The sequence below is a fragment of the Notothenia rossii genome (genome assembly GCF_949606895.1).
Source record: "Notothenia rossii genome assembly, chromosome: 2".
Classification (NCBI taxonomy): Eukaryota; Metazoa; Chordata; class Actinopteri; order Perciformes; family Nototheniidae; genus Notothenia; species Notothenia rossii.
Genome location: NC_136904.1, coordinates 933474 through 1077652, shown reverse-complemented (window position 1 = coordinate 1077652; position 144179 = coordinate 933474). Strand labels below are relative to the sequence as shown.

Genomic DNA, 144179 nt, shown 5'->3' with positions numbered 1-144179 from the left:
TTTGTAATGCACTTTTTGCTAATTTATCAGCACACTTGTTCCCTTTCACCCCCTCATGCACACTTGTTCCCTTTCACCCCCTCATGCACACTTGTTCCCTTTCCCCCCCTCATGCAAACTCGTTCCCTTTTCCCTCATGCTCACTCGTTGCCTTTCCCCCCCCCCCCTCATGCACACTCGTTCCCTTTCCCCCCCTCATGCACACTCGTTCCCTTTCCCCCCTCATGCACACTTGTTCCCTTTCCCCCCCTCATGCACACTTGTTCCCTTTCCCCCCCTCATGCACACTCGTTCCCTTTTCCCCCTCATGCACACTCGTTCCCTTTTCCCCCTCATGCACACTCGTTCCCTTTCCCCCCCTCATGCACACTCGTTCCCTTTTCCCCCTCATGCACACTTGTTCCTTTTCCCCCCCTCATGCACACTCATTCCCTTTTCCCCCTCATGCACACTCGTTCCCTTTCCCCCCCTCATGCACACTCGTTCCCTTTCCCCCCCTCATGCAAACTCGTTCCCTTTTCCCCCTCATGCACACTCGTTCCCTTTCCCCCCCTCATACACACTCGTTCCCTTTCCCCCCCTCACTTGCAGGCACCCAGCAGAAGTGCAGATCGATACCGCCTCTCTGTGAGTCTTAACAGGCTGTGGTTCAGTTCTATGAGAATGTCTTCTCTGGCAGTTGTTGTTGAATGTATGCTTTTTAATATGGATAATGAATCTGTGCATATCACCACCCTCTCTGGTCTGACCTCTTCCATCCACTGTAATCCCATTGTTACTGCCAGCATTTCCGCTTTGTATACTGATAATTGATCTGACGCTCTTCGATCGATCGATATTTTAAATTCTGGGATATATACCAATTCCGACACACTCTTCCTTGTTCTTAGAACCCTCTGTGTATATTTTGAGGTAGTTGTGATAATTACTCCTGAGGTACATACTTGTTTTGAATCCTACTTCATTTATTTGCCACTCTCTTTTCTTTTCTACAATACTCATATCTCCTGTATATTTACCATTGGGAAAAGCCATGGGGGAACACTGCTGAATGGATTTGATGGTGAAAACTCTAACTCATGCCGTATGTCCTTATTTTTCCATCCAAACACACGCCCCTGGAACTTGGAATATTAGTATTGAGTATATATATATATATATATATATATATAACGTATATATATAACATGTATATATATATATATATATATATATATATAGTAATAAGAATGATATAATCTATTTATAATTGTAAATGTATATTGTATGTAGACATACATTTAGATTTATATTTTTTTTCTTGTTTAATTTAATTTACATTTACATTTATTTATTTTTTTTTATTATTGTATTATACGTTCAAAATAAATCAAATCAAATGTGTCTCTGAAAAGGTGCTTGATTACTCGAAAACAAAAACAAGTGTTAGTGTGTTTATGCACCTGGCTGCCAAAGATAAACATGCAGTTTGACCAAGAGGCATTTCAGTGCATTATCACATTTTATTCCTCGCCGTCCACTTCCCCGTTAGCCTGTGCCGACGTCCTTATAATGGTCGTCACGGTGAAAGCACCTGGAAATGTTGTAGGCCTTCCTGAATTCCCTTTTATGTCCCTCTGTTAAGAGATTCCAGTTGACGACACCTGAAGTAAAATGTCATAAGACAATTACAATTCAGACAGAAAAAGAACAAAACCTTAATTTAGTTGACCTTACTCTCAATCAACTTTAGTTCAACCAAACTCATAATACTAGGATAGGAGAAGGCAGAAGTAAGGACACTTCATAAACTTACTGTCAAGCCAGTTGAAGTGGGTTTCCTTTTGGAATGACCACTGGCTCACGATGTAGTTCAAGTTCTTGCAGGTAAGGGCTAGCGTGCAGATTGCAGGATCACCATCCTCAAGAACGACAAACCCAAGGATCCTCCGGATTATGCCTTCAGGCAGCTGTAGATATAAAACACGACTTAATACGAAATCCTTTCAAGCTAAATATTATTGTAAGTCTCTATTGTTATTGTCTCTACTTTCAAAACTAGTGCAATTGTAAATACATGCCTGCAATATGCCAATGGCCACCTTCTCCTGGGAGATATCCTTTCTGGCACTCTGAACACTGACTGAAGGGTTCCCTCCAGCAAGCTTCTGGCCTCCAGAGTCCAGAAGGCAAACCTTTGGCCATGCCTTTGAAACAATAAGAACCAGATGTAATCTAAAGTAATGCAGAGGGAAAGGCTAAGGCATTGGTGCACAATTGATATGCATTAATAATCTCAACAGATATTGCCATCCAGAGTCTTACAGCTCTGTTACTGATGGTCTACTGATCTGTACATGGTTAACCTAATATAACTAACAGATGTTCTATTGACATGATACTGAGTTTGTTGAGAGATTGTAGATAATCTACAAGTGACCCTCAAAATAAAGTGTTACTGAAATGAAAACACACATATTGTTAAGGGCTTTCATACCCTTGCATTTGAAAACGCTCCATGAGAAGAAGACACCAGCACTTCCGAATCAAAGGCATGTCCATCTGAATGAAGTGACAAAGACCATTTTTCTTCAAGATGAACAGTATGATGCAACATAAGCAACACTTTAAGTAGGCATTTACATCTTTGGTAAAAACAAATCATAAACTAACCTCCTGGAATTCAAACCCGGCGCTTGTAACAATGGACAGAGTATACTGGAACAGAGAAGATGGAAAACAAAACATTATATTTACAATGTTTACAGAAGCCTGCAAACGTACCAACTGATACCATAAGCATAAACATCATGCAGTCATTTCCACAGATCTGGTGTGGCAAGCCCTAAAATCAACAACAATAAAAGATAACATGAAATACATGACTGATAGATAGGGGTAGATGATGGGGGTTATGGCAGGAGCTTTGCCTTGCACAAAGCCAGGTGTTTGATGAAGTCTGCTTTGCGCATCAGCGTTGCCTGGCAGTAGAAGCAGTGGAAAGGACATTGTGGTCTGCAATGTAATGCACATCTGTGAATGGTATACCCTTAAACATAAGAACATAGAATTGTAGTATTATTATTTTGTGATCATATTATTTTAAAGTGTAAATTATGAATACCAAACATCTGAATCAAGTAACTGGTAACCACAAACAAATCATAGAAGGACTTGTTTTGATGTATTGCTCAAATGGAACTGATCATAACATTCAGGCTGCTTTTAATGCAGACACATTGCAACTCCATTTGCATTTCACAAGAGAACGTTTTCAAACGTTACCTTCGTGGAGAACTGCACGGTTGAAGTGGCTCTCTAAACGGGCTTGGACCTTGCTCAGTTTGGCTGGGTGGAACACTGAGGCACATAACAGGCAGTGAAAGTCTTTGCAGCATGTAGTACATCGCTGTAAGTCGGGCAAGGATCTCCCCTCTTGGATTGAAATATGCATCTTGAAAAAGAGAGGGCCTAATTGGTCAAACTGAACATTTTGAAATAATTTCACAGACAGACATAAATTAGGCCTAATTGTTAGATTCTAACACGACAGATTCTAACCTACAGAATAGGCCGACATAACTGACTAAAACACCTCATGCAATATTACACAACATGTAAAATGATGAGACTGTCTGATAACAAGTAGTGTGGAGTAAACAGGCAGTCAGCACAGTTAAGATTCTTTACAATGAATTCAAATAGTAATACAATGACTATTAAAGATGCATTTACACTGAACACAGAACTTAGGCTACTGCTGATTTAATGTAGTGGACAGACAGATCATATTGACATGCTTTTGTCATCCTTTGAAGTTTAATTAATTAGCTGACTATAATGAATGATCAGGGTTGGGAAGTTTACTTTTGAAATGTAGTAGGTTACAGATGACTAATTACCCTGTTAAAAATGTAATAAGTAATGTAACTGACTATTTGTATTGATATTCTAATGTTGATGGTTTTTTTTGAGAGTCACTTTAGATAAAACCCTCTGCAAAGTAACAACCATAACATACGGTTTCATTAAACAAATAAACAAAAAGGCTAACGCCTCGTCCACACAGCAGCATTGAAAAAATCTTAAATCTTGGAGGTGGGTGTGTCTGAAAGCTTGGGGATTTTTTGCGAGCAACGCGACCAACAACCAATCACATGAATCTCCCGCCTCGACATACAAAGCAATAGCAATGTTAAAACGAAGTAAACTGGATATAAACTCTCCAAACAGGCGAAAACCTACCAGTTTCACCCACTGTCTCTGCCACCTCCCTCCATGCCTGGTTCCTCCGGTTTGTATCCCGGTAAATAGTTCTGGTCGTAAAGAACCGGTTGATTTGCTACCGTAATTTCTCGTTTGGAATATGAGGAAATGAACTGCGGTTTGATTGGCTAGCGCTTGTACTGTCAGATTTGCATAAACAGGATTTGATTGGCTGACGCTTCCAGCTCAGCTTCAAAAGTTGAACATTGCTCAATTTTGGAATCCTGAAAATCCTGAAAATCCTGGGAAAACTTCGCTTTGGTTCCCCACAATGCAGTTCGGCGAAAAGCGAGGCAAAGTGACGTCACCCCATTCAAAGTCAATGGGCAGGGAAGCGTTGGAAGATTTTTTTAAAGCTGCTGTGTGGACGTACCGTAACAGTTGGTTTTGCAGCGAGTCATCATAGGGCCTAGGCTAACAGATTACTGTTTCCCTGTAGTACTCACATTTAGCACGTGTTGCTTGTATTGCTGTTAACTTTAAACAAACAACACGATTCACATTACACACACTCTTACTGTAATTAGTGATTACATCAACAATTAATGTAGGACATCTAGTTGGGCATGCCAAAATCACCCTACAGTTTCATTAAACAAATAATCAAATATGTTAACAGTTTATTTTGCCGAAAGCTATAGCTAACGAATAATTGTTTTTAGTGGCTTTAATACGGTTAGAAACTATCATAAGCTAACAGGTGATTGTTTGTATTGCCTTAAGACTATCATAGTTAACGTTAGCTAGTCACACTTCATTTCAAGACACCGGAATTGTTATTAATGTTAAACAAATACAACTTTAAAAGCACTTCACAATACTCATACTCACATGTGCGTTGTCATTCATATTAATGTCTCCTGTTCGCTAGGTGGCAGTGTAACTAAAAGCTGTTTGCGATCCGCCATTAAAAAAGAGAAGAAGGGCCCAGAAACTGCGGTCTGCGAGGCTGCAGCTTCATGCTACTCGAGAGTCCTCCCCTGTATTCCTCCACTACTTTCTGCAGACAGACAGAAGAGAGGGGGGCGTCCTTCTTTTCCCGGATTTGAAGAGTCCTCTTCCTCACTGCCCACCGTATCCCAGGATGCAATGCGTGCCGGTGACAAGGACACAAACAAAATGTTGGTCCGGTCTAACTGATAAATGTGAGTGTGTTAAAGTAAGTTTAACTTACTTTAATAACGGATGAATGTGAGTATCGGGTTTAACTTAGCCTACTTTAATAACTGATAAATGTGAATATTGGGTTTAACCTACTTTAATAACGGATGAATGTGAGTATCGGGTTTAACTTTCAATCAGGAGAGACGGTTTTGATGTAACAATACATATCTATTGCCGACCATGCTGAAAAAACCAGCTTAGACCAACAAGGCTGGCACACCAGCCTGACCTGCCAGCCAATATTAGGCTGGATTAGTTGGCTGGTTAAGAGGGGTTTTGGTATTCATACATCAAATGATTTAGAAGCAGGAAAATAATTTATAACACACATTTTGAAAACACCCATTACTTCATATTTTTAAGCAGTTTCCTTCAATTGTTTCTTTCCGTTTTTCACAAGGTCCTGTATTTTTGTGAAATGTAGTAACCGGCCAACTTCTCCCTCTCGGTCTTCTTCACATTTTGTGAATTCAGCCATCCTCTGAAGCACTCTTGAAAAGAGAAAGGAAAAACAGATTAACTTTTAGCTTTGTGTTATGATTACTTAAATATGTGCACTGTGAGATGAAAAAGAAAAATGTTATCAAATTTAGTTTTGAACATTCAATGTGATTGGGTCTATTATCCACGCAATACATCGTATTGAATTGTTTTCTGTTCTTGTAAATATCATATTATATTACATGTGCATAAACCTTTTAACCTACTTTTTATTTTGTATTTTATTATATATGTTGGATTGTTGGAGGAGCTCAGAGGCCTGTACTACGAAGCAGGATGTTCTCTTAGCGGCTAACTTCAGGTAAGCTCTGGGTTTCCGGTCCTACGAAGCTGGTTCTCTTTTTAGCAGGCTAGATCTCCATGGTAACTGATGCTGAGCGGCTAACCTGCCCCGGAGCAGGTTAGGTTGCAGGCTAAGAGATCAACTCAGTGAAAGCACCGCCTGCTGACCAATCAGAGCTCAGTGTGCGGAGTTTAAAGCGATCAAGTCAGTCAAAAGCTGCCGTTGCAGGAAAGACGGCCGGCAAAAATCACCGACTGTGTGAACGTGAACATTAATAGAATATCACCTCCCATCTTCAGAGCAATCTGACTATTATAACATTAGCGTTAAGAAAGCTTACTTAAATATCTGCCACAACATAAGTAACCGGATCCGAGTAACATTAAGTACAGTCCACGGCATATCACATCATAATGTATCATCTCCTTATCTGAGTCAGCTGAGCCGTATCTGGCCGTGCAACACTCACAGTGTCACATACTGGATGCAGAAGTATTATTTGAAGCAACACATTAAGTTGACGAAACACTTGAATCAAATGTATTTAAAGTCAGATGTGTCTTAAGGCCCTGACACACCAGGCTGAAATCTTCAGCTAGCGAATCAGTGCATGAGAAGCGAAACAGAAGTGAGGGACGTAAACAAACGCTTAAAGAAGGCACACACGCAGGCGGCTATTCATTTTCATCTCATCGGTTTATTTGTCATCATTGCGATCTGGAATGACGAAAACGAAGACCTGCTCATCCTCTCCTGGATCAAGGGGATGAGCAGGTCCTCTGTAATGTCGTAACATTACAGAGAAAAAGTACTCAAACCGAGTAGTGAAAACCAAACTCTGGGGACAGATAGAAACTCAACTTGGTTTCTCAGGTAACATTCTCTCTTTTTTTTTCATCAATTGAAACTAGCAGAAACTGTTGGTTTTTTATTGTTTGCCAGCGTACGTGAAATGTAATTTGTTATTTCAACCTTGTGTTTTGTTGTTATCTTGTTGCTAGCTGTTGCTACTTGTTTGGCACTGCATATAGATATGAATTGGAAATGCTAACTAGCCACAATGCTTACATCGTTTATTTGTGTGCTTCAGAGAAAGAGCTGAGGAAGAAGTGGGATTCTCTGCGAACACAGTACACCGGTACAGGAGACTTGCCCCTTCAGGTAGTTGTGGAGCACAAAGGACGGGCAGACAGCAGTGGATCCTGAGCTGCAGTTTTTAGAGCCCTACACAGGAAGGAAGGAGAGTACTTTGAACCTCACCATCACGGTAACTATTTTATTTGTTGAGTACAAATTTGTGTTTCTTGCTTCTTTCCTTTACAAAAACATTATTTTCATTCATTTGGTGGTTACGGTGGGAGCCGGCGTCCCGGAGCTAGCCCACTGCGGCTCCGTTAGGTCCGGGCGGTGGAGTCCGTCTTTTCTTAACGTGTGAATGACAAGCATTAAGAATAACAAAACATAGCTAATTCTCTTGCAGATTGTCTCATTTGATTATGAATGCAACGTTTATATAGGGGAACTACACTGTTAGCAGTAACTTGGTATGCACATATTTTATGTTAGCTTAGCTTCTTAGCCTGAGCTAGCTCTGTTTACTTCCAGTTCGGAGGCAGCAGGTCCCACCTCGGCTCCACCTCTTTGCCTTTATTTGGAGCAGGCGGGATTAGACTCTGACGTCGCTGTCAAGCCGTTAGTGGCCGACTCCGCCTACTAAGGGCTTCTCGGCAACTCTGCAGAATCCTATGGGTGACGTCACGGACACTACGTCCATTTATATATACAGTCTATGGAATCCACACAGGAGAGAAACCATTCAGCTGCTCAGTCTGTAATCAATCTTTTGCAGTGAGTGGAACTTTAAAGGACCACATTAGAATTCACACAGGAGAGAAACCATTCTGCTGCTCATTTTGTAAGATATATTTTACATGGAGAGGACATTTAAATATACACATGAAACTCCACACAGGAGAGAAACCATTCAGCTGCTCTGTCTGTGAGAAATATTTTACAAAAAAGGGACATTAAAAGGGACACATGAGACTCCACACAGGAGAGAAACCATTCAGCTGCTCAGTCTGTAATCAATCTTTTGCATTGAGGGGAAGTTTAAAAGGCCACATGAGAAACCACACAGGAGAGAAACCATTCTGCTGCTCATTTTGTAAGATATATTTTACATGGAGAGGACATTTAAATAGACACATGAGACTCCGCACAGGAGAGAAACCATTCAGCTGAATTGTTTGTGACAAAATATTCACCTGGAGTGTGTTGGTCGTCAGTCCTCACAGCTTCATCAAACTCAAACTGAGGAGAACAGAGAAGCAGAGCCTCCAGCCAGCAGCTCAGCTGAACACATGGAAACAGAAGCTGATGGAGAGGACTGTGGAGGACCAGAACCAGCCAGGAACTCAGATCCAGAGAGACATTTACAACCAGAGACTGAGGACAACCCTGGAGACTCCTCTGAACCTGACACTGGAGACAGAGAAGAAGATGATTTTTGGAAACAGAGCAGTGAACGCCTGTCAGATTTAAGCTCTTTGAAACATACATTTTCCCACAGGTGTGAAACATTTAACAGCAATAACCAGGGAGAGGAATTGTTTACGGAAGATCGAAATCAAAACCAGCATATGCCAAACCAGTAGGACCCAGACCCCCCCACACATTAAAGAGGAACAGGAAGAACTCTGGAGCAGTGAGGAGGGAGAGCAGCTTCAAAGGCTGGAGGAGGCTGATATCACCAAGTCCACATTCACTCCTGTCCCTGTGAAGAGTGAAGATGATGAAGAGAAACCTCAGTTCTCTCAGCTTCATCAAAGACAAACTGAACACCTGGAAACAGAAGCTGATGGAGAGGACTGTGGAGGACCTGAACCAGCCAGGAACTCAGATCCAGAGAGACATTTACAACCAGAGACTGAGGACAACCCCGGAGACTCTTCAGAACATGACACTGAAGACAGTGCTGATTGGAAGGAGACCAGAGAACCAGGTTCAAACTCTCAGAGAAATAAACAAGACCCTGTCAGTGATTCAAGACGTAGTGCAGGAGAGAAACCATTCATCTGCTCAGTCTGTAAGAAATCTTTTGCAGTTAGAGGAAGTTTAAAGGACCACATGAGAATCCACACAGGAGAGAAACCATTCAGCTGCAGTGTTTGTGACAAAATATTCACCTGGAGTAGTCCTGTCAAAAGACATAAGTGTGTTGGTCGTCAGTCCTCACAGCTTCATCAAACTCAAACTGATGCAGAACCTCCAGCCAGCAGCTCAGCTGAACACATGGAAACAGAAGCTGATGGAGAGGACTGTGGAGGGCCAGAACCAGCCAGGAACTCAGATCCAGAGAGACATTTACAACCAGAGACTGAGGACAACCCTGGAGACTCTACTAAACCTTATACTGAAAACAGTGAACACGAGGATTTTTGGAAACAGCAGTGAACGCCTGTCAGATTTAATCTTTTTGAAACATAAGTTTTCCCACAGTGGTGAAACATTTAACAGCAATAACCAGGGAGAGGAATTGTTTACGGAAGGTCGAAATCAAAACCAGCATTATGCCAAACCAGCCAGGAACTCAGATCCAGAGAGACATTTAAAACCAGAGACTGAGGACAACCCTGGAGACTCTTCTGAACCTGAGACTGAAGACAGTGATTATTGTTAGGTATAAATTCTTTGGGTAAGTCCCAGTAAGTCGTATATAATGCGATAACTTGACTGTTTGTGATAAAACATTTTGGTCCAAGTAAAGAGAGGACTGTGGAGGACCAGAAGCGGCAACATTTACAACCAGAGACTGAGGAGGTTTCCATGTTGGGTTATATAATTAAAACGAAAGTTAATATTATCAAATATATTTTTATAGAATTCACAATGTAAAATGTATGATATGTCACATAGCTCTATACTTATATACTAAATGTACACAGTTTGGTAAACTGACGTGAAAGAGTCTAAGGTCTGATATAGTTTATCACTAAAGGTGTCACTGTTCAGCAGAGGGAAGACACCCTTACTCTCACAGCAGGAGGCCCCTGACTCAATGGGATATTACTGTGAGCTTTAGTCTTTGAGGCAAGTCGGGACATGTCCAGGAAGCAATGACTCTTCTCCACATACATGGGGCTGTTGGTGTGTATTCACTTCTGCTGTTGGTATGATATAAAAGCAGCAGCTGAGAGAGTGAATAAAGGTCTTCGGTGTGTATATATATATATATATATATATATATATATATATATATATATATATGTCTTCATGTTATTATAGTCTTGAAGATACATGTATCTGTCCACTATTGTTCCAATCAAATGTCTTTGTTTTGAGTTTTGTTTACAGTCCAATGTTCCCACTTTCTGTTGAGTTGGGTTTCTTGTAATCTCAATTAATGAATCCTTTTTTTCCCATCAAAAATATTTTCGTTGGTGGTGCTTCCTTACCCAGATTTCCTAGTGAAAGCTTTCTTGCTGGATATTAGCAACATTTTGATCAACTATCAGTCACTTGCAATAATATCCTCAGTAAATGTACACAAATAGAGTACCAAACTACTTTTAGAAACCTCATAGCCTATTATTTGAAATATTTCCTTGCATATAATTTCCCAAAACACAATTACAGTTTTATTCAGTTGAAGAGCAAGACTCCTGAGCCTTGCCGACTAGCTTGCACTGTAAAAGTATGGCCCACACATCTTCTGGCCAGCGCAGAGCAGCAGCAGTGTGCTCAATTGCACCAAAGTAGGTCTCCACTTCTGACTCATGAAAAACAGGGATCAACTGTAATATGTATCTTGATGATGTGGTTGTCTTTTCCAACAATTGGACTGCCCATATGGCTACCCTCACATGTGGTTTTCAGCGACTTGCAGAGGCCTCGCTGACACTGAATCTGGCAAAGTGTGAGTTTGGCAAGGCCACTGTCACCTATCTAGCCAACCAAGTGGGACATGGGCAGGTGAGGCCCATGGATGCTAAAGTGGAAGCTATCCTTTCATCCCCATGTTGCTATCACACACATCTCATGTTTCAGGGTTTCCTTCGGCAAAGGCACGACCTGAACTTCTAGTAATCCGTACTTAAAATAGGTTTCTTTAGCTCAAGGAAATAGAAGACATACATTATAATCCATCTGAAGGATTATTTATATAAAAGTACTACACGGAGCAGAATGTTATTTTTATTTTAAAATAATTGTGAAGAAAAAATATTAAGCTAATTATTGTGTTGAGCGGTGGCGGCGCTAGGGGCAGGCTACTTGGTCTCAAGCCCCCGGATGTTTTCTGAAAAGCCCCGAATGTTTCACGTAAAGCAACCCCTCCCTGCTCCACAACTTCAAAATTCTGACTAAGCCCCGGATCCCCTGCAATCCTAAATCCGCCTCTGGTGTTGAGGTGTAGGAGATATGGCTGTGGTATTCACACTCATGTCACGCCGTTAACACTTCGACTGACTCTGCAGACATATCTTCAACTCCATTTTTGGCTCTATGCAGTGCACTTTGAATGTCAACCTTGTTCCCGTTGTTGACCAAAGTTATTTTCAAATGTCCCTGGCAAAAGTGTGAAAAACACTTTGGTGTATTTTTATTTATCAACCAATAAAACGACAAGATTTTGATAAATGCTAAAGACCTGGAAGACATTATCCAACATCTGAAATCCTCCTCCTGTAGCCTCGACATCATCCCGACAGGATTTTTCAAAACTGTTTTTCATTTCTTGGCCTCAGATATACTACACATAGTAAACAAGTTTCTTCAATCAGGTGTATTTCCACAGGTGCTGAGAACTGCAATAATTAAACCGCTCCTAAAAAAGCATAACCTAGACGCAACCATAATGAATAATTACAGGCCAATATCAAACCTTCCCTTTTTAAGCAAATTGATTGAAAAAGCAGTTTTTCAACAGTTGAGTAATTTCATGTTTCTAACTGACGGTTTTGATGTGTTTCAGTCGGGCTTTAGACCTGACCACAGCACTGAGACTTCACTTGTTAAGGTCTTAAATGACATCCATTTGAAAACAGACAGTGGCAGAATATCAGTGTTAGTATTATTAGATCTCAGCGCTGCCTTTGATATTGTTGACCACAACATATTGCTAGACCGTCTTGAAAACTGGGTGGGAGTTTCAGCAACAGCTTTAAACTGGTTTAGCTCCTACTTGAAGGACAGAACAAACTTTGTCCCTGATAAATATGTCATGCGGGGTTCCTCAAGGATCCATCTTAGGACCTTTGCTTTTTAATATTTATATGCTACCTCTGGCTGAAATTATTAAAACGAGCGATCTAAGCTAACACATCTATGCAGACGACACCCAGATTTATTTTAAAATCACACCAGGAGACTACTCTCCGATTAGAACACTGAGCACATTGAGCACATCACTGACTGGATGACTCAGAACTTTCTCCAATTGAACAAACAAAAAACTGAGATCATTGTTTTTGGAGCAAAGAAAGACCGATTAAAAGTAATCACAGAGCTTTAGTCGGCAGACTACAAAGTAACTCACAAAGCAAGACATCTGGGTGTAGTGATGGATTCAGACCTGAATTGTAACAGTCATATTACTACAGTTATTAGGTCTGCATACTACCACCTGAAGAATATATCAAGGATTAAAAAACTAATGTCACAACAGGATTTAGAAAAATGTGTCCATGCTTTTATCTTCAGCAGACTCGTCTACTGCAATAGTGTCTTTACAGGTCTCACTAAAAAATCAATTAGAAAGCTGCAGCTGATTCAGAACGCTGCTGCCCGAGTCCTCACTGACACTAAGAGAGTGGATCACATCAGTCCAGTACTGAAGTCTTTACACTGGCTTCCTGTGTGTTAAATAATTGATTTTAAAGTACTAAATGGTTTAGGACCAACTTATATTAACGAGCTCCTGCGAAAATATGAACCATCTAGGAGCCTCAGGTCTGCTGGGACGGGTCTGCTCTCTGCTACACGAGTCAGAACTAAACAAGGAGAAGCAGCATTTAGTTTGTATGACCACCTGGAACAAACTCCCTGAATCCTGCTGGTCAGCTGCAACTGTTGATATTTTTAAATCGAGACTAAAAACGCTTCCTTTTGACGCTGCATTTGGATGAGTTGTTCATATTTTAACTGCAGTATGGCTTTTTATCCATGTATTTTATCAGCGCCGGATAAATGACCGATTTGCTGACATGATTTAAGTGGGGGGTGGACCTAACCTCCTCTTGGGGTGTCCGGGGGCATGCTCCCACGGGAAGATGATTTTTTCTTAATATTGAAGTTAGAAGCATCAATCTGGTGCACTTTGAGAGCAGCATGAAGAGATCTATGAATACATCTCTCAACACCCAGATGAAACACAACTGGAAGCAGATTTTCTTTTTCTTTATGGATATTTTACAAATCACTCTTCTTTCAAACTGTGATCTTGTTTATTAATAACAACTTTTTTGTACTGTCATAAAGTATTTCATCCTGTTTTTCATCTATTCTTTTATTATTTGATAACTATAATGATCATATAAAGGTGTGCCTTTACCTCACTGAGCTGAGGTTATCAGAGCCACTCAGTCTTTCAGGAGAGAGCTCTCTAAAGCTCTCCCCCCCGCGGCGGCTGCTTACACAGTAAATTCCAATGTTAATAAAAGCACACAGAAGCTGTATACGTTTTTGCGAGTTTGATTTATTTTAAATTAACACAAATACAAAATTAAAACCTATAATTGCACACTAAAACCATTATTTAAAAAAAAGAACTATTTCACATAAACCTCCAGTTTTTACTGGGGCTGGGGCGGTTCAACTAGATTTTGGGGGGGGGGGGGGGGGTGCGCCATAATTTATGGGCGCTGTACGCAATATAGGCATAGTTCTGTTAGTACTCTTTTTCTGCCCAATTTTTGGCGGCGTTGATTTTATTATCTTTGCTTTTTAAATGCTTGTTTTTAAAATGCCTTTTTATAATGTGCTTCATCTGTATATTGTTCTTAAATATCTTTTGTCTTATTTTGTAAAGCACTTTGGGTTGCCCTGTGTGGAAAGGTGATGCAGATGGTAATTTGTATCGCATGTATGAAAATATGGAAGACAAGGTGTAAAATGATACTGAACCAGAGAGTAATAGGCAGTAACACCATCATAAAACAGATACTTACTGAACTAAGGAGAAGAAAGACCCTGGACAAATCCCAGACTCTGCCATGGGGCATCTTGAGTCTGTGACATAACTGAGCCGCATAAAATAAAACGTGCTCTCCTTATGTTATTTATATATTTTTACTTTGTGATGTATGTATTATTAATGTAACTTGTATATTTATAAAATGTACTGCCCTAATAATTTAAAATAAAGTTTATAAAAAAAAAGAAAAAAAAAAAAGAAAGGTGATGCCTTGCCTTTTCCTTCTGATGTAGGGGTTTGATCAGGTCTGTCCCTCCCTCTGTTTGGCGTTCTCAGGCTGACCCACACGCTCTCCAGCTGGACTCACCGGGTGCTCACTGAGTCACTCCCACCTTCGCTGCAGTAACCGCATCACTGCAGCGATATACCGTTCCCAGTGATCTGAGGGAATCAAACATTATAAAATGTGCAGAGGGCAGAATTGCTCTTCTTGAGGATACGTTGCAAAGTTGCAATGACAATATTTAGTACTTTTCAAATAGCAGGTTCAAAGAAACATTTCTGTTCATTTGCAAAAACAAAGTTATTATATAACACTCAACATTCAAAGTGTGTAAAAAGTAACAGTAAGTGAAATGGAATAAATATTTTGTGCAAGTTATTGCGTTCTGTTAATAATTGCATATTTTATTGTTGATTTAAATTATGTTTGACTGTATTACTTGCGTTTTGTTGCTTGTTGCACATTATATATCTAAAGAGAGATTTTATGAGATGTAAAGTGACTTTGAGCGACTTTAAATAAAATGTATATTTCTGATAGTATTATTAAAATGTAAATTATTATTGTTAATATAAAATTCTAAATGAATAATTCAGGTGCTGCACATTAACAGATCTGTATGGAGCTATCCGTTTTGATCATTCAAAAAAATATTTGAAAGTTCAAGTTTTTATCCTGAACTTTGAAAAATACAATGATGTATTCAAAATAAAAAGAAGTATTTCAAATTATTTTTCAGATTGAATATTAATTTTAATTCTGTTCAGCAACATTTTTGAATCGAATATTTAGTTTCAAATCATCCAGAATGCAGCAGCTCGTCTGCTCTTCAACCTTCCTAAATGTTCCCACACCACGCCGCTCCTCCGCTCCCTTCACTGGCTTCCAGTAACTGCTAGAATCCACTTCAAGACTCTGGTGCTTGCGTACCATGCTGTGAATGGATCTGGCCCTTCCTACATCCAGGACATGGTTAAACCGTACACCCCAGCACGTGCACTCTGCTCTGCATCAGCCAAACAGCTCGCTGCACCCGCACTGCGAGGGGGACCCAAGTTCCCGTCAGCAGAAACACGTGGGTTTGCTATCCTGGCTCCAAAATGGTGGAATGAGCTCCCCATTGAAATCAGGACAGCAGATAGCTTACACATCTTCTTCAGACTGAAAACTCATCTCTTTGGACTCCACTTCCAGAGATAGAGTTACTAACAAAGCACTTATATACTAATAAAGGGCTGGCTGATCTAAAGCCAGTTGAGTAGCACTTGAAATGTTTGGCTCTATGAAACCTGATGTTTTTATATGATTCTGTTTTCTTCAAGGTTGTATCTTGTTGGTCAAACGCACTTATTGTAAGCTGCTTTGGATAAAAGCCTCAGCTAAATGCAATGTAATGTAATGTTTCAGCAAACAGGAGCCAAAGACAGCTTAATGTTACCTAAAACATTCATACAAAAAGTATTGAAGATTAAAAGGTATATAATGCACAGTTTTTAACGGCATATGTTGCACATATTGAAAATATTGCACATAGCTGGTATTTAGTTGGTAGGCTACTCAGGATGCCAAACTACTCGTTCGTAAGCCCCGCCCCCACAAGAAACATCAGGACCGCAAGTCTGAAAGCGAAAAAAAGAGATCTGAAAATGAAAAAACTATCCAAAGGCCAAAACAAATGTGAAACCTGAAAAAACAAGATTTGAAACTGAAAATAAATATTTTATTCAAAGATATTGCTGAACTGAAACAAAAACAATATTCAATCTGAAAAATAATTTGAAATACTTATTTTTATTTTGAATGCATCATTGTATTTTTCAAAGTTCAGGATAAAAACTTGAACTTGAATGATCAAAGCTTATGACCCTGATATAGCTCCGTACAGATCATGTTGCTTTTAATTAAGTAAGCTTGTTTTGGTTCAGCACATCTGAACTCGAGAACCGGCTGTCATTGGTAATATGATACTCAGTAAAGGAAACAGAGTTACGATGCCAGTAACCCCTTTACATTTGCACATTACTGTGGAATGGAAACATCTCATACCTCTCATTTCAAATGTTATGGTTACATCTTGATGTTGGTAGCAAGCCACACTCACACTAATAATTATGTTGTGTATAATTATTGTGTATTTGTTTGGCCCAGCCAGCCCACCCCACGTACTTTACATTGAAAGGTCAAACACATAAAAAGTACTTCAGTCAGCTATGAAGAACTTTCACAAATTAACTCTTTAAAAGGTTCACAGTACAAAAAGAAAATAATGACCTTTTATAGAAAGTCAAAAGGCCACTGTCCCCTATCTAGCAAACAAGTGGGACATGGGCAGGTGAGGCCCGTGGACGCTAAAGTGGAAGCTATCCTTTAATCCTCATGTTGCCATCACACACATCTTATGTTTCAGGGTTACCTTCAGCAAAGGCACGACCTGAACTTATAGTAATCCATACTTAAAATAGGTTTCTTGAGTTCAAGGAAATAGAAGACATACATTATAATCCATTTTACTGATTGTTTAATTAGAAATACTACATGGAGAAGAACGCTATTATTATTTTGAGAATAATTGTGTAGAAAAATATAAAGCTAATTCTTGTGTTGAGGTGTAGGAGATATGGCTGTGGTATTCACACTCATGTCACGCTATTAACACTTCGACTGACTCTGCAGACATATCTTCAAGTAAATGTTTGGCTCTATGCAGTGCACTTTGAATGTCAGCCTTGTTCCAGTTGTTGACCAAAGTTATTTTCAAATGTCTCTGGCAAAAGTGTGAAAAACACTTTTCTGTATTTTTAATTGTCACCCCATAAAATGACAAGATTTTGTCATTTGCAATCTCCTGTTGGTAACATTTACATTCAAAGATGTTACATGTATTTTAAGATTGAAGTGTTCCAAAATAAATCGCTCACATCACACTAACACTGGGTTTTTGAGCGGACACAATGTCATACTTAATTAGTTTTTATTGTATGTCAATCTATCTCAGTCTTGCATGCGGCCTCCAAGGATAGCTCACGAGGGAAAGCTTGTCTTGGATTAGGGCATTCATTTTTCTATTTTTGTGTTTTACCGGTTAGCCTTAAAGGGACTTGAGTCACACACATTTGCTTTGTTCTCGCTGTTTCCTTGATAGCTGCAGATGCAACCTTCACTTAAATTTGTCAAATATGTTTGTCTATTTTTTTTAATCATTTTTGCTGACTGGCTGGATGAAAACATTGTAATATGTTCAGTAATCCCATTTTAGGGAGTTTACACAAGCATTATGTTCTAGTCTGTATTATTTAACAAGTTAACTGCCTAATCAAATCAAATCAAATCAAATCAGGTTATAGCACATTTAAAAACGAGTGTTGGTCGAGCCAAAGTGCTGTACATGTAATAACACTTTACTACAATCACAAAAAAAGACAATCATTTACAACAGAAATATAAAAACAAAAACACAGGGAAAAGTCCGGTGTCATGCTCAGCTCTGACTAGAAGGCCAGAGAGAAGAAGTGAGTCTTTAGTGAGGATTTAAACCCCTAGTGTCTGGGCCGACCTCACATGGAGGGGCAGAGTGTTGCAGAGCCTCGGGCCAGCTGCTGCGAAGGCTCGGTGCCCTCGGGTTTTGAGCCTGGTCTTGGGAACTACCAGCAGCAGCTGGTCAGCAGACCTTAAAGCTCTGGGGTGTAGCGCTGGAGGAGTTCGGCTATATAGAATTCGGACCCGGAATTGGAAGCCAGAATTGGGGTGATATGGTCACGCTTTTTGTGGCCAGTCAGAAAACGCGCAGCTGTGTTCTGCACTAGCTGCAGGCGTTTAATTGGGGCCTGGTCCATACCCGCATACAGAGCGTTGCAATAGTCCAGTCTTTAGGTAACAAAGGCATTAATAACCCTTTCTAGGTCTTTAAAAGATAAAAACTACTTGGTCTTGGCCAATAGTCTTATTTTAAAAAGCAGGTTTTGACTATGGAGCTGACCTGTTTATCGAATTCAAAAGCGCTATTGAAAGTCACTCCAAGGTTCATGAGTGACCCATACAGTTAAGACATCAATTAAGAAACGATTGGTTTAACATGTAATTAGCCTACACTTTTATCCAAAGGGATTTATGGCGCATTTCCACTACACGGCCTCGCTCGGTTTGGCTAGGCCTCGTTAGGCCTTGTTTGGACTGGCTCACTTTATGGCGCATTTCCATTACAGTTTAGGAACTGTGGTAGTATCTATAGTAACGCCTTGTAGGCGGGACGATCGGCTTTTTGGCGGGCGGAGCAACGCTGCATAAAACTGCAGTGGCACAATGCGACACAACTCACAAAACAAAACAATGGAGGATGTGGAAGCGATTGTTTACTTGTTTCTTGGTATGTGGCTTTTTATCACAGCAAGTAGGTGTAGCAGGATGAGAGTCCTAACCCCTTGTAAAGCATATTCTCCTCGTTTGGCTCTTGTGAGCATATCACCACCAGGGGGCGCCCTATAAAAGGGCAGAGGTTTCTAGCTGTGTTAGAATCACTGTTAAGGATTCGCGGGAAAAGGTAGGACCCAAATGCAGACTACAAAAAGTCAAAGGCTATAAACAAAAGCGAGCTTTATTTAAAAGCTGAAAAACTAAAAAACATGGCATGAATCAAAAACATGGATAGTACAAGGTAGCAAGAATACACAAAACTTACCGTGACCAACATGGAGGGACACAGGAGAGACAAACAATGAACCGACACCGAACACAGGAAGAGACAAGACTAAATACAGGGAGGGGTAATCACAAGACGAGAAACAGCCGGGCAGGGGAGGAGAAACACAACGGCCACAGGTGAACACAATCAGACAATCAGACACACCAGGGAAACTAACGACAGGACGGAAGACACAGGGAGAGGGACCAGACAATACACAAGAGGAAAACATGACAAGGAGAACCGAACAGCAAAATAAACCCAAACCTAAACATACAAAACTAAAAACGTGACATAACATGAGAACCGTGACAGAACCCCCCCCCCCCCCCCCCCCCCCCCCCATCAAGGGACGGATTTTAGACATCCCTAAACACACAAAAAATACAAAAACCATTTCCAATTCGAAATTGCTAATTTCTTGATAGGAATCAGAAATCCTTCATTCCTTCCCACAGACGGTATTTACATTGTTTCATCACAAGGAGTGCAGATTAAGACCAAATGAAAGAGTAGACATTAAATAAAGAGGAAGGCACTCGTACGAAAGGCAAAACACCTTGTTGATATATTACGCCTCTTTCAATTAGTTCATGGAGATGTTTACTTTCATTTGTAATATCTGAATTATTTACAACGTGACAAACACGTTATAAAAGAGTTCTGTTAAACCATTGGTATAATGTATTATTATGGGAAATGTCAGTTAAGAATATACAGAATAGTCAATATAAGTTACAATGGCGCAGCTATTTGGAATGCGTGTTTGTATTAATGTGCATGATTATATATCACATGACTCCTGTTTTGCAAGGTAATACATCGTTTAATGCCTTAAGTTTGAATATAAAGTCGTATGAAGTATTGACGGAATGTGAACTTTGACCTCCAGCCTGACCTGAAATGTATTATAGCTCAGGTCATTTAAGGTAACGAGCATCACAGAGTCTTTATTCTGCAGCTGCATACAAAGCTTTTGGGATGCATTAAACCAGCTTCATTTAATAGTTCAATAAAACCCACTTTAAACAGATATAAAATAAGCACTCGCCAACCGCTGTGATCGTAGACTGCATCTTTCTGCAGCCAGGACATTTATTTGAAACGAAACCAAAGGAAAGACTTTTGTTTTGGTTTTGTTGTTTTGTTGGAGCTGCGCAGACACAGTCATTGTGAATTCACGAAAGCCAGAAACAGTGGATGGTTAGAAAGCATGTGTGTTTATTTAACTACATCGCTAATAAGTTATTTCAATGATAAATGGGAAAGGATTACATGAAAGCACCAAAAGCGTTGGCAAAGCTGCCATTCCCACACTACCCCTACGGCAGTGGTGTCCAAACTACGGCTCACTTCTAATTGGCCCGCAGGAAATGCTAAAAGTATGATTGAATATGACCCATACCAGGAACTTGTCTTATATTTTGCGTGTTATATATACATGAATAAATATCAATACGTTTTTTTTTAAGATTATTATTTAAGACAAAATAAAAACCTAAGTAGGAATAAACCAGATTGTTATCAAAAATGTGTCCTCTGACTATTATGATGCATATTCAGGCAGTATTACTGACCGCTGATTCAATACTTTTATATGATGACTTATTATAATGTTGCTACACATTTTCTCTCCCATGGATGTGTGCTTTGGTGTTATTTCGATACCTAGATTCTAGAAATCCCCCTTTTTTTTTTATTTGATCCTAATTTCATAATCCCGTTACCATTACTCCGGAAGTCCGTGTGAGAAAGGCTGCCAGGATTCTTAGAGGTTAGTAGGGGTTAGCCAAATAATATTTAATTTATTTATGCAGCATTTAAAACAAATAAAAAATCTATTTGGTGCAAAGAAGCCAGATAATTGTAAAAAAAAAGAACAAAAAGGTTGAAAGAAGGGTAAAACTATTAGAGCAACAAGTTATAAAAGACAGTTCAAATAACGTGATCACTCATGTAACATCTAGAAAGTTTGGCTGAAAGGCCAGAGAGTGAGTGGGAGATGGGCGTGAGTCACATCCTGCGAAACAGAGCAAAAGGCACATGTTCAAGCTTCGGTTGGCAGTCTGCCATGTGCCTCATGCTTCTTAGTTGAAGAATCCCAGTCCAATCAGGATCCACTACAGTAAGTGGTGGGGACTCTTGAGCTGTACAGTATGTCTCAAATTGTGCTATATGCAGCTTGGATTTAATCCGCCACATTAACACATATTTGTTTGGCTGTGATCTGATTTGCTTCTTGAAATAAATTGTTTCTCAAGTCTCAAATTAGTGAGTGATGTTGGGGAGCCTGACTAAAGACAAGTCTATTCTATATGCTATAAGGCCCTCAACCCTTGTTGGGCGGCAGACCCTTTTATTCTCATCTTTGAAGACACAAAGAGATTATACCATGAGTGGTCAAAGCGTTTCACACCATTCAATCCAACTTTGGTAACTCAGCAGACAAGCTTTTTACATACGCTTCAACAACTGTCTTGCCTCAACACAAAACCCAACATTTGACCTACCATCTTGTCTGTTCCTTCTCAGTACACCAACACCTATCTAATTGCATTGAGCTGGTGTAATGAGATACTGTTGACACAGCACGACTATGGAGTGGGAGGGCTTTACTGAGAGCCATCAATCTGCTGCTTTCTCACTGCCCTGCTAGGTAGAGCAAATCTGAACATCACATCATTTATATTCACACGTTTACTCTTGGACATTGTTTTAAAATTCTCAGAATAGTCGGCAGAAATGTGATTTTATCAGACAAAATGTTTATGTGATGCATTTTCCCTGATGTGACCTTACTATTTTAATTATGAGTGCTTTGCCCTCGCTTGATACATTCGGTAGATGTTAGAAACACTGATTAAATACATTTCTTGACATCCAAGGCACATCTCAAAGCAAGCAGTGTCATGGTGAAAAAAAGAAAGACAAAAATGTGTACAGTATGTTTCCTACCGCTTAAAGCATTGCATTTTGGTTGGAACATTCTTTTTAATTCATCAATAGACCATCAAGTCAACCTATCTCCGGCGAGCCTTGTAACCTCCCACTCATTGATGACATGCCCACTTCTTTCACCTCCACACACATTTCTTTAGGAACCACTCAAATGACCTCATGGAGTAAGACAGTGGGTCCCTAACAAATGTGGCTCAGATACATACAATACAACTTTATTTATAAAGCACTTTAAACCCCAAGACCAAAGTGCTGTACAGTCAAATAAACAAAACAAAAAAATATAAAAAATCACACAACGTAAAACAAATAAAAACAATAGATAATTTAAAAGCAACACTCAAAGCAACAGATGTTAATACGCTAAGTAGAAGGGTGGGTTTTAAGAAGCGATTTAAAAGCTCCCCACAATGAACCACCACTACTAATATTTAAAGACACAAATTACCAAACAAGCACAATTAAAAAAGAATTAGACCATGATGTCCACTGTCATCTACCTTAGTCACTCGGCACATAAGGTAGGGATTCTCCCAAATGTAGTATCAGCAAAATATTTTAAATACCTCATGACCCATCTGTCATCCTTACCATATTTGGCACATCAGTCTGTTGAACTTCTGCAATGTAAGCAAGCCACACTGAATATAAGGGGTCCACGGACTGCTTGAGGTGTGTGGTGGATGACCAGTGGAGTGCCTGCTCGTGGTGAGGGGGGGTCTTCTCTTATGCTTTGTAATTTAAGAAATCTGTTAAAAATGTCATGATAATGTATTTATTGATATTCAAAGCAATCGTTGCTTTCCTCTGACACAAACTGTAATATATACTTTTCACTTCACTTTAAAATTAATAATTATTAACAATAATAATATTTCTTTTTATTTCCTGCACTGACTCATTATTTTCTTTTTCATTAGGTTTGTGGAATACGGCATTTTTTCACAAGTGGGAAGAGTAAGGTACGTACAGCTTTTACCACTCATTTTCTTTTTTCAAGTCTTTGTTGTTTTACATCAGTGATATCAGGTTTTAAAATGTAAAAGCTAGTGTTCATTTTTTACTTCAATCAGTCAACTTCATTTTATTTATACAGCCAAATATAAAAGATGAGCTTGAATAGTCTTTACAGTCTGTACGCCTGTTGGACCTCTTTAATGGGGGAAACCCCTCTATTACCTCAGGAATAGAAACTGAGGAGGGACCTCACGTGACAGACACACATGCAATAGACATTTGGTGTGCAGAGTTGAGCAACTTAATACAATTAGAGCAGGGATGGGCAACTTGCATGGTGGTGGGGGCCACGTAATGTATGTACTGGCAACCAGGGGGCCGCAGATTCACTTGAAAGACACACACACACATTCCATGTGTTGTATGTAATTATTAAGAAATATACTAAGTCTGAATTCTTCATTGACATTTTACAATCTTTCAGGGAGCATCCTCTAATGAGCTCACTAAACAAATATCTGTTCACAGAAATGTTATTTAATGTTCAAAAGTGGCATGTTTGTATTGAACAGGTCATTAAACAGTGATAAAGCACGGAAAGTGTGTGTGCATTGAGATGAACCGTTAAGATGACATACACATGAAGTCATGAACACTAATCCAGACAGTTAGTTGTCTAACTTGAACCTGAGACACTTGTAGTCTCTGCTGACTCACAATAAGGGGAGGGTCCACACAGACACCTGTCAGCTCTCTGCTGTTCCTCAGCGCCGCTCCCCCTCCCTCCCGCTGAAATTATGAATGAAAAGCGTATAATCATAGATAACACGGCAGGGTCCGTGACAGTTTGTTTTCATCTGATTTCAAATAAACAAAGTCTTGGTTTTTAGAATATTAAACTTGTTTCTCTAAATTCAGATGATAAAAACAACCTTTAAGCTTGTAAAGGCATAATTGGGAGGCGTGTGGTTAGGCAGTGGTGTTCGGATCAGGGGGTCACAGGTTCAAACCCCACAGGGCAAGACACTTCACCCCAAATTCGTCCTGTGGGGATTGCCCACAGTACTGAGTATTTAAGTCGTTGTATAAAAGCGTCTAACAAGTGACATGTAATGTAATGTAATAATTACAAGCAGTAACTTAACGTCACAGCAGGCATAACAACAGCCGGTGTTTCTTGTGAGTGTTGCCCCGGGAAACAAACACAATACACACAAGAGCGTCACAGATGATTTCCCGGTATTTGGCTGTCGAACGAAATCATGTACGCAGCTCGCGACGTAACCAGGAGACAAGTGGACGGTATCAGAACAACACGTAAAAAAATAATTTTTTAATTTTTATTAATTAAGTTGTTTATATATTAATCTGAGGGCCGCCGGGCCGCCATTTGCCCTTCCCTGAATTACAGTAAAGGTCCCTTGTAATGATGCAATGCAATGAAAATGATTCTGATGTGGATATATGAACTGTTTAGTACAACACCATCAAATGTATTCAGTGTTCAATGGCATGAGCTGACATGATTCTAAAATGTATGTTGTTTGACTTGCTACCCAGACATAGACCGCAATCATGAGTACAGACGCGGAGATGGCCCAGTATGGCGCGGCTGCCATTTACCTCCGTAAACCAGAGAGGGAAAGAATTGAGGCTCAAAGCGCACCTTTTGATGCCAAGAGTGCCTGCTATGTGTCTGATGTCAAGGAGCTGTTCTTGAAGGGAACGATCCTCAAGAAAGATGGTGGCAAAGTCACTGTCAAAGTGTTGACCACTGAGGAGGTCTGTATCATTGAATCAGTGTGTACAAGGAATTCCATTTGATGAGTTCTCATTCTCACACATTTCCTGTTCTAGGAGAGGGTAGTGAAAGAAGAGGACGTCTTTCCAATGAACCCTCCCAAGTATGACAAGATTGAGGACATGGTCATGATGACCCATCTCAATGAAGCCTCTGTGCTGTATAACCTCAAAGAGCGTTATGCAGCATGGATGATCTACGTAAGACAATTTGCCGAATGACATTAAAAAATGAGGCGGGGAACATGAAGTGACATTTAAATGATCTGTGATCCCTTGTAGACCTACTCTGGGTTGTTCTGTGCCACTGTGAACCCCTACAAGATGCTCCCAGTGTACGATATGGAAGTTGTAAATGCCTACAGAGGCAAGAAGCGTATGGAGGCTCCACCCCACATCTTCTCTGTCTCTGACAACGCTTATCAGTTCATGCTTATTGGTAAGTCGTTACTACACCAATGTAGAATTGATCAGAAACCAGGTTGCTGTTTCAGTTACACACACTAAATGGTTCTATTTGTCTTTTAACAGATAGGGAGAACCAGTCTGTCTTGATCACGTAAGTTTGCTACATTTACATTTGTTGACTTTGTTCAAAAACGGCAAATATCTTGATCACATTTGATATAATGTCTCTCTGTACCTAGTGGAGAATCTGGTGCTGGAAAGACTGTGAACACCAAGCGTGTCATCCAGTACTTTGCAACCATCTCAGTTGGTGGAGGCAAGGCGAGAGACACATCAAAGGTAACTCTATGATGATTACAAATCAAGATTCTTTACCTTTATCATTTGTCCAGGGATTAAGAAATAAAGTAATTTCCTGATAGCAGTTCCAAACGTGGTTTATAGGGTTCCCTGGAGGATCAGATTATTGCAGCCAATCCCCTGCTGGAGGCTTATGGTAACGCCAAAACTGTGAGGAATGACAACTCTTCTCGTTTTGTAAGTATGGAACAGTTTCTACACGCGAGAGGATCATTTGTACATATTGCACATGTGGAGGGACATTAATGATGATGTTTCCAAACAGGGTAAATTCATCAGAATCCATTTCCACGCATCTGGCAAACTGGCTAGTGCTGATATTGAGACTTGTAAGTAACAATCCTTTTAGTATACAAACTACTGTAAGTAAGATTTAGCCTGGCTCTGACATGATCACAACTTGTAGATCTGCTGGAGAAGTCTAGAGTCACATTCCAGCTTCCTGATGAGAGAGGCTACCATATCTTCTACCAGATGATGACTGCCCACATACCTGAGCTGATTGGTAAGAAGATTCAAATATAGCATATTTGTTATCCTACAGCTTTACATATGAAACATGTTTATTGACATGTTTTCCCTTTTCTTAAATCTGCAGAATTGTCACTCATTTCAACCAACCCCTACGACTTCCCCATGTGCAGTCAGGGTCACATCACTGTGGCCAGCATTGATGACAAAGTTGAGCTGGAAGCCACCGATGTAAGTCATGTTTACATTTATTTTGTGCTGACATGCAAAATCGAAACGGCTCTTTCAAGTTCATTTTCTAAAAGGGTTTATGTTTTGTGCGGGCACTTCTTTTGAAATCAGAATGCTATTGATATCCTGGGCTTCACTAATGAAGAGAAGATGAGCATTTACAAGATGACCGGTGCTGTGCTTCACCATGGTAACATGAAGTTCAAGCAAAAGCAGCGTGAGGAGCAGGCCGAGCCTGATGGCACAGAGAGTGAGTATTTCCTCGTAGCTCAAAGCTTAGAGCTTGGAAACAACATTGGTACATTTCTTCATAACATTTTGTTCTTCATAAATTATGATGGACATTTCTGAATTATGTTCAGATGCTGACAAGGTTGCTTATTTGCTGGGTCTGAACTCCACTGACATGCTGAAGGCTCTGTGCTATCCTAGAGTGAAGGTCGGAAATGATTATGTCACCAAGGGACAGACTGTACCTCAGGTAATAGAGATTTACTGGTAACCCTTCATTCAAATGTACAGCAGATGTGTTTTTATATTATATAGTTATAGCTGTTAACACCAGATGCAGTATGAAAGTTAGCTCTACTTTTAAGAAGTTTATTTATGTATCAAATGACTCGAAATACCAGTCATCCAGCGTTTTATAAAAACTGTTTAGCAACCATGATGAAATGATATGCTTGTTTTAATTCAGGTGAGTAACGCAGTGCCTGCCCTGGCCAAGTCTATCTATGAGAGGATGTTCTTGTGGATGGTCGTCCGTATCAACCAGATGCTGGACACCAAACAACCCAGGCAGTACTATATTGGAGTCCTGGATATTGCTGGCTTTGAAATCTTTGATGTAAGCAATTCTAAAAATACTACTTTTCAAGTCAAAATCATTATTATTGCCTGTTGCAAGAGATCATTCGGATTATTTGTCCCAACGCAGTACAACAGCATGGAACAGCTGTGCATCAACTTCACCAATGAGAAACTGCAACAGTTCTTCAACCACACCATGTTCGTCCTGGAGCAAGAGGAGTACAAGAAGGAGGGAATCATCTGGGAGTTCATTGACTTTGGTATGGACTTGGCTGCCTGCATTGAGCTGATTGAAAAGGTAAACACTTCATTTTGTCATCATATGTATCTGTTTTTTTATTTGTTCTAATGTTTCACTAAATGATATACCTCTTTCAACTTGTTCAAGCCCATGGGCATCTTCTCCATCCTTGAAGAGGAGTGCATGTTCCCCAAGGCCTCAGACTCATCCTTCAAGAACAAGCTGTATGACCAGCATCTTGGCAAAAACAGAGCATTTGAGAAGCCAAAGCCCGCAAAGGGCAAGGCTGAGGCCCACTTCTCCATGGTGCACTATGCTGGTACCGTGGACTACAACATCACTGGCTGGCTGGACAAGAACAAGGATCCCCTGAATGACTCTGTCATTCTGCTGTACCAGAAATCCTCAGTGAAACTGCTGGGTCTGCTGTATCCTCCAGTAGTTGAAGGTATGATTTTAACTACAGTTAACTCAAACTAATGTCCATATATTTGTATTATTATTTATTTATATCAACTGTTACTTGTGTTTATGCAATTTGTGTGACATTCTAACAAAACATCAACAGAGAAGGGAGGGAAGGGAGGCAAGAAGAAGGGTGGTTCCATGCAGACTGTGTCCTCACAGTTTAGGGTAAGGTACACTGCAATCTCATCTTAACAATATGTCCGTTTGTAATCAAACTAACATGTTGCCATTTTTGATCTACAGGAGAACTTGGGCAAGCTGATGACTAACTTGAGGGCCACCCATCCTCACTTTGTGCGCTGTCTGATTCCCAATGAGACAAAGACTCCAGGTACATACACATCAGACCTTGATAGTCTCGATGACTGGGTTAGGTTTTGTTTGCACGGAATTCATTTTGTATGGCTTGAACTTCAATGACATGTGTTTGTTCAGGTTTGATGGAGAACTTCCTGGTTATCCACCAGCTCAGGTGTAATGGTGTCCTGGAGGGTATTAGAATCTGCAGAAAAGGTTTCCCCAGCAGAATCCCCTATGCCGACTTCAAGCAGAGGTATCAATAGTTATTTGAAAATATGTTTTTAATGAAAATTATTACAAATAAAATGCTTTCACTTAACATAAACTTTTTTATATAGATACAAGATACTGAATGCCAGTGTCATCCCTGAGGGTCAGTTCATGGACAACAAGAAGGCTTCAGAGAAGCTGCTTGGGTCAATTGATGTTCCTCATGATGAGTACAGATTCGGACACACAAAGGTAAGCACCTTGATTGCATTTATATACTTCAGTGTTCTCATCAAGGGCTGTCAATGAATTCCTGCTTGATGGAATGACATCTCCAAAACGTCTCACATTATTGTATTATTGTGACGGAAATTAAGGCCATGAATGAAGGAACGATTAAGATATGGAAGTGGGGAAATGTCGCCCCCAAGTGACCATTGATAGGTATTTTAAATATTACCTTGTACACCAAGTGACTCTGGAAATGTTATGACATCCTGTCTAAGGGGGTTCTTCAGATTTAAACGTTTTTTGAATGACTATTTATTTGGTTATCATATTGCAAGTCTGACTTGGTGAAAAATAGAATACATTGATTTATGTTCTGTCTGTGTTCAGGTGTTCTTCAAGGCTGGTCTGCTTGGTACCCTTGAGGAGATGAGAGATGAAAAACTGGCATCTCTGGTGACCATGACTCAGGCTATATGCCGTGGTTTCCTCATGAGAAGGTCATTTGTGGAGATGACAGCAAGGAGGCATGTTGAAAACAGCAAGTTTGAGTGAAAAGCCATGACATTAATAATATAGATTTAGTTCCTAACAGCAATTTACGTTCAACAGGGATGCCATTTATACCATCCAGTACAACGTGCGCTCCTTCATGAATGTGAAACACTGGCCATGGATGAAGGTCTACTACAAGATTAAGCCTCTGCTGCAGAGTGCTGAAACTGAGAAGGAGCTGGCAAATATGAAGGAGAACTATGAAAAAATGAAAAGTGACCTGGCTACTGCCCTGGCCAAGAAGAAGGAACTGGAGCAGAAGATGGTTTCCCTTCTGCAGGAGAAGAATGATCTGACGCTGCAAGTCTCATCTGTAAGTAAACATCAACAGACAAAGAAGATGTTTCATGTTTGTGAATATGAAAGCGCTGACGTCTGTTTTCATCAAAATGGTCTAGGAAGGAGAAAATCTGTCTGATGCTGAGGAAAGATGTGAGGGACTCATCAAGAGTAAGATTCAGATGGAGGCCAAACTCAAAGAGACAACTGAGAGACTGGAGGATGAAGAAGAAATGAATGCTGAGCTCACTGCCAAAAAGAGAAAGCTGGAGGATGAATGCTCTGAGCTCAAGAAGGATATTGATGACCTGGAGCTTACCTTGGCCAAAGTGGAGAAGGAGAAACATGCCACTGAGAACAAGGTTTGGAATTCATAACCTGTCCATTAAGTGAAATGATAGTGTTCTTTGTATTGACCGTTTCTTGCACACTTAGGTGAAGAACCTGACGGAGGAGATGGCCTCTCAGGATGAGAGCATTGTTAAGCTGACCAAGGAAAAGAAAGCCCTTCAGGAGGCTCATCAGCAGACGCTTGATGACCTGCAGGCAGAGGAAGACAAAGTCAACACTCTGGCTAAGGCCAAGACCAAGCTTGAGCAGCAAGTGGATGATGTAAGTTTGCAGTCATTTGATTTGGCAAAGCAAGATTATTCTTGAACATGATCATTGAAAATGTATACCTTTGTTTAGCTTGAGGGTTCTCTGGAGCAAGAGAAGAAGCTGCGTATGGACCTGGAGAGAACCAAGAGAAAGCTGGAGGGAGATCTCAAACTGGCCCAGGAATCCATCATGGATCTTGAGAATGACAAGCAGCAGTCTGATGAGAAAATCAAAAAGTGACTTACTTGTTCTGTTTGCACAACATACATTTTTTTTAAAGAAGTGTTCAATTGCATGAACTCAATGCACTTGATCAATTTCACAGGAAGGACTTTGAATGCAGTCAGCTCCTTAGCAAGATTGAAGATGAGCAGTCTCTGGGTGCTCAGCTCCAGAAGAAGATCAAGGAGCTCCAGGTGAGATATTGTGTTACACTTAACAATACCGCATGCATTTTCTATTATGTGTAATAAAGTGAAAGATTGCTCAAAGAGAAAACATCTATTCAACAGGCTCGTATTGAGGAACTGGAAGAGGAGATCGAGGCTGAGCGTGCAGCTCGTGCCAAGGTTGAGAAGCAGAGAGCTGACCTCTCCAGGGAACTTGAGGAGATCAGTGAGAGGCTGGAGGAGGCCGGAGGTGCCACCGCTGCTCAGATTGAGATGAACAAGAAGCGTGAGGCTGAGTTCCAGAAGCTCCGTCGTGACCTTGAGGAGTCCACTCTGCAGCATGAAGCGACCGCTGCTGCCCTTCGCAAGAAGCAGGCTGACAGTGTGGCTGAGCTGGGAGAGCAGATTGACAACCTCCAGCGCGTCAAGCAGAAGCTTGAGAAGGAAAAGAGTGAATACAAGATGGAGATCGATGACCTCTCTAGCAACATGGAGAATGTTGCTAAGGCAAAGGTACACTAGCACTACATGGTTTTTTATTTTTATGTTATGTTACCAATATGAATATAGAACATCATGTAAATTATTTTGTGAATAAAATCTGATCATTGATCTTGTTTATTTTTTCCTCATTAGGGAAATCTTGAAAAGTTGTGCCGTAGTCTTGAGGACCAACTTAGCGAACTGAAGACCAAGAATGATGAAAACGTTCGCCAAATCAATGACACCAGTTCACAGAAAGCACGTCTCCTGACAGAAAATGGTATCTACGTGTTTTTGGTGAACGGTCTTTGGAGTGTACGATTGAGAAACGAAGCACAAACTAACGTATTATAATATTTTTCACACAAGGTGAGTTCAGCCGTCAAGTCGAAGAGAAGGAAGCTCTCGTCTCTCAGCTGACCAGAGGCAAGCAGGCCTCCACACAGCAGATCGATGAATTGAAGAGACAGATTGAGGAGGAGGTTAAGGTAAGAAACCATTAAGATAGTGTGTATTTGTATGATTTGTTTGTGATTTAGAAATTGTGTAAAGGTTAATAATATTTCTTACAACAGGCCAAGAATGCTCTTGCCCATGGCCTGCAATCAGCCCGCCATGACTGTGATCTGCTGAGGGAGCAGTTTGAAGAGGAGCAGGAAGCCAAGGCTGAGCTGCAGCGTGGAATGTCCAAGGCCAACAGCGAGGTGGCTCAGTGGAGATCGAAGTATGAAACTGATGCTATCCAGCGCACTGAGGAGCTTGAGGAATCCAAGTGAGTGACATTCAAACTGTTCAATGGCCAGAAGTTAAATGGCCAGAAGTGTAGCATTCAAGTAGCAACTCTACTGACTCCTGAATTGCTGGTAATGATATTAGTATTTTAAAATGTGTATAGCTTCTTACTTTCATATATGCAAATATAATTAGAAAATAACATGTAACTGTACGAGTTTAACTGAGCCACAAATACCTCCATTTCCAAACAGGAAAAAGCTGGCCCAGCGCCTTCAGGAGGCCGAGGAACAGATTGAGGCAGTGAATTCCAAGAGTGCTTCTCTTGAGAAAACCAAACAGAGGCTCCAGAGTGAGGTGGAGGACCTCATGATTGATGTGGAGCGGGCCAATGGCCTTGCAGCCAACCTGGACAAAAAGCAGAGGAACTTTGACAAGGTAACGCCATTTACTTTATGCAGTCAAACCACACAAACAATGACATGAATATTTATTTCGCCCTCTTACGAGAACATAACCAAATGAACTGTATGAATTGTATTGTTCAGGTGTTGGCAGAGTGGAAGCAGAAGCACGAGGAGGGTCAGGCAGAGCTTGAGGGAGCACAGAAGGAGGCTCGTTCTCTCAGCACTGAGCTGTTCAAGATGAAGAACTCTTATGAGGAGGCTCTTGATCATCTGGAGACCATGAAGCGTGAAAACAAGAATCTGCAACGTGAGTTCTACATACAAATAGATATTTTACAATTTAGGCAACGCAGGTTTATTTATATAGCACCTTTCAACACAAGGCGATTCAAGGTGCTTTACAAAAATGAAAGACATTCAGACAATGGCATTTTAAAAAAGTCATTCAAAAGAAAAGATAATAAAAGAAACATTAAAATAAAAAAGTACATGAATAAAAAGTGTCAGTGCAGTTTAAGATATGAATAGTTCACACAGAAGTTCCACTTTACTGATGAACACAACGGCTCAGTTTTAATTAAAAGCAGCGACAAAAAGAAAAGTATTTTAGTCTGGATTTTAAAGTAGTCAGAGTTGCAGCGGACCTGCAGGTTTCTGGGAGTTTGTTCCAGATATTTGGAGCATAATAACTGAACTTCTCCATGTTTAGTTCTGACTCTGGGGACAGAAAGCTGACCAGTCCCTGAAGACCTGAGAGATCTGGATGGTTTATAATTTAGCAGGAGGTCAGAAATGCATTTTGGGCCTAAACCATTCAGTGCTTTATAAACCAGCAGCAGTATTTAGAAATCTATTCTTTGACACGCAGGAAGCCAGTGTAAGGGCTTCAGAACAGGAGTGATGTGATCCACTTTCTTAGTGTTAGTGAGGACTCGAGCAGCAGTGTTCTGAATCAGCTGCAGCTTTCTAATAGATGTTTTAGTGAAACCTGTGAAGACACCATTGCAGTAGTCCAGTCTACTGAAGATAAAAGCATGGAGAAGCATGGGCGCGGGAAGGGGGGTGCTGAGGGCGCTGCAGCACCCCCTAGCGGCAGGCAGGGGGTGCGGAGCTCCCCTGTCTGAATTATTATTTGACGGTTATTGCTGCTCCCGCTGTGTATAATCTGTGTAATATGGAGCCAATAAATTCCACATTGTTGGTAAAATAATATTTTGGCCTGCCCCGAATGTTTTTTCTGTAGCCCCGGACAATTCTACCTCAATAATATAATACATTAACCGTGCTTTACGTGAACCTCATCAAGACACTAGAAAGGACGGCAGGACTGTAATTTCCCGTGTTCAGTGAATGCAACAGAGGCAAGACACCAGACCAATCAGAGAGTTGCATGGAAATAAAAGTGTGCTTGTGTCATTCAAGCTCGCGGCTCTGTGTGTGTGCGGAAATAGCGCATTTAGTGTGTGTGAGAGAGGGGGAGAGAGAGAGAGAGAGAGAGAGAGAGAGAGAGAGAGAGAGAGGGGGAGAGAGAGAGGGACCGGTGCCAGCAGCAGGGACCGTGTTGTTAGCATCTGGTTAGCTAGCTGCACTAACGGACATACGGAGCTGTTTGTTCCACAACAAGCTGGAGGAGAGCTCTCCTCTCAGACTGAGAGGCTCAGGTGAGCTAAAGGACTCTCTGAGTGTTTAGATAGTTAACTTTAGTCTAAGTTATCTCAGTGGGTCTCAAACGGTTTGGTCAAAAATTATTCAAAAGATTATTTCCGCGGCACACCTTCATATGATCATTATAGTTATAAAAAAAATAAGAGAATAAAGGAAAAACAGTTATGAAATACTATATGGCAGTAAAACAAGAATACAGTTTGAAAGGGGAGTGATTTGTAAAATATCATAAAGAAAAAGAACATCTGCTTACAGTTGTGTTTCATCTGGGTGTTGAGAGATGTATCCATAGATCTCTTAATGTTGCTCTCAAAGTGCACCAGATTGATGCTTTTAACTTCAACATTTAAAAAAAATCTTCCCGGGGGAGCATCCCCCCGGATCCCCCTAGAGGAGGTGAGGTCCGCTCCCCACTCATAAAAAATAGCACTTTACCCCTGCCTATATGCCGTGACCTGATTATCGAGCCTTCATTGTAACAGTCGCGGGTTTACTGTGTGTTTGCGTGTGGGGAGTTTTTTTGTGCGTGCTCTATAGTGCCCGTAATAGTGTTCACTGGAGTCCAGCACCTCAGCACCCCCACTCAAAATACCTTCCCGCGCCTCTGTGGAGAAGTGTTTCCAGATCCTGCTGTGACATCAGTCTCTTAATCCTAGATATGTTCTTTAGGTGATAGTAGGCTGATTTAGTAACTGTTTTAATGTGACCGTTGAAACTCAGGTCAGAGTCCATGACTACACCTAGACTTCTGGCTCTATCTGTTGTAAGGCTCAACAATATGATAAAACACATGTATCTTTCTGCAGAGGAGATCTCAGATCTGACTGAACAGATTGGTGAGACTGGCAAGAACATCCATGAGCTGGAGAAGTCCAAGAAGCAGGTGGAGACAGAGAAGACTGAGATCCAGACAGCTCTTGAAGAGGCTGAGGTATTGTTTTGTTCTGGGAGTTTATAACATTAAAAATCATTGACACATATATCAGTGTTTGAAGGCAAAGATGAGTGTCTCATTGTTTGATTTCTTTAGGGAGCTCTGGAACATGAAGAGTCTAAGATCCTTCGTGTTCAGCTGGAGCTCAGCCAGATTAAGGGTGAGGTGGACAGGAAGCTGGCAGAGAAAGATGAAGAGATGGAGCAGATCAAGAGGAACAGCCAGAGAGTGACTGACTCCATGCAGAGCACTCTGGATTCTGAGGTCAGGAGCAGGAACGATGCCCTGAGAATCAAGAAGAAGATGGAGGGAGATCTGAATGAGATGGAGATTCAGCTCAGCCATGCCAACCGCCAGGCTGCTGAGTCCACGAAGCAGCTCAGGAATGTGCAGGCACAGCTGAAGGTATTGTATAAAACACAAGTGTTACATATCATATATTTCGTAAGGCTACGTTTTGGCATTCATGGTTATGTTTCTGATCGTTTTATCACTAGGATGCTCAACTGCACCTTGATGATTCTGTCAGAGCCCAGGAAGACTTCAAGGAGCAGGCTGCTATGGTGGATCGTAGAAACGGTCTTATGGTGGCTGAAATTGAGGAACTTCGAGCTGCTCTGGAACAGACAGAGAGAAGTCGCAAAATTGCTGAGCAGGAGCTGGTTGATGCCAGTGAGCGTGTTGGACTTCTGCACTCTCAGGTGAACAAACACAATCATGTTTTCAATCATTCAAGAATCTAATGAGATCTTAAATATTGTGAATATTAGACAGGTGTTGACTTAGGAGGCTACATCTGTTAACCTTTTAGAACACAAGCCTTGTGAACACCAAGAAGAAGCTTGAGACAGACCTGGTCCAGATCCAGGGTGAAGTGGATGACATTGTTCAGGAAGCAAGGAATGCAGAGGAGAAGGCCAAGAAGGCCATCACTGATGTAGGTTTCAATGCCACGTGTTCTTACTTTAACAGCAAGGTTTTTTTCTAGATATTTCTAATGAACATGTTTTGCTGACTCCTCCAGGCTGCTATGATGGCTGAGGAGCTGAAGAAGGAGCAAGATACTAGTGCTCATCTGGAGAGGATGAAGAAGAACCTGGAGGTTGCTGTTAAGGACCTGCAGCATCGTCTGGATGAGGCTGAGAACCTGGCCATGAAGGGTGGCAAGAAGCAGCTCCAGAAACTTGAGTCTAGGGTAAAAGAATCACACAAACATTTACATATCTGAAGAAAGACTTTGAAAAAGGCTGGATACTTAATGTTTTCATGTTATTCAAAAGGTGCGTGAGCTGGAGGGAGAGGTTGAGGCTGAACAGAGACGTGGAGTAGATGCTGTTAAAGGTGTTCGCAAATATGAGAGGAGAGTTAAGGAGCTCACCTATCAGGTAAAGTCACTTTCATAGTTAACATGTACAGTACACATATTATCCTACAAACTAACATTTTAAAATATTAAAACATGCAAATCTAAATGTCTCAGACTGAGGAGGACAAGAAAAATGTTGCCAGGCTGCAGGATCTGGTTGACAAATTGCAGCTGAAGGTGAAGGCCTACAAGAGGCAGGCTGAGGAGGCGGTAAGGACACACATATATATATATATATATATATTATTGGGAACTTGATTCCATGTCTCATTTAATTCACAAAAGATGATTTTAAACACTGAAACATGTTTGTCCTTCTTGTATTTAAGGAGGAGCAGGCCAATGTCCACCTGTCCAAGTGCAGGAAGGTCCAGAATGAGCTGGAGGAGGCTGAGGAGCGCGCTGACATTGCAGAGTCCCAGGTCAACAAACAGAGAGCAAAGAGCCGTGACTCTGGCAAGGTAACTATATGTCGGTTTAGGGCAAAACGAGCAGAATCTTTACATTCACTTCACAAAGCTTAAATTACTATTAAACGAACTGTTTATAATCCTCTTTGTCACCTATGGTTTATTCAAACTCACAAAAACCATATATCTGTTTCTTGTTACAGGGAAAAGAAGCAGCAGAGTAAAGCACAAGGAGTGTTTCCCTGTGTTGAATCATATAATATGATACAATTCATGCTGAAATAAAGCTTAAGCTGTTAAACTTGAGTTATTTCTGTCACTCTTGTTTTTCTCTGCTTACTATGAAAGGTAGTTTATGTGAGATTGCGTGGCGGCACGTGGGACTGTTTGTTTGAAATCCTATTTAACCAAAAAGACAGACAACGCCACCTTGGGAATTGCACCCAAGGAAATAATTACTCAAGGTACCAACAAGGCACTCAAGTTTGTAATACTGAGGGGCAGGAGACGTGGTTCCAATTCATCAAATGTTTTATTCCATGTATTAAAATATCATTAAAAACACAGTAAGAACAACATACACACTGGAGATAAAGGGGGGAATCTTAATTCAGGGATGCTGAGGTTTACCAGTGGATGGAGGTGACGAGGGGTGAGAGGGATCCCAACAAAGTAAATTAAGGCACCCGTGACCCAGCTAGACACTGGGTTAGGGTTCACTCACATGAAGGGACACCAAAATCAGGGGGAGCACAGCACGACACAAAAAGGGGGAAGCCACCGCCAGGGACACCAGCACCACACCTTTGGCTCTCAGCAACTAAAGAAGGGCAAACAAAACACAATTACTGGGGTAAACAGTCAATACCAATTAATACACAGACCAACACATAAGATAAGTATAAAGACAATAAGAAGTCAATAATACTATGAAATATAACTGATATTAACTGAAATAAACAAAACAAGTTTAGAGCAGCAGGGTCGAAAACAACTAAACAAAAAAGACGGAAATCAACCCAACAGCAGTGGCGGCCGGCCCATAGGGGCGCCGCCCCCGCCTCTTCCCACATGTTTAATTGTCAATAAAAAATAAAAGTCTAAATATATTAAAAAAATATATATCTTTTTTTTTTAATCAACAAGGTACATATTATATGGTTGGTATCAGTAAAATGTATAATCTAAAATAAAATCTCATTTAAAATTGTGTTACGATGTCTAAAGTTACTGATACGTTTCCTGCCTGGCCGCAGCGTGTGTCATTACCCTCTCTCATCTGGGCGCTAAGAAAGGAGCCCTCAGCCAGAGCAGCAGCAGCCAACACATTGCTGACTGTTGCTATCTGGAAACTATGCCGCCGATACATAATTTCAGCCAATCAGCATTGACAGATCTGATGCTCATAGGGCGCCAATTTCAGCGCCCGATGCAGTCTGTGAGTTGTTTGGACTCGTATCCAAGGTGACGCTACAGTAGTTGATGAGGATGGCTGTGTGTGCAGGTGGAGACTCCGGACCTCGGTCCCCGCCCAATTCCATCCAAGCACTGTTATCAAATCCTTTCGAAAGGAGAAGTTTGGGAGAGAAATTGTTGGTTAAAGAACTTGGACCGGACCAATCCGATTTGTCTATATCACAGCAAGCTTGTGAAAAAAACAAAAGTTATCAACAAGGCTTCTCACGTAGCACGTGGGTTTGCTATCCTGGATCCAAAATGGTGGAATGAGCTCCCCATTGAAATCAGGACAGCAGAAAGCTTACACATCTTCTTCAGACTGAAAACTCATCTCTTTGGACTCCACTTCCAGAGATAGAATTACTAACAAAGCACTTATATACTAATAAAGGGCTGGCTGATCTAAAGCCAGTTGAGTAGCACTTGAAATGTTTGGCTCTATGAAACCTGATGTACTTATATGATTCTGTTTTCTTCAAGGTTGTATCTTGTTGGTCGAATTTACTTATTGTAAGTTGCTTTGGATAAAAGCCTCAGCTAAATGTAATGTAATGTAGCTGGTACACAAAGAAGGCTTGGCTAGCTGGATGCAAACAGGTAAACGCTGTCTTTTGTTTCCCATGCTTGCTCTTCAAACAGCCTAAAGATCACACACACACACACACACACACACACACACACACACACACACACACACACACACACACACACACACACACACACACACACACACACACACACACACACACACACACACACACACACACACACACACACACACACACACACACACACACACACACACACACACACACACACACACACCTTTCTAGCGCTGTATGATACAATCATTGTATCACACCTTCTCACAGGTGCCAGCTCTGTGCCCCTCAAGAATCCTAAACCTCTCACTTTCTCACGCGAAACGCGCCTCCCTTACTGGCTCTCAAGCAGTTATATTTGTGCCTTGCTCAGATTTGACACAATGCGCAGGCGACCGATTAGATGATTTTCTGTACGAGAGGCTCTGGACACATTTTTTGAACCAGATGAAGAGGACATAGAGGCCCCTGAGGGAGAGGAGATAGAGGCCCCTGAGATAGAAGCCCCTGAGGGAGAGGAGCCTGACCCCTAGATTCCACCAGGTCCGTCTGCGTCGCGTTACGGTCGCGTTACGGCCGCTTTACGGCTGCGCCGCGGCGTTCGCAACGATCGCGGCCACTCTAGTCAATGGGTGCTATTCCACCAGACGCACCGCGTTACGGCTCAGAAGCATCCCAGAAGCAAGGCAGCGCTGGGCTCCGCTCAACATAGGATTCAAGTCTATTTTTCTACACGACGCGAGGCGTTGCAGAGGCGCCTGGCAGGAAGTGGACCGGTCAGAGCATCCGACCCATCCCCAAAATAAACTAATTTTGCAGACCCTATCCCTTCGTAGTCTTTCAAGTAGGAGGAGAAATGCCAGCATTCTCCTCCGGTTTGCAGGCACTGTGTAAATTATAGAATAATTATGATGATGAATGCATTGTTTTTACTAAAATACAGCAACACATCTTTGATTCATGTCGTTTATAACTGGAATATTACAATTATTATTAACTTTGTCTGTACAAAGTAGTCTGTCCAGGAAATATGCCCAAATCAACAAAAACTGTGAGCCGGCAGGCAAGACGCTCCGCTTCTGAAATGCTTCTGAAACGCGCCCGGTGGGTTATGATGCCGGAGGAGGCCGGACCAAAACCGCGGCGCAGCCGTGACGCGACGCAGCCGTGACGCGACGCAGACGGTGGAATCGAGGGGTTAGGTGATTCCACAATTTTGCATTGCCAACTATGTGCGTGAACATACATGAACACACACACACGTTCTGTTATGGTATATTTGTATTTCAATAAATGTTCATTGAGGAAAACAGTATCAGTGTCTTATTTTAAAATAAGGGGAGGCCAAGAGTTAGGAACAGAACTCTCCAGCTACCCAAAGAAAGAGGCAGTATGGGTTTGCTCAAATTGATGGAGTACTGCTATGCTGCTCAGCTCAGACCTATTTACTGTTGGTGTGAAACGGACTTTAGAGCAAAGTGGAAGGATATGGAAAATGAAGTAAACCAAATTCCAATTCAAAATATGATTTGGGATTACAAACTATATAAAGAACTCAAAACTAAAATGGGTCCAATAACAGTGCACACATTGAATCTATGGATTCAAGTACTGAACATATATAAGATTCAAAATGATGCAAATATAATAAAATGGGTAGCTTATGATGGAAACTTCAAACCTGCAAAATAAGATCAAGGTTTTAAACAATGTGTAGAGAAAGGATTAACAGCTTGGTGTGTTTCGGTTATGGACGGGGAGCTGGAGGGTTTTGATCATCTGAGAAGACACACATTGGGAAAACATGCATTCTATAGATACCTTCAACTCAGGGACTGTTACAAGAGGGAAGTCAGATCAGATTCTTCAGAGGAGTTGAATAATATCATCCAAATAATAACTAAAGCATATCAGGAAAGAAACATAAGAATCATTTCAGCATTATATCAAGGATTTAGCAAAACATGACAAACACTCAAGTAAATATATCAAGGTGAGATGGGAGGAAGAACTCCACATAGAAACACCAGATGAAGATTGGCATGATATGTGGAGGATCCATCATTCATCCCCCAGTTCACGTGGAAGAATCTGATTGGTCTCTTCATAACACCAAAGGTGAAGAGTGAACAGGTGCACAGTCCACAGAAGAGTTGGCGAAATTGCGGTTCTTTTGTTTTTCACTTTCAATAACCCTGAACAATTTGTATTGATCACATTTATCTTATTTCATTTAAAAAGAAACTGCAACTACTGAGCACATATTGTTCATCATGTCTTTTATTTTTTAACAATATGATTTGTTGATTAGTGTACTCTAACTTATTCTGTATATCTTATTGTGTGTACCATAGAAACTCTGGAGGTAAGTATATTGTTGATGTTTATGTGCATATAGTTATCTCTTTTTTAATGACAGTTTCAACTGTAATGCAATGCCTTGTTTCTGCAGCTGCAACTAAGTCAATCTAATCTCATCTAAATAAACCTTTAATATTAAAAAGCAGAAAGAATGAAATTTAAAAAGGCTAATATAGATTAAGACGGGTATAAAAAGCAAGAACACGAGTTACAATTCAGCGTTCGATATGAACAAGTATTTTATTTCTGCTTCCACCCTGATTCAACGGAGGTGAAATGACTTCAATTTGCATTTAACAGAACACCAACAATGAAACACATGAGCCCGTACTACAGTTTCAAAAAGCAGGAATAATCCTAAAATTCCATCTGAACTCTAAATGAGCTGTTTGTAATCTGCTGCAAAACACAAACAATATGCAGGAATCTGAGTCCATTTCAAAAAGGCATTTTTCTTTTAGTTTGGTTTGATGATATAAACAGAACAGAATCAAACTGAAAACATCGTAAATATTTTCTATATCAATAAGTCATTGGTTCTTCTTTTAGACCAGAACAGACTGATAACTCAACAGGAACTATCAACAACATCTCAATGGAAGTTTAAAGTCAAAACATTTCATTAACCAAACAGAGAATTAGAGAAACTACTACAGATTAATCCGTCAGTGGTTATAGTATAAATCAGAAAAGTAGAATGACAAAAACATTAAACATATTCAAAACTTCTGTTGATAAAGATGGAGTTTAGATGAAGTCATGTATGAATATTGTCAAACCGAGTTTATACAGCCAGAAAGATTTTTCTCATGTGAATTGTCGAAGGACTAATTAATTGTCCTCTAATTTTGTTGTAGATTTGACTTGGAAAATGTCAGGTTCTGAAGAGTCTCCAGGGTTGTCCTCAGTCTCTGGTTGTAAATGTCTCTCTGGATCTGAGTTCCTGGCTGGTTCTGGTCCTCCACAGTCCTCTCCATCAGCTTCTGTTTCCATGTGTTCAGCTGAGCTGCTGGCTGGAGGCTCTGCCTCTGTGTTCTCCTCAGTTTGAGTTTGATGAAGCTGTGAGGACTGACGACCAACACACTTATGGCTTTTGACCTGACGACTCCAAGTGAATATTTTGTCACAAAAACGGCAGCTAAATGGTTTCTCTCCAGTGTGGATTCTCATGTGGCTCTTTAAATCTCCTCTCTGTGTAAAAGATTTCTCACATACTGAGCAGCTGAATGGTTTCTCTCCTGTGTGGATTCTCATGTGTCTCTGTAAATCTCTTCTCTCTGCAAAAGATTTTTCACATACTGAGCAGCTGAATGGTTTCTCTCCTGTGTGGATTCTCATGTGCTCCTTTAAATGTCCTCTCTGTGTAAAATATTTCTCACAGACTGAGCAGCTGAACGGTTTCTCTCCTGTGTGGATTCTAAAGTGGTCCTTTAAACTTCCTCTCACTGCAAAAGATTTGTTACAGACTGAGCAGCTGAATGGTTTGTCTCCTGTGTGGATTCGCATGTGAATTGGTAAGTGATGTCTCGAAGCAAAAGATTTCTTACAAACTAAGCAGGTAAATGGTTTCTCTCCGGTATGAATTATGATATGTCTATTCAGACTTGACTTGCGGCCAAATCCTTTCGCACACTGAGAGCATCTAAAGTGTTTCTTTACAGTCCTACGTCTTGAATCACTGACATGGTCTTGTTTATTTTTCTGAGAGTTTGAACCTGGTTCTCTGGTCTTCTTCGAATCAGCACTGTCTTCAGTGTCAGAAGAGTCTCCAGTGTCAGTTTCAGAAGAGTCTCCAGGGTTGTCCTCAGTTTCTGGTTGTAAATGTCTCTCTGGATCTGAGTTCCTGGCTGGTTCTGGTCCTCCACAGTCCTCTCCATCAGCTTCTGTTTCCAGGTGTTCAGTTTGTCTTTGATGAAGCTGAGAGGACTGAGGTTTCTCTTCATCATCTTCACTCTTCACAGGGACAGGAGTGAATGTGAACTTGATGATATCAGCCTCCTCCAGCCCTTGAAGCTGCTCTCCCTCCTGACTGCTCCAAAGTTCCTCCTGTTCCTCTTTAATGTGTGGGGGGGGCTCTGGGTCCTCCTGGTCCAGACTGGAGCTCCACTCCTGCTGCTCAGGGGGAACCTCTTCTTTAACCACCACCAGCTGCTGGACGTCTGCAGGAAACAGGAAACACATATTCAGAGAAACTGTAGAGTATAAGAATTTAAAATCTAACCACGAAGTTCCGCCCACTGTATATTTCTGTTGGCTCAATAGTATGTCAATTACAAATTTTTTCCAGATACCCTGAGAGTTTCAGGACAACAGGTGAGTTAGTACTCTAGCTGATCTAAAATGTAGTTTCACTGCCGGTTAGCAAGGCGTCGGTTTTTGACAGAGTGTGAGGCCTTAGCCTTATAGTTTGTGACCTGTCTGCAGAGTCGTTATCTGAGAACTGGTGTTGGAGTTTCTCAGAGTAGTCGTTAAGCATCTCTCTCCGTCTTGCTAAACCTGTACTTGGACTCATACAGGTGCATCTCAATAAATTGAATATCATGGAATAGGGATTTTATGTCAGTAATTCAATTTATAAAGTTTAAATGTATACATTACATAGATTCATCACACACAAAAGGGATTATTTCCAGCGTTTTAATCTTGATGATTGTAGTTTACAGCTAATGAAAAAATAAAACAAAGCACTTAATATTACAGAAGACTAGGGTTGGGAACCAAAACTCGGTTCAAGATGAAAACGATAAGAAAATGCTGTGTACCGGGTACCCATAAAAAGTACACAATTTCGGTCCTGCTTTACGGTTCCTAAACGCGGTAGACCATATATTCCAACGGGTCCGTCTGCGCCGCGGCGACCCGGTGGAATACAGGGTAACCAGGGGCGGACTGGCCATCTGTGTGTTCTGGAGAATCACAGAACCCCGCTGACGACTGACCCTTAACTTTTTTAAACGGCATCATATAAGTTGCGCTGACGGCATCATGTAAGTTGCGCCGACAGGCGACAGAGGTCCACTGTTGCCCTGTAGCGAGGCTCCCCCCGCTCTCCCGTAGACAGTTCACGAGCTCAGCCACGCTTAGGGACGCTTAAACAGGGCTACCCCGCTGCAGTGGAAATGTGCCATTACAACACTATCTCGGCCCCCTTTAAATTTAGAGAGATCTACCCGACAGGGTCTCCACTGCTATTTACATTAGCAATCGAACCTTTAGCTATGGCCGTTAGAGCACATACAGAATGACCAGGCATTACTCTTGGGGAGGTAGAACATCGCGTTTCTTTATACGCTGATGATATAATATTTTTCTTGACAAATATAAAACATAGTATTCCCAATTTAATGAGCGTAATAAAGGAATTTGGTGAATTTTCTGGATACAAAATTAATAAATCAGTGTTGATGTTTGTGAATGACAAAGAGAGACACAGTTCCATAGCAGATACTCCATTTATGACAACAACTGACGGTTTCAGATATTTGGGTGTTAAAATCACTCCGGAACTCAGAGACATGGTTTCAGCTGATTATGATCCCCTGGTAGACGGAGTGACTGAAATACTAAGCCGCTGGTCCAACTTGCCTATATCTATGATCGGACGAATAACTATCATAAAAATGACTATCCTACCTCAATTTTTATATTATTTTCAAACGCTTCCATTGCCACTGCCAAATATGTTCTACGGAAAGCTTAACAAATTATTCAGTCAATTCATCTGGAACAGCAGAAAAGCCAGACTCCGTCTTAAACTATTAGACCTACCTTATGAGAGGGGAGGTCTTCAAAAGGGCCTAGTATCTAAATTCTACAACATGATGGTTGCATCTGACACTGAATCAGCATTAGATAAATGAAGTGCATGGAAAACGGATATAAAAGAGGATATCGATGAGGAAGATTGGAATGCTGCTTGCCTAAAAGCACAAAGTCAGACCATAAATACTAAGTTCAAATGACTTCAGTATAAATGGTTAATGAGAATGTACATAACTCCTGTCAAACTTCATCATATGTCTGCCAATATTCCAGATGTCTGCTCTAAGTGTTTGGATGAGAAAGGAACTTTATTTCATTGTCTTTGGGAATTTCCACAAATTCAAATCTTCTGGAAGGATGTTATTAGGTGTCTGTCAGAGATGTTTAACATTAATGTCCCTTTGAACGTCACACTTTGTGTACTTGGGATATATCCAAAGGACTTCAAACAGACTTCAAAACAAACCAAGCTTCTGGATTGTGGCCTTCTTCAAGCCAGGAAGGCTATGGCTTTATGTTGGAAATGTACGGATGCCCCATCACTGAGGATTTGGTTGAAGGAACTTTCTGGAAGTGTTGGTCTAGAACAGGGGTCTGCAACCTTTTTGACCAAAATAGCTATTTTGCTCCTTTTTCCAAAACATGTTTTTGTCTGGAGCCGCAAAACATATTTCATAGCTCATAAAGTTGCATTTATTGTTATGTCAGACAAAAACTACAGTTTTTTTTGCATTTATTAGGCTATTTATTACAATATATAAAACTGTTAACCTCTAATAAGAAACAAAGAACTCCTATAAGGAGAATTAAAAAATAATACACAGGCCTACCTTAAAATAAATTAAACAGCACTTGGGGAGTCCTCTGCACATTTGAAGGAAAAAAATATATTAAAATAGGCCCACTTTAAAATAATAAAACATATAGCTGCACCCTAAAAAGAGTTAAAGGTAGGGTAGGTAAGAATGGAGAAACCAGCTCGAGTGCGCTAGAATTTGAAAATACACAACCGGAAAAAATCTGCCTCTTCCTTCAGACTTTCTTAAAGAGTCCCTCCTCCAACACACACGAACGCGCACATGACCAATGAGGGCACGAGATAAGTTTGTGCACAGATGGGAGGCTGACAGGCAGGTAGGCCATCCAGTTACTTTAGCCGGGCCGGCTCAGATGATTGGTCGTGCTTTTTACAGCACTACGGCTTCCAGAGATTAATTTGTTTATGTATTTATTGTCAAAGCATTTAATATATTCATTGCTATCGGGACGTTAAGAGCATTCCATGGAATATAACAAAAAGTGTTTTCTGAAATAAATGACATACCCCATTGAATTATGACTGAAGATCGTCAGCTGTCTTCCTCTCCGTGTTGTTCCTCGATACGTAAAGGCTGCAGCACCTTTCACAACTTCTCTCTACATATCAAACATACCGGTAAACCAGCATCGTTTGCTTTGAAAGCATATAACTCTGTCCACACAGAATTCAATCCTGTGTTCCTCCGGTACTTTTCTTTGATGTATCCATAGTTCGCTCATCGAGCCGGGGGTCAGGTTATTCGCCTCCAAGAAAAGGCGCTTGCGCGGGACCGTAGCAGGATGTGACGCATATTTTAGTTGACCTAATTAAAACCGTTTTGTTTTTTATTTATGTGTCACAGTATCACCTCAAAATACAAGATATGAAACATTTTCAACCGTGCAACAAAATATAAATAGTCCTACAAATACTTTTATTTCCTTCTTATTTTTGTCTAAACTCAAGGGAGCCAGAGCAGAGGGTTTAAAGGGCCGCATGCGGCCCGTGGGCCGCGGGTTGCCGACCCCTGGTCTAGAAAGCCCGACTGACATTGCTAAGGGCAAGCGGAATGACTTTGTTCAGCTCTGGGAGCCACATACTATGCATTATGAGTAGCGTTGTCCCGATCACCTTTTTTTGCTCCCGATCCGATTCCGATCATTTGATTTTGACAATTTGCCGATACCGATTTTTCCCGATCCGATCTTTATGCAATGCATTAAGAGAAAAAAAGCATTCAAGTTGTCCCTTAAGGTTATTTTTTTATTTAAATTGGATATTCTATCCAACATGGATATAGCTTCTTTTTTTCACAGCAGCATTGGATCAGTTCAGTTGTGCAGCATTGGATCAAAACAAAATAAAGCTTTCAGTACTCGTTAGCTTACTGCTACAATTAGACACTGCGCCCACTCTGTTGCCAGATTTGAGAGAAATAAGCAGGTCTATGAAAACAAGCCCCAAAGAAGAGACACATACTGTACATGATGTTGTGTAATTTAAAACCAAAACTAAGGCCTCAGGATGACTTTAAGACTTGAACATGGTCATTTTTGTTTTGTATCATTGAATACAACAAAAAAAGAAAGTATTTATATATAAAAAAAAAAAAAACCCGATCCACGATTTTTTTCTCCCGATTCCGATCTTTTGAAAATCACGTGATCGGCTCCGATCCCCGATCAATTAATCGGATCGGGACATCTCTAATTATGAGGGCCCGGAATTTGGACTGCCTCTGAAAAGAAACTGCGAAATTATTTCTGTTTTATTTATTTTATTTGTGAGGGCGTGTGTATGCGTGTATGTGTGTACTGTATGTGTTTGTGATGTACTTTGTTGTTCAATAATAAAATACCAATAAACATATTGTGGAAAAAAAACACCATATTTGTAGAAAGGCAGTAATGGGATTCAAATCGAGAACGTTTTTCGTTGCTTAGGACACGAAGAAACACATTTTTGTGTCCCCCCGACTTCTCAAACCCAAGTTACACTCTCGGTCTATACCAGTGGCGTCGCCTGGCCTGTAGCCCCGGACAATTCTCCCTCAATAATATAATCAGGGGTGCACATAACAGGTACGCATGCACGACAAAAATTGAATTGCATAACGTCACTTGTGTCACTACGCACCTTTGCATTCCTGAAAACATCAAAACAAAAACACATATTTCGTCTACACGTGTTTCTTGTCAACACTCAATGGAGTAAACTACGAGACATGTAAAAAAAAACAAAGACATCAAGCAGCTACGTTGCCGTTTCGCTCCCTGCAAAAAATCTTCTGACTTTCTCTGACTGATTGAACTGGGGCTGGCCGAGCCGCGCAGGACATAACCGACGGACCTGTGAAGCTTTACAGGAGGCAGAGGCAATTACGATTTTGGCTTGCAACGATTATGAAAACATAATCGAAATAAAACGATTATTTATTTTAATTATTTTTTTTATTGGTTTTTCAGTTGAATTACACTTAAAGTTCAGGGTAATCAACTGTTGAAAAACATACTTTTCACATTTGTTTTTCAATATATGGAAGTTTTCAAAGTAAATTGATAATCGTTTTTAATAATCGTGATATCAATTATTGACCCAAATAATCGAGATTATGATTTTTGCCATAATCGAGCAGCCCTATGCTGCAGTTTTATTTACAAAGAAGTGGAGTAGAACACACAGTTGCAAACTTATTCAGGGTGTTCATGGAAGAGTTTGAAATCAGATAGAGGTGGAAGAAGTACTCAGATCGTCTACTTGAGTAAAAGTAGAAGTACCAGAGTGTAGGAATCAGAGGTGTGGACTCGAGTCACATGACTTGGACTCGAGTCAGACTCGAGTAATCAATTTGATGACTTGACAAAATCACAAAACACTTGCGACCCGACTTGGACTTGAACACCAATGACTTGGGACTTGACCTTGAGCCTTCTGACTTGAGGTGACTTGATCATTTACTTCAGGGGTCTCCAACACGCCGATCGCGAGATGCCGCTAGAAGAACAGACTCCAGTCGCTTCTACTCTTGCTGAGAATCCTTGAAGGCAGGGGCGGGACTTTATTTAGCTCCAATCATATGCGAGGACACACTAGGATCATACCATTATGTGAAAGAAGGGCGGGGGGCACAGCAGGTGTAGTGGTACAGGCCAGCTGCACAGAGCGACGGGGAGCCGGATTTAAATACAAGCGCGTCGGAAAAAGTCAAGAAATTAGCGAAACCGAAAAAAGAAGCAGCGTCTGGCTGCATTTCAGTGATATTGGAGAAAGCAAAGCTGAGTGCAGGATTAGTAAAATGAAAATAACCTTCAGAGCAGGGTTTTTGTTTGGTAACCACTCAGGATTTATTGTCAGAGGTGGGAGAAGTTTAGATTGAGTAAAAGTTCCAGAGTGTAGGAATACTCGGTTACAATAAAAAGTCCTGCATTCAAAATGTTACTCAAGTAAAAGTACAAAAGTATGATCATCAAAATATACTTAGTACCTCCTGCAGAGGGATCTAGACTCAGGTGTTCTTCCCCCATAGAGACGCCTCGCTGCACATTATCCCTGGCATAGAGATAGATGGTGGGTCCCTTATAACATGTTGTACACAGTGGAAAGAAACACATGGTCACCTCAACATCAGGGATCTTATACATTAAACTCCTTCTGAATAAAACCGTCACGGTAGCCTTACCTTACTGATCCCTCTTCAAATAGAAGAAAACATGTTACTTTACCAGCAGAGAGGAAATTCATTATTAAATGATTAATGTGACTAACTAAGAGCAGTTTGATTATTAAGTATTATTCTGTTGATCCATGTCATTACATTTGGTGAAAAGCACATAATGACTTGTTTATGACTCGTTTCATCAAAGTTTAGGACTTGGACTTGACTTGAACGCAAAGACTTGAGACTTGACTCGGACTTGCAAAACAATGACTTGGTCCCACCTCTGGTAGGAATACTCTGTTACAGTAAAAGTCCTGCATTCAAAATGTTCCTCAAGTAAAAGTAGAAAAGTATTATCATCAAAATATAGTGAAAGACAGTAAAAGTAGTCGTTGTGCAGATTGGTCCATTTCAGAATAATAGATATGATATGTTTTATAATGATTGATCATGAAAGTGTTCTCAAAGCTGGTAAAGGTGCAGCTAGTCTGAATGACTTTGTATACTGCAGGGTAGCTGGTGGATTTACTCCAGGTGGAACTTTTCGAACATTAGATGTGGCACTGTTTATGTTGATAATACTGTTGTTGTTGTTGTTGTTGTAAATGTCATTTTTGTTTTGTCATTTCTATGTTTTGATTGTTTTACATGACTATGCACTGCAACATTTGTTTTGTCTTTGTGATTTTACTTGTTCGAAATAAAATCAATCAATAAATCAACTAAAGTCTGATTCAACACTTGATTATATTTCACATCATTCATCCAGATCTTTACAGTAAGGTATTAAATACATGAAGTGGAGTAAAAGTACAAAGTAGCATCAAAGTCAAGTAAAGTACAAATATCTGAAAATTGTACTTAAGTACAGTACTTGAAGAAGTGTACTCAGTAACTTCCCACATCTGAAATCAGATATGACTTCCAGTCATGTGATCATTTCTTAGTATTTGATCCTTCAACTTGGCCGCATGAAATGCAAGGACTTCACAGTTTTGGCAACAAGTTTTGGAGAAAGCAAATTGGAGGCTTAACAAGAGACAGGGAGGTGCATCTTCATCATCTTCATCATCTAGCATGCAACAAGTGTGAATAGAGGACAGTGAAGGAGACACTGAGGAGGACCACGCCTCGTGTGGGGTGAGTACCAAACGCTGTATCCTGGTACTCATCTGAGTAACTCACTAAAAACATTTGTTGCACTGTGGAGTCTATTTTTAAATAGCATTATAAGACTGATTCTTAGTATTACTTTATATGCTTATTGTGCTCATTTTATGTTGCTATGACTTTGGAATAAATAGACAAAATCACTGATCCCAGGTTCTGATGGATTGGATAGGAAACAAAGGGAAAAGTCAGAGAAAGTTTTAGCTTGCAATATTAATGAAGCAACGCCAGGTGCAGACACTGTAGAGGCAATGAGTTACTGAGGCTCTGGCCTTGGCCGTGATGGTGAGCTCCGCGCCCACGCATAACTGGGAACCAGCATAATGAAGGCTTTCCACTATATCTGTAGAAAACTTTAGCAAAAACAAATGTGACCTGCTTTATCGAAATCAGTCGCATTGACCCGAAGACACATTTTGAGTTGTATACACTGCTGGAAAGAGGATATTCCTAGCTTTCTAATGATATCAGGATTGTTGTTGTGCTCCAAATATTAAGCGAAATATGTCAAATTATATAATGACTGTCACGACTCATCATCTTGAGAACAAGGCCTTCAAAGTTTCCTCCTCTCTGGAATCCATCGATCTGATTGGTTATTAGCAAATGATCAAAATACTACGGAGGGAAGATATTTTCGCCTGGATTACTGGTCTGAAGCTCGCGAGTGTTTGTGTTTTGCGTTTGTGTGTATTGCGTTTGTTTCCCGGGGAAAACCCTCACGACAAACACCGGCTGTTGTTCTGCCTGCTGTGACATCAAGTTACTCCGTTCTCCGCTTGTAATTATGCCGAAGCTTCAAAGTTGTATTTATCATCTGAATTTGACGAAAAAAGTTTAATATTCTGAAAGCCAAGACTTTGTTTAATTGAAATCAGATGAAAACAAACTGTAACGGACTCTGCCGTGTTATCTATGAATACTCTACGCTTACATTCATAATGTCAGCCGGAGGGAGGGGGGGCGGCGCTGCGGAAGAGCAGATTGCCTGTCATCTTCCCTTTACAAGCTTAAAGAATGTATTTATCGTGAGTTTGGAAATAAAAGTTTCATATTCTGAAAGCCAAGACTTTGTTTGTTTAAAATCAAACAAAAACACCCGAACCCCGAAAAAATATTTTTTTACGCAAATCCACGTTTATTTTTACATGAGCCGTTGCGACTAACGACTGATTTCGATAGAGCGGGTCACAAATGAAGTATGATAGCGACAGAGTAGGGAGAGACTTTTCACAGGTCGGCCGAATGCTCATTGGAGGTCATGTTGCCAAGAGACTTTGTCTAACCCCTCGATTCCACCGAGTCCGGCTGCTTCGCGTTACGGCCGCGCCGCGGCGTCCGCTCGCATCGCGGTTACTCTAGTCCAGGGGTTCCCAAAGTGGGGGTCGCGAGACCCCGAGTGGGGGTTGCGAGATGATTACAAAATAAAAATGGGAAATTAAAAATGTATAAAAAGGAATTGATTTACTTTTTTATAAAAAAAATGTTTAAATTATTATTAATAATAACGTTTGCAAAGACATTTTCAGGGGAGGACTAGCCATCAGTATAATTTCCCCGCAACGAGGCTCCCCCTTTGACAATCCACCAAGGACCACACCAATAAATCCCCCCCCGCCGACAGGGGGTCGCCAGTCTCTGGCACTGTTATTTTGGGGGTCGCGGGCTGAAAGGTTTGGGAACCCTTGCTCTAGTCAATGGGTGCTATTCCACCAGACGCGCCGTGTTACATCCCAGAAGCGTCTCGGTGCTGGGCTCCGCTAAAAATAGGATGCAAGTCTATTTTCGATGCATCGCGAGGCGTTGCAGAGGCGCCGGGCAGGAAATGGACCCATCAGAGCATCCAGTCAATCCAAAAATTAGCTAATTTTGCAGACCCTATCCCTCTGTAGTCTTTCAAGTAGGAGGATAAATGCCAGCGTTCTCCTCCGGTTTACAGGCACTGTGTACATTATATATATATATACTGTATATAGAATAATTATGATGATGAATGCATTTTTTTACCACTAAAATAAAGCAACACATCTTTGATTCATGTCTAAACCACGGCCCTCCCTCGACCAATCATAAATGTATGGGCAACGCCCTGTGTAATATAATGTATTGACGCACGAGGTTCGAGGCTTTTTTACGGAAATAGTGGTTACGGATTACAGTTTTAAAAGACGAAGCAGGAGCCCACAGGAAGGAAAGGTCATTACACTGTTAAGAACACACAGGACTAGGGATGGGTATCGAGAACCGGTACTAAGTCAATACCGGTACCTGATTGGACGGTATCGGTATACCGTTAAGCCGCTGGACAAACGGGGCTGCTATCGGTATGTGTTACGTCTACTTCCTTAGTTTAACTTTAAACCATTCTGGTTGGTTGGGAACCCTCATTCCGTGTGATGTATCCGGTTTGAGACCCCTCTGATTGGCCACTGTAAACGACGCTCGTCATCTCTCTCAACAGCGCTCTTATTATTGTTGTGAGACTCCCTCAGGCATGGCGGACAGAGCGAAGCAATCGAAGGGTGCACTTTTAAAAAATGTAGCTGGCAATAGTGCAAGGTGCAATCTATGTACTCAATTAGTTGCTTGTAAAGGGGGTGACACAAGCAACTAAATTAAGCATTTGCAAACGAGACACTCATTGAATCTAAAACGGTGCAGTGTATTTGACAGCCTAAACAATGTGGCTGCTCGCGATACTGCTAGTGCTAATAGTGCTAGCGGGCTTCAGCCGCGCCGTGTGTAAATGTGACCTGAGTGAAGGCTCGCAGGCAGCTTAGCTGCTGCGCACGGGCAATGTTTTGTTTACCTGAGTGCAGTCTTGCAGGCACATCGCCTTGTCTTTTTTTAAGTTTATTAACACTGTATTAATGTGAGCTCCTACACTTACAATAATTTGGCCTTTCATTGAATGCTTTATAAACCAGTTAAACTTACAGATGTCATTGTGAATTGGAAAACTGCATTTAAATGCTGTTAAAGCTCAACGTTTCAATGTATGGTTCAGCAATTGTTGGTCGTTTACTAGGAATTTAAGCTCAAATACATTGTTCTATGTTTAAACCTTCAGACACATGTTGACGTGTTTCAGTTCAGCACATCATTTATTTTGTGATGATTTAAAAGTACAATCCAGAATAATATACATTCTCGCCTTTATCTTTTTGCCATCTTAGCCTTTTTACCAATTTCTTCACATCACAGTTTTGCATGATGTCACTGTAGGACAATGTTTTAAGGATCTCTTGTCGAGCTGGTTGTCAGTTTGAAATGTCTGAATGAAGATGTAACTGATTTACAAATGTTAAAAAATATATTTTTTAAAATGCCTCTTTTCATCCTCTGAGGGAAAACCCCAAAAAGCATGACAGGGCGAGCCAGGCCCCTTTAAGTTATGTTATTTATTTGTGTCTGCTTCTGAGAAGCTAATTTATAAGTTATACAGATTTCTGCAAGAAAATTACAAGAAAATGACTGTTTAATCTTCACATCTTGTTTTCATGTTTATAATTTTGAGCACCAAATTAATGAAAAGTATCGATAAGAGTATCGAAAAATACCGATGCCGATAAGCAGTACCGGTGTTACAGTATAAGTTGAGTCATGACAACTGGCGACATTCTATTATTTTCGTCATAGGAATCCGGGGCGTGTACATTGAGGACCCATTGTTGACTTACCAGGAAAGAAACATCGTTTGTCGTTTACGTTCATCTTTTGCTATATCTGCCTTCCTAAGATCACTTTGCTGCACATTCAGTACTCGTATGTGAGGTTGTGGGTGAGAGTCCGATATCGTGACGCTTACAGGGAGGTATCGAACATTTCAAAGTAGGTGACTGTGTGGATGCCTGTTCAAAACATTGCAAACTTCAATAAATCATTTAAATTATATATTTTTGTCCGACTTTCATTTGTTCATCGTTCTTAATGTGATGTATAGTAGCTTTGATAGCTGTCCATACCTTCAGACAGCCTAAAAGTAAAACACAAGTTGTTTATTCACAGCCTGAACGCTCATCGAGATGACTGGATCAGTCATGACAACTTGTGATCAGCTCCGATTAAATTGTGATATCAATTCTGTAGCTATTCTCCAGGGAGCACGTTTATTTTATGAAATACCTGTATCCCTCTCATCACAACAAGACTCTACACTGTGCAGGAAAAACAATTACATACATGAAAATAACCTTGATGCATGGGAATTAAACACACAAACTAACAGATAAATCATCAGAAGAAGGCAGAGAGGAAGTAAATAACAACAGGAACACGGAAGGCAGACAGAATTGCTTAGACACGGGTGTCACATGAAATTTTAATGTTCTGGAAAGTTCCTTATACAGCTTTAGCCTTTTCTATCTCATGAAGTCCCTAAGTGACACACACTGAACAGTCTGGGGTCATGGTCCTTGTCATTTGCTTTTGTCTTCCCATAACAACATGTCCAAGATGTCCATGTGTCAGGCTAAAACATGTGACAGAACTAGCTAGATTTGGAAAGGTTTTTTGTTGCTAAAGTTAATATTCAAGCCATTTAAGAATAAAAATGCTTACATGTCATTTGTTAAACATTAAGCTGTCTTCGGCTCTTTTCTGCTGGAACAAATGTAAATGTCCCCTCTGTGGGATGAATAAAGGTATTCTGATTCTGATTACATTTAACCTGTTGTGGAAACATTTCTTGATGAAATTGATATGAAACAAATGTCATAAATATTGCTGTGACACATGGTGTCACATCGGGACTTTAACCCTAAACATTCACAGTAAACCCGGAGTGACATATATGCACAATTAGAAATATGAGTATGGTCTGGTCAGTTAATTTAGCTGATTCAATTATATTTAGTTAACATATGCTTTATTCTTCAATTCATAGTATGTTCAAACAAATGCAAACCAAAACATCATCCTTGTTAATTAAGTTATAAATAAGAGTTACTTTACCATTAAAGCCCAGATATTTGACACTAGGGGGGTTACTTGTCAGAAATGTGTCTATTTAGTCTAAATGACGTTCCCCTTAATTTCCCCAAAAGTAGAAATGGGTCCGGGTTCTTATGGGTTAAACGTATAGGCTTAAAGGCATAATAGAACTACCGTATTATATGTATTCAACTTGTGCCCCGCTGGACTTACTTTTCTGTGGTTGACTGTTACTGTGACATATCAGTATAGCCACGGAAGATAGTTTGTGTGTTTAATTCCCATGCATCAAGGTTATTTTCATGTATGTAATTGTTTTTCCTGCACAGTGTAGAGTCTTGTTGTGATGAGAGGGATACAGGTATTTCATAAAATAAACGTGCTCCCTGGAGGTTAGCTACAGAATTGATATCACAATTTAATCGGAGCTGATCACAAGTTGTCATGACTGATCCAGTCATCTCGATGAGCGTTCAGGCTGTGAATAAACAACTTGTGTTTTACTTTTAGGCTGTCTGAAGGTATGGACAGCTATCAAAGCTACTATACATCACATTAAGAACGATGAAAAAAATGAAAGTCGGAAACAAATATATAATTTAAATGATTACTGAAGTTTGCAATGTTTTGAACAGGCATCCACACAGTCACCTACTTTGTAATGTTCGATACCTCCCTGTAAGCGTCACGATATCGGACTCTCACCCACAACCTCACATACGAGTACTGAATGTGCAGCAAAGTGATCTTAGGAAGGCAGATATAGCAAAAGATGAACGTAAACGACAAACGATGTTTCTTTCCTGGTAAGTCAACAATGGGTCCTCAATGTACACGCCCCGGATTCCTATGACGAAAATAATAGAATGTCGCCAGTTGTCATGACTCAATTTATACTGCAACACCGGTATCGATAAAATCCCAATGATACCCATCCCTACACAGGACTAAACCAGACACTCCCAGAATTGCCAGAATTACTGTGGGGAACCTCCTGGGGACATCAGAGGAAGTCTTTAAACTGCTGAAAACATTCTTTAAAACGACAGGAATTAGAGAAAGAATTTAGGATTCTTTTTCTGCCAATCTACTGCTCCACACTCCAGTCCAGTAGTTGGCGGTAATGCACCCATTTGTTGGTTTCCAACTCAAGGAGAACAATAAAGAGAGATTTAATAAATAATCTAAAGTGATAATAGAGTCTAATAAAGAGAGAGTTAGTAAAGAGTGAACAGACCTGCTCGGTGGATCTGAAGCTGAGGCTGTACAACAGCCTCCAGTAGTTTCCGGTGTCTCTCGTTCTCCTGTTTTGAACGAGACAGTTCCTCCTCATACTCTGCTATCGTTCTTTCAAACAGAACAAAGATGTCTTCAGCAGCCGCAGTGAGTCGCTGCTTCACCAACGAGAGCAGCACAACACTCATGTTTACTAAATCACCACTTCCCGTTTCTCTCACTCTGTGTTGCTAGCGTGTTACCAGCTAGCATGCTAAGCTAGCATGCTAATCTAGCTTCTAGAGTTCGAGCTAAAGGCCTCAGAAGAAAGAGCACAAAGTCAGGTTCATCCAGACACACAGACGATGGATCAGCTGCTCACACACACTTCCTCAGGAACACCGAGAGAGAACCATGGATGTAGAGAGAGAACCGACGAGACGCGATCTGGTTCTTTCCATTAGAACGAGACATCAGCGACCATCACTTCCGGTGCAAAGGACTTCAAAATAAAAGCGGCTATGATTTCCCCTTAGACAATACCTAAACCTTTATTACACAGATATGGAGCTGCGGAGAGAAACCGGTTTATTTCTCCTGAAACACCTTTATTTATATTCTTAGTATTTCCCTTCTTCCTATAAGTCACATTTGTAAGAAGAGTGAAAACCATGGGTTTTATTGTGAAGGCCAGATCAGAGCTGCTGTTTCTACACGGACCCTCATTATTGCGGTAAGCGCGTGTTGTCACTTCCGGGCTATCCTGTGTGCTTGCTCTGCTTCTGATAGCTTATATTTTCTTAAATTAAATCGATCTTTTTTACAATTATTGATCACGGCAGCTACCTGACGCTATAATCACACATTACTACAGCTTAAGCACTCACAACTCTCCTTCTCTTAGCGACTGTAACTCCACAGTTGCTTACACTTCTTTCGGTTTTGCTAACGGTAGCTACTTTAGCTTGATAGCTAACCATGGCTACTTCCCCACCCTCGGGTGCTATTTCCTGCTCTATCTGTCTTATGTTTGGTTACTTCCCTTACTCCTTTACTGGTACCGATAGGCCTGCGTGTGTTAAATGTAGTACAGTTGCTAGGTTGAAGGCGGGAATCATGGGTTGCGTTCGGATAGTTTAAAAATCAGCTCCTAAGTTCTAACCCTATCTCCTATTCCTTGACCTCTGAGTGAAACGTCACGGGGTTAAGGGATAGTGGATAGGAGAATTCAAAAGGACTTAGGAGAAGAGACTGCGGTACTTTAGAGAATCCGAATGCACTTTCACTATCCGACATGTTTATGATGCGCCAGCGGACGTCATTGTGTGCGTCTGCTGCTGTGGTGAAACTATGGAAACTACAGTGTTCTATACAACCGACTACATGGATGTTTAATAAGAACGAGGGACTACTGTAAACTCATCTAGAGACTCTGCACCGCGCTCTGATGCTGTTGCTTTATGCTTTATGAACGTGGACAACAGAGAAACATATTCTTCATGACCAAAGTTGTAATTGAAATAAAAAAGGAAAGTGAAATTTATGCTCGTCACCCTCTCCCTCCGGTCCACATTAATACAAATGATCCCAATACTTATGATTGTATGAAAATATCTTAAAATAAATACAAATGTATTTATTATAAACGTTAGTCTTTAACATCTATCACTGTGTACATCACCATTCAAACATCTTTTAAAAGTTGAACAAACCCCACACAGCTCAGTGAAATGTTGACTTTATTTGACAATTTCTGTAAAAACTAATGTTCATATTTCTCTTTTTGATTATAATACTGATGAACGTTCAAAACAAAGCACTTTGGCAACTTACCACATACGTTTTAAAATGCTTAATAAGCACCGTAACTTTCATGATATAATTTCTCCGTCATAATCGTTTGTTTCTGTGAACGGCAGACTGTTGTGTGACGGCAAATGCTGCGGCTGCAAGGCATTGTGGGGCAGCATTTTCTCCTCTCCTTTCCGTTAGGGAGGTCCAGTGGTTCCTAAGCTAAAGGAGGTTATAAAGGAAGTTTGAAACCTCCTTTCCTATCATTCCAGAGAATTCGAACGGCACTTATCATGGCTGCCACTGAGGGACTTCCGGGTCATTTCACTCCGTTAGGAAGGTTCCTAAGCTAAATGGACTATTCGCCTGCAGCCCTAGCCATAGTACCGGTGTTGCAGTATAAGTTGAGTCATGACAACTGGCGACATTCTATTATTTTCGTCATAGGAATCAGGGGCGTGTACATTGAGGACCCATTGTTGACTTACCAGGAAATAAAAATGTCGACCGCCTCGTTTGTCGTTTACGTTCATCTTTTGCTTTGTCGGCTTTCCTAAGATCACTTTGATGCACATTCAGTCCTCGTATGTGAGGTTGTGGGGGAGAGGTCGATATTGTGACGCTTACAGGGAGTGATGGCGAGATTAAGCTTTCCAGCCAATTGGTTCGCAAAAGGGTTCATCTCATGAGGCTTCATCGTGGGCTTCATTTGAACACAAACCCCCTGTTGGTCAAAGTGTGTAAAACAGGCAGATTGGACCTCTCAACAGTGTGCTCTATCTCATACCCAAGCCCGCCTTAACCTGCCATCAGGCCCTGGGGCTGATAGTTTTTGTAGGCCCCCTATTTAAACAACAAATCAAAGTCATTTATAGCCTCGGCAGGCTCTGTGATCGCACTTCTCCACTCTGCTCTACACGCGCCTGGTCCTCTCCTCCAGATGAGTGACGTATCAGGCCTCCCTCATGTATTTGTCCGGTTGCCGTTGGCTCCCCTCCACGTAGCAAGTCCTCGTCGTCCTCTCCATCTCCTCCAACAGATAATGTCCCTCCTGTCTGTTTTTCCTCTCCCGCTACTCCATCGTTATCAGAACCAGACGGCCTACTTGTCTCCGAGGCCCCGCGGCCGGCACCGCTACCGCTCGGTACAGAACTCATCTGTCCTTCCTCCTCATCCTGGCCTACAGGTTTAAAATAGCCTGTAAGCTTCGGCATTTTTTGTAACAGCTGCTTGTCTCGAAACTCCTTTTCCCTCAACAATTTCCTTTTCCGAGCGCCACTCAAACTTTTTCTTCACTCAATCACTCGCAATTTGAATAAGTCACATGTGAAACATATTCTCATACTGACGTGTGTGTGTTTGTGTATATTTGCGTTTGTGTGTATTGTGTTAGTTTCCCGGGGAAAACCCTCACGAGAATCACCGGCTGTTGTTATGCCTGCTGTGACATTACGTTACTCCGTTCTCCGCTTGTAATTATGCCGTCACAAGCTTCAAAGTTGTATTTATCATCTGAATTTGCCGAAACAAGTTTAATATTCTGAAAGCCAAGACTTTGTTTTTTTTAAATCAGATGAAGACAAACTGTAACGGACCTTGTTGTGTTATCTATGATTACTATACACCTTACATTCATAATTTCAGTGGAGGGAGGGGGGGCGGCGCTGTGGAACAGCAGAGTGGCGAGGGAGAGCTGTCGTCTTCCCTTTACAAGCTTCAAAAATGTATTTATCGTGTGATTTTGGAAATGAAAGTTTCATATTCTGAAAGCCAAGACTTTGTTTATTTAACTTTTTTTTTTGAAATGCTCATGATAGGCCCCCGATCTCCGTAGGCCCCTGGGCTTCAGCCCAGGTCAGCCCGTGCATTAAGGCGGCCCTGCTCATACCGAGTTCCCAATGAGTAAGAATAACTCTAAACAACGAACATAAAATCCTATTTTCATGTTAACAATATTGTTTTTATTCCAGTTGAATGATTGTGATTGAAAAGCCTAAGGAGGCTGGTAAACATTGCAAAGAGGGATTTGTATTCCTTAATAATATTCATACACTTAACCATGTTGTAGCCTGAGAAAGGCTAAACCATATCAAAGAATACATTTATTAACTAAATTATCTCATTTAGCTGTAGCTTTTATAAACAACAAAAAATACGAATTGACCAGTTGTTGAACCAGGGACCTTGCGGTTGAGAGTCAACTACTTTCCAGCTGAGCCACAGCACATACACTAAAACTTCCTGAAAACACTGAAATATATTTAGTCCTGTATTTATTCATTTATTTATTTTTTTATTCCTACATTTATTTATGCTTGAATCTATTTATACTTATGACATGTTTCGACCTCTATATAAGTGAGGGTCTGAGCTCTCTTAATTCTATCGTGTCAGCACCGGGCCCGGGTACAGGAGGGGTAATATCGTTCTTATTATACATCCATATGAGCGTTGTGGTTCAACGGTTCAACCGATCTGAATCGCTTTCTGAAGCAGTTACGTGGTATCGACAGGCAGAGGCTTCGTTTGTCATCGGTGACGTCACTGGCCCAAAACGATTCAAGCCTCGATACAAGGTTCAGAAAAAGCTTCGGGGATTACTCGACACCGAAGCCTCGGCGCAATACGTAACATCACTACTTACAGGGAGGTATCGAACATTACAAAGTAGGTGAGGATGCCTGTTCAAAAAATTGCAAACTTGAATAAATCATTTAAATTATATATTTGTGTCCGACTTTCATTTGTTCATCGTTCTTAATGTGATGTATATTAGCTTTGATAGCTGTCCATACCTTCAGACAGCCTAAAAGTGAAACACAAGTCGTTTATTTACAGCCCGAACGCTCATCGAGATGACTGGATCAGTCATGACAACTTGTGATCAGCTCCGATTAAATTGTGTTATCAATTCTGTAGCTAACCTCCAGGGAGCACGTTTTTTTGATGAAATACCTGTATCCCTCTCATCACAACAAGACTCTACACTGTGCAGAAAAAACAATTACATACATGAAAATAACCTTGATGCATGGGAATGAAACACACAGACTATCTTCCGTGGCTATACTGATATGTCACAGTAACGATAAAACTACAGAAAAGTAAGTCCAGCGGGGCGCAAGTTGAATACATATAATACGGTAGTTCTATTATGCCTTTAAGGTTTAACCCATAAGAACCCGGACTCATTTCTACTTTTGGGGAAATTAAGGGGAACGTCATTTAGACTAAATAGACCACCTAGAACACATTTCTGACAAGTAACCCCTCCTAGTGTGAAATATCTGAAATGTGACATATATGTCACATTGGGCTTTAATGGTAAAGTAACTCTTATTTATAACTTAATTAATGAGGATGATTTTTTGGTTTACATTTGTTTGAACATACTTTGAATTGAAGAATAAAGAATATGTTAACTAAATATATTTGAATCAGCTAAATTAACTGAGCAGATCATAATCATATTTCTAATTGTGCATATATGTCACTCCGGGTTTACTGTGAATGTTTAGGGTTAAAGTCCCGATGTGACATCAGTGTCACAGCAATATTTAGCATTTGTTTCATATCAATTTCATCAAGAAATGTTTCCACAACAGGTTAAATGTAATCAGAATCAGAAAAGAGCCCAAGACAGCTTAATGTTTAACAAATGACATGTCATGTAAGCATTTTGAATGTTAACTTTAGCAAAAAAAAAACGTGCTCTCTGGAGAATAGCTACAAAATTGATATCACAATTTAATCGGAGCTGATCACAAGTTGTCATAGATGATCCAGTCATCTCGATGAGCGTTCGGGCTGTGAATAAACAACTTGTGTTTCACTTTTAGGCTGTCTGAAGGTATGGACAGCTATCAAAGCTACTATACATCACATTAAGAACGATGTACAAATGAAAGTCTGACACAAATATATAATTGAAATGATTTATTCAAGTTTGCAATGTTTTGAACAGGCATCTACACAGTCACCTACTTTGTAATGTTCGATACCTCCCTGTAAGCGTCACGATATCGACCTCTCCCCCACAACCTCACACACGAGGACTGAATGTGCATCAAAGTGATCTTAGGAAGGCAGATATAGCAAAAGATGAATGTAAACGACAAACGAGGCGATCGACATGTTTATTTCCTGGTAAGTCAACAATGGGTCCTCAATGTACACGCCCCGGATTCCTATGACGAAAATAATAGAATGTCGCCAGTTGTCATGACTCAACTTATAATGCAACACCGGCTCCGCATTTTAGAAAGTAACTCAGCTACATTAAAGCCCATGTTAGCCGGTATAGACCGGCAATAGGTAGCTTGTACTAGCCGTCCGCCGGCAACTCCCGAGCTACGGAAGGGGCATAAAGCGAGACTCGCAGGTCCCCACCAACCCGTTCACTTATCGAACAGATTTTCTCGACTCAGCGAGACACCTGCTGAGAAGCCAACTCTGGTTATTGGTAGCTCTATTATGAGACACGTGAATTTAGAGACCGAAGCCTCCACAGTCACATGCGTTCCGGGGGCCAGAGCGGGTGACGTTGAGGCGCATCTTAAACTGCCGGCTAAGAATAAACGTAAATACAGTAGGATTGTTATTCACGTCGGTGGTAATGATGTTCGTTTACGCCAATCAGAATGCACCAAATTTAATGTGGCGTTGGTGTGTAGTTATGCTAAAACAATATCGGACAGCGTAATCTTCTCTGGTCCCCTCCCCAATCTGATCAATGATGACATGTATAGCCGCATGTCATAATTTCAGCGCTGGTTGTCTCGGTGGTGCCCAGCAAACAATGTGGGCTTCGTAAATAATTGGACAGCCTTCAGGGGAAAACCTGGTCTGATTAAGAGAGACGGCATTCATCCTGCTTTGGAAGGTGCACATCTCATTTCGGCAAACATTTCAGGGCTCTGTGGACTTAATCCATGACAAACTGGAGTTGAGACCTCCTTTCAAGTTGTCTCGACTTTTGCTTTATTTTGCGGGTTTGGGCATTATGCCATGGAGCTAATCTATGTTGTTTTATTTTCTTCTTTTTCAAAGGAGCAACAGAGTCTCATTTTATTCGCAGCGCATCTGTAGCACTATCAACAACATGATCCATTTGGGGTGGTGTACATTTTGTATAAGTTTCCTCCCCTACATGCAGACATGCTATCGAGTTAAGTATTGGTGGAATCTCTTCCTTAAATGTGGCTATAGCACTAACAGATAGGTTTCTGCTGCAGGAGCTTTTGGCTAATGCTTTGTAGTCTAGTAACAGTACTTCAAAAGTTACTAAGAAATGGTCGGATAAAGCAGGATTATGCGGTTCGACTAATAGTTGCTCAATTTCAATACCATAAGTCAGAACAAGGTGGAGAGTGTGATTATAGCAGTGGGTTGGTTTATTTACACTCTGACAGAAACCAACAGAATCTAATATAGAGTTAAATGCAACAGTAAGGCTATTTTTATCGTCGTCAACATGAATATTAAAGTCACCTACGTGGATGACCTTATATGTTTTTATGTTAAACACGACCAAAACTGAAGTTATTGTACTTGGCCCAAAGAATCTACGAAACAAATTATCTAAAGATATATTAACTATGGATGGCATTAATTTGGCCTCCAGTGAGACTGTAAGGAACCTTGGTGTTATATTTGATCAGGATTTATCCTTTAACGTCCACATAAAATCAATTTCAAGGACCGCCTACTTCCATCTACGTAACATTGCAAAAATCAGGCATATCTTGCCTCAAAACGAGGCAGAAAAACTAGTCCATGCATTTGTTACTTCAAGGCTGGATTATTGTAACTCCTTATTATCAGGGTGTACCAAGAAGTCAGTCAAGTCGCTTCAGCTGATTCAAAATGCTGCAGCTCGTGTACTAACCAGAGTTAGGAAAAGGGACCACATTACTCCTGTTCTGGCTGCCTTACACTGGCTCCCTATAGAGCACAGGATATAATTTAAAATTCTTCTTCTCGCCTACAAAGCCCTTAATGGGCAGGCGCCATCTTACCTTAAATAACTCATTATACCCTACTGTCCTACTAGGGCATTGCGTTCCAAGAATGCAGGGTTGTTGGTTGTTCCTAGAGTCTCTAAAAGTACAATGGGAGCCAGAGCCTTTTCTTATCAAGCTCCACTTTTGTGGAATCAGCTTCCAGTTTGTGTTCGGACGGCAGACACCCTATCCGTTTTTAAGAGTGCGCTTAAGACCTTCCTTTTTGATAAAGCTTATAGTTAGGGCTGATTAGATTCAGCCCCTAGTTTTGCTGATATAGGCTTAGTTTGTCGGGGGACATCTTACTTCTCCCTTCTCTCTGTCTATACCTGTGTACTCTCATGTTCCGATTAACCCAGCTTCCCCAAATCTCTTTCTTTTTGGTGTCTATATACGCCGGGATCCGGAGTCATGGATGATCCTGCGCTCCTGTGTCATGGATCGCGAGTCCTGGATCTTGAGTCGTGGCTGTGGTCCTGGATCATAAGTCCTGAATGGATATCCTCGTGGATTCATCTTCCTTTTATACACACATGCATTTCCAAACATTTGGACTACCTATGTTGCAAATGTATTATCTTTTCAATTTACACACGGCATCTATTGCACGTCTGTCCGTCCTGGGAGAGGGATCCCTCCTCTGTTGCTCTCCCTGAGGTTTCTCCCATGTTCCCCTTTAAACTGTGGGTTTTCTCTGGAAGTGTTTCCATGTACGATGTGAGGATCTAAGGACAGAGGGTCTAAGGACAGAGGGTGTCGTATTGTCATACTGATATTCTGTACAAACTGTGAGGTCCACTGAGACAAATTTAACATTTGTGATATTGGGCTATATAAATAAACATTGATTGATTGACACGCGGCTGCTACATGCAGCAACACACGGCGGAGATGGTGGAGAATAGCGCTCCAAGGTGTGGTTAAATGTTACCCGTCTTGAGGTGAACAATGCTCCTTGCCAAGAGTGTTTAGCATTTAGCAGAAGTGCACCACATTCAGACGGAGGAATGCACCGGGTTCGACTGTCTTTCTAGTAGCTCTGTAGCCCCGTCCATCCATGAGTAACTTTTCCACGTCAGGTGTTATGTATGCTAGCAGCAACACACAGAGTTAACTCAATTATACAAACATGGTTTAATCATTAGAGGTAACAGAGTTACTCTTTATTTTGTTAAAGTTTCAGCTATTCTGTTTACAGTTCTGTCATCAGATTATTTAATACGATTTGTTGTTTCTTTTGATGTGAAATATTATTTATTTAATTCAAATAAAAAGCAATGTTAATTGTCTTCACAATGTGTTTAGTTAATTTAAGAATATATGTATTTTTGAATCAAGTATTCATCTTTATTGTCTTCATTGTTAGTTTCGACATGCCTAAAACAACCTCAAGCTAAATCTAAAAGTTGATGGCTAAATAAGAGCGTTTGAGAAATTGTGCAAGGCAGTAGTAGTCCCAATAGTCCATTAATCGTTTCATTAATCTATAGATTCATCGATTATCAAATTAGTCATTTGTTGCAGGCAGCCCTATTGTAGTCGTCCCATGTATAAATAAAACGTGTTATTCAGCAACCCTTGCAATTTGGGATTTTATTTTTGGTTGGTAGACCTCGGTGAGCTGGTCATTTCAAAAGTAGCTCACCAGCCAAAAAAGTGTGGGCACCCCTGCTCTACCGGGTCTAGTTATTTTCAGAAATAGGCTCAGACTATACATTGTATTGATAAATTAATCAGTAGTTTTGTGCTGGTTAGGATTAAGCAGCTTAATATGAACATCTCCACATATGAAGATAGCTTTGTTATTTATTTTAGAAAACATGCCCTCCATCCAGTCTGTGAAAGTTTTAATGCTTGACCCTGGCGTCCGACATATGCAGCTAATTATGACATTTTTATTTTTTTCCTTGTAGACTTCAATTGTTATACTTTCTAATAGGTTGTCAACCACAGTTGTCATACTGTCCACCACACTAAAGTGCAGAGTTGTATCCACATAGATGGCAACTCCTCCTCCTCCCTTATTTGGTCTATTTTTGTATCTGAGCTCATATCCATCCAGTCCTTTTCATTGTCGATCCATGTTTCAGAAATAGCAATGATGTTGAATGGATTAGTAAATGTATGTAAATATTCTCTGACGTTGTTAAAGTTTGCATACAGGCTTCAGCTATTAAAATGGATGATTGATCATTTGCCATTTGATTCAATGTTCCAAGTCATGTAACTTGTGATCCGTGTACTCGAATGTTTTTAGTTCCAATTGATCATTATCCTTTATCCTCTGAGTTATGTCACTATTGACTTCAGATGAATGAGCAGGTGTCGTCAGTGTGCGCCATGGCTTTGTGTGTGTGTTACCTCACAGTCCGGTGTATGATGATGATCATTGGTATCTGTCCAAATCCATGACGTTCCTGATGACCAGCACTTTTGCTTCCTCTGGTGTTCCATTTAGTTTAATAAATATTTTACAGTTTGAAGTCCAAGTGTTTTGAATTTTTCTCTGTTTCTTTAGGTAGCGCGCTTTTCTAGCTATGTCAGCGTTGCGCTTGGTTAAATGATCATTCATATAGACATCTGATCCTTTCAGCTTTCTTCCCTGTTTTAGCAGACTGGTCTTGTGTTTTCTGTTCACAGACCTCAGTATGATAGCCGGATTGTCGCTGTCTTTCCGCCTGGGTAGCGGCCGGGTGACATGCCTCGATGTCATTGCAATCCATTTGTATCCCCTTGGACTGCAGGAAAGCAGCCACCTGTTGCTCCGTGGAGCTAGCATCCAGTTCCCCGGGCTCCCCCCCGGCGTCAGCGCCCAAAGCCCGGGCATACGACCGGGGCTTTAATTTGAGCTCGGTGATGATCACGTCGTTTATCCGGGTGTACTGCTCCAAGTCCTCCACCCTGTTTTCCAGGTATTCCAGACGCTTGTCTTTCTCCGCGTTCTGAATCCGTAGTATTTTCACCTCCTCAACCAGGTCCAAGATGCCCTTCTGTCGTAGCCTGACAGCAGAGATTTCTCCCGCTAGAAAGTCGAATATCATTTTGTTCATTGGTTTGTTAAGCATACTGGATATTACTTAAAAATCTGTTTTAAAAAAATGCATAAAGATGAAAATATCCTTAGTTTGTTGTAATTCATGCATGAAGGAGTTAATAAATCACACACTGATGGAACATCACTATATTGTAATTATTATTATAGGCTTTTTCTATCAAACATTTTCGGGGTCGGTCAGGGAGTACTTGGCTGAGAACATGTTTCAAAGGGGGTACATTACTGACAAGTTTTCTCTTCTCTGGAATCCATCGATCTGATTGATTATTAGCAAATGATCAAAGTACTACGGACGGAAGATATTTTCGTTTGGATTACTGGTCTAGGGGAAGCTTGCGAGTGTGTGTGTGTGTGTGTGTGTGTATACGTGTGGGTGTGTTTGTGTAATTTTGCGTTTGTGTGTATTGTGTTTGTTTCCCGGGGAAAACCTTCACGAGAAACACCGGCTGTTGTTATGCCTGCTGTGACGTTAAGTTACTCCGTTCTCCGCTTGTAATTATGCCGTTACAAGCTTCAAAGTTGTATTTATCATCTGAATTTGCCGAAACAAGTTTAATATTCTGAAAGCCAAGAGTTTGTTTATTTGAAATCAGATGAAACAAACTGTAACAGACCCTGCCGTGTTATCTATGATTACTATACGCCTTACATTCATAATTTCAGCCGGAGGGAGGGGGGCGGCGCTGAGGAACAGCAGGGTGGCGAGTGAGTGCTGTCATCTTCCCTTTACAAGCTTCAAAAATGTATTTATTTTTGTGATTTTGGAAATAAAAGTTTCATATTCTGAAAGCCAAGACTTTGTTTATTTAAAATCAAACAAAACACCCGAACAACTATTTTTTTTTCTTATGCAAATCCACGTTTATTTTGAAACGAGCCGTTGCGACTTCCGACTGATTTCGATAGCGGGTCAAATATTTCCAGCATTACATTTCAAAAATAGCTCCAAATGTCATTTGTTTCTCTCCCACTCTATCCCTGGAGGGTCATTCAGAGCACCTGTTATCTCAAAGATTTACAATACTTATTCTACTGTTACATTGGATAAAGGTTACTTTTCATAAAGTTTACACCTTGTTCAAGCTTTAAAAGCAGAATGTCCTTCACACGTCAAACTAGCCAAAGATTGAAGTGCTAGTTACATGCAGGAATAAGACGATATTAATGTCTTAGTGTTACAAAAACATGGCCGACAGATGTTTATTGACTCTGTGGGTGGTGTTTCTCAATGTCGAGGACGCTTGGTTGGTAGCACATGTCGTCCGAGTCACTTGCTTCAGAAGCGAGGCAAGAATCTTTCCTCGCCTCGGAAAACGAAGAATGGTGGAACAGGCTAACATGTGTGAGTCATATGCGAGGCGCCACTTTAAATGGAGCGCGATTTCCGCCAAAGATTTGGAAATTAGTCGGTGCGCAAAGCATTGTGGGGATTTTAAGACCGCAGAGTCTACAAAGGTGCAGCCTTGAAATGTATCGCTACGAAGTACGCCGGCCTCGGTAGAATTCCAAGTATGCTGGAAATTGGAACAGACCTTTGGCGGCACTCGATGAAGCAGTATGCTTGAAATAGTGGCTCTGGAGCAGCCTTCCTCGACATTGAGAAACACCCTCGGTGTGTCAGGCATTAGAGTCTCTTCTTACCCATACTCCCCTCTGTTTTTCTCTTTCAATAACTCTGAACAATTTGTATTGATGATCAGCAGGAATAATCCTAAAATTCCATTTTAACTCTGAACTCTGAATGAGCTGATTGTAATCTGCTGCAAAACACAAACAATATGCAGGAATATGAGTCTGTTTCAAACACATTTTTTTTTTAGTTCGGTTTGATGATATAAACCGAAAATAATAGAATCAAGCTGAAAACATGGTAAATATTCTCTATATCAATAAGTTATTGGTTCTTCTTTTAGACCAGAAGAGACTGATAACTCAACAGGAACTATCATTAACATCCCAATGGAAGTTTAAAGTCAAAACATTTCATTAACCAAACCGATTATTAGAGAAACTACTCTGCAGATTAATCAGTCAGTGGTTATAGTATAAATCAGAAAAATAGAATGACAAAAACATTAAACATATTAAAAACTACTGTTGATAAAGATGGAGTTTAGATGAAGTCATGTATGAATATTGTCAAACAGAGTTTATACAGCCAGAAAGATTTTTCTCATGTGAGTTGTCATAGGACTAATTAATTGTCCTCTTTTTTTGTTGCTTATGCAGACTTGACTTGGAAAATGTCAGGTTCAGAAGAGTCTCCAGTCTCAGGTTCAGAAGACCCTCCAGGGTGGTCCTCAGTCTCTGGTTGTAAATGTCTCTCTGGATCCGAGTTCCTGGCTGGTTCTGGTCCTCCACAGTCCTCTCCACCAGCTTCTGTTTCCATGTGTTCAGCTGAGCTGCTGGCTGGAGGCTCTGCCTCTCTGTTCTCATCAGTCTGAGTTTGATGAAGCTGTGAGGATTGACGACCAACACACTTATGGCTTTTGACATAATTTCTCCAGGTAAATCTTTTGTCACAAACACTGCAGCTGAATGGTTTCTCTCCTGTGTGGATTCTCATGTGTTCCTTTAAATGTCCTCTCTGTGCAAAAGATTTCTCACAGACTGAGCAGCTGAATGTTTTCTCTCCTGTGTGTATTCTCATGTGTCGATGAAAATGTGCTCTCGTTGGAAAAGATTTCTCACAGACTGAGCAGCTGAACGGTTTCTCTTCTGTGTGGGTTATCAAGTGTTTGTTTAAACTTCCTCTCTGTGTAAAATATTTCTCGCAGACTGAGCAGCCAAATGGTTTCTCTCCTGTGTGGATTCTCATGTGCTCTTTTAAATGTCCTCTCTGTGTAAAATATTTCTTACAGACTGAGCAGCCAAATGGTTTCTCTCCTGCACTACGTCTTGAATCACTGACAGGGTCTTGTTTATTTCTCTGAGAGTTTGAACCTGGTTCTCTGGTCTTCTTCCAATCAGCCCTGTCTTCAGTCCCAGGTTCTGAAGAGTCTCCAGGGTTGTCCTCAGTCTCTGGTTGTAAATGTCTCTCTGGATCTGAGTTCCTGGCTGGTTCTGGTCCTCCACAGTCCTCTCCATCAGCTTCTGTTTCCAGGTGTTCAGTTTGTCTTTGATGAAGCTGAGAGGACTGAGGTTTCTCTTCATCATCTTCACTCTTCACAGGGACAGAAGTGAATGTGAACTTGGTGATATCAGCCTCCTCCAGCCCTTGAAGCTGCTGTTCCTCTTTAATGTGTGGGGGGGGCTCTGGGTCCTCCTGGTCCAGACTGGAGCTCCACTCCTGCTGCTCAGGGGGAACCTCTTCTTTAAACACCACCAGCTGCTGGACGTCTGCAGGAAACAGGAAACACATATTCAGAGAAACTGTAGAGTATTAGAATTTAAAATCTAACCACGAAGTTCAGCCCACTGTATATTTCTGGTGGCTCAATCGTCTGTCAATTAAACCTTTTTTGCAGATGCCCTGAGAGTTTCAGGACAACAGGTGAGTTAGTATGGTAGGCGGTCTAACGTAGTTTTCACAGTAAATTACAATTAGCTGGAAAGTCACTTTTCTTAAAGCCGACATCCACCGCAAAGGCAGCCACTGAAGCATCTCTACGAGTAAGTCACGCTATAATCAAACACAAAAAATCCTTTCAAGATGGAGAGATGGTGATGCCTTGTTTCGGGATTACACAAACAAAACAGAAATAGTAAACGCTATCAAGGCCATCCAATTATCATGGAGCACAGTCACACGTCGCTGTAAAGTCATGGCTGAGGATTTGACCCAGCAACTCAGGAAGGACATAGAAGACTGCGAGTGTTTCTCACTCCAACTAGACGAGTCCACTGACGTGAGCGATACAGCGCAATTGTGCATTTTTATCCGGATGGTGTTCACAGACATGATTGCGAAAGAGGAACTGCTGCCAATTCTGCCAATGAAGGAACACACTCGGGGCGAGGACATTTTTCGGACATTTAAAAACTTTGTTGACAAAACTAAACTCCCCATGTCTAAGTTGAGTTCCATCACAACGGATGGTGCGCCTGCGATGGTGGGCCGTTGTAATGGCTTCATCACAAAATGCAGAGAGGATGACACATTCCCCGACTTTCTTAATTATCACTGCATCATACACCAGCACGCACTTCGTGCAAAAATGCTGAACATGAAAGAGGTCATGGATGTGTCACTTAAAGTGGCCTGTTCTATTCGGGCAAGACCTCTTCAAAGACGGCTGTTTCGTGCATATCTGGAGGATGCCGACTGTGTTCACACTGACCTCTTACTACACACCGACATAAGATGGCTGAGTAGGGGCAATTTTCTGCAGAGATTTCGAGTGCTTCTACCGGAGATAAAGGAATTTCTCCATGGCACCAACCTCGCGGAGTACGCACGTCTAAATGACGAGGAGTGGCTGTTAGATCTGGCGTTTTTAACAGACATTACACACATGTTAAATGAGCTGAACTTGGAGCTACAAGGGAAAGACAGAACTGTGGTTGACATGATCAGCTCAGTTAATGCCTTCAAACGAAGACTGCATCTGCTGTGTTCAAAGCTGCAGTGCAAAGATTTGTCCAACTTCCAAAACATCGCCTCTGAGCTGGAGAAGCAAGGGAAGGACAGCGCGCTCCTTGACAGTGCGCGCTACACAGAGCAAGTCAATAACATTACACCTGACTTCGAGAAACGCTTCCGAGACTTCGCTTTGCTCGAGCCAATCGCCATGTGCTATCCGTTTAGTGAAGACCATGATATTGATTTGCTGGCCCAAAACATCGGAGCAGTGTTTCATCTGAAGCCGTCTGCGCTGGAGGATGAGATGTTGTCGCTGCAGGCCGACATTCAGTTGAAGGCGCGTGCCCATGCCGGACAGTTTTGGAACTTATTCAGAGTTGAAAAGTATCCAAACGCCAGAAAATGTGCCACCTCACTCACCTCACTCTTCGGCTCGACTTATTTAAGCGGGTCAGCCTTCTCCTAAATGAAGATAGTGAACTTGAAATACCGTTCCCAATTAATAATAATAATTTCAATTTATATAGCGCCTTTCACGAAACCCAAGGACGCTTTACAATGGGAAGTAACAAAACAAAACAAAAAGTAATAATAATCATACAGATACATAGGCTGAAGAAACTAAAACAGGAACAGGTTGCTTCATTAACTGATGAACATTTGGAGGCCTGCCTGAGACTAGCCATCAGCAGTTACTGTCCTGATTATGCAACATTGACGGACTCCATTCAGTGCAAGTCATCAGAATATGGTAGGGACCCACCTAAACATATTGAATTGTGTTCTGCAAAATTATATCAGGACCATGGAGAGAGGTTTATTACCCTGCTTGTTTTTATGTGTTTCTTAACAGGGAAATTAAGGGACAGTCAGCAAGAGAAGGGGGGAGAGAGAGAGAGAGAGAGAGAGAGAGAGAGAGAGAGAGAGAGAGAGAGAGAGAGAGAGAGAGAGAGAGAGAGAGAGAGAGAGAGAGAGAGAGAGAGAGAGAGAGAGAGAGGTTAACATGCCTATTGGACCTATGTTTTTATCATTATAACTTTGAGAGACTGTTCATATGACCCAGTTGAGTGTTCTACTCGTTTATTGTATTCCTTGTACTTATTTTTGTGTTTTATGTTTAAGATTTCAGGACCATGACTGGTTTCTCAGCCTGCTTGTTATGTGTTAATTAACAGGGAAATAGAGAGAGAGAGAGAGAAATAGAGAGAGAGAGGTTAACAAAAAACGGGGAATCGATAAGAACCGGAATCGATAAGCAGAATCGGAATCGATACATTTCAGACGATAACCTATATAAGACCAATAACTAAGACCATTATTCTAAACCAAAAAAGAATACATATATGTATAACTAGTTTAGCTTGTTCCACACATAGATCAAATAGCTAAGTGTGTTAGGTCTAACTCTTAGTGTGTGTTTCGCTCACCGGTCCGTCACAGCGGGTGGAGCTGCAGGATTTCTGCTTCACACACGTTACGCATACCGCTATTTTATTGTCATTTCGGACACTTTAAAATACTGCCAGACCGGTGAAGCCATTTTGGAGAGCTTGTTTTGCCACGCGCAGCGAAAAGTGTCAGAGAGCACCTCTAACTTACATGATGCCGAATTTAACAAACACATTTAAATAATTGGTTTAAACGGCATAATAATAAGGACGATTGTCCGTTCTGTGATTCTCCAGAGCACACAGATGGCCAGTCCGCCCCTTTGTAGCATGTTATTTCGATGAGAGATGAGCAGATCGCCACTGGGCTCTCAACTAAATACACAGCCACGCAAAAACTGCGGCATTTGTACAGCTCCTTTTGGGTACTGCAATTAGTGAAGTGCTTTCCTCCGTGGTGAAACGATCAGCACTGCACCACAGAGGAAAGCGGCAGAAAGTCGGGGCTGCGTTGCGTGCATGGCTTCCTTCTGCAGGTAACGGGGAGACGGCTCTGGCGGCGGTCTCCTTCAGGATCCGAAAATAAAATGTAAATATTTGTGCACACTTCTTCCACTTATTCCTAGTGTGCCACTGGTTACGGTGCCGCGTGCCAATGGTGGCACGTGTGCCAGGGTTCGCCGACCCCTGATCTAAACATTCTGACTTTCTTTTCAAAATCTAAAAGTTCAGACTTTTCTATCGCAATTCTGACTTCCCTCAAATTTCTACCTTATTTCTGGAAATCTCATCATTACTTTCTTCTCCAAATTCTGACTTTTCCCAAAATGCTGACTTTTTCAGAATATCTCTGAATTCTGGCCTTTTCAGAAAACCTCAGAATTTTGATATTATCTTAAAATAAAACATTTGGACTAATTTTCAAAAAAATCTGACTTTTTTCCTCAAATCCTGACTTTTTTTCCTCAAATCTCTAAATTCTGGCCTTTTCAGAAAACCTCAAAAATAAACTACCAGTTCATAGCTAATTTCACTGCACTCACAAAATCCCAGACGAGGTAGCGAGATAGCTGGGATCCCCGTGGATTGTTGTCAGATCCGGCAGGCGGCGCAGACGGCGGAGAGAGAGGAAGCACAAACGGGGCTCCGGTCTGGCTTCCTGTTGAGGCTTAGGAAGCAGCCACACAAGCCTCCCCTGCCCAGCATATACCTTCCTTACGAAACAGAATGTCCTGAGCAAAAGCCAAATTGGATTCTTACCAAATCACAGCAGACCACATTTACTCCCTACACATCCCAGTTGACAAATATGTTAATCAAAATTCAAATTAAATATGGTAACACTTTATTTTGATAGTCCATAGTTAACATTCTATAAATCATCAGTTGATATTCAACAACACTGTTTCAACAAACACGTAACATGCATTTAACTAACTGCCATTAGAATATAAGGTACATATCAAGTGTTGATCTATAGATTTTACAAAAAGTATCTGTTGACTGTCAACATGTTTTTGCAACAGGTTATTAACCAATATTCAACCTTACTATCTGTAGATTGTGTCAACATCTTCAAAATTGACAATCAATCTGTCAGTTGAAAGTCAACAGGGTCATGTCGACTATCTGTTGATAATCTGTTGAGACTCAAGATTTCATTTCATTTCAAACCTTTATTTAGACAGATTAGTCCCTTGAGATCATCGATCTCATTTACAAGGGAGACCTGCATCATTTAGTTCCACATGAAACATAAAAACAACATACAAACAACAGAGGATATCATATTTACATATTCAACATTTACAAATACCCAGAGTGTCAGAAAGCATTTCATTTAGACATGCCTTAAATACATTCAAAGAAATAAAAATGCTCAATTTCAATTTTGCCTGTAGACTGTTCCAAGCAAGTGGAGCTGCGCACATAAAAGCTGTCTTACCTAAGACAGTCCTTACTCTTGGCACATCTAACAAGACTATATCCTGTGATCGCAGACAATAGCTGCTTGCAACTTTCTGCTTTATCAATGAACAGATATAATACGGGAGTTTGCCCAACATAGCTTTATAGATAAAAGTGTACCAGTGACTGAGCCTCCGTACAGTGAGTGATGGTAAACCTGCCTTGGTATACAATGTACAGTGATGAGTAAGTGCTTTACAGTTAGTGACAAATCTCAGAGCACTATGATACGCAGCATCTAGTTTGCTCAGGTAGTTGGCAGGTGCATTCATATACAGATGTCAACTAAAGATTACATTAAGCATTAGTTGATGATCAACAGATAAGCAACTTTAGGCATTCTCCACTAAGCGTTTGTAGGCATGTGTTAGGACTATCCAATTAAAGTGAAAAACAGTTGAGAACAGTAGAAAGTCTATAACCTATCAACAGAACACATACATTCATCCACTAATGATATGCAACAGACATGGGAATAAAGCGAAATGTTTTGCACAACCGATCACGAACACTGGATAACTGAAGTCAATACCAGGCTATAAAGCACAGTAAAACAAACATGTGCAGAATATCAGAGCAAGAAAGCTTTTTGTTTTTTAAGAATATGTTAATACATTTTATTAAAATGTTATTATTTCAAATTTGTTTAAAAGCACAAAACATTAGCATAAATGGAGACACATGGGTACTTGATGGTTATTCCAACTGCATCTGGCTCGTGGGCAACGTATCACTTCATGCTGTGCATCACGAGCCTGTTGCACTTAGACCTCTGCTGTTCCCTGTAAATACAAATGAAACACTCAATTGAGTACAAATCAGGACACACCATGTGTTTTTCCCCAACAACAAAAATCACATCCGTCTTGAAATCATAACGAGCCCGTTTACATTAGCTGTTAGACGGTAACAGAGGTGCTATTCACATGCATTACAAGGAGTTTAAGCCATCAAAAAAAAAGCTGGTTTGCAAGAAAAAAATGAACCAGATAGTCATGATATTGATATAGTTCATAACATTTCCAACTACTTATTTGTAACCCCACCTCATGCTCAGAGATGTATATAAAGTGGCACATGGGTCCTAGAATAAATAACAGATGATTATTTTAACTTGTATCTTGATAAGTGAGAGCACAGGCCAGTCTACATGAATGCAGGGCAAGGCACGTTTCTGTCCAAAGAGTCCATACACGATGGAGTCGATAATGTTTTAAAATATTACTTTGAGTGATGACATGCTGCATAGTTTACATCTCCATCCCATCTGTGATTCAAAAAATAGAAATGGGTACGTTTACCTGATGCTCATTACATTAGTATGTAAACATAACACCTCTCGAATTAACCTCTGAAACAACAACTTTAGTCTGACACACTCAAGGGCTTACCTGATGTGAACCTGAAGTCCATAGCAGGAGGCAAAACGTCTTCAAGAGGAGGTGGGACTGTTTTCTGGGGAGGCAAATAAAAGAACAAAATTGTTACATGATGACAATGTAACAGTCATTTCAGTAGAATTCATTAAAACATATTTAATTCAATTAATGGAATCAAACATTAAAACACAAGTAGCATTTAAAACGGTATTGTATTTATATACATTTATAAGGATGGCATTTATTAAGGATGGCATTGTTAGATACCAGTACCATGATTCTCTACACAGCAGACCCTAATTACTTCAATATACACTCCTTTATCTCGTTTGCATACTGTCTAATACCTATGTTACGTTGGAGTAAAACATCTCCTTAATACAACTGTACTTATTGATATTTCTCGCTAAAGACTGCATTTTACTCGACTACATTGAACACATCTCGCTGACGTTATAAATCCATCTTCGCCCAATACACACTTTTACTGAATTGCGCCTGAATGCACCTTAACTGAAGAGAGCTAACGTAAACTCTCCTGCAGATTCAAACATGTATTCGCGTCTATAGCGTTGCATAAGCATGAAAAATATAGGTTGCACTTCATATTGTATAATAACAACTCGATGCTGTAACTGCAGACTGAGTTTAAATTGGGTACACATCTAAGATTGTAGAAATATAATAAATAGCTCAGAGTAAAACAAACGGTGAAATACATACAGATAGGATGATCAAATAGGAGCATTAATGACTTACTCTTACATAACCGCTGGGTTATAAAGTAGGAGGGAATAGTTTTAGCGGAGGTATTTCACTGCACAACATGCTCGGCAGCAGAGCCTCTGAGCCCTCCGGCCGCATGACGGAGCCCGGCCAACGCTTACAGCGGCACAGGGGAACAGTTTGCGGAGTTGATTCTTAATACGTACTCTTAACTTAACCACATAATTGTGTCGGTAGGCACTTGATGCAAATTTTTCCCAACACCATTTGCGCGAAAAAAATAGACTACATGAGCACGACGGGGCTGACGTTACTTTAACAGCAGTAATGGCGCTGGCATGTCGATGTTCCGTTCAAAACAGCGAATACAAGAAAGTAAATAACACTTGGTAGTTCAAAAGCAGTAATTAATAACTCAGGTGGTATGCTTACCTGTTTTACGATGATTTGAAGAGAATCCAACGCAAACACGTGTCCAACTGCTGAAGAATCGCTGCAAAGAGGAACAGGAAGTCTCCACCGCAGGATTCTCGTTTGACGGCGTGGAAAAGCATTTTCATGAAGTTTTCTAAAACGTATTTATAAGAAAGTTCAGAAAATGTGATATTAATTTACAAATTAATGAGTTCTTAAAACATGTTCTCATTGTTGCTTAACCTCTTAAGCCCGAGGGTCCCCCCAGTGGACCCCCCCCCCCGACAGTTTTTTTTCGAGACTATGTCTCAGGGCTTCTTAACATTTATGAAATTGTTCCATACCCTTTTAACGGTAAGAAACTCCGCTAACTGACAACATGAACGATTTTTAGCTAAAAAACCAAAAGACCAATACCAAGCCTTTGAATTAGCATTGAGCGAAAAAATGCTAACGCACTTTTGCACAGAACTCACGGTAGAAATGTCCTTATTACTTATCTTAACTGCACAAACAAGATATACGATTTAAAGCTGAGATTCCACAGATTCCAGACATCTAATGTTAACACTGTACGACACCGAATTGCGGAGCTATCAGCCAGAAAAGAGAAAGTAAACAACATCGGGTTTCAAAAATATTACAATAATTACGTCTTACCTTTTTTGAGGGCTACACCTCCGTGACCAACCTCCTGCCCCTCCCTCTGCTCGGTGCGGGCTACACACTCTTTGTTGGCTGTTGTGGGACCATTCGAAAAAATCGAATTGGTTTCCCACAGACGGAGTTGAATGGCCTACCAAAAAAGGCTGAAAGGGGAGATCTGCGGTGGATAAGGAAAGGCAAACTCCTGTTCATAAAGTGGATGGACAGCCGTGAAGTGACCATGTGCGCCACAGTGCATGCAGCCTTCAGTGGACCGACTGTCAGGAGGGAAGTGAACCAGGCTGGTGTGTGGCAGACTAAGACTGTTCCCGTTCCTGACGCCGTGTTGGACTACAACCGAAGGGTGGCGTGGATGTAGGGGTGGGCGATATGACGATATACTGTATATCGTCTCCACGATATGCCTTTTCAGAGATATCATATCTATCGTGATACAGACAGTCACTCAGTCATAGAATGTGCACTCACTGTGAGTGCTGCGAGTGCACATTCTACGATTTGCAGTTCTATACCTTAATTTATACTTCTGTAGTACGACGGTTTCGTTTGCCAAAAAATAACAGATCTAAAAGCTAACAACGCGCCTCGACCGCACCGCAATGACCTCATTGCTTGCTTGAAGGTCTGTTGTGTTGATCACACGCTCCCAAAGTCCCGCCCCCTTTCTTCTTGGCAACGAGGGAAACAACACTGTTGGCAGCCTGCACACACAGCAATAATGGACGGAGAGTCAGATTCAAAGAACTCTACGTCTGTGGTACGGAACTATTTTAGATTTTACAGAACAGACACGGACCAAACAAACGTAATTTGGCAACATTTGCAAAAAAGAAAATGTGAAAGCGACAGATGGCAACACGTCGGGCTTACGAGACCACCTCAAACGCAAGCACCACAAAGAGTTTGCAGAGTCTGAAAGAGTGCAAGGTCCCCCGTGTGTGAATGCACAATCTACCGCAGCGACTGCACAAGTACGACCAAAACAAACCACCATAACGCAGGCATTTGATAAAGGGGCTCCTTATGAAAAGACTAGCAAACGGTGGAAAGACATAACTGATGCGGTGACGATTTATGTGGCCGAGGATATGCATCCAATACAGAGCGTGGAAAACAAAGGTTTTGTGAGGCTGATGGAAACAGTGGTCTCTTTATTGTCTTGGTTGATTCTGTCGGCTTATATTTTATTTTATCAATAAGGTATTTATATTGTTTTTCCCTTTTTGAAACAGATGTTCAGATATGTTAAAGTCTTTGATTGCACTTCAAGTCTAAAGTTTATATTTGAATTGTTTGGCACTGACTTTTCCTCATTGATGCTTTATGTTTTACTTCGTTATGTTTTCCTCTCCTTTTCATGTTTATTGATGTTACATCACTGCTAGTGCTACCTAAAACAGAAAGTGATTTTTATACTAAGAAACTGTGTCTTGAATATTTTATTCAGCAAGAGATTGCACTTTACTTGGTGAAGAAACCAGTGTTATATATATATATATATATGTCAGGGTTTATTCAACAGCAGTAAGGCATTAAGTTGCTAAATTAACGTACACTGAACTGTAAAACAACTTACCACTTTTTAGGAAAGGCAACTTTTACCAGCTAAACCAGCTAAAACCAGCTAAAGTGTCCAAAACCCCTCTTAACCAGCAAAGTAATCCAGCCTAATATTGATTTACCAGCCTGATCAGCCAGACCAGCCTTGTTGGTCGAAGCTGGTTTTTTCAGCAGGGTTGATGAAAACAAGATAAAGATAGGAGAGAGGAGGGAGTGAGGAGTTTATCAAATTCACAAGTTTAAATTATTTGTTATTGTTTGTGATCCTAAGGATTTTTTGATTATTGAGATACAGAGAGAGGGAGTTAGTAAAGAGGGAACAGACCTGCTCTGTGGATCTGAAGCTGAGGCTGTAAAACAGTGTCCAGTAGTTTCCGGTGTCTCTCGTTCTCCTGTTTTGAACGAGACAGTTCCTCCTCGTACTCTGCTATCGTTCTTTCAAACAGAACAAAGATGTCTTCAGCAGCCGCAGTGAGTCGCTGCTTCACCAACGAGAGCAGCACAACACTCATGTTTACTAAATCACCACTTCCTGTCTCTCTCACTCTGTGTTGCTAGCGTGTTACCAGCTAGCATGCTAAGCTAGCATGCTAAGCTAGCTTCTAGACTCTGAGATAAAGGCTTCAGAAGAAAGAGCACAAAGTCAGAGGATCATCCAGACACACAGACGATGGATCAGCTGCTTACACACACTTCTTCAGGATCACCGCGAGAGAACCATGGATGTAGAGAGAGGCCCTTTCTCACTTCTCTTATTTTTCATTTCCTCGCTCCTCGGTCTCGGTCTCACCGGAAGTTGATTTGACATGTGAGCAGTTTCCCAGCGGAGTGAAGAAAATACATGAAACTCACGAGAGTCACTCCTCAGTTTATACCGTGTTTTGTTTCAATTCATGTATCATTTAGTTACAAATATGTGATATATCTGAACAACAAAGTGGTCAAAAATCATTTCATTCATTTTTTGGAAACATTTTCATGATCGCTTTTTTCGTTTTACATTTTCATTTATTGTCATTTCCATTCAGTCAGTCATTAAGTGCTATTTAAAATGTTAATTTGCTACATATCCACACAAACAAACAAAGTGTGCAATCCAATGAATGTTAATCTAACTGGGTTTTGATAGATAACATCTCTTTTTCTTCTCTGAATTATTTTATTTATTTTGTGCACTCTAATCAATATTAATTAAACTATTGTTCGTTTATACATTTTTAAGAATGGCGTTTATCTTTTTTGAGAATGAGTTCTTATTTTATTTTATTTATTTGGGTCAAAACAAATGTTTGTGTCAGTATGTGTACTAACAGAGGCGGGGGTGTGTCTTGAAATAACGGGGACAGAGCTGGCTGCTGTCAGACGAACAGCTGTGCAGCGTCATCACAAACGGACGTCCCATTGCTCTTAAAACTCATTTCCCCGCTTCTCGTGGTTTCCTTGTGTCTCTCCATGCTTCCCTGGTGGGAGGGACACAAGGAAACGACGCAAGTGAGGGACGCAAGGAATCCATCTAACACACACACACAGAGGCGCGGGAAGGTATTTTGAGTGGGGGTGCTGAGGTGCTGGACTCCAGTGAACACTATTACGGGCACAATAGAGCACGCACAAAAAACTCCCTACACGCAAACACACAGTAAACCCGCGACTGTTACAATGAAGGCTCGATAATCAGCTCACGGCATATAGGCAGGGGTAAAGTGCTATTTTTTACGAGTGGGGAGTGGACCTCACCTCCTCTAGGGGGGTCCGGGGCATGCTCCCCCGGGAAGATTTTTTTTAAATATTGAAGTTAAAAGCATCAATCTGGTGCACTTTGAGAGCAACAGTAAGAGATCTATGGATACATCTCTCAACACCCAGATGAAACACAACTGTAAGCAGATGTTCTTTTTCTTTATGGATATTTTACAAATCACTCCCCTTTCAAACTGTATTCTTGTTTTACTGCCATATAGTATTTCATAACTGTTTTTCCTTTATTCTCTTATTTTATTTATAACTATAATGATCATATGAAGGTGTGCCGCGGAAATAATCTTTTGAATAATTTTTGACCAAACCGTTTGAGACCCACTGAGATAACTTAGACTAAAGTTAACTATCTAAACACTCAGAGAGTCCTTTAGCTCAGTGGTTCTCAAAGTGGGGTCCGCGACCCCCCGGGGGTCCGTGGCACTCTGCCAGGGGGTCCGTGAAAAGTTTTCAGATTCATTAATTTAAATGATCATGATATCATTTTTTTTTTTTTTACAAAAGGCTTCATAGTTCAACAAATAATATTTTATTTTTTTAATCTAAAATAGTTCATAGATTACGTTCTAATCTAACAAATCTATACATTTAAAAATCAAGCGCGTCACTCGTTACCATGGAAACAACAATAACTGGTACGTCAGTCAGAGAGCGCCACTGCTAGCATCATAGAGATATAACACGGCTAGCATACTACGAAGATGGACCGATTTTTAAAACGACAGGTTACGGCTACAAATGAAGTAAATGAAAAACAAAAAACAAAAAGTAAGGAAATACGATGAGGAGTATCTCCAATAAGGATTTATTGAAGTGGAAGGGAAACCGAAATGTCTGATATGCCTGCGGTGTCTTGCCAATGAGGCGATGAAGCCTGCCAAATTGAAGAGGCACCTCGAGACCAAGCATCCAGATTATGTAAAAAAAGACCGGGCTTTGTTTGAGAGGAAGGGCGAGGACTACAGCCAGCAACAACAACGGATGGTTAATGTTACGTCTGTTTCTGCTAAAGAGCAGATGACGAATTTAGGACATGTCTGCTGATATCAAATCACAACTGCTGGAAAGACTGAGAGGGTCTAAATTCGCGGTTCAATTGGATGAGTCCATTGATGTGTCCGGCTCTGCGCGGCTCATCGCACTGGCGCGAGAGGAGAGGGAGAGCCGCAGAAGTGAGACTGACTGAGATTACTTTGAGCAACATGCATGGGAATAAGTTACAATGTAATACATTTGTGTATATTTCTCGCTATTCAGATGGTCTGCTGCCTGGTGCTGCTGTTGCGCAATGTGCAGTAGTGTCCTCTTTTCGCACCATGACATTATCAGTTATGAATTTGTTTTTCACTGCTTGAGAAAATGGATTTGTGGCTGAGAGCGTGTGAAAAATGTCAATTGTGTGAGAGTTGGCAGCCCTGTGAACTCGCTTGACATTATTATGTATGAAACTGCCAATCAGATTTATTTACTTATTAATCGAAGGTGCCGAAACGCTGTTCTGGATCGTTCCCGCCCACTTTAAACCATGTGTGTGTGTGTGTGTGTGTGTGTGTGTGTGTGTGTGTGTGTGTGTGTGTGTGTGTGTGTGTGTGTGTGTGTGTGTGTGTGTGTGTGTGTGTGAGCAACAGAAATGTCAGATACTGTATGTTGCATTTATTGATTTAGTTTGATATGTGTGTCTTCACTTGCAGAGAGAAGCAATCAGCTTCATGGACTGCCTTGCATCACTCCAATAGTGTCCAGAGCTGGCTGCCATTATAAGTAGTGGTTTGGGATTGTAGCAATGCAGTTGCAGTTGTTTTGCAATTTACTTGATATATGTTGCAATGCAGGTATGTGTTCAATTGTTTATAGCCTGCATTTATTTTGTTATTAGACTTTTATAAATCATTTAATTTTAACTAAGAGTGAAACACTTGATGTGTTATCTTTGTGTGTGTGTCACACACACACACACACACACACACACACACACACACACACACACACACACACACACACACACACACACACACACACACACACACACACACACACACACACACACACACACACACACACACACACACACACACACACACACACACACACACACACACACACACACACACACACACACACACACACACACACACACACAGTGGCGGACTAGCCATCGGGACGTTGGGCCACTCGACACACTCCGATCGGGCCACTAGGTCCACCGTTTCCCCGCAGCGAGGCTCCTCCAGTTGACAGTTCACTTGCCGCCCCCCCCCCCCCCCCCCGAAATGTCCTTAAAGTGAAGTCTGAGTACGAAATATATCTCAAATAATGTATGCACTGTCATTTCCCCAGGTAAACATAACAGACTGCAATGAAATGGTTCTCTCCTGTGCACTTCACTTCCTCCTTGGCGCACCGGTAACTTTCTCAACAAAAAAAGTGCGTACCAGAAAGCACGAGATACTAACCCGTTATCCTGATTTTTTTTTTTCATGTCCCTTTAGGGGCTCTGTCGTTTTGTGACATAAAATACATATATCAAAAAAATAATAAAATAAAATATGAAGACGAAGATAAAAAAGTTAAATGTATAATAATAATAATAATAATAATAACACTAGTCTCAACGAGTTTGTCTGAGGCCTGTTAGCATGCGCGGCTAACAGATAGCTTCCCATGCATAAGATGAGATGCACTTTATTGATCTCAATCTGGGAAATGATTGCGTTGCAGCAGCATAAAAGACAAGGCATTGCACATGAGAGAAATTAAAAGAGTAGAAATAAACACTTCTAAAATGTAAACATCTCCAAACAGAAATAAAACAGCATTAAAAAAGAGGAAAATATACATTTTGAAATACAAATTTACGGTAAAGCAAATATAAATCAGGGTATTATATTCATTAAGTGTGTAAGGAATGGAATACATTAAATATAAATGTACATTGTACTAAAAACCTCTCTGATTTGTAAAGAGCGAATTACGACAATTTCAACCTAGAAATAAAAAAAGATATAACAAGGTGGTCTACCTTACCACTCGACCTAAACTCAATAATTGAAATCGTTAAACTAAATGTTCTACCTAGATTTATCTATCTATTCCAATCTTCACCAGTAGAGGTCCCCCAAGGTCCATGTATACATTGGGACGGACTGATATCCAGATTTGTTTGTGGGGAGGCCAAGAGTTAGGAACAGAACTCTCCAGCTACCCAAAGAAAGAGGCAGTATGGGTTTACTCAAATTGATGGAGTACTGCTATGCTGCTCAGCTCAGACCTATTTACTGTTGGTGTGAAACGGAATTTAGAGCAAAGTGGAAGGATATGGAAAATGAAGTAAACCAGATTCCAATTCAAATTATGATTGGGGATTACAAACTATATAAAGAACTCAAAACTAAAATGGGTCCAATAACAGTGCACACATTGGATCTATGGATTCAAGTATTGAACATATATAAGATTCAAAATGATGCAAATATAATACAATGGGTAGCTTATGATGGAAACTTCAAACCTGCAAATTAAGATCAAGGTTTTAAACAATGTGTAGAGAAAGGAATAACAGCTGGGTGTGTTTTGGTTAAGGAAGGGGAGCTGGAGGGTTTTGATCATCTGAAAACACACATTGGGAAAACATGCATTCTATAGATACCTTCAACTCAGGGACTGTTACAAGAGGGAAGTCAGATCAGATTCTTCAGAGGAGTTGAATAATATCATCCAAATTATAACTAAAGCATATCAGGAAAGAAACATAAGAATCATTTCAGCATTATATCAAGGAATTAGCAAAACATGACAAACACTCAAGTAAATATATCAAGGTGAGATGGGAGGAAGAACTCCACATAGAAACACCAGATGAAGATTGGCATGATATGTGGAGGACCCATCATTCATCCCCCAGTTCACGTGGAAGAATCTGATTGGTCTCTTCATAACACCAAAGGTGAAGAGTGAACAGGTCCGCAGAAGAGTTGGCCAAAAAGCGGTTCTTTTGTTTTTCACTTTCAATAACCCTGAACAATTTGTATTGATCACATTTACCTTATTTCATTTCAGAAGAAACTGCAACTACTGAGCACATATTGTTCATCATGTCTTTTATTTTTTAACAATATGATTTGTTGATTAGTGTACTCTAACTTATTCTGTATATCTTATTGTGTGTACCATAGAAACTCTGGAGGTAAGTATATTGTTGATGTTTATGTGCATATAGTTATCTCTTTTTTAATAACAGTTTCAACTGTAATGCAATGCCTTGTTTCTGCAGCTGCAACTAAATATATAAGTAAATCTAATCTCATCTTAATAAACCTTAAATATTAAAGAGCAGAAAGAATGACATTTAAAAAGGCTAATATAGATTAAGACGGGTATAAAAAGCAAGAACACGAGTTACAATTCAGCGTTCGATATGAACAAGTATTTTATTTCTGCTTCCACCCTGATTCAACGGAGGTGAAAGGACTTCAATTTGCATTTAACAGAACACCAACAATGAAACACATGAGCCCGTACTACAGTTTCAAAAAGCAGGAATAATCCTAAAGATCCATCTGAACTCTGAATTTCTAAACAATCTCTCTATCACCCAACATGTCACCTTCCCCACCCATGACAAAGGACACATTCTTGATCTCGTCTGCTCTACCAACCTCCCAGTGATTGACCTCCACCCTTGCCCATTTCCCCTCTCCGACCACAAACTCATACAATTCAACATTGCCTCCCCCACCCGAAACCCCTGCCCACCCAGAAACATCACCTTCCGTAATCTACACTCCATTGACCATAACCATCTCTCTGAACTGCTATCGTCTAATCTCCCCCTGGACGCAACCCTCAGCTCACCTGACGATCTGCTCAACCACCTCAACTCCACCCTACTCACCTCCCTCAACACTTTAGCCCCCCTCAAAAATAAAACTGTTACTTTCAAGACCTCCTCACCCTGGTTCACACCCGCACTGCGTAAAATGAAGCAGCGAGGCCGCCAACTTGAACGTCTTTCAAATAAATCATCCATCACAGTCCATTACATAAGCTACAAACTCCATCTCAATGCATACAGAGATGCTCTTATTGCCGCTAAATCTGCCTACCTCTCCAACATCTTCACTGACCCCTCCCGTAACCCCAGGACCCTCTTCTCCACAGTTAACAAGCTCTTCAAACCCCGTGCTGATAACCTCCCTACTTCTACTTCCGCTACTTGCAGCTCATTCCTCCAGTTTTCCGCAGAAAAAATTAACGCCATTAACCACTCCTTCTCAGCTCCATCTGATATACAAGCATCTCCCCCAACCTCCACCGCTACCATTTCACCAAAAGCCAAACAAATTCACTGCCATCTCCAAACCAACCAGCTTTATGAACCCCTTCAGTCTGGATTTCGTCCTCACCACAGTACAGAAACTGCACTCGTCAAAGTCCTCAATGACCTCCTCACCTCTGCTGACACTGGTTCCCTCAATATTCTCATCCTCCTCGACCTGAGTGCAGCCTTCGATACCGTGAGCCACAACATCCTGCTCACCCGACTCAGGGACATTGGTATTGAAGGTATTGCACTCAGATGGCTCCAGTCCTACCTCACTGAACGATCCCACTTCATCTCCCTCCCCAACCACTCCTCTGCCACAGCTTCAGTCATCCAAGGCGTTCCTCAAGGATCAGTACTTGGCCCCCTCCTCTTCATCATTTACATCCTGCCCCTCGGTCAGATACTCCACCACTTCAACCTGGACTTCCACTGCTATGCTGATGACACTCAGATCTACCTCAGCACCAAACCCCTCCATAACCCACCCCTTACCCACATCGATTCCTGTCTGACAGCTATTAAAACTTGGATGCAACATAACCTCCTCAAACTGAACAGCAACAAAACAGAACTCCTCCTAATTGGCTCCAAATCCACCCTCAGCAAGTCACTAACATCACACTCACCATCGATGGAACCATTGTTTCCCCCTCCAATCAGGCACGCAACCTTGGCTTAATCTTTGACCCCACCCTCTCCCTCGAACCTCACATCCGCCAAAACAGTCAAAACCTCATTTTTCCACCTCCGCAATATTGCACAAATCCTACCCTCTCTCACCCGCCCCGCAGCCGAACGACTAATCCATGCCTTCATTTCCTCCCGCCTTGACTACTGCAACTCACTTCTTTACGGCATCAGCACTACATCCCTCAACAGACTCCAACGGGTTCAAAATGCAGCTGCACGTCTCCTCACGCATACCAAATCATGGCATCACATCAGCCCAGTCCTCAAAGACCTCCACTGGCTTCCTTTCTCCCATCGCATCAACTACAAAGTTCTGGTCCTCACCTACAAAGCACTCCACCATCTGGCGCCCCCTTATCTCACAAACCTTCTCACTCCTTATCAACCCCCACGGTCCCTCAGATCCACCACAGCCAGACTCCTATCCATTCCCACATTCACACTCTGCAGCTTTGGGGACAGAGCCTTCTCAGTGGCAGCTCCTAGGCTCTGGAATTCCCTCCCCCAAGATCTCCATGACTCTGAGTCCCTCACAGTCTTTCAGTCCCGCCTCCAAACACATCTTTTCAACTCTGTCTACCCATAAGCCCCCCGCCCCTCTCAATCAACTTCCTGTTGACTGCCTTTTTATTTTTTTATTTTACTATACTTACTTGTTTGCCTGTCCTTGTTTGTCTACCCTCCCTCATATTGTAAAGCGTCTTTGAGTTGTGAAAAGCGCTATATAAATAAAATGCATTATTATTATTATTATTATTATTAAATGAGCTGAGTAATGCTCAGCTCAAAGACGCGTAACGAAAAACAAAAACAATATGCAGGAATATGAGTCTGTTTCAAAGGCATTTTTCTTTTAGTTTGGTTTGATGATATAAACAGAACTGAATCAAACTGAAAACATCGTACACATTCTCTATATCAATAAGTCATTGGTTCTTCTTTGAGACCAGAACAGACTGATAACTCAACAGGAACTATCAACAACATCCCAATGGAAGTTTAAAGTCAAAACATTTCATTAACCAAACAGATTAATAAAGAAACTACTACAGATTAATCAGTCAGTGGTTATATTATAAATCAAAAAAGTAGTATGACAAAAACATTAAACATATTCAAAACTTCTGTTGATAAAGAAGGAGTTTAGATGAAGTCATGTATGAATATTGTCAAACAGAGTTTATACAGCCAGAAAGATTTTTCTCATGTGAATTGCCGAAGGACTAATTAATTGTCCTCTAATTTTGTTGTAGATTTGACTTGGAAAATGTCAGGTTCTGAAGAGCCTCCAGGGTTGTCCTCAGTCTCTGGTTGTAGATGTCTCTCTGGATCTGAGTTCCTGGCTGGTTCTGGTCCTCCACAGTCCTCTCCATCAGCTTCCGTTTCCAGGTGTTCAGCTAAGCTGCTGGCTGGAGGCTCTGCCTCTGTGTTCTCCTCAGTTTGAGTTTGATGAAGCTGTGAGGACTGACGACCAACACACTTATGGCTTTTGACCTGACGTCTCCAAGTGAATATTTTGTCACAAACACTGCAGCTGAATGGTTTCTCTCCAGTGTGGATTCTCATGTGGCTCTTTAAATCTCCTCTCTGTGTAAAAGATTTCTCACAGACTGAGCAGCTGAATGGTTTCTCTCCAGTGTGGATTCTCATGTGTCTCTGTAAATCTCTTCTCTCTGCAAAAGATTTCTCACAGACTGAGCAGCTGAATGGTTTCTCTCCTGTATGGATTCTCATGTGTCTCTGTAAATCTCCTCTCTGTGTAAAATATTTCTCACAGACTGAGCAGCTGAACGGTTTCTCTCCTGTGTGGATTCTAATGTGGTCCTTTAAACTTCCTCTCACTGCAAAAGATTTGTTACAGATTGAGCAGCTGAATGGTTTTTCTCCTGTGTGGATTCGCATGTGAATTGGTAAGTCATGTCTCGAAGCAAAAGATTTCTTACAAACTAAGCAGGTAAATGGTTTCTCTCCGGTATGAATTATGATATGTCTATTCAGACCTGACTTGCGGCCAAATCCTTTCGCACACTGAGAGCATCTAAAGTGTTTCTTTCCAGTCCTACGTCTTGAATCACTGACAGGGTCTTGTTTATTTTCCTGAGAGTTTGAACCTGGTTCTCTGGTCTCCTTCCAATCAGCACTGTCTTCAGTATCATGTTCAGAAGAGTCTCCAGTCTCAGGTTCAGAAGAGTCTCCAGGGTTGTCCTCGGTCTCTGGTTGTAAATGTCTCTCTGGATCTGAGTTCCTGGCTGGTTCTGGTCCTCCACAGTCCTCTCCATCAGCTTCTGATTCCAGGTGTTCAGTTTGTCTTTGATGAAGTTGAGAGGACTGAGGTTTCTCTTCATCATCTTCACTCTTCACAGGGACAGGAGTGAATGTGAACTTGATGATATCAGCCTCCTCCAGCTCTTGAAGCTGCTCTCCCTCCTGACTGATCCAGAGTTCCTCCCGTTCCTCTTTAATGTGTGGGCGGGGCTCTGGGTCCTCCTGGTCCAGACTGGAGCTCCACTCCTGCTGCTCAGGGGGAACCTCTTCTTTAACCACCACCAGCTGCTTGACGTCTGCAGGAAACAGGAAACACATATTCAGAGAAACTGTAGAGTATTAGAATTTAAAATCTAACCACGAAGTTCCGCCCACTGTTTATTTCTGTTGGCTCAATAGTCTGTCATATTACACCTTTTTTGCAGATACCCTGAGAGTTTCAGGACAACAGGTGAGTTAGTATGGTAGCTGATCTAAAATGTAGTTTCCATGTCGGTTAGCAAGGCGTCGGTGGTTCACAGAGTGTGAGGCCTTAGCCTTATAGTTTGTGTCCTGTCTGCAGAGTCGTTATCTGAGAACTGGTTTTGGAGTTTCTCAGAGTAGTCGTTTAGCATCTCTCAACGCCTTGCTAAACCTGTACTTGAACTCATACAGGTGCATTTCAATGAATTGAATATCATGGAATAATGATTTTATGTCAGTAATTCAATTTATAAAGTTTAAATGTATACATTACATAGATTCATCACACACAAAAGGGATTATTTCCAGCGTTTTAATCTTGATGATTGCAGCTTACAGCTAATGAAAAGATAAAACAAAGTACTGAATATTACATAAGACTAGAGTTGGGAACCAAAACTCGGTTCCAGTTGAGAACGATAAGAAAATGCTGGGTACCGGGTACCCATAAAAAGTACACAATTTCGGTCCTGCTTTACGGTTCCTAAACGCGGTAGACCCTGTATTCCTCCGGTTCCGTCTGCGCCGCGGCGACCCGCTGGAATACAGGGTAACCAGGGGCGGACTGGCCATCTGTGTGTTCTGGAAAATCACAGAACGGCCAGTCGTCAGCGGGCCGCTGGCGGCCGGCACTGTTAGGGATGCATATTGTTGACTTTTTTACGATACCGATACCACTGCACGATACCGATACTCAACCGATACATATTGTGATTCTTTGAAAATGTATCATCCCACAATTACTTGTTCAATCAATTGTGGGGCTTCTTGGACCTTTTAGTACTGAACAAACAATGAAAAATACATTAAAAATATGCAGAAAACCGATTATGGAATATCTTTTATAACACCCGCCATCAGGTTTGCCGCGTTAATGCAATGCAAACATACCGTTATAGCACCGTTATAATTAATGTTAAACCTGAGATTCGACTAGAGAACAAATACATAATCGAATAATGGTCATGAGATCTCGGCATTGCACAAACAAACAAATCTCATCTTTAAAATCAACATTTACCTTCACTGGTTAGAGAAAACAAATCCCATCACAGTTCATTTGTGGGACTTTTACCTTTCTAGTATTGAACAAACAAATACATAAAATATGAAGAAAAACGATTTTGCAATTTTTTAAAGTATCGAAACCGGATCTGATTTTGGTAAAGGTATAACGTAGCCACCAGTAACCGGTATTTCAGTAATACCGGATAACGGTATGCATCCCTAGGCACTGCCCTTAACTTTTTTAAACGGCATCATGTAAGTTGCGCTGACAGGCGACAGAGGTCCACTGTTGCCCTGCAGCGAGGCTCCCCCCGCCCTCCCGTAGACAGTTCACGAGCTCAGCCACATCATAACAACAAAGATGGTTCGCGGTAAACGCTCTAAAGTGTGGCTCTACTACTCTAAAAAAGACAAGGTGCAATTATTACTTGCCACAGTGCAATGCCTGTGGAAAGTTAATAGCTTGCCACAGGCATAGCTCAGTTAAAATAAAGCAGAGCTATTGTGCAATACATTTGTATTGCATACATTTTTTTTTATTTGTAAAAATGTCAGTTAAAGCTTAACCCTTAGATGCACGAGTGACTGGACCCTACACTCTTCCATAAGTTGGGCTAAAAGGACCCGTATTAGAATAATATGTGTTTTTATGCCATTTTGGTTAAGGAAAATCACTTGTTTTATATTTTGGTTCACATTAGAAATATTTTATATTTAACTTTTCACAATTTTAGACATTTTTTTACATTTTGAAAAAAAACGTTTTGAACACATTGTCCCAAAGATCTCCGCTATTCTGAGACCCTGACAGTATTCCAGTCCCTTTTCAAAACTCATCTCTTCTCCTCTTGTATACTCATAGCCCACCCCCCATCAGTCCATGCCGGTTGATCAAGTTTGATAGTCCTATACCCCCCACCCTAACCTTCCCTTATATTGTAAAGTGATTTTGAGTCCTTGAAAAGCCCTCTAAAATATAATGTATTATTATTATTATTATTATTATTATTATTATTATTATTATTATTATTATTATTATTATTATTATTATTATACTGACATCAGATCTTGCTGTGTAAAATAATCTTTCTGAGAGGTGTCACTTGTGATGTATACTGTTTGTTCCTTGTGACGGGGTTCTATTTGTCCGTTTGAAAACATAGGCTAAGCTCCAAAACTTTATTTATAATAGCAACAAAAGAATATATACTGTTTGATCAAAGTGAAACAGTACAACTTAAATAAACAAAATAAAAATTACCAAATTAGGTTATCTATCACTCATGGAGTAAACACATTCTAGCTGTTGCCCTGACTGCAACAATCTCCCGAATACATTCTAGCTGTTGCCTTCACTGCAACAATCTCCCGAATGAATCTTCGAGGGCCAACACCGTCCCTTTTGAACCCATAGCCCCTCCCCACATGCTTACCGTCAACAGGTTACACAATTAACGCAAAACCACATTGTCAACATAAAGATCCGACCCAAACATAAAAAGGTTAACTACCTCTTAACACAATCATTCCCCATAATTAAAAAACGCAAAATAAATAATAAATTGCATGGTTCATGACATCCTATTTAAACCACGGAAGTGATGCGCCCCCGTCTTTTCCACATTCCGTTTGCTGGGGAGACGGCGGCGAAACTCTGCCCGCCGCTCCCCACGTAAGTATCGTGTAATATAGTTAAATGTATGTTTAAATAAATGTAGACTCAGAAGCGTGCACTTATGGTAGCGCTACAGAAAGGAAGGGGAAAAAGGGACGTTTTCGTGATGATTTAACCTGATTTATTGACGAACGGGAGAGAGCAGGAAATGTTGGGTGTGTGTGTGTGCGTTGCCGCTGCGGCTGTCAGTGGCGGAGTCAGTCACTCTGTGATCCGCTCCGTCACAGTCCTACAGTGAATGTATTCCTGACAGCCACAGGTGATAAGAATCAAAGGTTCCTATAGGATTCCAGAGAAAATGCATGAGTCATTTTTGACCCACTTATGGAAGCTTGGGGTAGTGGTACAAAAACTACAATTTCTTAAAATGTAAATTTAAAATATGAATGGCATGATATCCAAAACATGTTTTTTGAGGAATAGCTGGAATATGAAATGATAAAAAAATGTAATTACAAACATACTTCAAGAAAACCACCTCACCGGGTCCAAAAAGACCCACTTACGGAACCCTGGGGTAGTAATACAATAACTACAATTTCTTAAAATGTAAATAAAATTTTTGAATGGCATGATATCCAAAACCTCTATGAAGAACCAGCACCTTACAATGGTAGAGAGGTTTGTGTGCCCTGATGAACCTGGGGGCTGTGTTGTCTGGAACCTTGTGTTCCTGGTAGGGTCTCCCATGGCAAATTGGTCTCAGGCAAGGGGCCAGACTAAGATTGGTTCAAAAGATCTCATGAAAGACGACACAGGAAGTGAGGATACCCGGCCCGGAGGAAGCCCGGGGTCCCCCTCTGGAGCCAGAACCAGAAGGAGGAGTCGTCGGCAAGCGTCTGGTGGCCGGTAGGGGTGTAACGGTACACGTACCCGTACCGAAATTATTCGGTACAGGCCCTTCGGTTCGGTACACATGTGTACCGAAGTGTACCGAACGAATATAACGTTAAACGTAAAAAATTGAGAACGTGAACAACTTCTTGGAAGTAATCTCAGGTGCTGCGTCGCAGCTTTCAGAGTAATTTGCTCACATTGGGTTCAACGCGTCATAGAGCGAGCAAGTCATTTCATTGGACGAGAGGCATACTATGAGAGCTGGTCACAGGGATGCGTTCAAATGTAGTCAGTAATTTGAGGAACTGTAGAAATGGCGAACGCAGATAAAGTTGAGCTCTAAAATCCTCCAGCATCATTGAAGTCTCCAGTTTGGGAACATTTTGGTTTCGCAGTTACGTACAAGGATGACGGACAAAGACAGGTGGACCGAACCAAAGCTGTTTGTCGGCATTGTTCAACTAACATTGGTTACGCGGCTGACAATACATCAAATTTGCACACTCATTTGAAAAGGCATCATCATGGCAAAAGAAAAAAGACTGAAGTGCAAACCCAACTCCCGCTAGCATTTAAGCCTCCACCACTCGCAAAAAGTTAAGCCAAAGCTATTACAAACGCCAAATATCCTTATGTTGCCATGTTAGCAAAGCGCTACCTGGCTGTATCTGCTTATCTCCACAGCAGGAGACATTGTTAGTGCCAGCAGATCTGCTCTTTCGGCAAGCAATGTGGACAAGTTCATTTTTCTTTATAAAAACATGAAAATACACAACCCAGTCTCACGGCATTTCGTGTTCACCAACAAGATTTTCCCCTTTTTTTCCGTGTTGCACGGCACGATTTTAAAAGCAAAGTATTTCTATTGGTAGTCTCACGGCATTACGTGTTATAGGAAGACCTGAAGCTGTGTGGTTCATAAAAACATGTTCTTACTCAATATCAAGCCACAATTATTGCTTTTATTTTAAATCGTATAATTTCTGACTTTTGTTTCCGTCTGTGAGGAAAATAAATGGGGCTGAGAGCCTCAGGAACTGAAATCTGTATTTTTAAATCTTTTTTTCCTTCTAATTTGTTATTCTTTTCAAAATAACACACTGTTATTTACTCACCAATAACACACAATTATCCTTGTTTTTATTTATTGGTTTATTTCCATAATCTCGTGATTTGTTTACGTCCGTCAGGAACTGAATTTCAAAATAAAAATAACCGGAAACAGACGTAGGCCTCTAGGAGTTTAGGATGGCCGAAGACACTACACTAACCTCAGCTATCGTTTAGGACTACAGTCCCCTTGATTAATCTTTAAGCTCTGGGATTGGATTTTGGAGTGGCAGTGCACCAAGGTTAGCCTAGCTGTTTGAAATGGAACGAAACCACGCCAGACTATCCAAAACTGGAATCGAACGTCCCCCCCAGAACTACACATGCTGGCTATTGTGTTTCGCCAAATGTTCTATGGGACGTCTTTACTGAACGTTTTCGTTTTTTCCACAATTAGAAGTTGCCATGACATTGGTGTTATCAAATGTAAAACATATAATTAATAAATGGGTGAAAATCGCTTGTGTCCATAATGGGCAGCATTAATGTATACCCACATGACAGCTCATTGTTACTTTGTATTTTTACTCCACTACAATTCAGAGGTTAACCTGGTATTTTTACTCCACTACATTTATTTGAGTTACTTTGCAGATTCTGATTAATGATGTGAAATATAAACAACCCTTAAAGCAGACTTTAGTTACACCTGAGTCAAATTCAGGGAAGGTGATTGTCAAGTGCCGACAATCAGGAGAGATATTTGATAGTTGGTGCTTGAGAAGACTAAACATTTATCTGCAATTGACATGAATGGAAACGAGTAATAAAGTATATTAATTACTCGTTATTCTCTACTAATAGTTCATTAAAGACTGTATAATGGCTATTTTGAACATCCCTTTCAAGATTTTCTAAGGTTTATTGAAATATCATATACACAACTACGGTGTAGTTATGCAATGAATGAAAATCTTGGGTCACAGGTTCCTCAACAGTGCATTACAAGACATCTATCAATATGTGTGTGTACCTCCACCATTAAACTGTCATTCTGCACATTTCTTATTCTATCTACATAAGAGTATCATTAATGTGTATAATATCAGTTAAAATAAGTGCTTCATAGTTAACATTGCAGGAAAACAATATATTAGACGTTAAGCACTTTGTCAGGCTTAATATTTATCTGTAGATACCCCCAAAGCTTTTTTCTTATTTGAAAGAAGACCTTAACCTAAAGTATTATTTAATTTGTTAATAGAGGTTAATTAGTTTTTCTGTTTTGATCATCCTCATATTAATATCTTTGTACATCCTGCACTAAACTGTTTTATTGTAGAGATCACTTACAGTATCTTCTTGATTTTTTATATTCTATATTTCTATCATTGACCTTCTACTTTCCCCCTATGAAAGTATGTACTCTTAATATTTTTTTAATCAAATATAACACATAAAAACAATAATTCAATAACGTGCTTTAACCACTAGGCGTTGCACACAAGGTACACACAGCCATAATAACTTTGTATTATTAGTGTAGGACACTTATGTATGTACCACATCTGAAGATGTGTAGTTTTATTCATGCTTTCACATAATTTTATAGCATATTGCGAAACTATTTCAGACTCAGTATTTACATTCTTATATTCAAAGAAAATCAGTAATATCTTTAAAAACTACAAGTCCTTTTCTATCAGCTGTGCACCTTTATGGTGTAAATATAACCTATCTACGAATTAGATAAAATGTAAAAGTCAGCCAAATTAGTATTGATCCTGCGAGGAGACGTGTTGTGTGAAGAGAAATGTAAGATGTTGTTTAATTGTTAATATATTTATGATCCACGTCACGTTTTCAGTTTCGGCGGCATTTCTTCCAGTTTGTCCAGAAGTCTTCTCATCAGGGCTCTGTAAATAAAGAACTACGGCAGATCTGTAATATGTAATGCAGCCGAACCGTGTATTACAATGCCGTTATGTGATGACTTTCAAAGAGAAAAGAAAGCACACTCGGAATTAAGTATTATTTTAAAATGTTTTTTCAATTTCATATCATATAAACACCAAATCCCAGCATGCTTTGCGGCTAAAACATCCAATCGGTGAGCTTAAACCATAGCTGAGGATCTTGGGTAATCGCTCGAAATGCCTACGTCTGTTTCCGGTTATTTTTATTTTGAAATTCAGTTCCTGACGGACGCCAAAAAAGCCTGAGATTATGGAACTAAAAAAATAAATAAAAACAAGGATAATTGTGTGTTATTGGTGAGTAAATAACAGTGTGTTATTTTGAAAAGAATAACAAATTTGAAGGAAAAAAAGATTTAAAAAAAATACAGATTTCAGTATCCTGAGGCTCTGAGCCCCATTTATTTTCCTCACAGACAGCAGCAAAAGTCCGAAATTATACAATTTAAAATAAAAGCAATAATTGTGGCTTGCTATTGAGTAAGAACATGTTTTTATGAACCACACAGCTTCAGGTCTTCCTATAACACGTAATGCCGTGAGACTACCTATATAAATACATTGCTTTTAAAATCGTGCTGTGCAACACGAAAAAAAGGGGGAAATCGTGTTGGTGAACACGAAATGCCATGAGACTGGGTTGAAACTCAAACTGGCTGCTTAGGTACTAGTACAGTACAGTTCAAATACAGATTATTTCAGTTCATCGAAATGCTGCACCTTAATGTTTATTTCATTTTGTATTTATTTGAGTGAATATTCACAGTTTAATAATAATTAAAAACCCAAAACTAATAGTTTATGTTTTGTGAGTACTAGTACAGTAAAGTTCAAAAACAGATTATTTCAGTTCATCGAAATGCTGCACCTTAATGTTTATTTTATTATATTTTGTATTTATTTGAGTGAATACTTTATTTACAGTTTAATAATAAATAAATAAATAAAAAAATACATTTTATTTTTTGTGATAATTTGTTCTGCTGTACCGAAAAAGTACCGAACCGAGACCTAAAAACTGAGGTACGTACCGAACCGAAATGTTTGTGAACTGTTACACCCCTAGTGGCCGGGCTTGCCACGGAGTCCGGCTGGGTACAGCCCAAAAAGGCAACGTGGGCAACACCTCCGCTTCTCCGTCCCGCGGGCCCACCACCTACGGGAAACAGCGATGGGGTCGGGTGCGCTGCCAGAAGGGTGGCATTGAAAGCAGAGGGTCTCGATGGACCAGACCCAGGCGACAGAAGCTGGCTTTGGGGACGTGGAACGTCACCTCTCTGGGGGGGAAGGAGCCGGAGCTTGTGCGGGAGGTGGAGCGTTACCAGTTGGATCTGGTTGGGCTCACCTCTACGCACAGCGTCGGCTCTGGAACCTTACTTCTGGATAGGGGTTGGACTCTATTCTTCTCCGGAGTTGCCCAAGGTGTGAGGCGCTGGGCGGGTATGGGGACACTCACAAGTCCCCGGTTGGGTGCTTCGTTGTTGGAGTTTACCCCAGTGGACGAGAGGGTTGCCTCCCTACGCCTGCGGGTTATGGGGGGGAAAACTGGCTGTTGTGTGTGCTTATGCACCCAACAGCAGTTCAGAGTATACGGCCTTCTTGGAGACCCTGGAAAGAGTCCTGTATGGGGCTCCTGAAGGGGACTCTTTAATCTTGCTGGGAGACTTCAACGCACATGTGGGCAATGATGGAGACACTTGGAGGGGCGTGATTGGGAGGAACGGCCCCCCTGATCTGAACCGGAGTGGTGGTTTGTTACTGGACTTCTGTGCTAGTCATGGATTGGCCATAACAAACACCATGTTCGAACATAAGGATGCTCATAAGTGTACGTGGTACCAGAGCACCCTAGGCAGAAGGTCCATGATCGATTTCGTTATCGTATCATCGGACCTGAGGCCGTATGTTTTGGACACTCGGGTAAAGAGAGGGGGATCTCTACTCAGGGCCATCCAATCTCTGTACTCCCAAAGCGAGAGCTGTGTCCGGGTCCTCGGCAGTAAGTCGGACCCATCTCAGGTGAGGGTTGGCCTCCGCCAGGGCTGCGCTTTGTCACCAATCCTGTTTGTAATATACATGGATCGGATTTCGAGTCGTAGTCGTGGGGGAGGGGGTCTGCAGTTCGGTGGACTAAAGATTGCACCACTGCTTTTTGCAGATGATGTGGTTCTGATGGCTTCATCGGTCTGTGACCTTCAGCACTCACTGGATCGGTTCACCACCGAGTGTGAAGCGGCTGGGATGAGGATCAGCACCTCCAAATCTGAGGCCATGGTTCTCAGCAGGAAACCGATGGACTGTCCACTCCAAGTAGGGAATGAGTCCTTACCCCAAGTGAAGGAGTTCAAGTATCTCGGGGTATTGTTCTCGAGTGAGGGAACAATGGAGCGTGAGATGGGTCGGAGAATCGGAGCAGCGGGAGCGGTACTGCAGTCTCTTTACCGCACCGTTGTGACGAAAAGGGAGCTGAGCCAGAAGGCAAAGCTCTCTGTCTACCGGGCCATTTTCCGTTCCTACCCTCACCTATGGTCATGAAGGATGGGTCATGACCCAAAGAACGAGATCGCGGGTACAAGCGGCCGAGATGGGTTTTCTCCACAGGGCGGCTGGTGTCTCCCTTAGGGATAAGGTGAGAAGTTCAGTCATCCGGGAGGGACTCGGAGTTGAACCGCTCCTCCTTCGCGTCGAAAGGAGCCAGTTGAGGTGGTTCGGGCACCTAGTTAGGATGCCACCCGGGCGCCTCCCTAGGGAGGTGTTCCAGGCACGTCCAGCTGGGAAGAGACCAAGGGGTAGACCTAGGACCAGGTGGAGGGATTATATATTTTCACTGGCCTGGGAGCGCCTTGGGACCCCCCAGTCAGAGCAGGTTGATGTGGCCAGGGAAAAGAAAGTTTGGGGCTCTCTGCTGGAACTGCTACCCCCGAGACCCGACCACGGATAAGCGGGAGAAGATGGATGGATGGAAGGATGGATATCCAAAACATGTTTTTGAGGAATAGCTGGAATATGAAATGATAACAAAATGTAGTTATAAAGATACTTTAAGAAAACCACCTCACCGGGTGCAAAAAGACCCACTTATGCATCTAAGGGTTAAAAGAATAAAGATATTTTTGTCCATCTAAACGTTTGACCTCTTTCTTTTACAGTTTTGGAATCAAAACGGGGAATCGATGAGAACCGGAATCGATACATTTCAGAAGATACCCATCACTAGATAAGACCAATAAATAAGACCAATGATCTAAACATTCTGACTTTGAATTTTCTTGACTTTCTTCTCAAAATCCTGACCTTTTCTGGAAATTATCAGATTTCTAACTTATTTCTGGAAATCTCATGATTACTTTTTTCTCCAAATCTCTGAATTGATTTTCTCCGCCGTCTCAGGTCTTTTGGGGCGAGCAGAGAAATTCTTCTGCTGTTCTTTACATCTGTGATCATGTCTATTCTGCAGTACTGCAATACTACCTGGTACAAATGTTTGTCAAAAGCTTTAAAATCAAAACTGCTCAAATACTGTTGCTCCACCTGTCAGAGACTCTATGACTCATCATAGGAAACCTAGTCAGGCTGTCCAACAACATCATCTCTGACCCAAACCATGTTCTGAACAGTGAGTATGAACTGCTGCCATCTAATCAGAGATACAGGGTCCCACGATTCAATAAAGTCAGACTGAAGCACTCCTTCGTGCATCAGTCAATCCTCACAGTAAATACAGAGCTGAATCCAGATCAAATGCACGCTGAAGGCTCTTTAGCAGCTTGTCTCTCACTGATTGTGCTGTTATGTTACATTTTTGTTATTTGTGTTTCATGTATTGCGTCTGGATACTTCTCTGTTGATGTTGGATATGGAGCTGCTGTGACACAAGTCAAATTTCAGACTTGATCTGACAAATAAAGTAGTATCGTATTTCCCCCATTCATAAGAGTGGAGACAAAATCAGACCCCAAGAACTACTGTGGCATCTGTGTCAGCAGCTGTCTGGGAAAACTATTCTGTAGTATTCTAAATAAAAGAATAGAAGATTTCCTTAAAGAGCAACTAGCAGGTTGGAGACACCAGTGAATAAATGTGTAGGAAAATGATGAATACACTATATTTTCAAAAAAATATACAGAAATATACACTACAGTGACATCTGGCGTCGTTTTAGTAAGACATTTTTACTTCCGCATAAAAAAGCCTCCGCACGTGACCTCCCGCGTGTGACGTAACATGGGGGAGAGCGGCCGGTCTAACGTATGAATAAACATGGATCACAATGCTAGTTTTGACACAGAAGAGGTTGAAAATATATATTCGAATGCATATGATTATAATTATGAGCCTGCTAGGCGTCCAAGAGACCAAGAGCAGCCAAGGATTAGAAGAAATAACGGCCATCGGAGAGAAATGGAGCTGTGGTGTGAGGAGAACCAGTGGAGAACTGGGCAGCTATCTTGATGAGTGACCGGCGTTAGCTACAGAATGTTAGCTAACGTCACATCACAACATTGTGAAGTTAGCTATCATATATCAGGCTATAACTAAAGTAGCATTGATAATATAGTAACGTTACTGGCAGGACTGTTGATACTGATCTATAACAGAAACTAATGCGCAAGTATCAGCCGTATCTCGCGTTACCTAATGCAACGCCACACTACGGTGCTGTGTACCGGAGGGGAGAGAGAGATACGGCTGATACTTGACGATCTGGCGGAGAAAGGTTGTGGAGCCTCCGTTGATATGCCGTTGTAAATGGCTTGATGGAAAGCAGGTGTGTAGTCGGGGAGGGTGCACAGCTGATTGCAGCAGGTGAGTGGAGGTTGAGCCGGGAGCCAGGAGTGACAGCCACCACGCACACACAAACAACACAGACAGGGGGAAACAAACACAAAGGAGACGGCTGGAGCAGTACAGCCACCACAGCGTTACCTAACTCCACACTACGTCTTACGGTGCCGTGTACCGGAGGGGAGAGAGAGAGAGCAGCGAAGGGGGGGGGGGGGGGGGGGGAGAGAGAGAGAGAGAGCAGTGAAGGGGGGGGGGAGAGAGAAGTAATACGGTTTCCTGATAAAGCTGTGGAGAGTATGTGCTGCAGGGAGGTGGATGCACCTCGCACCCAGGAACGAACGCTAGCTCCGGTCCTTTTCCCGTGAGGGAAACTGTGGACTCGATGTCCTGACAGGCTGGAGTTTGTACAACCTGCACAAACACAAGCTCACCATGATTACAAATGGTGAAATGCAATGTAAAACTAGAGAATGCAATTCCTGAAGAAATTGCTAGTGGGAATGCTTTATGCTGAAAACCTGACGTTAAACTGCTATGCTGAATTGTAATGTGTAAGAAGAAAGTGAAGAATTTAGATTGAAATGATACATGAACACACGGGGCTTGAATGTGTGATGAGAGAAGAAAAGAAAGTAAAAAAACTTGGAAAAGCAGCAAATTCGTAGCAGTTTGTTTATATGTATTAGGGGTGTTGAAATTGTTTCTACGAGGCATCGCGATGCAGACGTGGACGATTCTGCATCGATGCAGTGACCGAACATAATCAATTATAGCGTAGTAACGTTGTTTCCTGTTGTTTTCTTTCTGTCACACGAATATCAAATCGGTCGGTGACCCAGAGATCAGGGAACAGAAGTGACCCTAGACCCTCCAGAAAAACGCGGGCAAAAATCATTGATTATGCGATTAAACATGCGGGGGTTTTATGTGATTTTATGCGGTGAAATTGCGAAAAATAATAGATTTTTTTTTAAATATTGGGCTGTCTTATTTATTCTCTCTCACACACAACCTGCCACTAACATTAAACCCCTTTCCTATTCAAACACATTCAATATTTATTACACACACACACACACACACACACACACACACACACACACACACACACACACACACACACACACACACACACACACACACACACACACACACACACACACACACACACACACACACACACACACACACACACACACACACACACACACACACACACACACACACACACACACACACACACACACACACACACACACACACACACACACTTTTCATTTACTGTTTGATGCCTCGGTGAGTTGTTTGGCTTTCTTGTCCGCAGCAGCAGAAAGCATTTGAATGAATCAAAGTGGGTCGTCACCGTCAAATTTCTCTAAGACTTATGCTCCAACACACAGTTGCACGGGGTGCAGAATAGTTTCCCCCCACTTTCGTGAAAGACATCGGGATACTGCTTTGCCCGGTCTTTAGCAGAAATGTTCGTGGGTAAATGAGATGGATCAGATTTTTTCATCTTGGTGTTTTCTCTCTCGTGTGAGTTCCAATCCACACGTTCACTCTACGGTGTTGTTTACCTTCTGTGATGCGCGAACTGATGACTTCACGTCATCATCATCACTACTTCACTTCAAGACGAGTTAACTTTTTTTTTCTCTCAACTTTGTGTGGAAAAATGCGGGGATTATGCAGCCTTTTTATAAATATGCAGTCTTTTAAAAATCTGCGCCATTTTGCTGATTATGCGGGAAATTCTGCGATCGCAGTATCGCGTTTTTCTGGAGGGTCTACTTATTATACCTCCATGCACAAAACACGGAGCAGCTTTCTCCACCAACACAAGCAACACCAGTCCAGCACCAGAGACAGAATGACCCTCTCTGAATCAGGCCGTGCCGCTGCGGCTCAGAGAAACATGTGGATTTACGTTTAGTTTTTTTAAATACTCGCGTTACGGTCCGTCTACACTACAGGCATGAAAAAATCTTGAAACTGGGCGTGTCTGAAGCTTGGCGATTTTTTGCGAGCAACAAATCACATGAATCTCCCGCCCCCGACATACAAAGCAATAGCAATGTTAAAACGAAGTAAACTGGATATAAACTCTCCAAACAGGTGAAAACCTACCAGTTTCACCCACTGTCTCTGCCACCTCCCTCCATGCCTGGTTCCTCCAGTTTGTATCCCGGTAAATAGTTCTGGTCGTAAAGAACCGGGTGATTTGCTACCGTAATATCTCGTTTGGAATATGAGGAAATGAACTGCGGTCTGGCTCTCCCAGCTTGCACGCGGTTTGATTGGCTGCGCTTGCACGGGCGGGATTTGCATAAACGGGAATTCATTGGCTGATGCCAAGCATCGAGCCTCAAAAGTTGAACATTGTTCAACTTTTGATGCCGATAGACGCTCGTGATGCTTGCAAAGCCATGCCATGCTCCCCACAATGCAGTTCGGCGAAGATTAAAAATCTTCTACGTCACCCCATTCAAGTGAATGGGCGAAGCGTTGAAAGCATTTTTTGATGCCTGTAGTGTAGACGTACCGTTACAGTCATGTCAGGTTTTTGGTGGATTTAATCAAGTCTTGGATTGCAGAGTATGAATGTCCTCTTGCTATTTTCATACGATAAATGTGTGTGTACAGCTTCTGCGATCACCGTCTCTCCTCTGTTCCTTCAATCCCCCGCCCCCCTCCCTGAAAACAATGAGTGACAGGCTGGTTAATGAGAATGTACATAACTCCTGTCACACTTCATCATATGTCTGCCAATATTCCAGATGTCTGCTCTAAGTGTTTGGATGAGAAAGGAACTTTATTTCATTGTCTTTGGGAATTTCCACAAATTCAAATCTTCTGGAAGGATGTTATTAGGTGTCTGTCAGAGAGGTTTAACATGAACGTGCCTTTGAACGTCACACTTTGTGTACTTGGAATATATCCAAAGGACTTCAAACAGACTTCAAAACAAACCAAGCTTCTGGATTGTGGCCTTCTTCAAGCCAGGAGGGCTATGGCTTTATGTTGGAAATGTACGGATGCCCCATCACTGAGGATTTGGTTGAAGGAACTTTCTGGAAGTGTTGGTCTAGAACAGCGTTTCTCAAAGTGTGGAGCGCAGAGATGTGATAGGCGGGTCGCGAATGAACGCGATGAACGGGAGTTTTAAAAAATATATATTTTTTGGACCTCAGGCCGGAATCGAACCTGGGTTCTCGCGGGCGTTAGTGGACTGTTACAGCCGGAGACTCGCAACGGCGGTGGACTTTCACAGCGCCGGATCCGCCGGAGCATCGCAACGGCGGGTGTTTGCGGCGGCGGGTGCGGTACCGGGGCAGCGGCGCTGTGAAAGTCCACGGCCCACCTATGTCAGAGCCAGCGGCCCACCAAAGGCAGCGGCCCACCGGGAAAAGTCCAGAATCTCCCGATGGCCAATCCGAGCCTGCTCACACACACACAACTGAAACCAAAATCATTTACAGCGTTGCAGTCGGGAAGAAAAGCAATGTGGAGCGGCACCTCACCACTTCACAAGGACTTTAACCGTGACACTTTTCGAAGTCCCGTTTGTGTCCCCCCACTTTACAAATGGGCCTATGTTTATTATAATGTTTTAACACAAGCCGTCATCGCCACGGAGGAGCACACAGCCTCTGTGAGCGAGCGAGAGAGAGAGAGAGCTAGAGAGAGCACACATTTATCTATTTAATATAGCCTAGGTGTAAAAAATAAAGTAAGAAATCATTCCAATGTGTGCTATAGGACAGTCAAAAAAAATAAAAGTTTAAAAGGGGAGTGATTAGTAAAATATGCATAAATAAAAAGAAAGAATGCTAACTAGCTAACATAAGATAAGAATAAACAAGTTTAAATTATTTGTTATTGGTTGTGATCATATTCTAAAGATGTTTGGATTATTGAAAAGTATACAGCTCTCGTTCATCTGAGTGATGAGAGCTGTATCCATAAATTCATTTTTTGCTCAAAGTGCACCAGATTGAGGCATTTCACTTCAACATTAAAAAAAATCTTCCCGGGGGTGCATGCCCCCGGACCCCCCTAGAGGAGGTGAGGAACACCCCCAAATAAAGCAGGTTAAAATCATTAAATTGCACACATGTTCTTTTAGTAAACATTGAAAACGGGTCCCACAGACCCAAACAGCACACAAAGGTTAAAGGTCAGTATATAATAATATACAGTGCTAAAAACAAAAAGAGGAGTAAAAGTAGCTCACGACTTGTTTTATTTTTTGAAAGTAGCTCTCATCCTAAAAAAGGTTGGAGACCCCTGTTATAGAACCATACATTTGACAATTTTAAGCTTGACCTACCATTTTATTGGAGCGATGAGGAACAGGTGGGGCTTGACAGAAAAAGTTTGAGAAGCACTCACTCTGGTCTAGAAAGACTGACTTGCATCGCTAAGGGCAAGCGGAAGGACTTTGTTCAGCTCTGGGAGCCACATACTATGCATTATGAGGGCCGGGAATTTGGACTGACTCTGAAAAGAAACTGCGAAATTATCAATTATTCAAATCGAGAATGTTTTTCGTTGCGAAGGACCCACAGAAACACATTTTTGGCTTGCAATGATTATGAAAACATAATCGAAATAAAACGATTACTTTATTTTTAAAATTATTTTTTGTATTGGTTTTTCAGTTGAATTACACTTAAAGTTCAGGGTAATCAACTGTTAAAAAACATACTGTTCATATTTTCAATAGATGGAAGTTTTCAAAGTAAATTGATAATAGTTTTTAATAATCGTGATATCAATTATTGACCCAAATAATCGAAATGATGATTTTTGCCATAATCGAGCAGCCCTATGCTGCAGTTTTATTTACAAAGAAGTGGAGTAAAACACACAGTTGCAAAATTATTCAGGGTGTTCAGAGTTTGAAATCAGATAGAGGTGGAAGAAGTACTCAGATCTTGTACTTGAGTACAAGTAGAAGTACTCAGATCTTGTTCTTGAGTAAAAGTAGAAGTACTCAGATCTTGTACTTGAGTAAAAGTAGAAGTACTCAGATCTTGTACTCAGTAAAAGTAGAAGTACTCAGATCTTGTACTTGAGTAAAAGTAGAAGTACTCATATCTTGTACTCAGTAAAAGTAGAAGTACTCAGATCTTGTACTTGAGTAAAAGTAATAGTCCCAGAGTGTAGGAATACTCTGTTACAGTAAAAGTCCTGCATTCAAAATGTTCCTCAAGTGAAAGTAGAAAAGTATTCTCATCTAAATATAGTGAAAGACAGTAAAAGTAGTGATTGTGCAGATTGGTCCATTTCAGAATAATAGATATGATATGTTTTATAATGATTGATCATGAAAGTGTTCTCAAAGCTGGTAAAGGTGCAGCTAGTCTGAATGACTTTGTATACTGCAGGGTAGCTGGTGGATTTACTCCAGGTGGAACTAAAGTCTGATTCAACACTTGATTAGATTTCACATCATTCATCCACATCTGAGAAGTAACTGAAGGTATAAATACATGTAGTGGAGTAAAAGTACACAGTAGCATCAAAGTCAAGTAAAGTACAAATATCTCAAAATTGTACTTAAGTACAGTACTTGAAGAAGTGTACTTAGTAACTTCCCCCATCTGAAATCAGATATGACTTCCAGTCATGTGATCATTTCTTAGTATTTGATCCTTTAACTTGGCCGCATGAAATGCAAGGACTTCACAGTTTTGGCAACAAGTTTTGGAGAAAGCAAATTGGAGGCTTAACAAGAGACAGGGAGGTGCTTCTTCATCATCTTCATCATCTAGCATGCAAGAAGTGTGAATAGAGGACAGTGAAGGAGACACTGAGGAGGACCACGCTTCGTGTGGGTTGAGTACCAAACGCTGTCTCCTGGTACTCATCTGAGTAACTCACTAAAAAAGTGATGTGCACTGTGGAGTCTATTTTTAAATAACATTATAAGACTGATTCTTAGTATTACTTTATATGCTTATTGTGCTCATTTTATGTTGCTATGACTTTGGAATAAATAGACAAAATCACTGATCCCAGGTTCTGATGGATTGGATAGGAAACGAAGGGAAAAGTCAGAGAAAGTTTTAGCTGGCAATATTAATGAAGCAACGCCAGGGGCAGACAATGTAGAGACAATGAGTTACTGAGGCTCTGGCCTTGGCCGTGATGGTGAGCTCCGCGCCCACGCATAACTGGGAACCAGCATAATTAAGGTTTTCCACTATATCTGTAGAAAACTTTAGCAAAAATAAATGACGTACGATAGCGACAGAGTAGGGAGGGACTTTTCACAGGTCGGCCGAATGCTGATTGGAGGTCATGTTGCCAAGAGACTTTGTCTAACCCAGGGTTCCCCAGACTACGGCCCGCGGGCCGCATACGGCCCGCCACGCCCCTTTGACCGGCCCTCCACCTCTCTGCACCTCACCATTTGAACTGGCCCAAAGAAGAAAAAAATAAAAAAAATAAAATTATAAAATATTTTTAAAAATATTTTATTTTAGTTGTCCAACTTGTTTTGTGAAATAATAACATGACTCTCCAAACGAGGGCGGTAATCGCTGTTCATTCCGTCACCTGAGATTAGAACTCGAGGCCGTCAGTATGTAGTGGCCAGAGCGGCTCTGGTAGTGGCCATGAGCCAAACAGTGGAACTGTCAATCAGATCGCCAGCGCCTCTATCACGCTTTAAAAGCAACGTTATGTAACGTTCTGGTTGACATCTGTTACATTTGCATCTTGTTTTTTTAACACTAAAATATTTTTTTATTAACCATTTATATTTTATATAATTTAATATGTGTGTCTGTATTATTTATATGACGTATGTTTATGACCGAATTTCCGCCACCTTACAAGCTGATCGAAGTCATGCGCAGAAAATATTATGCTACAGTTGAACAGCAGTGTAATGGCGTGCAGTAAAGTGAGGAAAATTGACAGAGAGTGTCGGGTTTTTAAAGAACAATGGACCAAGGATTATTTTTTTGTTCCATGGAAGGACCGTGCCATTTGTATTATATGTAAAGAAAATGTGGCCGTGTTTAAAGAATTCAACCTTCGCCGCCATCACGAAACCCGGCACAGAGAGTATGCTAGCTTGAGCGGGCTAGCGAGAGATGATAAGGTTCGGCGTCTGAAAGGCGGACTAGCTGTTCAACAGGATGCCTTCCTTCGTCAATCCCGGGTCAACCTGGCTGCTGTCCGAGCTAGCTACAAAGTAGCTAACCTACTGGCTACCCACGGCAAGCCGTTCACAGACGGAGAATTCGGGAAGGCCATGATGCTGGCTGTGGCCGAGGAGGTGTGTCCCGAGAAGACAGATGCCTTCCGTGGGGTGAGTCTCTCAGCACAAACGATGACGAGACGAATTGAGGAGATGGGGGGAAACGTGTTTGACCAACTGAGAGAGAGAGCCGCAGAATTCAAGTGTTTTGCTTTAGCCATGGATGAAAGTAATGACGTACAGGACACGGCACAACTGTTGATTTTTATTCGTGGAGTCAACACACGTTTTGAAGTGTCAGAGGAGCTGGCATCACTGAGAAGCCTAAAAGGCACAACAACTGGAGAAGACCTTTTTGTCGAAGTGTGCAAAACAATGGGCGAACTTGATCTGCAATGGGCTAATTTTGCCAGTGTCACTACAGATGGTGCGCCTAGCATGGTCGGATCTACGAGGGGTCTAGTAGGGCGCTTGAACGGCGAGTTCGAGGAACGAGGTCTCGCCCCACCGATTCAAGTCCACTGCCTGATTCACCAGCAAGCGCTGTGCTGCAAAGTTTTGAAGTGGGCGTCTGTGATGAAGGTGGTTGTGCACTGTGTCAACTACATCCGGAAAAATGGGCTGAAACACAGGCAGTTCCAGGCCTTTCTCTCCGAGCTGGGGTCTGCTCACCAGGATGTGCTGTACTACACCGAAATCCGGTGGTTAAGTCGAGGCAAAGTATTGCGCCGTGTCTACGACCTGCTGCCCGAAATCAACACCTTCCTCCAATCTAAAGGTGAAACGGTACGGGAGCTGACCGACCCGGAGTGGAAATGGGACCTCGCGTTTTTAACTGATGTGACTGAACTGTTGAACCACCTCAACCTACAGCTCCAAGGCAAAGGGAATCTCATCAGCGACATGTATTCCCACATAAAAGCATTCGAGGTCAAACTGCAGCTCCTTGTGCGACAGGTCCAAAAGCTGGACTTCACACATCTCCCTGCCACCCAAAGCTACTGCGCCGAGAAACCAGCCGCCCCTTTCCCAGTCGCGAAGTGCAAAGATGCCCTGGAGATGCTGCAGCGAGAGTTCAGTGTGCGCTTCCGCGAGCTTCATGTCAACAACAAAGACATAAGTCTGTTCCAGAACCACTTTGCTGCTGACATTGACGACGCATTGACCTACACCTGCGAGCAGACGTTTTCCCGCATGAAGCAAATAAAAAATCCAACGAGGAACAGACTCTCAGATGAACATTTGCATCAAACTTTGAGACTGGCAACCACTAGGCTACACCCAGACATCGGACTTCTCACCAGCCAGAAGCAAGCACACAGTTCACACTGATATGGTAAATATACTGATTTTAACTATTACAATTTTATATGGCTGTAAACATGAACTATGATTTTTTGATGAAATATGATTAATGTTTTTAATGAATTTTAATGAATAATGCTACACTGTATTTGTAAAATCACATCACAAGGAACAACAGGCAGCATATTTATGTAATTTACTGAATGTGTCCAATGTCATCCCTTTATGCCAGGTTTCCAGGCAGCAAGAGAGGGGACTGCAACTGCTGACCTCAAAGATCACTGCCCATCCATCCTTCCTTCCACCCTGGCTACAAGTACCAATTCAGTTCACCTACTGCACATATTGCTGACTTCCCATTCTGTTACTCTCTTCTAGTTTAACCTGCCGAGGGTTTACTGCTCAGTCTCTCCTCCCAATCTCTTCTCTCAGCATCTGCCTCTCCATCGTTGTCTCTCTCTCTCCCTCTCTCCTCTCTCTCCTCTCTCTCCTCTTTATGCACTGCCCCTCATCTCAATCTCCTATTTCAAAGGGATGATAATTGTGCTGTAAAAGTGTTTGGGTGCTCATTGCATTTTCACCTTGAACAAAAAAAATCTCACCTGAATATACAAATAAGAGTTGGTTAGTTGATATATTGTTCTATATATGTATAAATAGGCCTACCATTTCTATTGTATCACTCATAAACTGTCAATCACCATGTTTTTCTAACCTTTCCTTGCTATTTTTACATGGTTGTTATTAGAAAATAAAAGGATTACCTGTGGTATTTCAAATTGAAAAACATGTGAAGTACTCACTTCTTTTGCAAATCACTTGTAATGATGAACTATTTTGTTCTAGAAATTATGGCTATAACAGGCAGTGGCCTAGTATACAGCCCACATGATCGATCCCGGCCCCTCATCACAGTCAGGAACGATAATGTGGCCCCCAGAGAAAAAAGTTTGGGGACCCCTGGTCTAACCCCTCGATTCCACCGGGTCCGTCTGCTGGGAGTATACGCCGTGAAGTTGTTTGCGGCCTGCCAGTAAACCCAAAGCAGAAGAAGAACAAGTGACGTCAGCGGCTTCCTTTGCCTAATCCACCCCCAGGGACTTATTCCGGTGTGAACGTGATCTGTACTTAGTTCATCAGAACTAAAGAGTTCTGATGAACTAAGTTCTCATGAACCTTTGTGGGAAAAGTACTGCGGTCTGAAAGCGCCTAAGGATCCGAGCCCCCGGTTCCCCCACCCCACGGAATAAAAGAGGATTTTAGCAGAACAACTAAAGCAGCAGTGTTAACAATAACAGAAACGCCAAAGAGTCACATCTAATAGAAATATATAAAAGCATTTATTTAAATTGTGGAGCAGTCAGTTTATAATTTTGGCAGCACTGTTGAGCATTTTGAAAATGTATTTTCATGCCTCTGTGCAAGGCTTAGTCTTTCTATCTTTATAGCCACTGGTGTAAAGTAACTAAGTTCATAAACTCAACAAGTACTATACTTGGGCACAATTTTGAGATACTTGTACTTTATTTAAGTATTTCAATGTTTTGCTACTTTGTACTTCTACTCCACTACAGTTCAGAGGTAAATGGTGTACTTTTACTCCACTACATGTATTTAATCCCTTTAGTTACTTCTCAGATGTGGATGAATGATGTGAAATATAATCAAGTGTTGAATCAGACTTTAGTTCCACCTGGAGTAAATCCACCAGCTACCCTGCAGTATACAAAGTCATTCAAACTAGCTGCACCTTTACCAGCTTTGAGAACACTTTCATGATCAATCATTATAAAACATATCATATCTATTATTCTGAAATGGACCAATCAAACAATGACTACTTTTACTGTCGCTACTTTCCCTATATTTTGATGAGAATACTTTTCTACTTTCACTTGAGGGACATTTTGAATGCAGGACTTTTACTGTAACAGAGTATTCCTACACTCTGGTGCTTCTACTTTTACTCAAGTACAAGATCTGAGTACTTCTACTTTTACTCAAGTACAAGATCTGAGTACTTCTACTTTTACTCAAGTACAAGATCTGAGTACTTCTACTTTTACTAAAGTACAAGATCTGAGTACTTCTACTTTTACTCAAGTACAATATATACTTATACCACCTCTGTTTATAGCCTATGAAAAAAACTATTAGAAATAGAAGGCTAAAGCTAACGTTAGCAGATAGTGACAATGTATGCTAGCTAGCTAGCTCAACGATTCCTTAAATAATATTGCCACAGAAAAACTTTTCAGTTCACATCACGCTCTGCCGCTCCGACAGGGAGCTCTGCTCTGAACACCTGAACGGCCCGTTCTAACAGCTGTTCACCAGCGGTCCAGTCTGTGCCACAGTGACTCCGGACGCACAGTTAATATTAACGAACGCACCCGTAGGTAATGTAGCTGCTGAAGCTAGACCATCATCTCGGAGCAGCAGAGGCTTATTATACATCATGAGCAGAGCCGACAGGCAGGAAGACTCGAGCACACAGCTCGCGCTTCATTATAATATTGTAACGATCACAAAGGGAGTCGGAAACAGGCTTCCAGTTATTAGGCTTTAATAACTCTTATTTTCCAGATTATCACAGGTTCAAGAACAGCTTGTGGGTTCAAACGCTCACACACACCAAACTCACACACAACACACCTATTTATAACAGTGACTACGTCACAACTTCCCCGCCCTCCCCCGTCTGCTCCCCCAACCACAGGCCCACACCTAGACCAGCATCACTGTGCAGCTCTGTGATTGGCAGAGAGACGGGGGTTGCCTGAGTGACACCCTCAGCATCCTATCAGGGTCGCTACAATATATAAAAAAAGAACACCATGCGTGTCATGATGGCACATAACAGCTCACGGCCGCAGATTACTCCGGGTCCCAGCCCCCCCATACCCCAAAAATATTTTTATGGCAGATCTACATGAATCACACAAACGACCTATTTTGGATTAAAAAAAGGTGACAAGTTTGCATCACTGATTATTATTATTTGTATTATTATTAATAATAATAACGTGTGCATAGACATTTTGTATTATGTAAGTCTTTTTAATAGGTAAGCGGGACAAATAAAGGAATTTTGATTCTGACAGATTTACGACAGCTCAAAGGTCACTTTACAGCTCAGTAAATATCACAGACGTAAAACACACATCAACTATACTAGTATATTTATTCTGAACAGCTCTTTAATACATTTTTCCAAATGAAACTAGTGAGAAGGCAGACAGGCCAGCAGAGAAGGCAGCGGAGGAGAGCAGAGAGCCGCCATCACAAAGGCCGTCGACTTCTTGCGCGGGAAGAGGAGGAGGAGGAGGAGGAGGAGGAGGAGGAGGAGGAGGAGGAGGAGGAGGAGGAGACAACCGTAAGGCGGTCCATAAGCAGTCAGACCAGCCTTCATCCAAGTGTCGCAAGTATCGAGAGGAATACATCCAGTACGGATTCACATGCCTCATTATCAATGAAACACAACATCCCCAATGTGTAGTGTGCACTGAGGTTCTGTCACATGAGAGCTTAAAGCCTGTAAAAAAGCTCAGAGATTTAAACACGAGGCACCCCTCTCTTCCTACTAAATCAGCAAAAAAATTCCGCCGAAAGCAGAGAGAATTGCAAGGCCAAAAGAAAGTTATAACTAACCAAGCAACAATCCCTACCACGGCTCAACAGGCATCATATGAGGTGGCATATTTAATTGCAGAGGCAAAAAAGCCGCACACAATCGGGGAAACCCTAATTAAACCTGCTGCTATCGCTATGAGTCGGGCAATGCATGGGGATAAACAGGCACGGGAGCTGGAAGCAGTGCCGCTGTCTGACGGGACCATATCCCGGCGCATCACGGACATGGCCCAGGATATCAAGTGTCAGCTGATTGACAGAGTGAAGAAAGGGAAATATGCTTTGCAGTTAGACGAATCCACAGATATGTCAAACTCTGCCCAACTGCTTGTTTTCGCCAGATACAGTTTTGATGGAAAACTTGATGAGGACATGTTTGCACCCCGCTGGAGCTAAAGTGCACAGGCGAGGACATTTTCACAAAACTTGACAACAAAATAAAAGAAGAGGGACTGTCTTGGGATGAGTGCCTCGGTGTGTGTACAGATGGTGCTGGAGCAATGCTGGGGAAAAAGAGAGGACTCAAAGCAAGAGTCTTACAAGTGGCGCCCCACGTTATCTTTACGCCCTGTATTATCCACAGAGAAGCTCTAGCGAGTAAAACGCTTGACCCAGAGTTTAAAAGGGTTCTTGACACGGCGATAAAAATGGTCAACTACATCAAATCCCGTCCCTTAATACCAGGCTGTATCTCTGCAACGAACTGGGATCGGAGCACCAGGGCCTGCTGTTCCACACAGAAGTCAGGTGGCTTTCAAGGGGAAATGTTCTCAGCCGCCTGTATGAACTGCGGGGCGAGGTGCGCTTATTTCTCACGGAGCATGGGTCCCAGCTCGCTGACCAACTGACAGACCCTGACTGGTTAACAAAGCTGGCATACTTGTCTTGCATATTTGACAGACTGAACGGACTTAACCTGTCATTGCAAGGTGAAAACACAAGCATCATGTCCTTGAATGATCAAATCTGCACATTCAAGAGGAAATTGGATCTCTGGACTGCGCGAGTTGAAATGGGCAGGACTGACATGTTTCCTGAGCTGGAGGAATTCATAGAGGAAAATGATCTTAGTGTTAACTCTGTGAAGAAGTCTATCACTACCCACCTGCAAGCCCTCCTGGAACACTTTCACAAGTATTTCCCAGAGGAAGCAGCTCCGGAAAAATATGACTGGGTAAGATCACCATTTACCATAACGACCGCAAGTCATCTGTCATCCGACATGGAGGACGCACTGACTGAACTGTCAAGTGACCGCACATTAAAGACAGCTTTTAATGCGAAGACGCTTGCTGAGTTCTGGCTTTCCAAGGATGGACGTTCTGAAGCCGTTTGGCTCCACATACCTGTGCGAAAAGACTTTCTCGGCACTGACATACATAAAAAACAAATACAGATCTCATCTAAACGTGGAGGATGATCTCCGAGTGGCCGTCTCCAAAATTAAGCCCAGGATGGATTTGCTGTGCTCCGTGCATATTGCCCACCCGTCTCATTAGGTGAGATTAACGCTGAAACATAGCGTATTCCCCAAATGTAAATATGCACCGCAACAATGTTCATATGTTTATTAGTTATTATTACCTTTTATGTCTTTAAAGTTTGCACAGCAACAATGTTCACTCCTAATTCACATGGAGATTACTTTGACTCACGAGTTCTGCTGTTATCTTATATTACATTTCTATATGTAAAATCATATCATGGTTGTCAGGCTGTTCTGTTCTTGTGTGTTGTCGTTATGCGCGTGTTTGGATACGCCTATTAGTGCGTGCGTCCTGTGCACACGTTTTTTTCTTTTCTTCCAGTCACCACGTGATAGTGGGGGGTCGCCAGTCTCTGGCACTGTTATTTTGGGGGTCGCGGGCTGAAAGGTTTGGGAACCCCTGCTCTAGTCAATGGGTGCTATTCCACCAGACGCGCCACGTTACATCCCAGAAGCGTCTCGGCGCTGGGCTCCGCTAAAAATAGGATGCAAGTCTATTTTCGATGCGACGCGAGGCGTTGCAGAGGCGCCGGGCAGGAAGTGGACCCGTCAGAGCATCCAGTCAATCCAAAAATAAACTAATTTTGCAGACCCTATCCCTCTGTAGTCTTTCAAGCAGGAGGATAAATGCCAGCGTTCTCCTGCGGTTTACAGGCACTGTGTACATTATATATATACTGTATATAGAATAATTCTGATGATGAATGCATTTTTTTACCACTAAAATAAAGCAACACATCTTTGATTCATGTCTAAACCACGGCCCTCCCTCGACCAATCATAAATGTACGGGCAACGCCCTGTGTAATATAATGTATTGACGCACGAGGCTCGAGGCTTTTTTACGGAAATAGTGGTTACGGATTACAGTTTTAAAAGACGAAGCAGGAGCCCACAGGAAGGAAAGGTCATTACACTGTTAAGAACACACAGGACTAGGGATGGGTATCGAGAACCGGTACTAAGTCAATACCGGTACCTGATTGGACGGTATCGGTATACCGTTAAGCCGCTGGACGAACGGTGCTGCTATCGGTATGGGTGTTACGTCTACTTCCTTAGTTTAACTTTAAACCATTCTGGTTGGTTGGGAACCCTCATCACGTGTGATGTATCCGGTTTGAGACCCCTCTGATTGGCCACTGTAAATGCCACTCGTCATCTCTCTCAACAGCGCTCTTATTATTGTTGTGAGACTCCCTCAGGCATGGCGGACAGAGCGAAGCAATCGAAGGGTGCACTTTAAAAAATGTACTGGCGATAGTGCAAGGTGCAATCTATGTACTCAATTAGTTGCTTGTATTTGCAAACGAGACACTCATTGAATCTAAAACGGTGCAGTGTATTTGACAGCCTAAACCAGGGGTCGGCAACTGGCGGACCGCGGTCCGGATCCGGACCCAGGCGCAAACCTATACGGGCCCGGAGCTATAATCAATACATTAATAGGGGATTTTTCGGCGCCTCCCGCTTTTTTAACGCTGATTTGGGTGACTTGTGTAATTCGTGGAGAACCGAAGAGTTTTCCTTTTGGGGGTGGGGGGCGGGTGGGGGAGTCCGTCCGTCAGTCCGACTTCTTCAAAAAAAAGAAGAAGAAATCTAGAGTGCAAAAATAATCAAACAAGCGTGTAACTGTTTTTCCTGGCCAAGGACAGGTTCCTTGAACACAACACGAGCGTAACGTGTCTTCACGTGGTATATGTCTTGTCTGAAACGAGTGCTTACGGAGAGCACCGGAACGCCGCTCCAGCTCTTCAAATATTGCAGTACCCATAAGGAGCCGTACACACACCGCAGTGTTTGCGTGGCTGTGTCTTTAGTTGCAAGCACAGTGGCGATCTGTTGGTATTAGCATCTGGTTAGCTAGCTATGCTAACGAATTTAAAGAGCTTTTCTACAACCAGGTGGAAGAGAGCTCTCTCCTGAGAGGCTCAAATAACCTCAGCTCAGTGAGGTTAAGGCACACCTTGATATGATCATTATAATTATTAATGAGACATTAGAGACTAAATGAAAAACAGGTATAAAATACTATATGACAGCAACAAAAAAGTGATTTGTAAAATATCCAAAAAGAAAAATCTGCTTACAGTTCTGTTTCATATGGGTGTTGAAAGATGTACCCATTGATCTCTTCATGTTGCTCTCAAAGTGCACCAGATTGATGCTTTTAACTTCAATATTTAAAAAACAATCTTCCCGGGGGAGCATGCCCCCGGACCCCCCTAGAGGAGGTGAGGTCCCCCCCACTTAAATCATGTTCACATGGATACTAAATACATTTGCACGCATCTTGTGTCCATATCTTTCTGTTTTGGCGGTCATACCACAACCGTGCACGTACGTGCATGCATACGTGAGTCATGGTGAGATATCTGGATTAAGAAGTTGCTTGTTCTCTGCACAGAATGAAAGAAAGGCAAAATGAATGGGCTGTGATTTTAGTTTTTTTAAGCAGAGGTTGAGTTTAATAATTTGTACGGCCCTCGGAGGATGTTGTAAAAATTGAAAGGAAAAAGGTTCCCCACCCCCCCTGCTGTAAATAATAATAAAAACCCTTGATGTATAACTTAACATCTCTGTCTCTATTGATCTGAGTATATTATAAAGAATAGTTCATTGAAGCATTATAGCACAGGCCTTTGTCAGACGGTTTATTACGCTGTTTCTTTCTGCTTCGGATAGTTCTCTCTTTTTTCACCATACCTGTGTTTGCATCACTGTAACCAATGAGCACCTGCATGTGTATGGGAATGGCCCTGACACCATTTCAGCCCAGATTTACAAACTCTGGCAGGACAAGCTCAAACTCAATTCTCGCACTGAATTTTAAAAAAAGCAAGTGAGGGACTGCAATATAAGAGGGAAAGAAAGAGAGACTTTAAAACTGTTCAATTGTTATGATGTGTAAAGACTGATATTGTTCTATAATCGTCTGAAACTGTTAAGTCATGATGTGAAACGGTTAACAAAGAAAAAGATAAACTCAAGCTGCTGCTACACTTTATTTTATTTATCTAAAATTAAACACTTTTAAGATGCACATCTTTTCAAAAGCTATTTTATTTATTTTCTCTATTTTATTTTTAAATGCAGCCAGAGAGGAACATCACACATATCCACAGTATGTACTGTATATCTTTATAGTTCAATGTTATGAATATATATCACACTAATTCATAAAGCAAGTTAGACATTTTGATGTTCCGGACCTTTGCATGGGGAGATCTTCTCTAACTGGACCTCGTTGCATTTTAGTTGAATACCCCTGGCCTAAACAATGTGGCTGCTCGCGATACTGCTAGTGCTAACAGTGCTAGCGGGCTTCAGCCGCGCCGTGTGTAAATGTGACCTGAGCGAAGGCTCGCAGGCAGCTTAGCTGCTGCGCACGGGTAATATGTTTTGTTTACCTGAGTGCAGTCTTGCAGGCACATCGCCTTGTCTTTTTTTAGTTTATTAACTCAGTGTATTAATGTGAGCTCCTACACCTATAATAATTTGGCCTTTCATTGAATGCTTTATAAACCAGTTAAACTTAGAGATGTCATTGTGAATTGGAAAACTGTATTTAAATGTTGTTAAAGGTCAACGTTTCAATGTATGGTTCAGCAATTGTTGGACGTTTACTAGGAATTTACATATTTTAAGCTCAAATACTTTGTTCTCTGTTTAAACCTTCAGACACATGTTGACGTGTTTCAGTTCAGCACATCATTTATTTTGTGATGATTTAAAAGTACAATCCAGAATAATATACGTTCTCGCCTTTATCTTTTTGCCATCTTAGCCTTTTGACCAATTTCTTCATATCACAGTTCTGCATGATGTCACTGTAGGACAATGTTTTAAGGATCTCTTGTCGAGCTAGGTTGTCTGTTTGAAATGTCTGGATGAAGATGTAACTGATTTACAAATGTTAAAAAATGATTTTTTTAAATGCCTCTTTTCATCCTCTGTCTGAGGGAAAACCCCAAAAAGCATGACAGGGCGAGCCAGGCCCCTTTAAGTTATTTTATTTATTTGTGTCTGCTTCTGAGAAGCTAATGTATAAGTTATTCAGTTATTTCTGCAAGAAAATTACAATGAAATGACTGTTTAATCTTCACATCTTGTATTCATGTCTATAATTTTGAGCACCAAATTATTGAAAAGTATCGATAAGAGTATCGAAAAATACCGATACCGATAAGCAGTACCGGTATCGATAAAATCCCAATGATACCCATCTCTACACAGGGCTAAACCAGACACTCACAGAATTGCCAGAATTACTGTGGGGAACCTGCTGGGGACATCAGAGGAAGTCTTTAAACTGCTGAAAACATTCTTAAAAACGACAGGAATTAGAGAAATTTAGGATTATTTTTCTGCCAATCTACTGCTCCACACTCCAGTCCAGTAGGTGGCGGTAATGCACCCATTTGTTGATGGCCAACCGAAGAAGAACAATAAAGAGAGATTTAATAAATAATCTAAAGTGATAATAGAGGCTAAAGCAGTGGTCGCCGACCAGTCGATTGCGATCGTGGTGAGTGTGGTGCGGGTAGATCGCGGACCGTTAAAAAAGAAAGTAACAAAAGAAAGAAAAATCAAATTAAAATAATAATGTTTGAAAAATACGTTTTTAGATGTAAACCTATCATCCACCACCCCGTTAGCAGGTGCCACTTGATTGACGTATATTTGAGACACCTCAATAATATAATACATTAACCATGCTTTACGTGAACCTCATCATGACACAAGAGACAACGGCAGGACTGTAATTTCCCGTGTTCAGTGAACGCAACAGAGGCAAGACACCAGACCAATCAGAGAGTTGCATGGAAATACACGTGTGCCTGTGTGTGTGTGGAGCGCATTTAGTGTGATAGAGAAAGGGAGAGAGGGAGGGAGAGAGGGACCGGTGCTAGCATCTGGTTAGCTAGCTGCACTAACGGACATAAGGAGCTGTTTCCACAACAAGCTGGAGGAGTCCTCCCCTGTCAGACTGAGGGGCTCAGGTGAGCTAAAGGACTCTTTTGAGTGTTTAGAACGGTTTTGTCACAAATTATTCAAAATATTATTTCCGCGGCACACCTTCATATGATCATTATAGTTATACAAACAATAAGAGAATAAATGAAAAACAGGTATGAAATAGCCTACTATATGGCAGTAAAACAAGAATACAGTTTAAAAGGAGAGTGATTTGTAAAATATCCATAAAGAAAAAGAAAATCTGTTTACAGTTCTGTTTCATATGGGTGCTGAGAGAGGTATCCATAGATCTCTTCATGTTGCTCTCAAAGTGCACCAGATTGATGCTTTCAACTTCAATATTTAAAAAAATATCTTCCCGGGGGAGCATCCCCCCGGACCCCCCTAGAGGAGGTGAGGTCTGCCCCCCAATAGCACTTTACCCCTGCCTATATGCCGTGAGCTGATTATGGAGCCTTCATTGTAACAGTAATTCAGATGAGCCAGATATAAAAGGCCTCAAATTGGAAGCATTGTCTGGGCCGTCTTTTTCACTCAATTCTGCAATAGGTAGATCTCGCCTTTCACCTAGGCCGAGGTCGGTGATCTTGGGCTTAAAAAGGTTGGTGACCACTGGTCTAAAGAGTCTAATAAAGAGAGAGTGAATAAAGAGGGAACAGACCTGCTTTGTGGATCTGAAGCTGAGGCTGTAAAACAGTGTCCAGTAGTTTTCGGTGTCTCTCGTTCTCCTGTTTTGAACGAGACAGTTCCTCCTCGTACTCTGCTATCGTTCTTTCAAACAGAACAAAGATGTCTTCAGCAGCTGCAGTGAGTCGCTGCTTCACCAACGAGAGCAGCACAACACTCATGTTTACTAAATCACCACTTCCTGTTTCTCTCACTCTGTGTTGCTAGCGTGTTACCAGCTAGCATGCTAATCTAGCTTCTAGAGTTCGAGCTAAAGGCTTCAGAAGAAAGAACACAAAGTCAGAGGTTCATCCAGACACACAGACGATGGATCAGCTGCTCACACACACTTCCTCAAGAACACCGAGAGAGTACCATGGATGTAGAGAGAGAACCGACGAGACGCGATTTGGTTCTTTCCGTTAGAACGTATGGTTAGAACCATAGACTGGTTTGAACGAGCCATCACCGACCATCACTTCCGGTACAAAGGACTTCAAAATAAAAGCGGCTATGATTTCCCCTTAGACAATACCTAAACCTTGAAGATACACAGACATGGAGCTGCGGAGAGAAACCGGTTTATTTCTCCTGAAACACCTTTATTTATATTCTTAGTATTTCCCTTCTTCCTATAAGTCATATTTGTAAGAAGAGCGGAAACCATGGGTTTTATTGTGAAGGCCAGATCAGAGCTGCTGTTTCTACACTGAACCTAACTATTGTGGTAAGCGTGTTGTCCCTTCCGGGTTATCCTGTGTGCTTGCTCTGCTGCTGATAGCTTATATTTTCTTAAATTAAATTGATCGTTTTTAAAATTCTTGATCACGGCAGCTACCTGACGCTATAATCACATATTACTACAGCTTAAGCACTCACAACTCTCCTTCTCTTAGTGACTGTAACTCCACAGTTGCTGACACTTCTTTCGGTTTCGCTAACGGTAGCTACTTTAGCTTGATAGCTAACCATGGCTACTTCCCCACCCTCGGGTGCTATTTCCTGCTCTATCTTATGTTTGGCTATTTCCCTTCCTCCTTTACTGGTACCGATAGGCCTGCGTGTGTTAAATGTAGAACAGTTGTTAAGTTGGAGGCGGGAATCATAGCTAGTGATGGCGAGATGAAGCCTTATGAAGCTTTGAAGCTTTCCAGCCAATTGGTTCGCAAAAGGGTTCATCTCATGAGGCTTCATCTCATGAGGCTTCATCATGGGCTTCATTTGAACACAAACCCCCTGTTGGTCAAAGTGTGTAAAAAGGGCAGATTGGACATCTCAACAGTGTGCTCTCTCTCTTACCGAGTTCCCAATGAGTAAAGCCTTAGAATAACTCTAAACCACGAACATTAAATCATATTTTCATGTTAACAATATTGTTTTTATTCCAGTTGAATGATTGTGATTGAAAAGCCTAAGGAGGCTGGTAAACATTGCAAAGAGGGATTTGTATTCCTCAATAATATTCATAAACTTAACCATGTTGTAGCCTGAGAAAGGCGAAACCATATCAAAGAATACATTTATTAACTACATTATCTCATTTAGCTGTAGCTTTTATAAACATCAAAAAAGACGTATTGTTCAGTCGCTGAACCAGGGACCCTGCGGTCGTGAGTCAAATGCTTTCCAGCTGAGCCACAGCACACACGCTGAATCTGACTGGATATTATTTATTCCTGTATTTATTCATTCATGTTTTTATTCCTACATTTACATTTAAAGCCTCGGCGCAATACGTAACATCACTAATCATAGCCATAGAAGCCTGGCTCCGCATTTTAGAAAGTAACTCAGCTACATTAAAACCCATGTTAGCCGGTATAGACCGGCAAGAGGTAGCTTGTACTAGCCGTCCCCCGGCAACTCCCGAGCTACGGAAGGGGCATAACGCGAGACTCGCAGGTCCCCACCAACCCGTTCACTTATCGAACAGATTTTCTCAACTCAGCGAGACACCCACTGAGAAGTCAACTCTGGTTATTGGTAGCTCTATTATGAGACACGTGAATTTAGAGACCAAAGCGTCCACAGTCACATGCATTCCGGAGGCCAGAGCGGGCGACGTTGAGGCGCATCTTAGACTGCTGGCTAAGAATAAACGTAAATACAGTAGGATTGTTATTCACGTCGGTGGTAATGATGTTCGTTTACGCCAATCAGAATGCACCAAACTTAATGTGGCGTCGATGTGTAGTTATGCTAAAACAATGTCGGACACCGTAATCTTCTCTGGTCCCCTCCCCAATCTGATCAATGATGACATGTATAGCCGCATGTCGTCATTTCAGCGCTGGTTGTCTCGGTGGTGCCCAGCCAATAATGTGGGCTTCGTAAATAATTGGACAGCCTTCTGGGTAAAACCTGATCTGTTTAAGAGGGACGGCATTCATCCTGCTTTGGAAGGTGCAAATCTCATTTCAGCAAACATTTCAGGGCTCTGTGGACTTAATCCATGACAAACTGGAGTTGAGACCAGGAGGTATGGTAGTATGCAGGCTTATAACATATAAGTAGCACTGTACAAACGACACACATACTATTATTAGGAATTAGCTATCATTAGCATCACTATTAGCTAGCACACGTCAGAATCGTCACTTCCTGTACTGACAGTGGAGGTCATAGACATATAAAGAGTAGACGCCACATCGACCGCTACTGCCTATTTGCGCTGACGAGCCGTGGGGCCGCCATCTTGGACCGGTCACCCGCTCCATTCAGTGTAATCTGTCTGGCAGGCGCAATGAAGTGTCAGCGCATTTAATCAATCATAACTCGCTGAATACAAAACTGATTTTCACAGGGGGGGTTTCTGCAAACGTCATATATGTAGGCATGATACCGGACACATGATTCGGCGTATTTTAATTTTCATAGTAGGCTTAACAGCAATAGAATATTCTGGTATTTGATAGCCTATATGTTATATATGATAGGTATTTTGCAAAAGACACACGATATATAATATAGGCTAATATATACACACACACACACACATATAAAAAAACACTAATGGTCTATATGATAGAGAAGCAGGAGCAGATTGTGTAGGCCTACTACTCAGCTATTTTAATAAGTTGAAAAATGAAGAAACAATAATACATTTTACATAGACAGAAGTTATATATCAGTAAAAATGAATATCTATATCTATGTCAGAAAAAATGAAAATCTACATCTATATAAAAAATGTAAATGTTCAAGTTAAACACAAGACCATGACACCACCCCGCCCCAAACCATATTTACACAAAGCTGCTCATGAAAGTTGAAATGAGCTAAAAGCCCTGAAAGAGGACTGTTCTGCAGAGCTTCTTTCTCGTGCTCCATTTCTGCAGGTCAAGAGAGGGGAGTTTGGCAATGCGGTGTAGTCTTATTTTCAGAAACACAACCAATGACAACAAGTTGGAATAATGGTTGTCAAAGCCAAACTGCGTCTCCTCACTGTGTTCCCCAAGCTGAAAAACATCCTCCGTTCCAATCTCCTCCCGGACGATATGTAGGTGACTGTCGACACCTTTGGAGCTTGCCTTGTTGAAGCTTGGCGAATCACCCTCTGCAGCTCTCAGCACCTTCACTGTGCCTTGTGATGGAGTCACTAGGCCACCGTTGTTTTTCAGGGCTAGAAGGTGGTAGCTCTCATCAAGTGATGAAGGTACAGCATCTCTGACCAAGCTTGCACGGCACACATCACAGGACAGCTTTCGCAGAATCTGCCGGACTACAAATCCTGCGATGTAGACCAGCGCTTTCTCCACCAGACCACCAAACCGAGTGGGAAGATAGCTGTGGTCACTCACAACAGCCGAAATGTTGGTGAATGGAAATGGGTGCTAGAGGACATCTCTACGGCAGACAGGGACACAGTGTGATCTTGGGCTGCCACATTGCCTCACTAGGTCAAACACCACACCGAACCATCAGACGGCGGAAGATGGCCTGGAACTGGCGTGCAGATGGATTGTTATTCCAGCCACCTTGTATGGAAAACAGGCACACAATACATACATTACTCATAAGTCATTTTCAGAATTTATTGCAATTAAAAGAATATCAACCCTACCTGACGCTCTGATGGAATTAAATAGAAGCTCCAAGTGATCCTGGCTGAACCTGTAGGCGAGGACATACCGCTGAACTTGGAGCAGTTCAGGAATCATCAGCATTAACGTCATTATAAAATGCTACCCTGACGTGTAGCTGCTTTTAGCTTTATTTATTTCTCTGACATGTTCCAATTTTGTACTGTTTATTAAACTTTGGGACAACATTACAACCTTTTTATTCAGCTCATGCTGCTTTGAGGTAGGGCTAAAAGAAAAGCCTATATTTCCACCAGATTTGATCATCTTGTATTTAGGTGTGTAGTGTATTTAATTTATCCTAATTCCATAATAATAATAATAATAATAAGACAATCAAAAATAGACAGCAGCCTTTTGCTTGATGTTAGTTTGTGCAGTGCTGTCAAAGGGATGCACGCGTGACTGTCATTGCATCTCTTTAGTTTTTTCAAACCAGAACAGTACATCATTTAAAATGATCATTTAGTGATTGTTAGTCTGAAATGCTTAGTTACATTTTGCAATAATACTTTTGCAACCCTGTGTTTAATATGATTAATTCACTTGTTTCTTTTTGTCTTGTTTTTCTCTGTAATTAGGAAACTTCTGGAGAAATGGATCTGCTGGAGAAGGAGCCCTAATCTGAAAAGTGCACAGCGGATCATCAGGACAGAGCTGCCATCCACCTGGACCCCCCGTGGTGCTGAAGAAAGCAAAACGCCGATCAGGAACATCCTCCACCCAGACCTCCGCTTACTGCCGTCCTACAGACTTGTGTCTTAGTTTCAGAATTTGATTTGTATGTGTCTTTTCTTTTAATAGATATTTAACGATTATAGCTTGAGTCTGATTCCCCAAACAGCTGCTTCTATATACTTGCTGCACATATAATACCAATAAACAACTTGATAAACAGACTTTTGCTAATATTTGTGTTTCTGCTGGTGATTATAAAGTACATGATTGATATCCTCTGTCTCAATGATGAAAGTTATAATAATAGAAGACATGAAGCTGCAGAGAGAGGATGGATATATTCAACATGTGTACATAAGCAGTGGAACAATAGGATATCTCTAGGTCATTCAACTGTCTTCAGTTTAATCTTATTAATACAAAAAATAGGTCATAGAAAATGTTTAATTGTGTATTTCAGCAGAGCGGGGGGTCACGGTGCTGCTGGACCTGGAGGTGCTGACTGAATTGAGACACGGCCACAGTAGCCTCATCCCAATACCCCTCCTCGACTCCTCTCTTCCCCTCCTCCGGGACTTGACCCGGAAACCGATCAAGACACGGCATTTTGAAGGACGTCCCAATAGCTGAAATGCACACGGAGGAGTCGAGGAGGGGTATTGGGATGAGGCTAGTGAAATCCTACATATGTGGGGGTCGCTAATACATTAGCAACAACCATTATTTTAATCACAAATAATGCATGTGTCAATGTAATGAGTATTATTTATGTTAACGAGGTAAATAGGCTAAAAGAAAAGCATGTTTTCCAAAAGAACTACGCATCTCTTGAATGACAGTAGCCTCATCCCAATACCACTACTCAACTCCTCCTTTCCCTCACTCGCGTCCCTTCCTTGCATCTTAGCTCCTCTGTGTGTGTGTAAGTGTGTGTGTAAGTGTGTGTGTGTGTGTAAGTGTGTGTGTGTGTGTGTGTGTGTGTGCGTTAGTTTTAAAGACCCCCATAGAGATCAGTTTATAACTCGAACCTTGGGCTAGATCGTCTCATTTCGTAGGCCGCTCGGTCCACCCTACCCGGTCTACGTGGGCTGGGTCCTCCGTGGACCGCGTCGGCTGCGTACTCCGAAGGGTGCAGCCCCTGAATTGAGACACGGCCACACCAGTGCCATCAGGGGTGGAGCTACAGCAACACATGGGGGCAATACAAACTGGAACATTCAATAAAAGAGAACGACTAATCTATATAATAGAGAGAATACATGAATAAATAATTAAAATACTTATCCTGAGGGAAGATATTTTTTTTGTGACATATAGTCAATTGATAACAAATTAAATACATTAAGATACTGTAGTGCCGAGTGATGGGAGTCGGAGGCGGGGTATCGAAGGTACAAGCTAGACTTTTATTTAGCATCTGAAAACACATCTAAACAACTTCATGCCCGGGAAGTGAAGACCGACGGAAACAGGAAGTCCGGTTCCCTAAAATGTCCGTGCAGAACAATACCCCAACCCATAGATCCGTGGGTGAATAATGTCAATCACCACACAATCCCCCCCAGTATTCACCCATAGTCAAAATCCTCGTGCCTGGGAGGAAGTACCACCCGACCCCGGCGCGTACGGACCACAGGGGCCGAGGAGGGCGGGGCCGCAGGCGAGGGCAGGGGCGCCAACGAGGGCGAGGGCATCCCCACAGGGGGCGGGAGGGCGTGGCCATGGGAGGGCAGCCCCGACGTGGGGGCAGAGCCAACTCCAACGGCCTGGAAACGTCCACGTGAGCAGGCTTAATCCGATCGACGGACACAGTCTCAGGCCTTCCACCAACGTCCACCACCAGGCTCTTGTCCCTGTGACGTATTACCCTGAACGGACCGTCGTAAGGGGGCCGCAGGGGACCGCAGTGGGCGTTGTGGCGAATAGAAACGAAATCCGCCGACCGTAATCCGGGGGACACCCGGAAAGCTGGGTTGCTGTGCTGCGACGTGGGGACAGGCGCGAATGTCCCGGCGGTCTCCAGCGGGGAGGAGCGCTGCCCGGCCGCAGACCAGGGCACAGTGGCGGTGGGAATGAATTCCCCGGGGACCCGTAGCATCTGGCCATAGACGAGCTCCGCCGACGAGGACTACAGGTCTTCTTTGGGAGCACACCTGAGGCCGAGCATAACCCACGGGAGCTTATCCACCCAGTGGCTGTCTGTCAAGCCGGCACGCAGTGACGCCTTCATGGACCGGTGAAACCACTCAAACAATCCGTTAGCCTGGGGGTGATATGCGGTGGTGCGGTGCAGCTTGACCCCAAAACCCACAGCAACAGCGTTCCACAGCTCAGAGGTGAACTGAGAACCGCAGTCAGAGGAGAGGTCAGACGGGGTCCCAAAGCGCGCAACCCACGTGCAGATGAAAGCGTGGGCGACGTCGGAAGCTGACGTTGAGGCAAGGGGAACGGCCTCGGGCCAGCGGGTCGTTCTGTCCACCATTATAAACAGGTAGGTGAAACCGTGAGAGGGGGGAAGCGGACCCACAAGGTCGACATTGACATGGTGAAACCTCCTCTCAGGAACCGAAAAAAGTTCAAAAGGGGCCCTAGTATGGCGGTGGACTTTGGCCCGTTGACAGGCCACGCACGAGTCGACCCAGGAACTCACGTCCTTCTTAAGCTCCTGCCACACGAACTTCTGCCACAACAACTTCACAGACGGCTTCCTACCGGGGTGGGAAAGATTGTGAACCGCCTCAAAAACGGATCGGCGCCAGTCCGCAGGGACCAGCGGTCGAGGCTGGCCCCTGGAGACGTCACACCACAGCTTTGTGCCAGAGTCACCGACCTTGACCTCCTCCAGGCGTAATCCCGGGACAGAGGCCTTGAGGGTCTGGATCCCGTGGTCCGAGGCCTGGTCAGCGCCCATGCGGAGGCAATCGAGGCCCAGCTGCACAGCTCCGATGACCGCTCTGGAGAGGCAGTCCGCGACCACGTTAGCCTTGCCAGCGATGTGTCGTATGTCCGTGGTGTACTCGGAGATGTACTGTGCTAAAGCAGCATCCCTCTCCTCTGTCATCATCCTTCTGGACCTGTCTGCTGCATTCGACACGGTGAACCATCAGATCCTCCTTCACACTCTCCAAGAACTTGGAGTCTCAGGCACTGCACTTTCCTTCCTCACCTCATACCTCAAAGACCGCACCCACAGGGTAACTTGGAGAGGGTCCGAGTCCGACCCTTGTCAATTAACTACAGGGGTCCCTCAGGGCTCTGTTCTTGGTCCCCTCCTCTTCTCCTTGTACACAAACTCGCTCGGATCTGTCATTAGCCCGCATGGTTTTTCATACCACTGCTAGGCTGACGACACCCAACTAATTCTGTCCTTTCCCCGCTCAGAGACCCAGGTCGTCGCACGCATCTCTGCTTGTCTAGCTGACATCTCTCAGCGGATGTCTGCTCACCACCTCAAGCTCAACCTTGACAAGACTGAACTGCTTTTCCTTCCGGGAAAAGATTGTCCCACTCTTGACCTAACAATCAACATCGGCCCCTCTGTTGTTTCCCCGACTCAGACTGCAAGGAATCTGGGTGTGACCCTAGATAACAAACTGTCCTTCACTGCAAACATCTCTGCTACAACCCACTGCTGCAGATACACTCTTTACAACATCAGGAGGATACGTCCCCAGCTGACCCAGAAAGAGACGCAGGTTCTGGTCCAGGCTCTCATCATCTCACGCCTAGACTACTGCAACTCCCTCCTGGCTGGTCTACCTGCATGTGCCATCCGACCTCTGCAGCTCATCCAGAATGCAGCGGCTCGTCTGGTCTTCAACCTTCCTAAATGTTCCCACACCACGCCGCTCCTCCGCTCCCTTCACTGGCTTCCAGTAACTGCTAGAATCCACTTCAAGACACTGGTACTTGCATACCATGCTGTGAATGGATCTGGCCCTTCCTACATCCAGGACATGGTTAAACCGTACACCCCAGCACGTGCACTCCGCTCTGCTTCAGCCAAACAGCTCGCTGCACCCGCTCTGCGAGGGGGACCCAAGTTCCCATCAGCAGAAACACGTGGGTTTGCTATCCTGGCTCCAAAATGGTGGAATGAGCTCCCCATTGAAATCAGGACAGCAGAAAGCTTACACATCTTCTTCAGACTGAAAACTCATCTCTTTGGACTCCACTTCCAGAGATAGAATTACTAACAAAGCACTTATATACTAATAAAGGGCTGGCTGATCTAAAGCCAGTTGAGGAGCACTTGAAATGTTTGGCTCTATGAAACCTGATGTACTTATATGATTCTGTTTTCTTCAAGGTTGTATCTTCCTGGTCGAATGTACTTATTGTAAGTCGCTTTGGATAAAAGCGTCAGCTAAATGCAATGTAATGTACGAAAGCTGGCGTTGCTGTCGGGCGGTCCACGGCTCGGCCACCTTGGACATGCTGAAGATCAGTGGCTTGTGATCCACGAACGCTGCAAACTCCCAGCCTTCCAGCAGGAAACGGAAGTGGCGAACCGCCAAATAGAGACCAAGGAGTTCTCTGTCGAAAACGCTGTACTTGCGCTCCCTGGGAGTCAACTAAACGTTAAATATCTATTAAAAGAAAGGACACATACAAATCAAATTCTGAAACTAAGACACAAGTCTGTAGGACGGCAGTAAGCGGAGGTCTGGGTGGAGGATGTTCCTGGTGATGATCCGCTGTGCACTTTTCAGATTAGGGCTCCTTTTCCAGCAGATCCATTTCTCCAGAAGTTTCCTAATTACAGAGAAAAACATGAGAAAAAGAAACAAGTGAATTAATCATATTAAACACAGGGTTGCAAAAGTATTATTGCAAAATGTAACTCTAAGCATTTCAGACTAACAATCCCTAAATGATCATTTTAAATGATGTACTGTTCTGGTTTTTAAAAAACTAAAGAGATGCAATGACAGTCACACGTGCATCCCTTTGACAGCACTTCACAAACTAACATCAAGCAAAAGGATGCTGTCTATTTTTGATTGTCTTATTATTATGGGATTAGGATAAATTAAATAAACTTTAACCTAAATAAAAGATGATCAAATCTGGTGGAAATATTTAAAATAGGCTTTCTTTTAGCTTCAAAGCAGCATGAGCTGAATACAAAGGTTGCAATGTCTGACTTTTTTTGTCGTCTGTGAGGAAAATAAATGGCTCAGAGCCTCAAAATACTGAAATCTGTAATTTTTAAAATATTTTTTTCCTTCTAATTTGTTATTCTTTTCTAAATAACACTCTGTTATTTACTCACCAATAACACATAATTATCCTTGTTTTTATTTATTTGTTTGATTCCACAATCTCAGGCTTTTTTGTCGTCCGTCAGGAAAAATAACCGGAAACAAACGCCTATAAGGGACATTTCGAGCATCATTGCGATACACAGCCAATGAACTGATTACCCAAGATCCTCAGCTATGGTTTAAGCTCGCTGATTGGATGTTTTAGCCACAATGCATGTAGGGATATGGTGTTAATGAGATATGAAATCCGCAAAACCTTTTTTTAAAGAAAATAATTTATTCAGAGTGTTCAATCAATCAATGTTTATTTATATAGCCCAATATCACAAATGTTACATTTGTCTCAGTGGACTTCACAGTGTGTACAGAATATCAGTATGACAATACGACACCCTCTGTCCTTAGACCCTCTGTCCTTAGACCCTCACATCGTACAAGGAAAAACTTCCGGAGAAAACCCCACAGTTTAAAGGGGAACATGGAGAAACCTCAGGGAGAGCAACAGAGGAGGGATCCCTCTCCCAGGACGGACAGACGTGCAATAGATGCCGTGTGTAAATTGAAAAGATAATACATTTACAACATAGGTAGACCAAATGTTTGGAAATGCATGTGTGTATCATAGGAAGATGAATCCATGAGTATATCCATCCAGGACTTATGATCCAGGACCACAGCCACGACTCAAGATCCAGGACTCGCGATCCATGCACAGGAGCGCAGGATCATCCATGACTCCGGATCCCGGCGTATATAGACACCAAAAAGAAAGACATTTGGGGAAGCTGGGTTAATCGGAACATGAGAGTACACAGGTATAGACAGAGAGAAGGAAGAAGTAAGATGTCCCCCGACAAACTAAGCCTATATCAGCAAAACTAGGGGCTGAATCTAATCAGCCCTAACTATAAGCTTTATCAAAAAGGAAGCTCTTAAGCGCACTCTTAAAAACGGATAGGGTGTCTGCCGCCCGAACACAAACTGGAAGCTGATTCCACAAAAGTGGAGCTTGATAAGAAAAGGCTCTGGCTCCCATTGTACTTTTAGAGACTCTAGGAACAACCAACAACCCTGCATTCTTGGAACGCAATGCCCTAGTAGGACAGTAGGGTATAATGAGTTCTTTAAAGAGCAACTTCCAAGTTAAAGACACCTGTGAATAAATGTGTAGGAAAATGATGAATACACTAGATTTTCAAAAAAAAAATCACTTCTACATAAAAAAGCCTCGGCACGTGACCTCCCGCGTGTGACGTAACATGGGGGAAACAAGGGGGAGAGCGGCCGGTGTAACGTATTAATAAACATGGATCCCAATGCTAATTTCGACACAGAAGACACAGAAGAAGTTGAACATGAATATTCGAATGCATATGACGGACCACAACCTTATAATGATGAGCCTGCTAGGCATCCAAGAGACCAGGAGCAGCCAAGGATTAGAAGAAATAACGGCCATGGGAGAGAAATGGAGCTGTGGTGTGAGGAGAACCAGTGGAGAACTGGGCAGCTATCTTGGTGAGTGACCGGCGTTAGCTACAGAATGTTAGCTAACGTCACATCACAACATTGTGAAGTTAGCTATCATATATCAGGCTATAACTAAAGTAGCATTGATAATATAGTAACGTTACTGGCAGGACTGTTGATACTGATCCATAACAGAAACTAATGCCAAGTATCAGCCGTATCTCGCGTTACCTAATGCAACTCCACACTACGGTGCTGTGTACCGGAGGAGAGAGAGAGAGATACGGCTGATACTTGACGATCTGGCAGAGAAAGGTTGTGGAGCCTCCGTTGATATGCTGTTGTAAATGGCTTGATGGAAAGCAGGTGTGTAGTCGGGGAGGGTGCACAGCTGATTGCAGCAGGTGAGTGGAGGTTGAGCCGCGAGCCAGGAGTGACAGCCACCACGCACACACAAACAACACAGACAGGGGGAAACAAACAAACACAAAGGAGACGGCTGGAGCAGTACAGCCACCACAGCGTTACCTAATGCAACTCCACACTATGTCTTACGGTGCCGTGTACCGGAGGGGAGAGAGAGAGAGCAGCGAAGGGGGGGGGGGGGGGGGGGGGGAAGAGAGAGAGAGAGAGAGAGAGAGAGAGAGAGAGAGAGAGAGAGAGAGAGAGAGAGAGAGAGAGAGAGAGAGAGAGAGCAGCGAAGGGGGGGGGGGGGGTAGAGAGAAGTAATACGGTTTCCTGATAAAGCTGTGGAGAGTATGTGCTGCAGGGAGGTGGATGCACAACGCACCCAGGAACAAACGCTAGCTCCGGTCCTTTTCCCGCACAGCTGATATAAAAGGACTTTTATTTTACTTTTTTAAAGATATTACTGATTTTCTTTGAATATAAGAATGTAAATACTGAGTCTGAAATAATATAACAATATGCTGTAAAATTATGTGAAAACATGAATAAAACTACACATCTTCAGATGTTGTACACATACTTGCCAACCAGGGGCGGACCTAGCACATTTGGTGCCCTAGGCGAGCTTCACCACTGCGCCCCCCCCAAAAAAAATATCAAAACATCTTAACAGTTATACAGTAAAGTACTGCAGCTTTATTTATTACAAGCAAGAACAAGAGCTAAGAATAAATGTAAAGTGCACACTAAAGAATTAAAACAAATAAACAACTTAGCTAACAAACAATAATAATATCAATAACAAACAATAAAAGAATGTGCAAATTTGCTTTCAAAGAAAATTAAGAAGAAATGTAAAGTGCACACTAAAGAATTAAAACAAACAACTTAGCTAACAAACAATAATAATAATAACAATAACAAACAATAAAATAACGTGCACATTTGCTTTAAAAGAAAATTATGTATTGTAAAATATGTTACACATGTCAAATAATCAAAATATAATATGCTAAATAAACAAACAAATACATAAAAATTACAAATTCACTTTGTCTCAAGAACTATTTACATTCCACTCCCTATCATCACACAAGGTTGGCCTACATATTAGCTCCTACTGGTTTCCATTTACAGTGCAATCCTTCTGGCCTTCCTCGCTGCAAAGTCATCAATCACATCATCATATGAAATCTGACCACCAACCTCATGGTTAATACTGATTACAGCCAGACCACTGAGGCGTTCTTGAGCCATGGTGGACCTCAGGTATGTTTTCAAGAGTTTTAATTTGGAAAAACTCCTCTCGGCTGAAGCTACTGTTACTGGTAGCGTTGCACTGATCCGCAGAGCAATACACAAGTTGGGATATATTTCGGTGAGCTGCTTTGTGTGTATGAATTTCAACAACTCAAGAGTTGTCATGCTCTTTGATGGCAAGTCAGGTACATTTTCCAACTCCTGAGCCAGCTCCTTCCCATCCAAATCAGATTGCCCTCCATGGCTTAAGGTGTGTGCAAGTGCCTCTGCTTGCTTCATCAGCTCTTGGTGTGGCAGGTCTGGGAAGTTGTACAGAATGCCAAACTTGTCTTGCACATGTTCAAGAGTGGTAAACCTCTCCTTTTGTGCTGACACTGCAGCATCTACCACCACGTTAAAGAACGTTACCTCCAGATTTTGCAAGGCATTCCTCAATGGCTCATCAGGAGACTCATATGAGAAGTGCCTCTTTGTTGACTTCAGCCGCTTTTGCACAAGGACTGCATCCACATTCATGTCTTCACACATGTCCTTGGCTGATGTTTGTGAAGCCACAAAGCCTGTGGCTCTGTAGGATTTGAGAGCTTTTTCAGTCTTTTTCAGTAGACTTACTGCTACATCCACTTGCATTGTTTGGGACTGCAGGACTTTGCTCACCTGCTGAATTTGACTTAACATGTCATACCAGACCACTGTGCACAGTGAAAAGCGGAATGACCCCACTTCTTCTGCCAGAGACTGGGCTTCAATCCTGATGATTGGGTCTTTGGCCTGGTTTCTCACCTCAAGCAGTGCCTCTCTCACAGCTGCGGCTTCATATCGCAGAGGCTCCACAGCTTTCACTCTGCTCTCCCATCTGGTTTCTGACCACATTTTGAGTGAAAGGTTGACGTGTTTCTTGAGGATGGCCCATCTCTGTGTAGAGGCAGAAAACAGGCAGTATAGCTTCTGCACAATGCCAAAAAATGATATGGCATCTTTGGAGCTTTTGGCAGCATCAGCAATGACCAAATTGAGTGTATGTGCCCCACAAGGCACAAACAAAGCTCTTGGGTTCAACTGCAGTAGCCTGGCCTGTACTCCCTTGTTCTTCCCTCTCATATTTGCGCCGTTGTCATATGACTGTCCTCTGCAGTCATCAAAGGCAATCTGCAACTCCTCCAGCCTCTTCAAAATCAGGGCGGACAAACTTTCACCTGTGGACTCCTCTGCTACTAGGAATCCCATGAAGTGCTCTTTAATCTGGGGGTCTTCTTCCAGTGTCACAATTCTGATGACTACTGACAGCTGTTCAGTGTGGCTAACATCCGGGGTGCAATCTAAAATGAGGGAAAAGTACTTGCATTTCTTTATTTCTTGCACTATTGTTGATAGAATCTTTCCACTGATGCATTCAATCAACTCATTCTGAATGGTTTTGCCCAAGTAGCTGTGGTGGGATGTTTGACTTTTAATCTTGTGGATGTGGTCTTTCATCACTGGGTCAAACTGCGCCAAAAGCTCAACCTCTTTCAAAAAGTTTCCATTTGAAGGAGAGTATTTCTGTCTTTCCTCTCAATGCCATATTTCGCCCTGCCAGAGACTGTACAATAGCAACCAGTCGTGTCAGCACTGCTCTCCACCGACTCTTCTCTGCCTCAAGGAGGGCCTGCTCTTGTTTGTCTATTGTTGTACCTTGTTTTAATCGAACTGCCAATTCTTTCCATGACGCCAAATTGTTCAGGTGTTCCGGACTATTTTCATGGCTGGTCAAAGCAGCACTTGCATTTTTCCAATCCGACAGTCCTGCATTTGTTAAATTAATTTGTTTTGGAGATAAAAGTTGACAACAAAAACAAAAAAGACTGTTCTTCTTTTTTGAATATGTCACCCAACTTCTTTTGATCCTTTCTCCATTTACTAAGGTCCTGCTGAAGTACTGGTGGTGGCAACTTCTCCCATCATCTCTCCTTGGGAAAATGAAATCAGGTGTTATCTGATATGGTCCTCTCCGAACAAACTCTGTCCTCATTGTGTCTGTGAGATGTGAAGGGCAGTCAGCAGGATCGGTTGGTAGTGGATCGTCTGTCTTTGCTGCATCTGGAGGGCATGTGAAGCACATTTTCTCACCTCATATTCACAATATCTTCACACACACACACACACACACACACACACACACACACACACACACACACACACACACACACACACACACACACACACACACACACACACACACACACACACACACACACACACACACACACACACACACACACACACACACACACACACACACACACACACACACAATTCCAAAAAGGTTGGGACAGTGTGTAAAATGTAAATAAAAACAGAAAGCAATTATTTGAAAGCATGAGGACAATTAGGTTTATAGCTAAACATCTTTACATTCATAAGGCACACACCTGAGAAGAGTGTATGGGTGGAATCTGTGGTGCAATCAGGATGAGATGCAGCAGGCTGTTCTGACGTTCCTTGCAGTGGTTCTAGGTCTATAAATATAGAAAGAACACACAAGAGCAAATATATTGACTGGATTTCACATTCAATTATTTATCATCAGGAACATCTATTGACACATTGCACTCACCTGAGGAAGCCGGCACAGCTGAGGTGCATGGCGGTTCCTTGTCAACTGATGCAGCAGATGGTCCCAGATATTTTAAAAGTGAATCTAAAATGATATAACAAAATGTGTATTATCAACATTGAATCATTTCCATTTGTTAAATGTAGCTATTATTTAGTTAGTAAGCATTAGGACAGCCTGACAGGTCTGATTCAACTAATCAAGAGCTATGCCTATCTTATTAGAACAGTTGAATCAGGTGTGTTAGTTCTGGGTTGGAACGAAAACATTCAACAGGACTGGAGTTGAGAATCACTGAGCTAGTTAGCTAACGTTAGCGCACATTATGACAGGGTTGAATTTGGCAAATGTTTGACTCGGATAGTCAATGTGCTTTCTGAGGTAAACTTAACGTTAGCTAACGTTACCAACTAACTAACATTCCACCACACTGGCTAGCTCGCTACACCAAAACTAACATTGTTTTTATTACTAATATTTCTATTTCATGACACAAAGAAAATAGCCTGATGACAGTTTCGACTGAATGGCAATAACAAACGCTGGCTAGCTAACGTTGGCTTGGCTAACTAGCAAGATTACATGATCCATTCGCTAATGTTGACAATACAATCAAAATTGCATACCTTTCACCTTGGCACGTTTCTCTTCTTCTTCTTTTCTTCTGTTTTTATACTGCGCCCCAGATGGCTTTTGCCTCTTCATAGTTCTCTAACGTTAGTCTTTCTTTCCTCAACGCTCAATTTGATAAACACTTGACCGATACCCATCAATGCACAGCGCTCTAGCATGTTCTGACTGTGAACACCTAAAGCCGAGGCTCTCCGACCGACCGTTTTAGATTTTTGGCTCATTTTCCCTTATGTTAGAATTTTTTTTTTATGTAAGAATAATGGTTGCAGATATAGAGGGGGGGCGCCAAAACTGCGCCAAGCAAAAAAAAAAAAAAAAAAAAAAAAAAAATGTTTTGTTGCAATTTTTGGCGCCCCCCTCTGGGTGGCGCTCTAGGCAACCGCCTATATTGCCTGTAGGAAGCTCCGCCCCTGTTGCCAACCTTTAGACCTCAGAAATCGGGAGCATTTCAAGATGCAAAGTTGGGGGGGGGGGGGGGGAGGGGGGGGGGGCTAGTGGATCGCCGGAGCTGTTAGATTAACATTAACATGCTTATTGTAGTTGTAAGTGCACTGCCTTGCGGCCTGTAGCACCGTCCTTGATGGAGCATATGTGTGGGCAGGAGAGGAGTGAGCAGAGAGTAGAGTAGTTGTCGATTCTTGTTCTGTTTTCTGTGAATATCTGCCTCACCCTCTCAGACTTTGAGTTGCGCGCGCTACTAAAGAGACGTGTTACCATGGAAACCAAACAATGGTGTAGCTGTATTAAAGTCAGAGTGGAAACAGTCGTGTGTAAATCAGATTTTTTGAGAAATCGGGAGAAATATGACCCCGGGAGGAAACCGGGAGAGGGCAATGAAATCGGGAGTCTCCCGCGAAAATCGGGAGGGTTGACAAGTATGGTTGTACATCAACACGTTCTCACTCCCAACCCGTCACATATTGACGGACGGTCAGGGCCCCCTTGGAAGTCAGTTTTCAACGGGCAGGGCATCCCATTGACTTGCAGCTCCCTGAACATTGGTAATAGAGGAGTTGGGGTCGCGGGGAAATGCTCTCCGCAGATCCATTCTCACAGCGTTTATCAACCTTTTTCTAACTCAATATCAAGCCACACTTATTGTTTTTACTTCTTTATTTTAATTGAATAATGTAGGACTTTTGTTGATGTCAGTTATGGGGAGAGTAGGGGCTCAGAAAACTGAAATCTGTATTGTTTCATCGTTTTTTCCTTCTAATTTTGTATTCTTTTCGAAACCACACACTGTTATTTACTCAACAATAACATCATTATACACTAATTGCTCCGCATAAGCGTATAATAGTGCACCGCATTTGCGCTTCAGATGAGGAGGTGAGGCCCCCTCATAACTGCATGAACCCGTATGGCACAATACAACTCAGACTGGCTTACCTGTACGTCAATCAAGTGGCAAATGCCATAGTAAGGATGGATGATAGGCTAAAAGTAGTTTATTAAAAAAAGAAATGTCTTTATTTTTTTTCAATGCCATGCGATCTACCCACACTACCCTTCCGATCGATCACGATCGACGTATTGGGCACCCCTGCTTTAGAGAATTTTACACCCGGAAGTAAGTATTCTCTCCGCTTCACTTGACAAACCCCGTGATAGTCCTCAAGCTCTGTGATTTGGATGTTTGAGTGTGCTCCGAGGGTTATGCCGAGCGTCGAACAGCACTTTGAAATGGGATGGAACCACGGCAGACTGTCCAAAACTGGATTTGAACGGGTCCACCCCATGTCTATACCTCCACCATTAAACTGTCATATTCTGCACATTTCTTATACTATCTACATACATCTTATAAGAGTATAATACATATGTATTAAAATAAGTGCTTCCACATACAGTAGTTAGCATTGTAGGAAAGCAATATATTAGTACTTTGTCAGACTTAATATTTATACCCCCAAAGCTTTTTTCTTATTCAAAAGAAGACCTTAACCTAAAGTATTCTTTAATGTTTAAATAAAGCTTTATTAGTTTGTCTGTTTCTGTCTCCTATTAATATCTAATACAAATAATACATTTCAATAACGTGCTGTAACCACCAGGTGTCCCTGTCTATCAGCTGTGCACCGTTATGGTGTAAATATACCAATATACTGATTGGATCAAATATAAAAGTCAGCTAAATTAGTGTTGATCCTGCGAGGAGACGTATTGTGTGAAGAGAAATTGAAGATTTAGTTTGATTGCTGATATATTTATGATCCACGTCACGTTTTCAGTTTCGGCGGCAGTTCTTCCTGTTTGTCTAGAAGTCTTCTCATCAGGGCTCTATAAATAGAGAACTACGGCAGATCTGTAATATGTAATGCAGCCAAACCGTGTAATACAATGCTGTTATGTGATGACTTCCAAAGAGAAAAGCAAGCACACTCGGAATAAAGTATTATTTTATTTTTAAAAAATGTTTTCGGATTTCACATCAACAGGAAGTCCGGTTAACTAAAATGTCCGTGCGGAACAATACCCCAACCCATAGATCCGCGGGTGAATAATAATCACCACATTACACACATCCCTTCACATTTTAATTTACATTAAAATATTTCGTGAGGCCTTTTAAAATGTTTTTAAATATAATTTGGGTTATAGTTGAAGAGTTTGTAAATTATTGCGTTGCGCAATCGCACAACGGCACATCCATTAATTCCACAACCACACACATGGATTAACATTGATTTAATACATTATGTAGCCTTTGTTTCTGCTAAAAGAGGTGTCGACCAGCTGGGGCAACAAGAACATTTGCAAAATCGAGTGTGGCTATTAAAAAAAAGATATTATTAAATTAATATTGACAATAACAACCGACCGTCGGGGTAGCATTTGCCGGGGAGCGTTCTCATCGCGTCTATTATCAACGCTATGGGAGGTCTATGAAGGTCTATGGGACGCCCTGCCTGTTGAAAACTGACTTCCAAGGGGTACCCTGTACGTAATAGAGTGACGGGGAGGGGCCCTGACCGTCCGTCAATATATGACGGGTTGGGAGTGAGAACGTGTTGTGTACATACATAAGTGTCCTACACTAATAATACTAAGTTATTATGGCTGTGTTTACCTTGTGTGCACCGCCTAGTGGTTAAAGCACGTTATTTAATTATTGTTGTTATGTTATATTTGAGGAAAAAAATATTAAGAGTACATACTTTCATAGGGGGAAAGTAGAAGGTCAATGATAGGAATATAGAATATAACAAATCAAGAAGATACTGTAAGTGATCTCTACAATAAACATTAAATAAACAAAGAAACAAGACTAAACAAACATTCCAAACAACAGAGTACCTGTTAGCATAAATGCTACAAACATTTCAACTGCCGTTGAAACAAGTTTAGCATCAGTCATTGTGCTCCATGTTTTTTGAATATGCTCAGTTTAAATGTGCAACTAAGACAATATAAGATTTGGTACTTACAGACATAAAGACCCTAGGATTTGAGCAAGGATTTTGTTGACAGGAAACCACCCATGTGCTCCATAGATAATCAGAAGCAGGAAACTACGGCAAGCTTTTATGGACACACAGTGCAAAACCCAAAACCAGGGGTGCCCAATACGTCGATCGTGCCACAGTTTATCCGCCGTTTATCCCCCCGCCGTTTATCCCCCCGCCGTTTATCCCCCCCACCCGCCCCGCCCGACACAGATTGGGGCAGGGGGCGGCCCTGTAAGTAGATCACTTGGGCGTGGTCATTTTAAAAGTAGCTCCCAAGCTGAAAAAGTGTGGGCACCCCTGCCCAAAACCCTTTGCAGGCCCTCTTAAAGGGGCAGCACACTCCCCGCTTGGTATAATGTACCACTAAGTCCCTTTGAGAAGGAGAACAACTTCAGAGGCTGGTCTTGAATACACCCTGGGAGAACCAATGGAAGTACGGGGGATCACCCGTACTTCCACTTTACGGACACTGTTGTCTTGACCGGGAAAGGTATTTACTATAAGTCCAGTAGGCTATTTGTTCCTTTTGACCTGTCCGTCCTTCAGAAGCACAACGTCTCCGATTTGCAAGATAGTCTTATCTGCTTGCCAGAGTTAGGAAAAGGGACCACATTACTCCTGTTCTGGCTGCCTTACACTGGCTCCCTATAGAACACAGGATAGAATTCTTCTTCTCGCCTACAAAGCCGTTAATGGGCAGGCGCCATCTTACCTTAAAGAACTCATTATACCCTACTTTCCTACTAGGGCATTGCGTTCCAAGAATGCAGGGTTGTTGGTTGTTCCTAGAGTCTCTAAAAGTACAATGGGAGCCAGAGCCTTTTCTTATCAAGCTCCATATTTGTGGAATCAGCTTCCAGTTTGTGTTCTGGCAGCAGACAGCCTATCCGTTTTTAAGAGTGCGCTTAAGACCTTCCTTTTTGATAAAGCTTATAGTTAGGGCTGATTAGATTCAGCCCCTAGTTTTGCTGATATAGGCTTAGTTTGTCGGGGGACATCTTACTTCTTCCTTCTCTCTGTCTATACCTGTGTACTCTCATGTTCCGATTAACCCAGCTTCTCCAAATTTCTTTCTTTTTGGTGTCTATATACGCCGGGATCCGGAGTCATGGATGATCCTGTTGCTGTGGTCCTGTGTCCTGGATCCTCTATCCTGAGTCCTGATCTGAGTCCGGGTCGTGGCTGAACCTGTCTCTGTGGTCCTGCCTGACTCATCATATTACTTCCCTGATGGCTCCCACAGGATTGTTGACATCCTCGTGGATTCATCATCTTATTATACACACATGCATTTCCAAACATTTGGTCTACCTATGTTGTAAATGTATTATCTTTTCAATTTACACACGGCATCTATTGCACGTCTGTCCGTCGTGGGAGAGGGATCCCTCCTCTGTTGCTCTCCCTGAGGTTTCTCCCATTTTTCCCTTTAAACTGTGGGGTTTTCTCTGGAATTTTTTCCTTGTACGATGTGAGGGTCTAAGGACAGAGGGTCTAAGGACAGAGGGTCTAAGGACAGAAGGTGTTGTATTGTCATACTGATATTCTGTACAAACTGTGAAGTCCACTGAGACAAATGTAACATTTGTGATATTGGGCTATATAAATAAACATTGATTGAATTCTAAATGAACTGATTGTAATCTGCTGCAAAACACAAACAATATGCAGGAATGTGAGTCTGTTTCAGAGGCCTTTTACTTTTAGTTTGGTTTGATGATATAAACAGAACTGAATCAAACTGAAAACATCGTACACATTCTCTATATCAATAAGTCATTGGTTCTTCTTTTAGACCAGAACAGACTGATAACTCAACAGGAACTATCAACAACATCTCAATGGAAGTTTCAAGACACAACATTTCATTAACCAAACTGATTATTAGAGAAACTACTCTGCAGATTAATCAGTCAGTGGTTATAGTATAAATCAGAAAAGTAGTATGACAACAACATTAAACATATTCAAAACTTCTGTTGATAAAAAAGGAGTTTATAAGAAGTCATGTATGAATATTGTCAAACAGAGTTTATACAGCCAGAAAGATTTTTCTCATGTGAGTTGTCGAAGGACTAATTAATTGTCCTTTTTTTTGTTGCAGATTTGACTTGAAAAATGTCAGGTTCAGAAGAGCCTCCAGGGTTGTCCTCAGTCTCCGGTTGTAAATGTCTCTCTGGATCTGAGCTCCTGGCTGGTTCTGGTCCTCCACAGTCCTCTCCATCAGCTTCTGTTTCCAGGTGTTCAGCTGAGCTGCTGGCTGGAGGCTCCTCTGTGTTCTCCACAGTTTGAGTTTGATGAAGCTGTGAGGACTGACGACCAACACACTCATGTCTTTTGACCTGACGACTCCAGGTAAATCTTTTGTCACAAACATTGCAGCTGAATGGTTTCTCTCCTGTGTGGATTCTCATATGTCTCTTTAAATCTCCTCTCTGTGTAAAAGATTTCTCACAGACTGAGCAGCTGAATGGTTTCTCTCCTGTGTGGATTCTCATGTGTCTCTGTAAATCTCTTCTCTCTGCAAAAGATTTCTTACAGACTGAGCAGCTGAATGGTTTCTCTCCTGTGTGTATTCTCACGTGTGCAATTAAATTCCCACGATCTGCAAAAGATTTCTCACAAATTACGCAGCTAAATGGTTTCTCTCCTGTGTGTATTCTCATGTGTCGTTGGAAATGTCCTCTTTTTGGAAAGGATTTCTTACAGATTGAGCAGAAGAATGGTTTCTCTCCTGCAATTCCAAATCTTTTCGCACACTGAGAGCATCTAAGGTGTTTCTTTCCAGTCCTACGTCTTGCATCACTGACATGGTCTTGTTTATTTCTCTGAGACTTTGAATCTGGTTCTCTGGTCTCCTTCCAATCTCCACTGTCTTCAGTGTCAGGTTCAAAAGAGTCTCCAGTTTCAGGTTCAGAAGAGTCTCCTGGGTTGTCCTCAGTCTCTGGTTCTAAATGTCTCTCTGGATCTGAGTTCCTGGCTGGTTCTGGTCCTCCACAGTCCTCTCCATCAGCTTCTGTTTCCAGGTGTTCAGTTTGTCTTTGATGAAGCTGAGAGAACTGAGGTTTCTCTTCATCATCTTCACTCTTCACAGGGACAGGAGTGAATGTGGACTTGGTGATATCAGCCTCCTCCAGCCCTTGAAGCTGCTCTCCCTCCGGACTGCTCCAGAGTTCCTCCTGTTCCTCTTTAATGTGTGGGGGGGGCTCTGGGTCCTCCTGGTCCAGACTGGAGCTCCACTCC

The 144179-nt window shown here is 41.8% G+C and overlaps 4 protein-coding genes, 1 long non-coding RNA gene and 1 pseudogene across 11 annotated transcripts in view; 2 read left to right on the top strand and 4 right to left on the bottom strand.

Annotated features, from left to right (window-relative positions):
• Positions 1-24763: 24763 nt before the first annotated feature.
• Positions 24764-36830, top strand: LOC307026285 (myosin heavy chain, fast skeletal muscle-like; annotated as a pseudogene). The gene is made up of 38 exons (XR_013810604.1): positions 24764-24985; positions 25061-25204; positions 25286-25442; positions 25535-25562; positions 25651-25750; positions 25856-25948; positions 26037-26100; positions 26178-26276; positions 26370-26723; positions 26836-26954; positions 27171-27320; positions 27411-27581; positions 27672-27972; positions 28093-28157; positions 28236-28323; positions 28428-28545; positions 28631-28754; positions 29121-29257; positions 29343-29598; positions 29684-29926; positions 30000-30176; positions 30255-30400; positions 30490-30580; positions 30677-31066; positions 31190-31316; positions 31406-31524; positions 31612-31808; positions 32023-32206; positions 32317-32482; positions 34647-34771; positions 34871-35179; positions 35272-35475; positions 35586-35711; positions 35799-35969; positions 36055-36159; positions 36255-36350; positions 36470-36601; positions 36754-36830. The product of XR_013810604.1 is annotated as a myosin heavy chain, fast skeletal muscle-like (transcript).
• A 4349-nt stretch (positions 36831-41179) lies between these two features.
• LOC307026105 (uncharacterized protein) lies at positions 41180-80937 on the bottom strand. Of its 6 annotated transcripts, none has more exons than XM_079661235.1 (5): positions 80304-80937; positions 78413-78575; positions 77771-77831; positions 76636-76688; positions 75537-76015 (listed from the first exon to the last, which is right to left on the bottom strand). In XM_079661235.1, the coding sequence occupies exons 1-5, from the start codon at positions 80488-80490 to the stop codon at positions 75964-75966; spliced, it is 516 nt and encodes a 171-aa protein (XP_079517361.1). In that variant the 5' UTR covers positions 80491-80937; the 3' UTR covers positions 75537-75963. The 6 variants fall into 6 exon arrangements, with proteins under 6 accessions (XP_079517357.1, XP_079517356.1, XP_079517358.1 ...); XM_079661233.1 differs by having other exon boundaries at positions 75541-76015; positions 77771-77906; XM_079661234.1 differs by having other exon boundaries at positions 75542-76015; positions 76625-76688; positions 77771-77906.
• Positions 80938-88583: 7646 nt separating this feature from the next.
• On the bottom strand, positions 88584-121820 carry LOC307026099 (uncharacterized protein). Its single transcript, XM_079661220.1, has 2 exons — positions 121086-121820; positions 88584-90310 (listed from the first exon to the last, which is right to left on the bottom strand). Exons 1-2 carry the CDS (start codon positions 121270-121272, stop codon positions 88977-88979), a joined length of 1521 nt encoding a protein of 506 aa, XP_079517346.1. The 5' UTR covers positions 121273-121820; the 3' UTR covers positions 88584-88976.
• Positions 121821-133592: 11772 nt separating this feature from the next.
• Positions 133593-136748, bottom strand: LOC307026084 (zinc finger MYM-type protein 1-like). Its single transcript, XM_079661197.1, has 2 exons — positions 136667-136748; positions 133593-136334 (listed from the first exon to the last, which is right to left on the bottom strand). Exon 2 carries the CDS (start codon positions 135729-135731, stop codon positions 134127-134129), a length of 1605 nt encoding a protein of 534 aa, XP_079517323.1. The 5' UTR covers positions 135732-136334; positions 136667-136748; the 3' UTR covers positions 133593-134126.
• Positions 136749-141125: 4377 nt separating this feature from the next.
• LOC307026319 lies at positions 141126-142877 on the top strand. The gene is made up of 2 exons (XR_013804380.1): positions 141126-142428; positions 142459-142877. It is a non-coding gene; the product is annotated as an uncharacterized lncRNA (long non-coding RNA).
• Positions 142611-144179, bottom strand: part of LOC307026128 (uncharacterized protein) — a 43690-nt gene continuing 42121 nt past the window's right edge. Inside the window, exon 2 of the mRNA XM_079661279.1 lies at positions 142611-144179. This exon is cut by the window's right edge and continues 49 nt beyond it. Coding sequence (XP_079517405.1) covers positions 143012-144179 — 1168 coding nt within the window. The 3' untranslated portion in view covers positions 142611-143011.

Coding starts and splice junctions, on each gene's coding strand:
- LOC307026105 (XM_079661231.1), bottom strand. CDS start 80,490: ATGAGTGTTGTGCTGCTCTCGTTGGTGAAGCAGCGACTCACTGCGGCT. Junction 43,131..80,303: donor GCTTCAGATCCACAGAGCAG/GTCTGTTCCCTC, acceptor TGTTTCCTGCAG/ACGTCCAGCAGCTGGTGGTG.
- LOC307026099 (XM_079661220.1), bottom strand. CDS start 121,272: ATGAGTGTTGTGCTGCTCTCGTTGGTGAAGCAGCGACTCACTGCAGCT. Junction 90,311..121,085: donor GCTTCAGATCCACAAAGCAG/GTCTGTTCCCTC, acceptor TGTTTCCTGCAG/ACGTCAAGCAGCTGGTGGTG.
- LOC307026084 (XM_079661197.1), bottom strand. CDS start 135,731: ATGAAAGACCACATCCACAAGATTAAAAGTCAAACATCCCACCACAGC.